Below are 144,179 nucleotides of genomic sequence, written 5' to 3' on the forward strand. Positions count from 1 at the left end.
GTAGCTAGTAGTATGGAACTTGCTTTCTGCTGTGGTCAGTCTGGCCAACTTTGTGTGTTCAGTCAAAGCAAAGAGGTTTGTGCCTTCTATGACGTCTTTATCGACAGTGGGTAGATTGGTACCGGAAGCAACCCCTTTGGTCTGTTCTGGCTGCCTGCGGAGATTCGTTGCTCTGGGGTGGTTAAGCACTTGACGGTGGGCAGTCGGTGAGTGAGGTCGGTAGCTTGAGATTGAGCTTATAGTGAAATGTGTACATCTTGAGGCTAGCTCAAGTAGTATAGTTCACTTTTTATTACAGCGATAGGTTCATTATATGATCCACAGTTTACGCAGGACAGGCCATGGTGCAGTTTATTAATTTTAATAAGTGTCTTCTGGTACTCTCTTTGTGCTACCAGAACTTCTAGTGTGCAAAGGCTTCCCATGTAGTGATGCTGACATTACGTTACAGTAGATTTTCCTAAGTGTGTAGGCGTGCATGGATACATTCTCGTGTGAATGTTTTCATTTATTATTTCAGTTTGAATTCTTTCGGTTTCACCTGTGATTTGATAAATTTGCCTTTATGCTTTGCACCACATGGCGCAAACTTGCCTTCTGGGTTGTTCAGCGGTAATCAGTCGTGTTCCCTAGAGTGAATTTAGTTTGTGTTGAATGTTCTATGTAATTAATGTATTTCCTTGTATTTTACCGTATGAAATTCCAAACGGATAGCGTGCTTGCTTTGTTAGTCTGAACTAGGTGATAGGATGAGCCGATTGAGCCCTCAGCTCTCTGTGTCCATCGAAGGATAAATTTCTTGCAGTTCATTTTATCTTTCTTTGCGCATCGCGTATGTAATTTAACCGTTTTGTGAAAATATTCATCCACCTGGCAAATGTGCTACCTTTCTTTAATCTAGTTTCGACGTGGTCCTCTCCTAGTTCCCCATCTTGTATCGGTTTTATTTATCTGAGAATATTTTAAGCAATTGCTTTTGTCAAAAGATTATACTTCGGAAGGCACGAATCTCTTTCCCTGACTCTTTGGTGAAGGCCTAATGTGTCTTGAGCTTTGTTCTTTAGTAGGGATCTTGCTTAAGTACGTACATTTATCCTATCCTCATCCTAGAATTTTCACATACCTTCTCCTTCATGTCGTCCGTCACCATTCAACTATTTGAAACAGTGTCCAACTTAACTCAGGCAACGGCAAGCGTTATCACAATCTGTTTATTGTATAGTGTTTAACTTATGTTTTTGGTTAAAATAAATTGTGTTTATACTTCATGAGTGTCCATCCACGCAGCCAGCCCTTCCGATATCGATCTTAGTACATCCAACCTGTCGTTACCAAAGCGCAGTATTCTCGCATGCCCAGATACTAACGAATTGTGTTTCAATTTAACTAACTGCTTTCATTCAGTATGATCACGCTTTTGAGAAGTTTAATTTCAGTGTTCATTTGATGAGAATACTGACATCACTTCAGATCAATATTAATTTTTTTTAACTAACAACTTCAGTATTTCCAGGCAGCTTTTCAAGTAAGGAAATTTTTTTAAGAAAATTACTACAGATTGACTTAAAACACAACTCGCCCTTTTTTCACATGATATCTTGCGAAACATGGATGAAGGGCATCAGACGGATGTCATATTCCTTGACTTCCGGAAAGTGTTTGACTCGGTGCCCCAATGCAGGCTCCTAACTAAAGTACGAGCGTATGGGATTGGTTCCCAAATATGTGAGTGGCTCGAAGACTTCTTAAGTAATAGAACCCAGTACGTTGTCCTCGATGGTGAGTGTTCATCGGAGGTGAGGGTATCATCTGGAGTGCCCCAGGGAAGTGTGGTAGGTCCGCTGTTGTTTTCTATCTATATAAATGATCTTTTGGATTGGCTGGATAGCAATGTGCGGCTGTTTGCTGATGATGCTGTGGTGTACGTGAAGGTGTCGTCGCTGAGTGACTGTAGGAGGATACAAGATGACTTGGACAGGATTTATGATTGGTGTAAAGAATGGCAGCTAACTCTAAATATAGATAAATGTAAATTAATGCAGATGAATAGGAAAAAGAATCCCATAATGTTTGAATACTCCATTAGTAGTGTAGCGCTTGACACAGTCACGTCGATTAAATACACTCCTGGAAATGGAAAAAAGAACACATTGACACCGGTGTGTCAGACCCACCATACTTGCTCCGGACACTGCGAGAGGGCTGTACAAGCAATGATCACACGCACGGCACAGCGGACACACCAGGAACCGCGGTGTTGGCCGTCGAATGGCGCTAGCTGCGCAGCATTTGTGCACCGCCGCCGTCAGTGTCAGCCAGTTTGCCGTGGCATACGGAGCTCCATCGCAGTCTTTAACACTGGTAGCATGCCGCGACAGCGTGGACGTGAAACGTATGTGCAGTTGACGGACTTTGAGCGAGGGCGTATAGTGGGCATGCGGGAGGCCGGGTGGACGTACCGCCGAATTGCTCAACACGTGGGGCGTGAGGTCTCCACAGTACATCGACGTTGTCGCCAGTGGTCGGCGGAAGGTGCACGTGCCCGTCGACCTGGGACCGCAGCGACGCACGGATGCACGCCAAGACCGTAGGATCCTACGCAGTGCCGTAGGGGACCGCACCGCCACTTCCCAGCAAATTAGGGACACTGTTGCTCCTGGGGTATCGGCGAGGACCATTCGCAACCGTCTCCATGAAGCTGGGCTACGGTCCCGCACACCGTTAGGCCGTCTTCCGCTCACGCCCCAACATCGTGCAGCCCGCCTCCAGTGGTGTCGCGACAGGCGTGAATGGAGGGACGAATGGAGACGTGTCGTCTTCAGCGATGAGAGTCGCTTCTGCCTTGGTGCCAATGATGGTCGTATGCGTGTTTGGCGCCGTGCAGGTGAGCGCCACAATCAGGACTGCATACGACCGAGGCACACAGGGCCAACACCCGGCATCATGGTGTGGGGAGCGATCTCCTACACTGGCCGTACACCACTGGTGATCGTCGAGGGGACACTGAATAGTGCACGGTACATCCAAACCGTCATCGAACCCATCGTTCTACCATTCCTAGACCGGCAAGGGAACTTGCTGTTCCAACAGGACGATGCACGTCCGCATGTATCCCGTGCCACCCAACGTGCTCTAGAAGGTGTAAGTCAACTACCCTGGCCAGCAAGATCTCCGGATCTGTCCCCCATTGAGCATGTTTGGGACTGGATGAAGCGTCGTCTCACGCGGTCTGCACGTCCAACACGAACGCTGGTCCAACTGAGGCGCCAGGTGGAAATGGCATGGCAAGCCGTTCCACAGGACTACATCCAGCATCTCTACGATCGTCTCCATGGGAGAATAGCAGCCTGCATTGCTGCGAAAGGTGGATATACACTGTACTAGTGCCGACATTGTGCATGCTCTGTTGCCTGTGTCTATGTGCCTGTGGTTCTGTCAGTGTGATCATGTGATGTATCTGACCCCAGGAATGTGTCAATAAAGTTTCCCCTTCCTGGGACAATGAATTCACGGTGTTCTTATTTCAATTTCCAGGAGTGTATTTGGGCGTAACATTGCAGAGCGATATGAGTTGGGACAAGCAGCTGTAGGGAAGGCGGATAGTCGTCTTCGGTTCATTGGTAGAATTTTGGGAAGATGTGGTTCATCTGTAAAGGAGACCGCTTATAAAACACTAATACGACCTATTCTTGAGTACTGCTCGAGCATTTGGGATCCCTATCAGGTCGGATTGAGGGAGGACATAGAAGCAATTCAGAGGCGGGCTGCTAGATTTGTTACTGGTAGGTTTGATCATCACGCGAGTGTTACGGAAATGCTTCAGGAACTCGGGTGGGAGTCTCTGGAGGAAAGGAGGCGTTCTTTTCGTGAGTCGCTACTGAGGAAATTTAGAGAACCAGTATCTGAGGCTAACTGCAATACAATTTTACTGCCGCCAACTTATATTTCGCGGAAAGACCACAAAGATAAGATAAGAGAGATTAGGGCTCGTACAGAGGTATATAGGCAGTCATTTTTCCCTCGTTCTGTTTGGGAGTGAAACAGGGAGAGAAGATGCTAGTTGTGGTACGAGGTACCCTCCGCCACGCACCGTATGGTGGATTGCGGAGTATGTATGTAGATGTAGATGTAGAATGCACTGAAAGTGGAGTATTTCTCAAACTATAAAACTGAACTTTAAACACTTTAACTCCACACATTAGAAAGCGATCACAACTACTTTCACAGCTGCCGAATATGTCTTTCCACAATAAATTAGGACACTTGGAATTAAACTCACGAGGATAGGATTCCTGTCCAGGTTCGTGATTTGCTATAATCACGGGTGTAAGATAAGTTTTTAGCAACATCACAATTATTATTGAAATCAACCAAATTTCACGAATACCTGTTCCATTTACAAAGTGCCAAATATAAACAATTCAGTGGAAGGCTGGTGGCACTGGTGGCGTAATTTGCAGTGGCTGTTAACATGAAGGCGATGCAGTCATGGCAGTACTGTTGGCCTCGCCCTGTTACAGATCTTTTTGGGGTCGAAAATATATTTTTACATGGCCAAAAATCATGCCATAATAGTAGCATCACCAAATGCAGCATCCGAGGCCCACAAATATTGCTCTTAAGCTGCTCTAGCCTCAAAACTCCAAGATATGAATCACAATGATCCGCTACTGCTAGCGAGATGTTAAACACAGCACTGCTCAGCCCAGACTCCTTCCCCGTTACAAAGGACGAGTTGCCAGTTGTGCGCCAACCACACCTTTTCCACTCCGCCAGGCTACTTCCGCAGCTGCAGGGCTTCCCTACATCTTTTACATTCAACCCTACGTTCCCTAACTATGGACCAAGTCATTTACAGTACATTATATAACAATCAGTCCAGTATTTATCTAAATTCACAAGCACAGTTTACACAACATGGTTCAAAAGTTCACATAAGTGAAATATGTATACATAGTCAAAGAGTTTCCGTAACGGGTACAACACTCTACATAAGCAACACCACACATTGACATAGAAATATCGATACAGATACAAAATAGATCGAAATTAAGTGTTACATGTCTATTAATAAGAATGGGATTGTTGCGTCAAGAGGAGGAGCTTACTTCTTATTGGTCCAGGTAGTGATGAGTGCTCGGCCTTATCTGTAAAGCCGGCCACAGATGTCTACCGGTGAATACATAGGCGACGGCGTGGTAAAAGACAGGCTTGGTATTATTAACATGGGCGGGAGACCCCTTGCTGAATAATTGATGTAGGAGCAGTATCTTTTCCGCCAGCAACCAGGTCGATCACGTCGGAGACGATTATGCACATAGATAATGCAGTTTCTCTTACATTGTTGGGGAGATGTGTGGGGACATCATTCGCCACCTGGGGTCAAGGGCGGTGGCAGCGGCGCTGCCATACCCCACGCGTCAGTGCTCGAAGTGCCTCATACTTGCCATGTTCAATCCCCATTTACCAGCGAGTGCCTCATAATCGAGGTTTGTATTTCTAACAGTGAGGATATATCTTATACATACAGTATATTTGGTTGGAAATCGGTAGAACTGCAGTGTTTGCAGAATTTGTTTTGGCATCGGTAATTTTGTCAGATCGTCAGGATAATTTTGAGTACATGTTGCACTGTGTCTGAGAGCATCGTATTTTTAATGTGATGTAACATGCCATGATATGACACAATGCGATGTTGATGGAATAATAATAAAATGATGGAATAAAATATAAAATGGCAAAAATGTTGAAAAATATGTAGATTTTGTTAAATTGTGTAAAATATGGCAAAATAGGGAAAATGGTAAAAATGTAAAAAAAAACATGGAACTGATAGTACTTGTATGTGTGCCTGTGGGTGATGGCTGGTCTCTGCTGGCGCCTCAAATGACGAAATAAGGGTTATATTAAATTTAATTTGTTGTCAACGAATATACCCACACTACCCTTTAAGTGACATATCTTAACCTAATTACAATAAAATTAATTTGTTATTAACAAATAGCCACTTTCTGATCCTCTTTTCCTATGCGCACAGTTCAAAAATGAAACCATCCACTGAATTCCTCTAGTTATAAAAGCGAGAGGGTGGAATGGTTGCTTGAATCTTATTGGCCCAGGGAGCAGCAGACGGGAGGGGGAATGAGGGAGAGGAGGCGTCGAGCGTTCTCCTGGCTGACCTTGATCAACTGCCAGCGATCTCTCAGAGGAGGGGATCTGGTTGACCATGAATATAACTAGCAGACGTGTGTAACCTGAAACCAGATCTGTAAACTGATATACCCTTACCTTATCAGTGACGTTGAGATAAGATCGCTTTGTGCACTCGTTCTCTCTGTCCTTATCTACTTAAACAACAGGCGTGCTTCTCTAAGGAGCCATCAGAACACTTCGCCAGACAGTCAATGATCCCTGTACGAGATCACAACCGTCGTAGCTGTTGAGACACATTGGGGCTTTGCAATATGTATGCCTTTACTGTACAAAGTCGTAAGTGATGTAGCTGTCTATAAGAAGATAAAGACACCGGAAGGCTGTAGCGAATTGCATACGATGGTACAGGCAACCGGATACACGTAAATGTAACTATTGCATACAGTTCCATGAAAAGGTCAATTACTGTTCGCTAACAACCACATAATACCTGAGAGTAACTGTCGAGACCGTCCTAAATTAGAATGATTAAATATGGAAGTGTCATTCATACACGATAGAAGAAGTGGCCTACTTATTCAACCGAACTTTTGAGTATTTCTTGTCAGCCTGGAACCTATACCATGATGGAATAATAGAAAATGCAACGTAGAGTGGCACGCATGCAGTTGGATAGCTGCAGGGATATCAGTCAACCCAGCTGATCTAAAGGAGTGGGGGAATTTTCAATACAGCTATTTTACATCATACATTTACGTAAACGTATCTTAAGGGCACAAGTGAGCGGCTTGTTTACTTTAGAGTAATAAATTAGCTTAAATAAACAATCCAGTGACTTACTGGAGTGTAGCATTCTTACATAAGGAGGCTAGGCCAAGTGGCCGGTTTGTTTACAAAAGGAGAACAATGGGCACTTTGTACCCAAATGTACCCAACTCCACTACTCACGGGAGTACCTCAACATCATACAGACAGTTCATACAGCCACACACCATGTGTGGAAGAGTATTGTCGTGCTGAAAAGTGGCACCGAATACTGTTGCACGAGAGACAACACACGAGGAAGCAAAATGTCCGTGATGTGACACTGGGCAATCAGTGTTCCCTCCGTCACTACCAGCCTTGAACTAGAATCATACCCGATGGTTCCCCACAAGACGACGCCAGGAGTAACACCCGTATGCCTCTCCAAAACATTGGGACAATGGGACTTCTCCCGAGTTCGCCACCATCTTCACTTACAGTGGTCATCTGGGATAATGCAGAACAGCAATTAATTGCTGAACACAATGCTACCGCCATTCGTCAGTAGTCCATGCTTTCCGATCACGACACCACTGGAAAACCCGACGGTTCTGTTGTAGTGTTAACGGCAGGCTACGGATGGGACGGTGATTCCCTAGTCTGGCTGCTGCTAGTCTCCGACCAATGGTGGTGGATGACGCAGAACGTTGCAGGGAATCCATTACTTCTTCTCAGATGACAGGCGCGGATATGAGGCGATACAATGCGCTTGGTGTACAATACTTTGTTCCTCTCTTGACTTGATCAGATGTTGCAGACTGGAACCTTGACGACGAATCTTCAAGTTCCAAAGCAGTCCAACATCGGGCACTAACACAACCGAATGCCCTACAAATTGTATATTGGACGATTAGCTATTTTACATCATACATTTACGTAAACGTATCTTAAGGGCACAAGTCAGCGGCTTTCAAACTCTTTCAGGTGCTGATAGCACTTTCTCATACGAGCGCGCGGTTTCTCCGTGTCCTTCACATTGATCTCTAAAATCTGGTGCCGCTCATGTGCCTTTACATCCGACAAGGTCTCGTAATAACAATAAACATGAACAACACTAATGCACCCTGGTGACCGTTCTACCCAGCACGGCGAAATGTACAGAGTGACAATTATTGAACTACATGAAATGAAATCGTCATAACTTCTGAACGGTTTGCGTTAGGACGTTCAAAGTGATCGGTTGGCCGCGGGGCACGATGGGAATTAATATGCGCATGGATGGTTTGGTTTAGCGGCGAATCACACTTTCATTTGGATTTGTTCATCAATAAGTAAAATTGGCGCATTCAGGGGACTGAGAAACCGCATTTCGTGATCGAGAAGTCTCTTCACCCTCAGTGGGTGACTGTGTGGTGTGCAACGTCCAGTCACGGAATAATCGGTGCGATATTCCTTGAAGACGTGATGACTACCGAACGGTACGAGAAGGTTTTGGAAGATGATTATCCAAAGTGACCCTAAATCCGAATATCTATAGTGGAATTTGCATATCTACTGATGATGCATAGACGTACAAAGTTTCGTTACACTCAGCCATGTTCTCTGTGCGCTGCACTTTTTTTGCTGGGCCGTGTTCTACTTACAACACGCATTCGAAAAGTTGCGGCCTTTTGCCTGAAAGGTCGATACCTAGGAAGTTGCTTGACGTGTAGTGAAGCGGCAAGCCCAGTATCCAGACCTATGAGAATTTGCAACAGCTGGTCCAAAAACTAATTTCATATCGGCGATTGACAGTTCCTGCTCTAGATGATGAATTTCTTCATGTTTGTGGCAACAGCATTTACACGCTCGACATAGAAAAGATCAGAGAGTGCAAATTGTGTGCAAGGTGAGTACCGGAAATGCTTATCGACAGATGCAAAGATTTAACATTTTTCAACGACTCAAGTTACTGTTCCTGTCTAGCACCCAACGACTATCACCTGTTCTTTCACTTGAGAGACTGTCCTGGCGGACAACGGTTTCTAAATGACGAGCGACGCAACACGGCTGGCAACTGGTCCAGTCCTAAGCAGAGGACTTCTGTGCAGAGGGATAAAATAAGTCGTGCAACATTACCGAAAGAGCTTAGAAATAAACAACAATTACATGTAAAGGTGAAGCAGGCTTGGAGTAAATTAAAACTAAACCTGAAACATTTTTAACTAATATATCTTTCTTATGACCGAGGAGCCTTGAAACGTCCCCTTTGAAAAATTATTGAATTACTGTGCTGATAAACCTCTTACGTTATTTGATTTTCAAACAACTCAGCAAAACTGAACGTACTCAGACATTTCTCTCTTTACTTATTCTGATCATCACTAAACTGACTCACAATATTTTTTGTAGCGCAACGCAATCTGACTTTCAATAATCCCTACAAAATGGCTCTGAGCACTATGGGACTTAACATATGAGGTCATCAGTCCCCTAGAACTTAGAACTACTTAAACCTAAGGACATCACACACATTCATGCTCGAGGCAGGATTCGAAACTGCGACCGTAGCAGTCGCGCGGCTCCGGACTGAAGCGCCTAGAACCGCTCGGCCATCGTGGCCGGCTAATCCCTACAAAAGAATGGCCATGACTAACAATAACCTATACCTTTCATGAATCACTTACCTCACTCGAACTACTGCAATACAGCGTACACCAATACTGCCAGCTGAATAAAAGATTCTAACAACTGAAGGCACCAACTTCTGATAGGCATAGTTAGCAAATGAAAGATTTTGGTAGAGAATAAACAATGTATTTCTCTTAATAATGTTCAAAAGTCATCATATATATAGGGTGTTACAAAAAGGTACGGCCAAACTTTCAGGAAACATTCCTTACACACAAAGAAAGACAATATGTTATGTGGCCGGCCGGTGTGGCCGTGCGGTTCTAGGCGCTTCAGTTTGGAACCGCGTGACTGCTACGGTCGCAGGTTCGAATCCTGCCTCGGGCATGGATGTGTGTGATGTCCTTAGGTTAGTTAGGTTTAAGTAGTTCTAAGTTCTAGGGGACTGCTGACCACAGATGTTAAGTCCCATAGTGCTCAGAGCCATTTGGCTGGCTCTGAGCACTATGGGACTTAACATCTTTGGTCATCAGTCCCCTATAACTTAGAACTACTTAAACCTAACTAACCTAAGGACAGCACACAACACCCATCCATCACGAGGCAGAGGAAATCCCTGACCCCGCCGGGAATCGAACCCGGGAACCCGGGCGTGGGAAGCGAGAACGCTACCGCACGACCACGAGATGCTCAGAGCCATTTGAACCATTTTTTATGTTACGTGGACATGTGTCCGGAAACGCTTACTTTCCATGTTAGAGCTCATTTTATTACTTCTCTTCAAATCACATTAATCATGGAATGGAAACACACAGCAACAGAACGTACCAGCGAGACTTCAAACACTTTGTTACAGGAAATGTTCGAAATGTCCTCCGTTAGCGAGGATACATGCATCCACCCTCCGTCGCATGGAATCCCTGATGCGCTGATGCAGCCCTGGAGAATGGCGTATTGTATCACAGCCGTCCACAATACGATCACGAATAGTCTCTACATTTGGTACCGGGGTTGCGTAGACAAGAGCTTTCAAATGCCCCCATAAATGAAAGTCAAGAGGGTTGAGGTCAGGAGAGCGTGGAGGCCATGGAATTGGTCCGCCTCTACCAATCCATCGGTCACCGAATCTGTTGTTGAGAAGCGTACGAACACTTCGACGGAAATGTGCGGGAGCTCAAATGGTTCAAATGGCTCTGAGCACTATGGGACTCAACTGCTGTGGTCGTAAGTCCCCTAGAATTTAGAACTACTTAAACCCAACTAACCTAAGGACATCACAAACATCCTTGCCCGAGGCAGGAGTCGAACCTGCGACCGTAGCAGTCGCACGGTTCCGGACTGCGCGCCTAGAACCGCGAGACCACCGCGGCCGGCTGAGGGAGCTCCATCGTGCATGAACCACATGTTGTGTCGTACTTGTAAAGGCACATGTTCTAGCAGCACAGGTAGAGTATCCCGTATGAAATCATGATGACGTGTTCCATTGAGCGTAGGTGGAAGAACATGGGGCCCAATCAAGACATCACCAACAATGCCTGCCCAAACGTTCACAGAAAATCTGTGTTGATGACGTGATTGCACAATTGCGTGCGGATTCTCGTCAGCCCACACATGTTGATTGTGAAAATTTACGATTTGATCACGTTGGAATGAAGCTTCATCCGTAAAGAGAACATTTGCACTGAAATGAGGATTGACACATTGTTGGATGAACCATTCGCAGAAGTGTACCCGTGGAGGCCAATCAGCTGCTGATAGTGCCTGCACACGCTGTACATGGTACGGAAACAACTGGTTTTCCCGTAGCATTCTCCATACAGTGACGTGGTCAACGTTACCTTGTACAGCAGCAACTTCTCTGACGCTGACATTAGGGTTATGCGGTGTCACCGCCAGACACCACACTTGCTAGGTGGTAGACTTTAAATCGGCCGCGGTCCATTATTATACGTCGGACCCGCGTGTCGCCACTGTCAGTGATTGCAGACCGAGCGCCACCACACGGCAGGTCTAGAGAGACGTCCTAGCACTTGTCCCAGTTGTAGAGCCGACTTTGCTAGCGATGCTATACTGACAAAATACGCTCTCATTTGCCGAGACGATAGTTAGCATAGCCTTCAGCTACGTCATTTGCTACGACCTAGCAAGGCGCCATTATCATTTGCTATTGATCTTGTAATTCATGTATCATCAAGAGCGATGTTCACCAATTATGGATTAAAGTTAAGTATTCCAGAAGCTATGTACTATTTTTGGCTACTATAATTTCCTTGTCATTTTCCAGACCTCACGCCAGCCTGCGTGAGTTAAAACGCGTGCATTCCGGCCTCCTCTAGCAACACGGTGTTGGCTCTTCTGACAACACTACATTGGCGCCGAGGATTTTGCGTTCGTCTTGATCTTGCCTAATTTACTTGTGTCATGGCTTCGCCACAATCTCCAGATGTACTGTCCGGATTTTATCGCTTGCAGAATCAGCAGACGCAGGCCTTATTGGATGCCCTCGGACAGCTCGTCCAGGGTCAACGTGCAATGCAAAACGATGCGGCAGCCGCCGCTCCACAGCTACCGCAGCCACAACACACTATTGCACCACCTTTTCGCCCTTTTGATGCTGCACTGGAAAGCTGGATGGAGTGGTCACGCCAATTTGGATTCCATCTCGCCGCCTACAGAATTCAAGGTAATGAGTGGCAGCCTTTTCTCCTTTCTTGCGTCGGCGTGGCCACGTACCGTGTGATAGTCAAATTATTTCCCCGACGCGACGTAGCAACTCTGTCCTACGACGAAATTTTGTCGGCATTAGATGGATATTTCAAAGAATCAGTCAATGTAGTTGCAAAAAGGTATACCTTCTTTCGTACAAAACGTAGGGCAGGTCAGACTAATCGAGAGTGGGTTGCAACTTTGCAGGGCCTTACTAGGGATTGTGATTTTGAGTGTGAATGTGGACTCCCTTATTCAGATACTATGGTACATGATGCAATTGCACAGAACGTTTCTGATGTTCGTATACGGGAACAGATTTTGAAACTAGTCAATCCCTCCCTTCAACAAGTGATGGACATATTGGATCTGCAGGACACACTTGACTTTGCTCAGGCGTCATTTGAAACTTCGCCAGCCGTGTGTCACATTAACCAGCCCGCCGGGCGAGCTGCACGGAACAGTAAACAGTCCTGGCTCTCCGCCACGTGTCCCGCGCCAGCAAGCAAATGCAGTGCTAAAATCATGCCCGCAGTGTGCTACTAGACATTCGCCTGAGAATTGCCCGTCACGCCAAGCTATTTGCTTTTTCTGTAATAAAAAAGGACATGTTCCAAGTGTTTGCCAGAAAAAGCTCAGAACGGACACTCACAACCATTCCAGGCCCTTTGCTTCACGCCGGAATCGGAATCGAACCAAGGATACTCAGGCTCGTGGACCTTCGCCCATGGAAATTCATGTAGTTAATTCCACTCCGCCCAGTGCCACTCTCTCTCAATGTGACTGTGTTCGTCCCACAAATAGTGTGCGTCGACATCGACGGAAATCCCGTCAAGTCGCCAGTGATTCTGTACCAGTGTTACTTCACGATGCACGAGACAGTCACTCTTGTCGTCAGCAGGACAATAAACTTTTTGTAGACTTGGACATTAATGGCAACGTGATACCATTCCAGCTCAATACCGGAGCTGCAGTTTCCTTGATCAATCACGACACGTACAAACAGCTGGGCACCCCTCCGTTGCGTGCCGCAAATGTTAAGTTAAGTAGTTATTCAGGACAGTGCAGCCTTCTTGCAACATACAAGGGACAAACAAAACTTGTGTCATTTTACGTCCTTCGTTCTTCTTCTGCAGTGAACTTGTTTGGTTTCGATTTATTTCAGTTGTTTAACTTGTCTTTAGTCAATCAGGTCCTATCAGTGAACCAGACTGTGCCTTCAGACAGTCTTTCTCGTCTATGTGAAGAATTTGCAGACATTTTTGCACCGGGCCTTGGTTGCGCTAAGAACTATACTGCACATTTGGAACTGAAAGTAAACGCGCAACCGAAATTTTTCAGAGCGCGCAATGTTCCCCACGCATTGCGTGATGAGGTCGCAAGAACATTAGACGATTTGGAATCACAAGGTGTAATTGAACGTGTGCAGGCTTCTCTTTGGGCCTCACCCTTAGTAATTTTGCCAAAACCTTCCGTAAAATTGAGACTTTGTGTGGACTTCAAGGCAACAGTGAATCCACAACTAGTGATTGCAACTTTTCCTTTACCCCGCCCGGAAGATCTTTTTGACAAACTGTGCCCGGGTAAATATTTTTCGAAGTTGGACCTAGCAGATGCGTACTTGCAAATACCGGTGGACGCAGAATCCCAGCGCGTTTTGGTGGTTAACACGCATCTTGGTTTGTACCGATTCAAAAGACTGCCATTCGGGTGTGCATCCGCCCCTGCATTGTTTCAGCAATATCTGCAAACTGTTTGTGCGTCGGTCCCTACTGCAGCAAACTATCTGGACGATATTGTGATCTCCGGAAAGACAGAAGAAGAACATTTAGCCAATCTCAGAACATTATTTCAGGTCTTGCAACAAAATGGTCTTCGCTTGCGGAAGGACAAATGTGTGTTTTTTGCTCGTGACTTACCCTACCTGGGACATGTAATCAATGCCCAAGGCATACATCCCAGTCCCGAGCACCTCCGTGCCATACAGGACTTGCCTTCGCCGCAGAATTTGAAGCAGCTACAGAGTGTGCTGGGAAAAATCAATTATTATCATCGCTATGTGCGCCACGCCTCTTCCATTTCAGCTCCGCTTCATCGCTTACGCCGTAAAGGTGTTCCGTTCGTCTGGACGACGGACTGCGAACGCGCCTTTCGCCAGTTGAAATCGGCGTTGCTTTCCAATACTTGCTTACGCCGTTCGATCCCCAGAAACCCCTTTTGTTGATGGTGGATGCATCGGATTTCGGGATCGGTGCTGTGCTTGCGCACAAAGATGGATCGCATGATCGCCCTATTGCCTTTGCGTCCAAATTGCTCTCGTCTGCGCAAAGACATTATTCACAGATCGAGAAAGAAGCATTGGCTCTCGTATTTGGTGTTACAAAGTTTCATGATTTCTTGTATGGTCGTCACTTTACCATCATCACAGACCACAAACCTTTGACATCGCTTTTTCATCCGACCAAGCCTGTAGCTCCACGTACAGCGCAGAAATTCATTCGCTGGTGTATTTTCCTCTCGCAGTACCGCTACGATATCTTGTAGCGGTCCACTGCTAAGCACGGAAACGCCGATGCGTTGTCCCGTCTGCCTGTTACTGAGGATAGAGCATTCGATTCTTCCGAACTTGCTTGCATGTTCATTGATGCGGAAACCCAACCATGCAAGCCAGCCACAGACTGCAGACAGCACAGTCAGTGATTTTCATACAGAGCGCTACGTGACGTTACCAACATAAAAACCTAAACAGCCTACTTACAGCCTTAATTTTCGAATTCACCTAGTAAGTAAAGCTCCATATTGCCAGAATCAGAAAGCGCATTCTATGAGGTGAGAAGCTTTTTCCACGAGTCAGCAGCTGTCCTCGGTTCCACCCGAACGCATCAGTCGTGTGAAACACAGCTTTTAGTCATCTCATCCAGAAAACAAAAGATTGTACAGCTCAAGTTGATGCCGTGTTTCTTTAGTTACAAATAGCTATCCATACAGTTCAGCGCAATCCCCTAGTAAACGAAATATGTGGATACGGAATATCCGAATAGAACATGCATTTGTATTGAAGAATTACTTGCGAAGAAACTCAGTATGTGATTCTTAACGGAGAGGCATCATCAGAATTGAAGGTAGCGTCCGGATAACCAGAAGGTAGTGTGTAGAGGAAGCAAAATGGGTAAAGTAAGAGTTGATTTTGATTTCCGTGTATCATGGAAACAAACCGCTTCCGAACATATGTTTCTATGTATAGCTTTATCTATCTAATTTCTACTGCAACATGGAGAGGTCTGCAACGTGAATTGAGGATCTCCCTTCAAATAATGTGGGCTTCTCAAGCCCCTCAACAAGGCAGTGAGCGAGGTCTCCAAAGATTGCTGAATACACTTTATACATCTCACTATACTCACTGAATCAGTAACCAGGGCTAGTTACTTACATTTTATACTGACCTCCCTTTTTGGGATTAAGTCTTCTTGGCTCCCTGTGAAATACACTGAGTAACGCTTCTTACACTGTACCGAAAAGTTTATCTTATTTAATAGCTACAACATCTCCTGTATCCTAGATAGCAGGTTATCTTCCTAGCAGTAGTAGACCAGTAAAATCCACCGTTTAAAATAATGCATTCTCTGTTGCAGCAATCGTTAGTAAATCCGCACATATGCGTGGGGACTTCAGAAAGTTGCAAATGTCGTCCCTTGCTAAGACCACTGCTTGGCACGTTCTCAGAAGAGTGTACAGTACATGCTCCGGGTTTCCTACAGACAGAGTCTGTTGCGGTACGGAAAGCAGGTGCAGCACAGTGTGTGAGTGAAATGGCGCAGTAACTGGAAATGTACTCCAGAGTAGAAGTAGGCGGAACAATACGGTTCTTGGAGGCAAAACGTCTAAACTGCACACAAATTCACCTTGAAATTCTAGCGGTATATGGACTAAATGTAATGTCGCGTGCAGCCGTAGTGAAATGGTAGCAATAATTTCATCAAGAGCGCGCGAACATGGGAGACGCTGATCCGCCATACAATCGAGAGTCTGCACCGTGCGATTTACATCTTTTCGAAAAGTTGAAATAAGATATTGAGAAAGAGATTTTCCTCACCATAGGGCGTTTACACAGCGGTTCTCGAATGGCTCCGTGACCGAGCAGAGGATTTCTGTCATTAAGGACTTGAACAGTTCGTAGAACGTTCTGGCCGTTATTTACGGGGACTGGATGACTGTGTTGAAAAATAGTGTCATGTATCTGCGTCACTTTGAAGCGTACTGCAGCGTTCAGTAAATTATTTGGCCTGCAATAAAGATATGTAACTTCCTTTTTGAAGTCCCATCGTACCTTCAGCATTCTTTGTCTTTCCATTTCTGCTTGAGGCTATTGCCGTCGAGACAGCCTTGTGTGTGAAGGAAATAAAAGGGCCATTACCACCGTTCGCGTCTTCGGCCTGTTTCCGCAGTTGCCCTTGACGATAGGTGTGTTCCGGCATGTGGTAAGGAGGAGGAGAATGCAATAATGAAACAGTTGACAGTTCTTCCAGCACCTGCTCGCTGCCATGTCGCCATTACGTCGCTTCAGAAATGAAACGAGGGAGGGCGGTTCAGGTTTTATTGTATCCTGTTTCTACAGCACTCCCCACACTTTTATATGAACCTTTCCTTTGTACTTTTTTTTTGTTCTTTTAAAGTAATTTGCCCACTATTGTTTTCTCATGGAGACAGCCCGTTGCCTGTCCCTCCCTCTTAAGTCTGTTACTTCTGAAGCACTCTCTTTCTACTGTACTGTACCTGGAGACTGCTGAAGTCTTTTCTTGCAACGTGTACTCGTCGTTTTACATCTGTCAAAGCTGCGATCCTTGAAACAACTAGTCGATGTGGCGTCTTGTAGCTACGTGCTGGATAAGTTCACTCGTCTTGTAGCTGTTTCGTAAGATCGAACGTGTTTGCGTTAACACTGCATTCTGTTTTTGTATGTAGATTCAGATGGATGTTTCCCCTTGTAAAGCGATCATTTCGTCCTACTAATCTTCTCCAGTACGCTAATGACCTCGCTTAGTTAGTCGTTTACCATAGACTCCAGATATCCCAACGATCCCTCGTGCTCCATCTTAACCAGTGTGCTTCATTGTGCAACCAGTGGCTCCTTAAGAATGGCCCTACCATACCTAGGCAACAATTCTAGGATTAACTACTCGCAGCTTCCGACCCTGTGCTTCTAACAAACCACTCACGAAAATCACATCCTGTAGCTAACTCCAGTAAAGTACCTCATATTAACTCGTGATCATGCACTAACGTGAAAGCACCGCATACCAGCTCTCCAACAGAAGACCCACAATAGACTGAACCTACTAACTGAATGTAGATGGGAATTGCATTCCTCCATCATTCATCAATCTACAAAGTCTTGATCCAGTGCATCTTCAACTATGACAACCAATTTCTAACATTTACTTGAAATCCTTGAACTTTGTGCGCTTAGTACTGGTTAATGCATCAGCTTACTCTCCCCTATTCGAATCCTTTCCAACTTATCAAACTACCCTTGCTCTTCTCACGCAGTGAGCATTTCCATACATCTCAAAATATGATTCCAACAACCGAAACTTTCCCTAGTTATCAACCCTAGCAAATTCTTGACCCAACAATAACACATTTCGCCGACCTTATACACGTTCTTCCTGCAAGATTTAAGCAATTCATTTCTATACTTTACATTTGTATTTAAAATAAAAACAACAGCTTTTATCGTCGTCAGTGTATATCTTCCTTTTGCATAATTTAAATAATAGGAAAATATTTTATCATTTCAGCATGTTTCAAGTACATTTGTCTATTATACTGCTGCAATTCCATGCCAATTCCAAGCGTGCTTTCTGTGGGGAAAACTTGCTGTTCCTTCCTTTTCATTTTTACATACACTTGAACTCGCTAACTATAGTCAAGCCTTACTCTCCCTCGTCAATTTACATCATCCACATTTACCTTCATTACCAAATTAATTATTCCTCGATGTTTTAGGGTGAGTCCTATCGAGATGTCCCTTCTTTTAATCAACTTTCGCCAAAATCTCTTTTCTATTTTTTTTTTTACCTCCCGACTTGTTATCCGATGTACTCATCTAATATTCAGAATTCTTTTTTGACACCGCGTTTCACACGTTCCTGTTCACTTCTTATCAGCACTATTTATTTACGTATTTCACTCCCTAACCAGGCTACGCTCCAGCTGATTATTTTTAGAAAAGACTGCGTAACACTTAAATTCGTATTTGATGTTAACAATTTTTTTTTTTTTCAGAAAAGCTTTCCTTGCTATTTTTAGCCTGTATCTTATATATTTTTTTAAAAATTACCGTCATCAGTTATTTTGCCACCGAAATATAAAAATTGGTCTCATTCTTTAATTGTCTTATCATGTAATTCAATTCCCTCAGCATCACTTGATTTAATTCGACTACATTTCTTATCCCAAGTTTTACTTCTGATAATTTTCATATTACAACCCTTTTTCAAGGTAATATACAATTGATCTTTGACAGCCGGCCAGGGTGGCCGAGAGGTTCTAGGCGCTACAGTCTGGAAGCGCGTGACCGCAACGGTCGCAGGTTCGAATCCTGCCTCGGACATGGATGTGTGTGATGTCCTTAGGTTGGTTAGGTTTAAGTAGTTCTAAGTTCTAGGGGACTGATGACCTTAGAAGTTAAGTCTCATAGTGCTCAGAGCCATTTGAACTTTTTTATTTATTATTATTATTATTTTACTTTTATTTTTACGTCCTGTTCCATCTCTCATCTCTGCTAGTGTTACAATGTACAGTGCCATAGGTTAAATCTTAAAGACTTTGTTTCATCTTCCTGAACTTTAATTCCCTTAACAAGTTTCTCCTTGGTTTCCTTTACTGATTAATATACAGATTAAATAACGTGGGGGATCTGCTACAACCTTGTCTCATTCCCTCTTTAGCTGTTGCTTCCCTCTCATGTCGTTCGACTCTTAAAACTACAGTCTCATACATTTTTGTTTCAGTGTCATTATTATCTGCACAGCTAGTATGCATATATGCTTGTAGTACTGTAGTGGATCTTGTTTCTACGTCTATCCTGGCTAAGATAACACGTTCACTATGCTGTTCGTAGTGGTTCACCTGCATTATTGTTTTCTTATAATGTTTCGTATCTCACGATATCGGCTGAATGTTCGAATGACGCAATTATGTAATGCTCGCCGATTCTGCCGGGCCACTTCTTGTGCTCAAAATTGTAAAAGTTGAAAAAGCAGCGTTTTCGCAGATCCTATCTCTCACAAACGCCTATATACAGGGTTATTACAAATGGTTGAAGCGATTTCACAGCTCTACAATAACTTTATTATTTGAGATATTTTCACAATGCTTTGCACACACATACAAAAACTCAAAAAGTTTTTTTAGGCATTCACAAATGTTCGATATGTGCCCCTTTAGTGATTCGGCAGACATCAAGCCGATAATCAAGTTCCTCCCACACTCGACGCAGCATGTCCCCATCAATGAGTTCGAAAGCATCGTTGATGCGAGCTCGCAGTTCTGGCACGTTTCTTGGTAGAGGAGGTTTAAACACTGAATCTTTCACATAACCCCACAGAAAGAAATCGCATGGGGTTAAGTCGGGAGAACGTGGAGGCCATGACATGAATTGGGGATCATGATCTCCACCACGACCGATCCATCGGTTTTCCAATCTCCTGTTTAAGAAATGCCGAACATCATGATGGAAGTGCGGTGGAGCACCATCCTGTTGAAAGATGAAGTCGGCGCTGTCGGTCTCCAGTTGTGGCATGAGCCAATTTTCCAGCATGTACAGATACACGTGTCCTGTAACGTTTTTTTCGCAGAAGAAAAAGGGGCCGTAAACTTTAAACCGTGAGATTGCACAATACACGTTAACTTTTGGTGAATTGCGAATTTGCTGCACGCATGCGTGAGGATTCTCTACCGCCCAGATTCGCACATTGTGTCTGTTCACTTCACCATTAAAAAAAAATGTTGCTTCATTACTGAAAACAAGTTTCGCACTGAACGCATCCTCTTCCATGAGCTGTTGCAACCGCGCCGAAAATTCAAAGCGTTTGACTTTGTCATCGGGTGTCAGGGCTTGTAGCAATTGTAAACGGTAAGGCTTCTTTCCGTAAGATTTTCCATACCGTCGGCTGTGGTACGTTTAGCTCCCTGCTTGCTTTATTCGTCGACTTCCGCGGGCTACGCGTGAAACTTGCCCGCACGCGTTCAACCGTTTCTTCGCTCACTGCAGGCCGACCCGTTGATTTCTCCTTACAGAGGCATCCAGAAGCTTTAAACTGCGCATACCATCGCCGAATGGAGTTAGCAGTTGGTGGATCTTTGTTGAACTTCGTCCTGAAGTGTCGTTGCACTGTTATGACTGACTGATGTGAGTGCATTTCAAACACGACATACGCTTTCTCGGCTCCTGTCGCCATTTTGTCTCACTGCGCTCTCGAGCGCTCTGGCGGCAGAAACCTGAAGTGCGGCTTCAGCCGAACAAAACTTTATGAGTTTTTCTACGTATCTGTAGTATGTCGTGACCATATGTCAATGAATGGAGCTACAGTGAATTTATGAAATCGCTTCAATCATTTGTAATAGCCCTGTAATATAGCCGAAACATCCTTTTTCACAACGTACTTGACACACTGCGGTAACAATATTGTGAAAAGCCGCGCTGTAAACGCCACACAAAGGGCTCCAAACAGATGGTAAACATTACACATCGCAGCACCACAATGAAGTGAGACATTCTTGTACCTGTGCGGACTGTGGAGGAAATACAGTGCGCAGCTCGTGGTCGTGCGGTAGCTTTCCCGCGCCCGGGTTCCCAGGTTCAATTCCCGGCGGGGTCAGGGATTTTCTCTGCCTCGTGATGACTGGGTGTTGTGTGATGTCGTTAGGTTTAAGTAGTTCTAAGTTCTAGAGGACTGATGACCATAGATGTTAAGTCACATAGTGCTCAGAGCCATTTGAACCATTTTTGAGGAATTACACTTTAGGACACGTCCTCGGCGTTGAATCTCATTGAGTTGAGTAGAGCTGTTTTCAGTGATGAGTCCGGCATCGAAATGAACCCCAGTGACCAGAAAACGTGCCTGGTGACGCCCCGGGCAGTGGCGGGATACCATCCTGACTGTTGCCCGCCATACGGCCCAACAACCAGGAGTGATTGCCTGAGCTGCCATTAATTTTCATGGCAGAATGTCTCCGGGCACTCTTACAGCACAGCAGTACGTCGACGATATTGTACACCCCGTTTTGTTGCCCTTCATGGCAAGCCATCTCGGTCTTACATTTCAGCAAGATAATGCCCGCCCACAGACGGTGAGAGTATCTACTGCTTGCCTTCGTGCTTGCCAAACCTTACCTTGGTCAGTGAGGTCAGGCGATCTCTCAAATGAGGACATTTGAAGCATTACGTGCAGGGCCCTCCAACAAGGCCGGTGTTTTGACGATCTGACGCACCGACTGGGCAAAATTTGGTATGAGAGGACATCCAACAGCTCTGTCAATCAATGCGAAGCCGGGTAACAGCTTGAAAAAGGGACATATGTGGAGCAGCGCGTTACTGGCTTGATCAGTTTGTGAACCCCTTTCACTTCAATAAATCATCCAATTTTTCTGAAGCTGTACATCTACACAACATCAATCGATTTCCGTCCACTTCTGATAATTCCTTCGTGGTGCCTTGTTTTTTTTTTCTTTTTTTTCTTTAATTAGAGTGTATGTTGGTGAAACACATTAGTCATGTGCCAATCAGAGATCACCTAAGTAAATCAGCTGCTCAAAAACTTTTTTGCACTACCTGCATATTTGTGAATGTGTGTGGGATTAGATTAGAAGGGGAAAGAGAATGAAAGAATAAGCATTACAAAACAAAAAAACAGCCCTACTGTAAAATTAAAAAGAAAACAATTATCAAACAAAAGGAAGTTTACTCGGAAAGAAAAATCTTTGTTCATCTGTAAAATCATAATACCATGTTGGTTCTCCCGATACAATATGACACTCATTGATCCTCGTTGGTACGCTGCCCACAAGGTGGTTCAGACGTTCCCCTCTCTTCGATGGTGACGCTCCTGAGGTGACCCAGTGTGTGAGGAGTATTCTTGTGACGAAGCACTTTAAGTTTGAACTGTCCCTAAAAATGCTTCGTAGGGATAATGTCAGCAGATACTACAGGCCATTCCATTCTGTTGATTCCTGGGTCCTGGAGAAAGGTGTTCGCAGGGTGGACGAAGTGCGGTCGTCCATTAGCATTTTGAAAGACAAAACCATTGTCGAAATGTGGGCTGTAAGGCAGGTCCATAGGTTGGAGACCCACAAATTACCTTCGATGGCAACAAAAGGCGCCCGACATTTGTACATGGGATTCGACCATAGATTGATTGACCATCCCCCTTCTGCATGCCTCAGATTTGGTTTGGTACCTGATCGCTTCTGAGTACGCCTATTCAGCGGGCTGTTTCTGGCTGGATATCTCTCTCGCCTTAAAGTGACCACGTGCACACGCTGTAAACTTGAAGTGACCCTTCGAGGCTTGTTGACAGACTGAACAGTGCAAACAAGCCGCACTGGACACACAGTGCGTTCTATCGACCTGCTCTGGGAACCCAGGTGCATGTGAACATCAGTTCCACAAGTGGCTACACGTAAGGATTTACTGTGGTCAACATAGCATTGAGAAAAAGGTTTCCAGTTAAAGAAAGGTAACTATGCAAGTAATTTGGATCGTGCAAAATCATTTTTGAGCAGTTTATGTCACTCAGCTGTTGCTGTCGCTTCGTTGCACCTGTAACAGTTGCACTGCTCCCTCACCAACATCTTCTAAACGGTTCCCACACACGCAGTATGTAGTGTATAAAATCGTAACTTTACCACATTCTGTAGTGCCATAATTGCTTACGACAGTTTCTAATATTATTCAGTGCCCAATGGAATAACTATCTTTGCTCATCTAAATAGTATTTGAGACTATTTTCTGAATACTATAATTTTGTGATACTTCTACACTCTAAGACGAAAAAAAAGGCCCACCACCAAAGAGTTATAAAAATTGATCATAAATTGATATTCATACAGGTGTCGGTGGCAAGCACAAAACTGTATACTTGGGAGCCGGTGGATGGATGTGTGACGCTGCAGCGCTATTTCAGAGCGCAGCTGGCAAGGAAGGTAAACCGTGGACATGTCGATACCAGGGCATAAAGTCTTCGCGAATTTTAGCCCCTATACTCAGTTGGACAGTAACTATTCCTTGCAGACAGGCGCGTGAACAATATACGCAGTTGCCAACATTTGCGAGAGAACGTGTTGTCGTGCTCCAAGAAGCCGATTGGACTAATCGTCGAATAGCTCGATATTTGAATAGGAGCAATGCCACAATTCGACGATGTTGGCGGGAATGGCCCGCCAGGGTGGCCGAGCGGTTCTAGGCGCTTCAGTTTGGAACCGCGCGACCGCTACGGTCACAGGTTCGAATCCTGCGTCGGGTATGGATGTGTGTGTCGTCCTTAGGTTAGTTAGGTTTAAGTAGTTCTAAGTTCTAGGGGACTGATAACCTCAGATGTTAAGTCCCATAGTGCTCAGAGCCATTTGAACCATTTTTTTGGCGGGAATGGCTGAACCATTGCCGAACACGGTGTCAAGAGGGAAGCGATCGACATGAGGCACTCAGAGCCCCGGATTCATCATTATCATCGATCCGACGTGCAACTGATTCCTCAGTGACTACAAGATCCTTTAACAGGCGGCTCACAGAAAGGGGGCTAAACTCACGGCGCCCCTTGTGCAGACTGATATTGAACTTTGTACACCAACAAACTCGTCTGCAGTGATGCCGGGGACATTCGGCAAGAATCTCATTGACCGGCGTAGAACTGTCATCAGTGATGAGTGCCGCTTCGAAGTGTCTGGAGATGACCCAGACAGCTGTTGGATAACAACCTGACTGTCGCCCTCCATACGGCCCGACAACCAGGAGTAATGGTCTGGTGTGCCATTTCATTTCATAGCAGAACCTCTTTGGTCGCACGCTTAGTCTACGGCCACACCGGATGCGCCTCGCCTGGCGCCTAGGTATCTCGCGACTCGCCAGGCGATCCACCATGCTAAACAAACAGCTGTAAAATTATGAGACTGGTCGCACTGAGCGCTAGGCGATTAAGCTAGTCGCTAGGAGTGTAACTAGAGGAACGCTCGTGATGGTTCTTTCTGGCGTGTCGCCTAATGGCTTCGAAGATTATGCTACCTGATAAACGCAGCTGAATACGCAATTTCGTTTGTTTCTACTCGACCACGGATGAAGATGTATTAAGAACCAGAGTTTTCAGTTGGGAATGCCGGCCTTTGTGGCCGAGCGTTTCTAGGCGCTTCAGTCCGGAACCGCGCGACTGCTACGGTCTCAGGTTCAGATCCTGCCTAGGGCATGGGTGTGTGTGTTGTTCTTAGGTTAGTTAGGTTTAAGTAGTTATAAGTTCTAGGGGACTGATGACCTCAGATGTTCACTCCCATAGTGCTCAGACTCATTTGAACCATTTGAACCAAATGGGAATGTTTGTAGTTTTTCCGTAAAAGCCGTGAGGGATATCGAACAGTTTTACAGTCATTCGTAGATAACCAAAGAAACTTTCCTAGAAATTCCTGATTTTTTTATACAACATCTTTAATTCACAGTGCTCACCTCTCTCATAATTAACACTATGTACACTTCCTGATGGTAGTTTCCGCAACAGTTTCAAAGAAATATTTTCTGCCAGAAGCATTTCCTGACTCAGCGTCGGAGGAGACATTTCTACGGTGCGAGCGTGTAACACGCCTATGGTGGCTGGCACCGATGCTCCGGTATGGCCACCAAGTATTCAAGCGCTGGGCACCAGGTGAGTCGTAGGTACCTAGGCGCCAAGCGAGGCGCGTCCGGTGTGGCCGTTGCCTTACAGCACTGCAGTATTACGCCCAGTTTTGTTGACCATCACGTAAAGCCATTCTGGGCTTACATTTCAGCAAGATAATGCCCGCCCGCACACGGTGAGAGTTTGTACTGCTTGTCTTAGAGCTTGCCAAGGTCTACCTTGGGGAGCAAGGTCGGCAGATCTCTCCCCAAATGAGAACGTCTGGAGCATTGTGGACAGGGCCCTCGAACCGGCTCGGGATTTGACGATCTAACGCGTCAGTTGGAAAGAATTTGGCACGAAATCCTTCAGGAGGACGTCCATCTACTCTATCCATGAATGCCAAGCCGAATAACGTCATGCATAAGGGCCAGAGATGGACCAACGCTTTATTGACGCTCAATTTGTGAAGCTCTTTCTCTTGAATAAGCCATCCAGTTTTTCTGAAATTGGGGTTGTTTGGCTATACACGTATATCACATCTGACGATTTCCGCCCGTTTCGAATAATTCCTTCCTGGTGTGTCATTTTTCTTTTTTATCTTAGAGTGTAATAACTACACAGAAACCACTGTTCTTAAGGTAAATTATTAGACTAATAGACACTCTTTTCATTTCATTTTACGACATGTAAGTGGCCACTAGAGAGAGCACGAAGACCTTTTTTGTGGTTGGAGATTGGTATCATGGTAACAAAGAACACATTGAGAGAGGGTGCTAGTCAAATTTCGTGAGGTCTGGTTGAGAACTCAGTGAATACCTTGTTTAAGAATTTCACCGGTATTTGGAAAGCGTGATATATGAAATTAAAGGAACCATAGTGCCAAGGCATATGGCGATCGCATGTTGTTGAGATCCAGTGTGTGGTAGTGCTAATAGGACCTCATTCCTACAGCAACACACGATAGCGAACGTGTGAAATCACCATGTCTGGCGAATTTTGCAATTATCAGGGACTGGATGAGAAAACTTCGTGGGTCATCATCTGCCACACTAGTTATGCAACAAATCTGCCACGGCCTTCCTAAGGGGTACAGAAGACAACAGTATAACCCATTACCTTCATGCCTTTATTACATTCGGAAATTATGCTGCCAGAAGAACGTATAGTTCAAGTGTGTCTGTAATAGGTATCTGAAGGCTGGGTGCTACACGGTGGACATATCTTTTTGTGCCAGTAAGCTGCAGAATAACGCCAATGAAACTAACATGAGCCACTTATTCAGTACTTTGTGTTCTACATGTGAAGATCTGAAACAGTTGTTCATGACCGCCTTCGTTTCGTACATTCCTGTTACTTTCGCTTCATAGTGTAATTAGCTTTCCAGCATTTCAAAAGAGCAAAGGACTTTTCGCTGTCGATTTATTATGGGCTGGTATCCGTACGAATAAGCTCTGTCTATACTGAAGCAAATAATTATAGTGGTTGTAAAGAATAACGGACTGTATCAAGGCTGCTATTTATACCAGACTCTATTTAAGGTTTGTATTAATGAAGTTCTGAAATAATGCCAAAGGACGTGTGGTAGAATTGGATGGCAGATAGGAGATGATTTTTTATAGAATTCTACTTCTGGACAATCAGCCGATCTTAGCAGCTGGTGGCTTTGATGTAGAATACTCGATATGAAACTTACTGGAAAGATACGACAAGATGGAACTGAAGATAAAATCGGATAGTAAGGTAGCAAGACAAGGATAGTGAGGTAACGAAGGAACAGTGGGGAATGTAACTATTTAGGTACGTAAGTTTCTAAAGAAGAGTGTAGTAAGATAGAAATTTCAGCAACGATATCTTAGACTATGTAAGCTGTAGCCAGAATGTATCCCTTGTTACAGCCTGACAAGTACTAAGCTTTCAGATAAAACTATAACCAGCAGTCCAAAAAGTTTCTAGGTTGTATTTAAAAAAAAATACAGAAAAGTGTAGATAGCAGTTCCAGTGATTCAAATGTTCTACGTACTCTCTCACTCTCCCCTCAGCTACCTCCTCCCCACACACGGGGTCACAACGCACAGAACGTTCATACAATCATGTGAATCTGTCAGGAACATCCTTGTTTGAGACGTTGTTCATCTCACGCATCTCATTGGATTGAACGTCAGTTATGTCGTCAAAGCGTTGACTATTCGTGTGAATCTCCGCACTTTGTCGTTGTGGTAGATTGTATTGATAACACCACGATCCGTCACCCCTGATGGTATTTTCGAGAAGTTCTCCATGTTTTTAATTTTGATTAAGTTGCGGCAGGCGTTCACACACCATTGATTTCGCTCGGGAGTCGAGGCGTGCGGGACCAACTTTGCACACAGTTTTGCCTCTTTGCGGACATATTTGGAAATGTCTTGAAGATTTGATTTATAGCTGTTTCTCCAGTACGCTCTGTGACACAACTATGTTGACACACTATGGTCGCAAGTCCACTGCTACACACTGTCTACTTACAACTGACTGTTGGAATGCTCATTGTTATTTACATATGTAAGCTCAGGCAGCCACCGCAGTTACTGCGCTGACGGCGCTTATACACCAGGAATAAAATTAGTTTCGAAACATTTGGACGAAAAATTTATGTGACACAGTCATTCAAAGATGTTCATTTCTGTGGAGCAGAAACCTGAACACTGACGCAGGGAGCCATGGAAAGTAATTTAATAGAAAAAGTCGTGTAATGTCGTGGCAAGGAACGAATACTATTGAGAAATATAAAGGATGAGAGTGGAAAGATGTGCTTGAAGAAATAAACAATTATAGGCTGCAATGGATTGCTACATATGGGAAATGGGGCAAGATTGTTGACCAAGGAGACAATGTTAATGTTAGCTACAAACAAGGTGATGAGGAAGACCTAGAGCGGACTGGACAAATTAACGGTGTTATTCACTGAAGGAAGAGGCATGCAACATCACTGAAATGACAGGGTTATGTGAAAACGAGTATTCTAGGAATGGCTGGTAAGACTGTAAAAGATTCAGAAACAACTATACTAATAATAATAATGACAATAATAAGAATAAGAATAAGAATAATCCACGTGGAGGCCCGGGAAAAGAGGGAAAAGAATAGGCCTCCGGTATGTTCTGCCAGTCGTAAAATGCGACGAAAAGAACAAACCACTAATAGGGCTAACCCCCCCTTTAGTGTGATTAGCTGGTTCAGGACAGAACTAATGAAGCCTCGGACAAGCGCTGTCATGGTCGGGGACGACGCTTGAACCCTATGCCCGTCCACAATATTAACGACACTGCTAGCCACACGGAAAATGAGTTAAATCCAAATAGAGGTGTTTTGCAGGATATGCTTCCTGCAACCACTCTAGAAGGAAAACAAAGACAGAGGATGAGATGGTCAGATGAAGTTAACCGACACCTCATGTTCTGTTATTACCAAGCAACAAACATAGGAACCAACACAAATGGATACAGATCACAAGTACACACAACATTTATTACCAGATTCCCAGAATTAAAATTTTTAACACAACAACGGTTATCTGATCAGATCCGTCTATTAATCAAAAATAACAGTATACCCCAGTCAGAATTAGAAAACATCAAACAACAAGTACAGCAAATACTGGATCAAAATAATGTGCAATCAGAAGAAGAAGAAAATACAGTAATGGACTCAAACATCCCAGAGCAAACAAACAAAGAACAACACACATCAATTAAACAATCAGAAGAAAACGAAATCTTAAGACAGCCACCAGAACAAGCACAAATAGAACATGAAGTGACACACATGTTAGATATAGAAGAAAAATTTCAGCTGACATATATAGAACACAAAGACACAAATATAGACATTAGACAATTCTTGCATAGACCACCAAATAACCCACAAGTCGAAACAGCAATAACAACTAACAGCACAATCATGCACAACAAAATAAATGAAAATACAACTATGGAAGAGCTACAACTACTGCTTCATATAGGAGCACTCACTACACTAAATATACAGACTAGGCAGAGATCAGAACCAACCAACAAACAGAAGAAACCCACAAAACCAGCATGGCAATGCAGGCTACAGATCAGAATAGAAAAACTGAGAAAAGACATCGGACAGCTAACACAATTTGTAAGAAATGAAATATCAGACAAAAAACTAAAAAAGTTAGGTAAAATCTCACAACAAGAAGCCATAGAGCAATTAGATGAAAAGAAGCAGAAATTACAAGCATTGGCCAAACTTCTTAGAAGATACAAAAAAAGTGAAAATAGAAGGAAACAAAACCAAACATTCAACACAAACCAAAATAATTTTACCAGACAATAGATAACACACTCATTAAAATAGACAATCCACCAAACATAACAGACATGGAACACTTTTGGAGCAACATATGGTCAAACCCGGTACAACATAACAGACATGCACGGTGGATACAAGCAGAAACAGACACATAGAAGATGATATTACAAATGTCTGAAGTGATAATTTTGCAACATGAAGTCACCCGAGCAATTAATTCTATGCACAATTGGAAAGCCCCCGGAAAAGATAAAATAGCAAATTTCTGGCTAAAGAAGTTCACCTCAACACATTCACATCTAACTAAATTATTTAACAATTACATTGCAGACTCATACACATTCCCTGATACACTTACACAAGGAATAACTTATCTGAAACCTAAAGATCAAGCAGACACAGCAAACCCAGCAAAATATCGCCCCATAACATGCCTACCAACAATATACAAAATATTAACTTCAATCATTACACAGAAATTAATGACACATACAACACAGAACAAAATTATAAATGAAGAACAAAAACACTGTTGGAAAGGAGCACGAGGATGTAAAGAGCAACTGATAATAGATGCAGAGGTGACATATCAAGCTAAAACTAAACAAAGGTCGCTACACTACGCATACATTGATTACCAAAAAGCTTTTGATAGTGTACCCCACTCATGGTTACTACAAATATTGGAAATATACAAAGTAGATCCTAAATTGATACAGTTCCTAAACATAGTAATGAAAAATTGGAAAACCATACTTAATATCCAAACAAATTCAAATAATATCACGTCACAGCCAATACAGATTAAGCGTGGAATATACCAAGGAGACTCATTAAGTCCTTCCTGGTTCTGCCTTGCTCTGAACCACAAATTATGGATATAATATTACTGGAACATACCAACACAAAATCACACATTTGCTATACATGGATGATCTAAAACTACTGGCAGCAACAAATCAACAACTCATCCAATTACTAAAGATAAAATAAATATTCAGCAATGATATAAATATGGGTTTTGGAACAGACAAATGTAAGAAAAATAGCAACACACTAAACAAGGATATTACATATTGGATAACCACACCGACTGCATAGAAGCGATGGAAAAAACAGATGCCTATAAATATCTAGTATACAGACAAAAAATAGGAATAGATAATACAAATATTAAAGAAGAACTAAAAAAATATAGACAAAGACTAACAAAAATACTGAAAACAGAATTGACAGCAAGAAACAAGACAAAAGCTATAAATACTTATGCTATACCAATATTGAGCTACTCATTTGGAGTAGTGAAATGGAGTAACACAAACCTAGAAGCACTCAATACACTTACACGATCACAATGCCACAAATATAGAATACATCAAATACATTCAGCAACAGAAAGATTCACATCAAGTAGAAAGGAAGGAGGAAGGGGATTTATCGACATAAAAAACCTACATTATGGACAGGAAGACAATTTAAGAAAATTCTTTATAGAACGAGCACAAACTAGCAAAATACACAAAGCAATCACTCATGTAAATATATCGGCTACACCATTGCAATTTCATAACCACTTCTACAACCCTTTAGATCACATAACATCAACAGATACAAAGAAAGTAAATTGGAAAAAGAAAACACTACACGGCAAGCACCCGTATCATCTAACACAGCCACACATCGATCAAGACGCGTCCAACACATTGCTAAGAAAAGGCAATATATACAGTGAGACGGAAGGATTCATGATGGCAATGCAGGATCAAACAATAAATACCAGATCTTACAGCAAGCTTATTATTAAAGATCCCAATACCACAACAGATAAATGCAGACTTTGCAAACTACAAATGGAAACTGTAGATCACATCACAAGCGGATGTACAATACTAGCAAATACAGAATATCCCAGAAGACATGACAATGTAGGAAAAATAATACATCAACAACTTGCCATACAACATAAACTATTAAAACAACACGTTCCCACATACAAACATGCACCACAAAATGTACTGGAGAATGATGAATACAAATTATACTGGAACAGAACCATTATAATAGATAAAACAACACCACATAACAAACCTGACATCATACTCACCAATAGAAAGAAGAAATTAACACAACTAATCGAAATATCCATACCCAATACAACAAATATACAGAAAAAAACAGGAGAAAAAATTGGAAAATACATCCAACTGGCTGAGTAAGTCAAGGACATGTGGCATCAGGATAAAGCTGACATTATACCAATTATACTATCAGCTACAGGAGTCATACTACACAATATCCACCAGCACATCAACGCAATACAGCTACATCCAAACGTAAATATACAATTACAGAAATCTTTAATTATTGATACATGTTCAATTACCCAAAAGTTCCTATATGCAATGTAACATATACCGTACAGTTAAAAGGAAGTCACGCTTGATCAAGGTCCGTGTCACTTTCCATTTTTAACCAGACATAACGTCTGAGAAAGGAAAGTATAATAATAATAATAATAATATGAACACTCACCTAACATGATGGAAAGTCATCTGTTTCATTCAAATCAGGATACTGAGGAATTACGGGTACAGATATTCATGGTAGTCAGTGAGATTTTGTGACAATCTTCGCAAAGAAGCTGGTCAAATTACATTAACATGCTTGAAAAGGTTAACTGGGCCTTAATTGTGTTCATCATACAGTCCAGAACACTCGTTAATATTTAAATTTTTTATTGCAGAAACCTGGAAACGTGTATTTTTTAGCCTTTGAAACCAATCGTAGACATCTGCCGCCATGTGAGTTCGGTCAGAATCATCTAAGATGAATAGGTCACCGGAGTGGACATCACCTGCAGAATAGAATAAAGATGGATGGCTAAAATAGAGTCCAAAATTTTCTAGTTATTTTCTCTTTCAGTGTGAGGGTAGTTAGATAATTTGAGTGTTTCATGGATCATAATTGCCATCTCTCGCTATCATGTAAAACATAATGTTAATTTATGAACGAATTACAGTATCTCAGTAGAAATATGACAACATGCTGATCTTTTACATGGATCTGACTCCCTCCCCCCCCCCTCTTTCTCTCTCTCTCACTCACACACACACACACACACACACACACACACACACACACACACACACACATACTCACACACATACAATCTTTAGTATTAGTATTAGACATTGAGAAATATTGAGTACAAGGGAATGTCAAGTTACTATGACTTCAGTTTGTGTCTGAAGTAAATTTTATCATATTTTAAACCCTTCACATCAATGGGTAAGTAGTCCAACATTTTTACAGCTGAATGCTTACTCGTTTCTGTACCTCAAGAAAGCTGTGTTAATATGACAAACCGTTTAAAGACCTGTATAGAAGATGTTCTACGATAGGCACCACATATTAACCTTATCACACGCTTTTGTGCAACGAACATTTCCCTTCTCCATGAAGAGTTGACCCAGAATTTGATGCCACAGGTGAGTAAAAAAAGAAAAAGTGAGTCATCCTTTTACATTTTCATTTCCAAAGTCTGGTTTTGTCCATAATGTCAGGGCTGTAGAGCTTAGACGATTCATAAAATACAAATTTGCCTTTTGTAATTAATCAGTATTAACGCTAGTACTATGTTATTATATCCGATTTGCTTGGAGACAACCGCAGTTTTTAAAATAAATTACACTGAGAGACATACTGCAATCACTCACATGTTTCTTTAGAAGTTATTTTTTTGTCTCATTACCAGTTTCAAGCCTTAGCCCAGATTTCTTCGCAAGTTTCAAGTGTGTGTAGTAAAATATAACAATTTTTTTGTTATTACACTGTTTACAAAGGATTTTACGTTTATATCCCATGATACAATAAAGTTTTTGTGATTACATGATTTTACAAAAGGTTTTTCATTCTATATAAGCTCTATACATTGTACTTACACCATGAAACCTCTCCTTTACATAATATAAGAGAGAGATTTGACTTCCTTTTTCGATCCATGCTGATCCATGAGCTGAACTAAATACGAGATGGTAGATACAGTGTGTTAACTGTATGTCGGCAGAGTTGTGAAGGGAGTGCGGGGAGAGGAGGAAGCAAGCATTGGATGGCGAGGGGTGAGGAACCGATTGGGGTGGGGGGGACCAAGGCACGCCTACCAGTTGCAGTGCTGGCACTACAAATTGCGCGTCATGCTTACACGAAAGCAGACGAGAGGCTTGGAAGTAAAACTCGCTTTAAATGTTGTTCGTAAACGAAACTGAAATCGTCATGTACATTAAAATATATATATATATATATATATATATATATATATATATATATATATATATATATGTTTGTCTACTATGCGCTCACAAACCATTTGGAAATGTACTTTAATATGAATGTGTTTCGAAATAATACATTAACCAGTGGTGTTTCCATGCAAAGCAATACGGTAGCAAGGAAAAATGAAATATAAGGTAATTCGGACGAAATAGGGGGCTCCTTCAAAGTGATCGTGAACAAAATATCTGAAATGGAAACTCACCTTTTCTTGCCAGGCGTTTGTGGTGATACGCCAGGATGATCCTTCGAAAACTGTTTGAATCTTCCAATGCTATGCGTGCTTTGTCCTGTGTATGTAGCAGCTCTCACTGAAGATTTGTAAATGGGGTGAAGGAATTTTTCCTGCTCCCTTTCCCTTTCGCAGCATTCAATCATACGCAATATAATTTCGCCATCATTGCTACGTAATACTGATTTCCTTCTAACCGTAGGCCTACTGGTAGGGGTTGTTGGCGACTCCCGAGATGGGCCAGCAACTGCCTCTTCTCTCATTTTGATAATGTTTAGCACAGCTGCACAATAAAAACACGCAGAACAGTACAGCGCTAAACAATAACGAAGCAGACGACAATGGCTACCTTGTACATCACAGTCAGCTACGTAATGTTGGCAGCAGTCGAAACTGCGTGGCTACTGAAGACTCCCGACGTTTACCGACTTCTACCGATTCAGGACTAGGGAGAGGTCTGTCATCTAAAAGTTTACACACTGTACATTTGTTTACACCGGCTGCTGATTTAATGTGCCAAAGAACTTAATATTTCTACAGATATGGCATACTTTCGGAGTTACTGCAAAGATACTTATTCATAGTATTGATTATTTTGTATGTGCATACATGTATTTATTTTTTGCTCATATTGGTCAATGAAGAAAATTCTCTCTGTCAGTTAATTACTATTTCTATCAATTATAATTATAGGAGTAGTATGTAATTTTGGAGGTACATTTGATTTTTTTAAAATTCTAGCTGATCATTTGGGATGAAGTCAGGTTTACTGTGAAAATAGCGCTATATTTCTATTCCTTCTAACAAATTCGTCTGTACTCCTTTTTTGGCAAAATGTAATACCTCTAAGTTTTCTTTGATGTTTATTTTTGTGTTGGGCCAAGTGAGTAGCAAAAACTGATTTGTATAGGTTCTTGAACCTGATGGCATCCATGTGTTTATGGTATCATATGTTGGAAGTCCTACCAATTCGATCAATGTAAAATTTTTGGCATACAGAATAATTTAGTTTATAAACACCAAACCTGTGGTGTACTTCAGTCTTTATGTTTAAGTTATGATCATTTTTGTGTAGTACTATATTGTCTTTGGAATCATTTTGATACTTTTAGCACAGAAAAAGTTTACATGTTGGTGTAACAGCTTAACAACGAATGGTATGCAAACATATCTGATAGAGTTTCGGATTTTAGTGATGGTATCAGAGCTATAACCATTATTTAGGCTATTAGTGTAATTGTTTTTAGTTCTTGTAGTTTATTTTCAATGTCCAATGTTTCCATTCTTTTGAGCATTGCCCTATAATATGCCGTTTTGTGATGCTTGGGATGATGTGGCGAGCTGCTGATTGTTACATCAACTGTAATGAGTGTCTGTATATTTTAAATTCATGTTTGCCACTGTATTTATTAATATTTACTACTGTTACATCAAACAAGATAAGTATATCTTCAACATAGCATTTTTAATATGAATGTTGTGTCTTTATTGTCATACTGGCTTTCAAAAACGATGTTTGTAAATTATTTACGAAAATTTTGCCTAGAGGGCTAGCTAGGCCATTGCCCATTGCAACACCATCTTCCTGTTCATAAAAATTGTTATTAAACCTATAACAGTTGTGTGCTAGCATCAAGGTTAAAAGTTCAACAAACTCATAAATTTCAGGTATACTGATCTTTTCATATTCAAGCAAATTATTTTTAATTAATGAGACTGTTTCTTTTACCAATATATTTGTATACAAGTTAACTATATCAAAGCATGTGAATCTGGTTGTGTTTGGTATGAGTATATTTGTGATGCTTTCTGAAAGCTCATAGCTATTGTTTGCACAAAAATTATCTTCCAATTTATAAGCCTTCATGAGAATCTCATAAAGTTTTTCACTGCTTTTGTAGAAATGGCTCTTTTATGAATTCACAGTCAGACATATAGGACAATTTTCTCTGCGAATCTTTGGCTGCAGTTGTAGTTTTGGGGCTGGCAAGTTCAATGTACAGATTCAGATTTTTAAATTCAGGTTCGGAGAAAGTTATACTCTTTGAAGATTTTTAAAGCTTACCTTTTAATTTGAGTTTTGGATCTTAATTAAGTTCTTTTATGTCATTGTTCTTTCAAAAAATCTGATGTCTTAATTTAGTAATCATCGCCATGTGCTACTACCATAGAACTTCTTCTGTCTCCTGTAACTACAAATGCTTTATTGTCTTTGAGTTTCTTATTTATTTTTCTGGGATCATTTGATTCTTGTTAAAATTTGCGTTGTGTCTGTATATTTCTGGAGTACTCAGTAAGAAAGAAAACCCAAAGATATTACAGTTTGCCAAAAAAAAAGTATGAATTTGTTAGAAGAAATAGAAATACACAGCCACATTCACAGTAAACCTGACTTCACCCTGAATTATCAACTAGAATTTAAAAAGAAAAAATGTACCTGGCTACAACTTCTATAATTTTAAATGCTAGAAATAATAATTAATTGATGGAATATTGTTAATTGGGCATTACCAACAAACTTAAATAATTAAATGTAGATCTTATAAAATGATCTGTATTATGAAGAAGTAATTTTGCAGTAACTCCGGAAGTATTTCATATCTGTATAAATGTCAAGTTCTATGGCATATCAAATCAGCAGCCAATGTAAACAAATGTATCCACCATCTTGATTAGTTTAGCTCATGAATCTGCATAGCCAAAAAAGAATACCAACTCTCTCTCTTATAATATGTAAAGGAGACCTTTACATGAAATAAGTACAGAGTACAGAGCTTATATACAATGTAAAACCTGTTGTAAAACTATTTAATTAAAAACACTATTTACATTTTAGGACAAATATGTAAATCTTGACAAGAAATCAATGCTACCATCTGACTATGGACTCAGACCCGAAACTAACAACGATACAACAAAATTACTTCGGAAAAACTTGTGGCTGGTTACAGTTATTCGTACATTGCAACTTAAAGCTAATATTTTGCCTACAAAATTTTAATTGTATGCATATAAAATTTTTCAAGTCATTCAAACACGCAATTATTCAGTGTCACCTCCATTATAACTAACAGTTGATAACCTTGTCAATATTCCATGTGGAAGAATTATATTTTAATTTCCTATGCAATGTAGAGGGATGTTCATTAGTTATACGACTTCCACTAGGCCATAATACAATCAGAAGTATGTTTAGAACTAACTACCAATAGAAAAATAATGTAAATATCAGTTTCGTAATTATAAGAAAGTCGCACTAGGGACGAAGTTGATAGTACATTTTGAAAGAACAATTCAGTACGCGAAAGATAAACAATGAGGTGAGAAAGCTGCTTGGGAACCACACACTGTCTTGAGAGAATTGTCAGCGAGCCAGAGTCAGGTAGAGCTGTGACAGTTAAGTTATGAAAATATGAGGAGCTGGAGGCTAGGAGATACAGATTCAACCATTTTTAAACGACAGCCGCCCATACAGCGTAGAGTCTGGCGTCTTACAAACCGTTAAGAAAATCAGAAATGTGAAACACTGGAAATACTAGAAATAGGACAAGCAAAACGCCAGTTTAAATCTGACACTATATAAATTTCCTCTCCTCTCTTAAACTGAGTTTCACTTATCCAAATTTTGGATTACAGCGAGTAAACCCCCTAATTCCGAGTCTTTATAGAATCTAACTTCCATGTATAAAGCAGTTTAAAAAGTCTGATTACTTTACAAATGAGTTAATGAGTCAAATATTAGACACAAAGCATGTAAGCGATAAATAGTTCATAAAAGGTTTAAAAGTATATTTAATGTTTGTTGGAAGTCTCGAACGGCTCTAATTATCAAACACTGGGTGACTATAGTCTGAGTAATTTGCACTCCATTTTAAACAAAAGCTAATTTCTGACACATTTCAACGCTTATGACGTCATTTTTCCTGAATCAAGTGTTGTACAACGACACAATTTTGCGTATACATTCAGTGATATATGTAGATACTGTCTGCAAAATTTGTTGCGAACAGAGGTAGTAGTAAGGAAGTAATAAATTCAATCTCGTGTCCCATCCTGAAGTTGTACTCTATGGACAACGAAAATGTGGTAAGCGGAAAACTCTTTTGTGGGGGTATCAGCGATCAGCGAGAAAAAGCTTCATAAAGTTTGAAATAATGTATGGAAGTCGCTGAGTTCTCATTTTCAAATACTGGGTGAATACAGTATGAGGAAATTTGAACGCTGAAGCTATGCTACCTCGATGCATATACACAGTTTGTAACTGTAACACTTGACTTCCATATTAAGCCTTTAACGTAAGACTACTACTCTCAATGAGTAGATTGTGACAGTATATTAAATTTTTAAATTCGGTCAATAATTATATGAAACATTGAAGTTCAAATGTTTGTTACCCCTGAATCTATTATATAGGCAACCTGCAACTGTGAAGTGTGACTGTGCACCTGGTTAGTCGTTTGTCAATATAAATATAGCACAGTCAATCTTATTTTACATATTTTGTTAAATATTACGATTTCCACACAACACAAAAACTCAATTTTTCATTTCTTTGTTAGATGTAGTGACTTTGCATAATATGAAAAAGTAATACTTTCTTGTGTAAGCAATCTGCCTCATAGTTTTAGTATCTTCTTTAACTCTATCAACAATATCTGTGTGTTGAAATTGCATCAAACAAAAGGAAAAAACGGGAAGCTGCAAAATGATAAGCGCTTAAGGGATGGCAATGCCATTGCCTATGGAAGAAGCTGTGGCTACTATAAAAACACTGAGGCTCCAAACTCTCAGCTAGAGGAATATGGGCGAACACCCACGCGGTGACAGAGCCAGCACGTGCACGCGTCGACCGTCCACTGCATTCGGTGTTGCTGAAAATAGAGAAGTGGAGGCTGCCAAAGAAGAACTAAGAAGTGTAGTGCGTTTACGAACAGAGGAAGGAGTGCGAGCAGCGGAAATTCATCGAAGAACGGTCAAGTGTTCGGAGTGTATGTTCATTGCAATTCCGGACCTCTGGGGTACTGCGTAATTCGGCTGTTTTCATAATGAGGGCAATCATCTGTTGGACAATGGTGCTGGCAGTGCGGTGTGGCGTTCTAGATCACACGTCATTGGGCAACGATAGCCGTCCTTTATTGATAAGCTTGAGCCAAGCCTTGATCCTTGTGATGAGGCATGTAGTGCTCTTTGTACACTTGTTCCATTCATTGATGAATTTCTGTTCTCCGCGCTCCTTCCGCTGTCAGGAAACGCACTACACCACTTTAGTCTTTTTTGGAAGCTCCCTTTTCTTTGTTTTCAGCACGAATGTGTGCATTGGACGGTCGATGCGTGTCCTTGCTCGCTCTGTTGACATGTGAGTCTGCGCCCATGTCCATCCAGCCGCGAATTTGGGCTTCAACGCTCTCATTGGGGCCACACCTTCTTTCATAGGGAATGACATTCCGATCCGTTCAGTGGGTTTCATTTTACAGCCTGTGGCTCATTTATTTTTGAGTGATCCTGATACACGGTTCCGTCACATTAATGTGACCACCTGTCAAAAGCCTAATAACCCACTTTTGCGGCACGGACATACAGAAAGAGAGTCAGTGAGATACTTACAGGGATGTGGAGCCATACCGACACCAGTGACGTGGCCAGCTGTGATACGTTTCTCGTTTTAGGATCCATGATGCGAACAGCCCAATTGAGGTGATCATACAGATTCTCGATTTTGTTCAAAGCTGGGGAAATTGGTGGCCAGAGGAGTATGGTAAACTCATCCTGATACTGTTAGAACCACGCACGTACACTGTGAGTGATGTGACACGTTGCATTGTCCTGCTGGTAGATGCCATCGTGCAGAGGAAAAATAAACTGCATTTAGGGTTGGATATGGTCCCCAAGGATAGATGCATGCTTGTGTTGATCCATCGTGTCTTCCAGAATGACGAGATCACCCAAAGAATGCCAGGGAAACGTTCCCTAGACCATAACGTTCCTTCCTCCAGCCTGGATCCTTCCGACGATAGTTGTACGGACGTACACGCGAACGGCCATCTGTCGGATGGCGCAAGAAACGAGGTTCATCTGAAAAGTTCACCTATAACTCGTGGTGCACTAATTTCGCATAGCGTCATTTTGTCTTGCACGGTATGCTTTAACCACGATGGCACGCGAACAGTAGAAACTTAAACGTTTCGGACATGCTTCCACTCTAGGCCCGAAACCCAGCGATCATTTCCTTTTGGACGTCAGATAAATCGCTCCGTTTCCGGACTGCGACGATTGCACCGTTTTCCGCGACCCAGACACACTTTATATACCCTCCACTGTTAGTGCTGCCACCAGCCGTCTGTGAGTGTTTACTGCACGTTGACGTCGAACATCGGCGGTGGTCATATTAATATGACGGGACCGTGTATACGTGGTTGCAAACTTCAACTGGCATCTGACGGTGGCTTGCGAAGCCGAAATCAGCTTCATGACAAAATAAATATTTTGAAGACCACCCGCAAAGTGTTATGCATTCAATATTAATAACAGTGATTAACTTAAATTATAAGGAGTGTTACACTCTTCAACAGTGTGTGCAGTATTTGAAGCTTCTTTGATGTTTAAGAATTTGGGTCGCACTAGGAATGGAACCTACAATTTGCCTTTTACTTTGGCTATGCCATTTCTATACGATATCATATGTTCCAGGGGTAGGAGAGCTTCTGTGAAGTTTAGAAAGTAACAGGTAGGTACTGACAGAATTGGGGCTCTGAGCTGTGCTTGGACAGCTCAGTCGGTAAGAGTACTGCTCGTGAAAGGAAAGTTATGGGTTAGATTCCCAGCCCGAGAAAAAGTTTTAGTATACCAGGATGTTTTAAAACAGACTAGTTTCACGATGTGGGCATATCTTATAGCAAGATGACAAGAATCTGTGTTCCCAATGCACTCCTTACTAAATCCATCACAGCAAGGTTCTATCACGTACACTGCCGACCATCAAAATTGCTATATCATGATGATGAGATGCAACAGACGTCGAACTGGCATGAACTATAGTACGAGTACGTGCTTGGATATGCAAATGATTAGTATTACAGCACGACCGCACAAAATAAGTAGAAGTAATATCACCTTCACTCATGAATCAAAACATTGTAATCACCTGTTTCATAGCTTGTTTTCCGTCTCTGGAACGAAATACATCATTGATTCTGCGTATGGGGATCCTACAGTTCACTGGTAGGTTTGTGGAGGTAGGTGACATTAGAGGTCCACGCAAAGGTCATGTACAATACTGGCCATTAAAATTGCTACACCACGAAGATGACGTGCTAGAGACGCGAAATTTAAGCGACAGGAAGAAGCTGCTGTGATATGCAAATGATTAGCTTTTCAGAGCATTTGCACAAGGTTGGCGCCGGTGGCGACACCTACAACGCGCTGACATACACAAACAGCAGTTGACCGGCGTTGGCGCGGGATTAGCCGAGCGGTCTGGGGCGCTGCAGTCATGGACTGTGCGGCTGGTCCCGGCGGAGGTTCGAGTCCTCCCTCGGTCATGGGTGTGTGTGTTTGTCCTTAGGATAATTTAGATTAAGTAGTGTGTCAGCTTATGGACTGATGACCTTAGGGGTTAGGTCCCATAAGATTTCACACACATTTGAACATTTTTTTTTTTTTTGACCGGAGTTGCCTGGTGAAACGTTATTGTGATGTTGTGATGTTGTGATGTCTCGTGTAAGGAGGAGAAGGTCGTATTGTAGCCTATCGCGATTGCGGTTTATCGTATCGCGACATTGCTGTCGTTCGTCGAGATCCAATGACTGTTAGCAGAATATGGAATCCGTGGGTTCAGGAGGGTAATACGGAACGCCGTGCTGGATCCCAACGGCATCGTATCACTAGCAGTCGAGATGACAGGCATCTTACCCGCATGGCTCTAACGGGTCGTACAGCCACGTCTCGATCCCTGTGTCAACAAATGGGGATGTTTGCAAGACAACAACCATCTGCACGAACAGTTCGACGACGTTTGCAGCAGCATGGACTATCAGCTAGGAGACCATGGCTGCGGTTACCCTTGACGCTGCATCACCGACAGCAGCGCCTGCGATGGTGTACTCAACGACGAACCTGGGTGCACGAATGGCAAAACGTCATTTTTTCGGATGAATCCAGGTTCTGTTTACGGCATCATGATGGTCGCATCCGTGTTTGGCAACATCGTGGTGAATGCACATTGGAAGCGTGTATTCGTCATCGCCATGTCTCGGTCACCTCTTGTTCGCATTGACGGCTCTTTGAACAGTGGACGTTAGATTTCAGATGTGTTACGACCCGTGGCTCTACGCTTCATTCGATCCCTGCGAAACCCTACATTTCAGCAGGATAATGCACGGCCGCATGTTGCAGGTCCTGTACGGGCCTTTCTGCCCTGGCCAGCACATTCTCCAGATCTCTCACCAACTGAAAACGTCTGGTCACTGGTGGCCGAGCAACTGGCTCGTCGCAATACGCCAGTCACTACTCTTGATGAACTGTGGTATCGTGTTGAAGCTGCATGGGCAGCTGTACCTGTACACACCATCCAAGCTCTGTTTGACTCAATGCCGAGGCGTATCAAGGCCGTTATTACGGCCAGAGGTGGTTGTTCTGGGTACTGATTTCTCAGGATCTATGCACCCAAATTGCGTGAAAATGTAATCACACGTCAGTTCTAGTGTAATATATTTGTCCAATGAATACCCGTTTATCATCTGCATTTCTTCTTGGTGTATTAATTTTAATGGCCAGTAGTGTATTTCGCGTGAATAACGGGCCGCTGGTTTGCATTCGCGGTAATGCCACCCGATAGCGACACAGATGGGTTCCATAGGATTTACATCAGGCTAATTTAGTCATCGAAACATCAAGGTGAATTCGCTGTAATGTTCCTCAAATTACTGAAGCACGGTTCTGGCTCTGAGACGTGGACAATTATACTGCTGCAAGATGACATCGCAGTCAGGGATGATACCAAGCATGAAGGGACGCAGGCGGTTCGCAGCTGTCAGCTTGTATTTGATTCCTACCACAGATCCTATGCAAGTGCAGGAGAATGTCACCCACAGCATAATACTGCTCCCACCAGCCTGCGTCAGTGGCGCTCTGCAAGTTTCGAGCCGCCGTTCACCTTGCTGACAACGTTTGTGGAGACGACCATCGACCTAGTGAAGCAAAAATATGATTCACCCGAAGAACCAACACGTTTCCATTGATCGACAGTCGAATCCGATGGTCCCATGCCCAATGCAGTCGTAATTGGCTATGTTGTTGAATCAACATGTAAATATGTAGGGGTGGTCTACTGGGTGCTCGATGTTCACCAATGCACGATGAACGGAGTGCTCTGAAATACCTGTGTGTGCATCAGCATTGTGGTCTTTCGGCAGAGATGCCACTAACCACCATCTATCCTACTTTACAGAGCAGCCAAGCCTCAGAACCCGACGTTCTGTGAAGAGTTGAGGACGTCCAACCATTTAGCACCTAGTGGTTGTTCCACTGTCCTACCTCTTTCCGTAGATGCTCACGACAGTAGCACGTGAACATTCGACCAGCTACGCCATTTTCGAGATACTTGTTCACAGGCTGTGCGTAATAATAATCTGTCCTTCGTCAAAGTCGCTTACCTCAATGGATTTTCCCACTTGCAGCCCATGTGTTCTCTAGGATCACCCGGGTCCGTGTTTGCTTCGCTTACTTATTTTTGTTTCCGCGTCACATGCCCGCAAAACCATCAGGCGGCATCCCACGTCTCGGTGGGCTATGGTCATAGAGTTTTGACTTACCAATGTATGTTCTGTATGTAAAGAAAAATTATACAGTTAGTTTCTCATTCAGGAATCAGATTTGAATGTTTGTGGTTTGCGAGAAGCTGGTGTTATGCCTCGTTCGAGAAGGGGAAATGTCTACCTGTAAGTGTCCGTGGCGGGGTCGTGACCTGTCTTGACTATCATTTATCAATCCGCAATACGAACGATCGCATTGGTCTGTATCCCACGACTGTCATACTAACATGGAATATATGAATTCAGGGGGACATATTTAACACCGTATAGGGATAGCAAAATAATGTGAACAGCGGTAGTAAGGGGATAATTGTTCAAAAATGGCTCTGAGCACTATGGGACTTAACTGCTGAGGTCATCAGTCCCCTAGAACTTAGAATTACTTAAACCTAACTAACCTAAGGACATCACACACATCCACGCCCCAGGCAGGATTCGAACCTGCGACCGTAGCGGTCGCGCGGTTCCAGACTGAAGCGCCTAGAACCGCTCGACCACACCGGCCGGCGGGATAATTGTGTTTGACGGTCAACAATGCAGGTAAGGCATGTGATGCGCTGGACTGTGCGTATTCAGTACGGACTAGGCATCAGTACAGGTTGTTTACGAGTAATGCACACTTCGTATTTGCATTCAGAGGCCGAGGCCGACGTACAATGAAAGACCTAGCAGATTATGGGGACCTGATTAACTGGAGCTCAACAGTCATGACAGACTACACAAAACATGGAAGGACACCATCGTGTAAACGTAATAGTGGGCGCAGATCAAATCTAAATGACAGAAATAGTCGTCCGCTAATATGAATTGTGTCAAAATAACACAAAACTACGGCGGCTAAAGTGACTGCAGAGCTCAATAGCATCTTCGTGACCCCGTATCTATCGACTCTGTACGCCGAGAACTCCATAAAGAGAATATTCACGGACGAGCTGATATACCGAATCGATTAGTGACGACAACCAACGCAGAGTAGCGTAAAACATGGTGTCAGGAGCATAAATCAGTGGAAACACGTCATACGGTCCGACGAGTCAACATTTTCGTTAGTTCCAACATCGGGCAGGGGTTTACGTCTGGAGAACGCCAAAAGAAACCCGATTGCTTGATTCCAGTAGTTAAGCATGGAGGTGGAAGCGTGATGGTGAGGGTAGCCATATCATGGTATTCTGCTGGCCCCATCATTACTGTCAAAGGCCGTGTTACAGCCAACGATTATATGAACATTTTAGGTGATCAAGTGCTCCCATGATTCAAATGTTGTTCCCAACAATGATGCCATATTTCAGGACGTTAATGCACCCATTCACACAGCCAGGAAAGTACGATCGTCGTATGCGGAGCATGCAACTGAACTGCGGGGCCTTCTCTGGCCAGCACAGTCCCTTGTGGGCGATATTGGAGTGCAGACTCCGGAGCAGATTTCCGCCTCCCTCGTCACTACGGGAGCTGGAAGAGGTTCTGATCGAAGAGTGGCATTACATTCCAGTGAAGACTATACAGTCATTATATGCCAGTATTCTAAGAAGAATCGCAGCTGTATTACCGGCAAATGGGGGTCGAACCCCATATTAATAAACAATTCCCAAGTAAGTACGGGTGTCCATATTATTTTGCCTATTCCCTGTACGTACCCTGCGTCAGGAAATGGGTTTACTTGCAACAAGAGAAGTAGCCACTTCACACTACTATGATATATGGAGCACCACTAATTATCAGCACTGCTACCATTGTTTCAACTTCTCTTGACACAGCAGTAGAGACAATACTGGACACAGAAGTGGCAGCACGTGTACTTTTCAGACAGGTCCCCGATTCTGCATACAGCATCGCGATGGACATACCTGAGTATGTTGGCTCTGAGGAGAGAGAACGTTGCCATATTACATTCATTATCGTCATCGTCTGCAAGAACCTTAATGTTCTGGAGTGCATTTCGGTACACATCACGATCACCTCTGGGTCGTATAGCCGATAACTTGGGCAGCACCCGTTACGCTTCTGATGTGTTATTGCTGGTATCTGCGCCCTGTCTTCAAGATCTCCATGACCACTTGTTACGTGTGCTGTCTTGACCTACCTCGATATAGAGTGTGTCAGACGTAGATCTGGCCAGCTCGTCTCCAAACCTCTCACCCATTGAAAACATATGGTCACAGGTTGCCGAGAGACTAGCATGTACCACTCGTCAGGATTGATGAACTGAGACATGAAGATGAAGCAGCGTGGAACGACGTAACAGTTTATGTCATCCAAGTTCAGTTCGACTTGATGCCCAGCCACCTTAGAACCATTGTTGCTGCGATAGATTGTACACTACTGGCCATTAAAATTGCTACACCACGAAGATCACGTGCTACACACGCGAAATTTAACCGACAGGAAGAAGATGTTGTGATATGCAAATGATTAGCTTTTCAGAGCATTCACACAAGGTTGGCGCCGGTGGCGACACCTACACTGTACTGACATGAGGAAAGTTTCCAACCGATTTCTCATACACAAACAGCCGTTGACCGGCGTTGCCTGGTGAAACGTTGTTGTGATGCCTCGTGTAAGGAGGCGAAATGCGTACCATCACGTTTCCGACTTTGATAAAGGTCGGATTGTAGCCTACCGCGATTGCGGTTTATCGTGTCGCGACATTGCTGCTCGCGTTGGTCGAGATCCAATGACTGTTAGCAGAATATGGAATCCGTGGGTTCAGGAGGGTAATACGGAATGCCGTGCTGGATCCTAACGGCCTCGTATCACTAGCAGTCGAGATGACGGGCATCTTATCCGCATGGCTGTAACAGATCGTGCAGCCAAGTCTCGATCCCTGAGTCAACAGATGGGGACGTTTGCAAGACTACAACCATCTGCACGAACAGTTCCACGACGTTTGTAGCAGCATGGACTATCAGCTAGGAGACCATGGCTGCGGTTACCCTTGACGCTGCATCACCGACAGCAGCGCCTGCGATGGTGTACTCAACGACGAACCTGGGTGCACGAATGGCAAAGCGTCATTTTTTCGGATAAATCCAGGTTCTGTTTACAGCATCATGATGGTCGCATCCGTGTTTGGCGACATCGCGGTGAACGCACATTGGAAGCGTGTATTCGTCATCGCCATACTGGTGTATCACCCGGCGTGATGGTATGGGGTGCCATTGGTTACACGTCTCGGTCACCTCTTGTTCGCATTGACGGCACTTTGGACAGTGGACGTTAGATTTCAGATGTTTTACGACCATTCATTCGATCCCTGCGAAACCCTACATTTCAGCAGGATAATGCACGACCGCATGTTGCAGGTCCTGTACGGGCCTTTCTGGATACAGAAAATGTTCGTCTGCTGCCCTGGCTAGCACATTCTCCAGATCTCTCACCAATTGAAAAAGTCTGGTCATTGGTGGCCGAGGAACTGGATCGTAACAATACGCCAGTCACTACTCTTAATGAAGTGTGGTATCGTGTTGAAGCTGCATGGGGAAGCTGCATGGGCAGCTGTACCTATACACGCCATCCAAGCTCTGTTTGACTCAATGCCCAGGCGTATCAAGGCCGTTATTACAGCCAGAGGGGGTTGTTCTGGGTACTGATTTCTCAGGATCTATGCACCCAAATTGCGTGAAAATGTAATCACATGTCAGTTCTAGTATTATATATTTGTCCAATGAATACCCGTTTATCATCTGCATTTCTTCTTGGTGTAGCAATTTTAATGGCTAGTAATGTAGCTCTGTGTATTACACTTCGCACCCTTGTGCACCTGAATTACCTTCAAATCTAATCTTGCATTCATCCCATTACTCAGTTTACACACAATAAGCAAATTTTCGTTATTTTCTATTTGCTCTGGTGTTCGAGTTTTAATGATCAGCGGTGGAATTTCGCTTTTGAAGTGTATATGTGTAGCGGAAACACAGCTACATCCATCGTGGGATTCGTGCGAAATGCAGACCTGGACTTGCGGCTGTTTGGCAGATTGCTTTCTTCCAGCTACTGCACTCGCGGTCTCGTACTGGGGTTCTGGTGCCAGCTAAAGAATGGACACCTCTGGAAAGGATCGTCAGAGCGAACGTAGGAAAGGATGATAAAAATCACGAAGAAAAGAAAGTTTGGTGAGTGTGACGAGCTTTATTGTGTTACAGTTACAGCGTGGTGCGGTCAGGTGTGTCGGTATCCGTGCAGGAAGGAGTGCGAGAAGCGCTGGTTGCGGTCGTACTCCTCGTAAGCGGGCAGCCCGGGCCGCAGCAGCTCCAGCACGGAGTCCGCGACGGGCGGCGGCGACCACACCTGCGGCTGCGGCCGCGGCGGCGGCGGCGGCGGCGGCGGCGGCGGGCTGATGGGCACTGCTGGCCGCTCGTTCTGCTGGCTGTGCGAAGGCTTTTCCTGGGAGCTCTGCCGGAAAATATCAACACTTGTGACGCATACCTTGTTATGTGAGGCTCGCTTTTATCAGGGCAACTACAATTCCCTCTCCATAAATCCTTTGACACGACAGCCACAAAATCATCATCCACTAATATTTGTTTCTGTGGTAAGGTAGCGAGATGGCAACAGTTTGCAAGAAAACTGTAATCTCTGGTATAGTTTTATGATCGGCCAAAGCGAGAAGTGGCACCTAGTACAGGGAGTTGGGGGAGGTGGTGGGGAGGGGGGCATCTCTTCATCCAGGAGAAACTGTGTGTCACATTACCGAAACGATGAGGTGCTTCTCTCTCGAATGAACTGATCTTCCCCCTCACCCCAATCTCCCCATCCTCGAGAAGAGGGAGATTTTGAACGAACGGAGAAATTATGGGAAGAGACTATGGAGCGAAATAACGAATCCTAGGTTACGAAATATTAACACAGTGAGATCAAAAATAAAAACACTCATCTTAAAGGCAGAGGTATATTTTAGACATACCACATAAGAAGCCGGTATTTGCATCAAGGGTAGGTGGCCCGACTTTGGTGTGGAATCTGGTGAATGCCCATTGGCTGAGTTCTTCAAAATCTTGCAGTTAAGTGTGATGTGGATGTCAGCATGCTAAAGCCGCTGTCTAAGACCTCACTCTTGGTTTTGATCTGATAGAGGAAGGACATGACCCAGGTGCTCCAAGAGACAGGCTGGGTAAAAATGCCATGACACTGCAGCAGCACACATGCACGAATTTCTAGGATTGGCTGCGTAGATCGTTTGCTACTACTTATTTACCTGTTGTGTTATTTCTAAGACTTTCCTTTTTGTCAGGATGAGGTAATAATTTTTTTAATTACGTGCCGATGAATGTTTATTGTGCCTCATGGTATAAAAGTGTCATCATAACCCGTAATTTCCGCCAGTTGACAAGAACGATGCACCACAAAGTAATTATCCGAAAGCGCCAGATATCGGTACATGTGATGTACATGTACACGTAAACAAACGATTACAATGTTAGAAGAAAGAGCTTCAGAAATTCAGCAAGTCAATGTGCTTGTTCCACCTCTGGCCCTTATGCAAGCAGTTGTTCGGCTTGGCATTGATTGAAATAGTTGTTGGATGTCCTCCTGAGGGATATCGTGCCAAATTATGTCCAATTGGCGCGTTAGATCGTCAAAATCCCGAGATGGTAGGAGGGCCTCGCTCCAAACGTTCTGAGCTGGAGAGAGATCCGGCGCCTTGCTGGCCAAGGTAGGGTTTGACAAGCTCAAAGACAAGCACTAGATACTCTCGCCGTGTGCGGGCGGGAGTCACGCTTATTATAGTACAGTTGTCTTCAGTAGTCCCAGCAAAGGAGAGCCTAGACCCACCTCAGACACTGGTGGGATACCAACCTGACTGTCTCCCGCCATACAGCCCGGCAGCTGGGAGTAGTGGTCTGGGTAATACTTTTTTTCATATCGGGACCTCTTTGGTTGTCATCTGCGGCACCCTTACAGCATAGCAGTACGTCGGTGATATTTTACGCCCCTTCATCGCAAGCCATCCTGGGCTTACATTTCAGCAAGATAATTTCCGCCCGCACACGGCGAGAGTTTCTACTGCTTGTCTTCGTGGTTGCCACACCATACCTTGGCCAGCAAGCGTGCAGATATCTCCCAGGTTGAGATCCATTTGGAGCATTATGGGCAGGGCTGAATAACTGTTTGCATCACGGCCTGAGGTGGACCAATGCATTATTGGCTTGACGAATCTGTGAAGCTCTCTCTCTTGAATAAATAATACAGTTTTTTCTGAAACTGTAATCATTTGTTTGTCTGTACATTTAGATCCCATCTACCGATTTCCGTCCCATTCAGATAATTCCCTCGTGCTGCGTTTTTGTCTTAGAGTGTAAAGTGTTATGAAAGTTGAGTAACTGCTCTGTTATAGACATGTACAGCAGCAAAACGTAGTTCTTTCTTTTCTAGATATTAAAGTCTACTGTCCCCCTCCCCCTTGTTATTCAATATTGAATTGATTTTTATCATATTCCAGAGCTGCCAGTTGATTTGCAACAGCGCCTTCGTTAAACAATAGTGTATAAGGGGGAAGGGGCTATCAAAAAGTTTCCATTTGAGAGCGTTGTTGCAGAGTATGATGTGTATATACAGGGTGGTCCATCTGAAGTTTCGGATGAGATTATCTCGAAAACTATACATTGGGTAAAAATAGTTGGTAAGACAAGTTCGTAAGCTCAAATGGGGACATCAAATGATACTACACGTGAGCCCCAGTCCCCGCCCCCTTGGGGTGGGGCGGGGACAACCTTTAAATCTTAAATGGAAACCCCCATTTTTTATTGCAGATTCGGATTCTTGATAAAAAAGTAATCATGTTTTGTCTGAAACAGATGGCGCTGAAATCGATAAAAAAATAAAATTGGGGAAGAACTCCAATTTATGTAGACTGAGAAGAACACATCAAATCGATACAAAATGTGCACCAATTCTTTAATTACGCCAAATTAAGCTAAATTTTCACAAAATGTATCCTACCAGCCACAGTTTTTGATGGAGGAAAGCGGAGTCATAGTTCGCAGTTTGGCCACGATAGCGTGACAGTCGAGCGACTAATGGAATTGTGGAGAGTTTCCTAACGAGATTTTAATACCATTCCACCTCCCTCGATCAAAAACTGTGGCTTATCTCCTTCTTCCGGTCTCTGAGAAAGGTCGCGTCACTGCCATGAGGAACAAGGGACCATCATAACTACAGATGGCACACACAGCTGGCTATACCCCCAAGGACTCTGAAGGACTACACCACCAGAAGATCGTAGAATACTTCAAATGACTGTTTGGATAAACAGACGGATGACAAAAGCTGAAGTCCAACCAGAGGTTACAGGAAAAGTGTCACCACGATCCGCCAGAGGCGTGTTGTTAGATTTGTTACTGGTAGCTTCGATCAGCATGTGGATATTAAGGATACTACGTTAACTCAAATGGATATCACTTGATGGAATAAGACCTACTTTTCGTGAAGCTCTATTGAGGAAGTTTAGAGAACCGGCATTTACAACAGACTGGAGGCCTAGATACATTTCGCCTAAGGACCGCAAACACAAGATAAGAGAAATCAGGGCTCGTACGAAAGTATATAAACAGCAATTTCTCCCTCCCTTCATTGACGAACGGAACAGGAAAGGGAATTATTAGTCGTAGTACAAATTCACGATATGATGGCTTTCGGAGTTCGTATATTGGTTTAGACGTAGATGTAGTTCGGATTGCCGGAAGATGGGTTGAGGGCTCGAGTTTCCCTGTGTCTTTTACCGTTGACACCGTACCATAGATAACTGAGACTTGCCAGAGTCAATTGGGACATTAAGTAGCATTCTTTGTTGTTCAGCAATGACTGTCGCTTCTGTTTATAGCCGCCAGATAGCCCCAACGCGCCCGTAGATCTGGTGAAAAGTTGCAGGTGTGGTGGGGGAGATATCGGATATGATAACATGGCTGGTAAACTTTATGTTGCACGGATGATACCTTCAGTTGTATTTACAGGTCTTATTTTATTTCCATTCGATTTCGGTGTTAACGTTACACAACAGTTATGTTTCTCTATGATAACAGATTGAAAGGTAAGGTAAATGTACAATGGAGGCTGAATGCTTGCCAGTATGAGTAAAAAATGTTATACCTTGTTGTCTTACACTTCGTAACGGTCGTACCAAGTACAATTTTCGAACGGGATAATGCAAGGTCCCACACCGTAGTTCTCACAAGGCATGCTTTGAGGAATGAGCGGATTCTCGAGTGGCCTGCCCGGTCCGCTTACGCATGTCTGGATAACCACGTTCCTCGGAAAGAGGTGAGAATGGGCCAGGTTGATGGGAGAGAAGTGTGCTCACCGGCTTATCGTGCAGGCGCGCGCCAGAGTGCGCCCCAGCGGACTGGACCCGCTGCGCCCACAGCAGCAGCTCGTGCAGCTGGTCTGGGTTGGTGGGCCGCAGCGACGCCGCGGCCAGCGCCACCACGCTCCCCAGCAACAAAACCTGCAACACACACAATACTGACTCCAAATTTAAGGCCTGAAGTGCTCGCCTCCATCTAGTGCTAAGCTGCACACTCAATAACTCTGGTCAGTAATCAGTCTGAATATGCTGTGTGAGATAGGCCTACGTATTTTTGATTGTAAGATCAAAACGAACCGTTATAGTTGTGGTATCTCCCAAGATTCTAGATATATTTAAAATCATATTTTTTTATTTCCGGTCGATTTTATTTCACTTCTTTATATATTTTATATGTAAAAAGTGTCAGTATATAGTTACATTTTTGCGTTAGCTAGCGCCAGTTTGCGTGTACGAACAAATGTAAATCGTTTATCCAAGATCCGGATGTTCAGCATAACGCTCAACACTGGCAACTGTTTATCTGCTGCATCTAAAAACAGCTTAGAAGCGACATTTTTGTGTAATGGTAACAAACTTCCATCAGTACCTTTGGGTCATTTAGTGGATAAGAAGGCCATCAAGTATAAATATCATGAGTTTATGATCTTTCTGTGATTTAAAAGTTACTACACTGCTTACAGTTTTACAGACCAGTTTCACAAAACGCTTTTTTTTTGGGGGGGGGGGGGGCAGAGGAGACCTCAAAAACCAGAATGTCAAGAAATGGCTTAGGAGACATACCCATGTTAAAGGAAATGAAACGTTACGAACAAACCATTACTTTTAAGAACTATTACTTTCGTCCATTAAAGTTTTACAGCCTCCGCTTCACATTAGATTAGGCCAGACGAAGAATTCTGAAAAAAAAAAAACTTCGATAAATCATGTGAAAGGAGTTTTTCCTAGGGTAGCGAAGCCTACTTGGAAGAAGATGTTTTTATGGGGCCACAAACAGAAAATATGTCATCGATGAGACTGTCGATGCTAAACTTGCGAATCTCAATTTGCATGTTGCAACTTCTTTCAAAGCAATTTTTCATGAATTTTTGTGCAACAAAAGAGAAGGGAATTATGTTTCCATAGCGATTGTACTGTTGCACAAACACAAAAAGTATTGTAGACTGTTGCAACAATACGCTTTTTTATTCGTAGTTTAATTTTTTCCTGTGAAATATGGTGGCGGTTACCGATATGAGTGAACGTTTCCGCCAATATACTTTTACCACGGAAGCTGGAACCCTCAATGATGAACGATTATACGTTGTTGTTTAGGGAAACTGATGAGAAATCTTACAAAATAGAAGCATCATCATCCAATATTTCCAGTTATGATTACTGTTTTGATCGTAATGTGAATTATTTTATAATATGATAATTGTTTTGGTGTTTTATGTAAATGTTTGGACAAATTTCGAGTCATGTACTTCATACTTTTGTTTTATTGATGTTCATCGCGTTTATACATCATACTTTGGTTTTACTAATGTTCATGTCGTGTCTGATATGAAAGCGATACAATTTTTATTGTTATATTGTGTTTCAGAAATGTAGCGTGATGGAAAAATTTGTCTGCTCTTCTGAAATCCTCGTCCCAAAATTACATAAATACGCGTAGTTAGAAACCAGATGCAGAAGCAAAATTTCAGTTTGTTGACCAGTATAATTACTTGGATTTGTGTCGCTGTGCCTTTTGGGAATGAAATTTGCGATGTAAATTTGCATAAAGTTTCGCTTATTTTTCCAGAAACCATTGTTATTGTTCAGATTATATGTATTCTGGCCAACTTTAGTTGCTGGCTTGTTCTGAAATATCCACGCATCACTGCAACTGCTGCCTTGTATCCATTACCTACATCTATACTTGGCGAAACACTGTGAAATGCTAAACTGAGAGTACTTTTCTATTGTATACCTTGCCTTTCGTCCGCAGCTTTTCGCCCATGCACATGCTCGACACATATATTGCACATATCTCCTTCTCCCATCTCTTTTGGTCCATATCCTCCTCTCCCCTCTGCCCATCTCGTTATCCCTCTCTCTCTCTCTCTCTCTCTCTCTCTGACTGTCACTTCCTTTCTCCCATCTCTCTGTTCATACCCTTCTCTTTCTATCAGTACAATCTACCCTGCCACACTCATACCAACTTTTCAGACTGTTTTGGCTACCCTGTATATACTGTACACTAGCTCATGTACTTGTTTGACACATATTGCACTCGTTTCTTACTCCCCCTCTATGTGTCCATCCCTTCATACCCCTTCTCTCTGTCCACCTCATCCTTCCACGTCTGTCTGTTCAACTCCTCCTTCCAATTCTCTATGTCTCTCCATTTCCTTCTCCCATCTCTCTTTGTCGTCTTCGTTTCCCATCTGCCTCCCCATCTCCCTGCCCATCACCTCCCACCTCCTCTCTATCTGTCCATCTCCTCCTTACTTTACTCTGTCCTTCTCGTCCTCCCCTCTCCTGTACCATCCATGTCCTCACCCCTCTTCCCAGATGGGCCCATCAGGAAATTTAGCCCCTGCAAGACAGGCCAATACTACTTGCACAACATGCCTTCTCTCCTCCCTTTCTGTCCATATCCTCCCTCTCTCTGTCCATCCCCTCCTGGCCCCCACTCTCCCTATCCATCCCCCCTCCTCTACCCTCTACATATCTGCTCCTTTATACACTCTCACATAAGCTTTCTTTCCGTTTCATTCACAGATACAGAAGGAAAACAACAGTGTGTATGCTTTTGTGAGAGCTGACATTGCCAGACATTTCTTGGAATGCACTTCTTTGAACTGCAACAGTAAAAGGAGTTTGATGACCATTTCTGCATGGCTGTCGTGCTCTCTAACCAAACCCATGACAAAACACATTTCTCTTATTTGGACATCCTCTACCTCTTATATTAATCGTAGCTGATAAGGATCCCAGACTGATGAACAATACTCAAGACTCTGTGGGAATAATGTTTTATCAACCATTTCTTTCCCCACTACTAGTTGTATGTGGCCATTCCACTCTAGGTCGCTCCAGCTGGTAACTCCTAGGTATTTTACGTTCGTTGCTGTCTCCAGCGATTTTTCGCACATTGTGTAATCAAACAGTAATAGGTGCCTTCCGCTTACTCATGTCCAATACGTTACATTTATTTGCGTTGGCGGTTAACAGCATCTCCCCACACCAGTTATCGATCCTCCACAGATCTTTCTTTATTTTGCCATTGTCTGACATTGTAATCTCCTTATACACAACAGCATCATCTGCGAACAGCCTCGCGGAGCTAGGTGGGTATCTCTGATTTAATTTCTCGGAAGTTTATTTTAATGCACGAAACGTAAAGGCCATGATTACTATACAATTTTAACGCGATCCATTTCCTAACAACGGTATGGGGATCTACTCTGAAAGAAATAACATGACAAAGATCGGCCTTGGTCTTTGTGTATGGTGTTCCCAAAAGTGTTGTACACTCAGTGCTGTACCGAGTGGGTGTGCGATAATCCCCCACCAATGGCGTACGCACATATGAGACTCAAAAACCGACAAAGAATAAAAAAGAAAAAAAAAGATGGTTTAAGAATTGACCGGAATAGACATATGAGTTGTTCTAGTGCTCGTGTTCTGTCTTCTTCGTGGGAGAAGAAGCCTTTCCCTCTGTATATGCACACAGTAATCACAGTGAACTGTTTCAGCAAGAGTGCTCTGAAGTACAGAATAAAGAATAATTAGTGAAATTGAAAACAGACCTCAATTTAAGATCCTGTTAGGAAACGTATAAATTGAAAGATGGTTATCTTATCGTGAAAAGTGTTTGGTTGATTTTGGTGTCAAATATGGCAGAGATATTCATACAGCATAGCTACTTAATGATACAGTTGCTTTCAAGTTCCAGGTGAAAGCGGATTTACATTTAGACATTCTGTAGGTTTTTGAAAGAACGGGTTAAGACATGCTTATCCGAACATTAAAATAGTTTTGAGAAAAGTCAGTGGCTGAAGCATCTTGTCAACGCAGTTTCAAATAATTAAAGATGATAAAAAAACTACGAAATGTAGAATGTGTGAAAACAGTCTGTCAAATTCTGCTACCTTATCGATAAAATACAATGCAGCTGCTGAACGCTACATCAGTGGCACGATCAATGCGTTCGAAATTCGTAAGGTAGCAGGGGTTAGATGGCAGGGAAAGAAAGGTTACTTACGATGTACGTTCAATAAGTAATGTAACACATTTTTTTCTCGGCCAATTTCGGACGAAAAAATGCGGAAGTTGTTGTGGGACTTCGTAGAATATTCACACTTCAGTCCGTATTGTTTCTTGAAGTCTGGACAGGTGGCGACGCTATACGTAATATTCAAAATGGCGTCTGTAATGAAAGTCCGTTCCAAGAGGAGCGTTGTCATTGAATTTCTTTTGGCGGAAAACCATAGCATCGCAGATATTCACAGGACCTTGCAGAATCATTACTGAGACCTGGTAGTGAACAAAAGCACGGCAAGTCGTTGGGTAAGGCGTCTGTCATCATCGCAACAAGGTCGCGCAAATCTCTACGATCTCTCGCGTGCCGGCCGGCCGCACACAGACTCCTGCAGTGTTGGAACATCCGGGCACTCTCATTCGAGGTGATCGACGGTTCACAATCAAACTCCTAGCTACACAAGTGGACGGCCCTGTTAGTAGTGCTGACACACTCATCCATCAGTTGGGGTGGCCGCTGGGTTCCTCCCCACCTAACAGTAGACCATAGAGAGCAACGAAGGATCGTCTGTCCGGAATTGCTTGCGCGCTACGAGGCTGATCGTGACAGCTTCTTGTCGAACCTCGTCACAGGCGATGAAACGTGGGTTCATCACTTCGAACCGGAAACAAAATGACAATCCATGGAGTGGCGACACACCGCCTCTTCTCCGAGGAAGAAGTTGAAAGCCACACTCTGAGCAAGCAAAGTCATGAAGACGGTCTTCTGAGATTCTGAAAGGGTAGTCAGTTTGATGTCCTCCATCATAGTGCAACGATCAACTCTAAAGTGTATTATGCTACCTTCAGGAAACTGAAGGAACGACTTCAGCGTGTTCGTCGTCACTAAAATGTAAATGAGCTTCTCCTTTTCCATAACTCACATAACTTCATTTGATTGTTCTTCCTCAACAACCCTACTGCCCGGATTTCTCGCCTTTCGACTTCCGTCTCTCTGGCCCAAAGAAGGATGCACTCCGAGGGAAGCAATACGTGGATGATGGGGAGTTTATTGATGCAGCAAGAAGTTGTCTTCGACGTCGACCAGTAGAGCTGAGGCCCTCCCAGTGAGATGGTGTAAGGCCGTCACACTGAACGGATATTATTTTGAAAAATAGGATTTTGTACCAAAACAGTAGGTAATAATATGGTGTACTGGAATACTGAATAAAACCAGCTTAGAGAAAAAATGTGTTGCATTAGGTATTGAACGCCCCTCGCACAACTTGTACAGAAACCAGACCGTATATACAAAAATCGAAGGGCATAAAAGGAAAGCAATAGTTAAGAAGGGAATGAGACGACGTTGTAGCCTATACCCGATGTTATTTAACGAGTACTATGAGCACGTAATAAAGGAAACCAAAGAAAAAATTTGAAAAGGTATTAATGATCAGGAAGAATAATAAAAAATTTTGATATTTGCCAAAGACATTAATTCTGCCAGAAACAGTAAAAAACTTCGAGGAGCAATTGAACGGAATGAACAGCGTCTTGAAAGGAGGATACAAGACGAACACTGACAAAAGCATAATAAGGGTAATGGTCTGTAGTTGAATTAAATCAGGCGATGACGAGACAATTAGATTAGGAAATGAGACACTAAAAGTGGTAATTGATTTTTCTTTTTGGGAAGGTAAACAACTGATGAAGGCCGAAGTACACAAGATATAAAATGCAGACTGACAATGGCAAGCAAAACATCTCTCAAGAAGATGGGAAATTTTTAGCATCGAATATAAATTTAAGTGTCAGGAATTCTTTTTAACGTATTTGTGTGGTTTTTATTAATCTTACTTCCACGGAAGTGAAATGTGGACGATACTCAGTTCGGACGGAAAGAGGTAGAAACGTTTTAAATGTGGTACTACGGAATAATGCTGAGGACTGGATGGGTAGACCGCGTAACTAATGAAGAGGTAATGAATAGAACTGGGGAGAAAATAAATTAGTTGTGCAGTGCGAGACATCAATCAATCATCAGTTCAAAATTGAAGGGAAGCGTGGTGGTGAAAATTGTAGGAGGAGACTATGAGATGAATACAGTAAGCAGTTTCAGAAAGTTATAGGTCGCAGTAGTTATTCGGAGATGATGAGGCCTGCACAGGACAGACTGGCATGAAGAGCTGCATCAACCCAGTCTCTCTACAGAAGCTCACAAACTCAATCTTCTTTCCTTTAATAACAACAACTAAGAAATATTTTTCAACAATTTTTTCATTTTTATTAATCTTACTTCCAAAATTATAATATTGGGGTTCAAATCACATTGGTGCGGTTATGTGTTTCGTTCTCCAGTCTAGTTAGCCAAACATGATCTCCAGAGGTAGCCGGCCTGCTCGTGCAGTTTAATGCTCAGCGCGCTATCTTACGAGGATGAGAGATGAGGCAGATTAATGTCCGATGAGCGACTATTAGCCTGGTTCACCGCTCAGCCCGTGTGTGCTTTAGTAGCATGTTTTCCATGTGCCTACAAGATGACTGCGGGTAAACACTGTATATTATACTTACTGGTCACTTCTGTGTAATCAATACGTCCTTTATAACTGATAAAATACCTCAGAAAATTATTCCACAAGACATTATTGAGTGAAAAATACAAAATATGTTAGGTGATTGATTCGCTTGTTCCCAAAGCCAGAAATTATACGAAGAGCAGAAGTAGCTGAATGTAATTATTTGAGTAGGTCAGTAATATGCTTCTTCCAGTTCAAGTTTTCATGAGTATGAACACCCAAAAAAATTGGAACATTCTAGCCTTTTTATTGACTCCTGTTCATGTGCTACATCAATTGTTCGTGTAACTTTATATGTTTTACACAACTGAAAAGAATGTTCTCTTTTTTTCAAAATTTAGTGAGAGACCACTTTCGCAGAATCACTAAATAATCACTTAATAATTCTTTGAAAAATATCATTAGCAATTTCTTCTATCGCTTCTTTTCTAATAGGATTTTTGTAACACTAGTATCATCTACAAAAGAACAATTCTGCTTGATGAATATTGAGTGGAAGTTCAGTCACAAATATAACGAATAGGATTTGACCGAAAATTTAGGGCTTTGTGAGTCCTTTGACGGTTTCTCCGCAGTCATTAAAAGTTTCTTTCCTTCCACCGTTGTTTGAATTATGCAGGACAACGTTTTGGAAATCAGTTCTATCTATGTTTCTAAATCCGTCAGTTCCATTAAACTTACGTTTTTGTAAGAGAAATTGTGCTCAGAGAGAATGATTGTTAGCCAGCCACCTTGCGACCTTGAATCTGCATTCATGGTCGTTTCACGAAATATATAAAAGAAGATGCAATATATTAGTTGACTTCTAGGAACGTACGCTCTCAGAACATTAACAGTAAAGCTTCCCTTGATGCAGAACAACTCTCTTGCAGTGCCTGTAGCAGGACTTCGCTGAGCATCTGCGTGACGTTTTCGAGCTTTCTAAATGAACCTGTAACGAAGCGCTCCGCTGTTGTTCGGATTTTCTCAGTTTCCTCTATCAAACTCGTCTGGTGTGGATCCCAGACTGACGAGCAACATTCAAGTATTGGTTGATGGGCTACATTTCCTGAGTATACTTCCAATGATTCTAATTCTGGAATCTGCCTCAATTTTATTGGGTCTTTCTGTCTATGTATTCGTAGCACGTTACATTTGTTTACGTTGAGAGCCAATTGCACTACCTGCACCAAGCTTCGATCCTCTGCAGGTCTTCCACCATTTCGCTACAATTTTTATTAATACAACTTCTCTGAATACAACAACATCATCTTCGAAAAGCCTCGTAGTATTTCCTACGTTATCTATTAGGTCATTTATGTATATATTTCTTTCTTTCGAAGACTGACTTTTAAAAATAGGGATAAATATCATCTTAAGAAAAACTCTTCACAATAATCATCAAATCATTGTTGTGAAGTATTGAATACTCTTCAATACAGTAGGATTTACCCAAGAAAAAGTTGTTTGATTTAATCTTAAATTCCAGCGCATACAAGAAATTTAATATGCTCCGGCAGACTGGTGAATACATGTATACCCTTATATATATGACTCCTTTAAGAGTTTGTACAGACTGTTTTTTGTTCTAGAGGTATATCCATGCTTTCACTACTTTTTGTGAGAAAATAAAAATATTGATGACGACAAGGCGCTTGTCAAAATAGCAAGCTTCTTGAATAATTTTCTGCGGGATGTTCTAGAACGAAATTATTAAAACACGCTTCTTTTTTATGGAAATCATATGCTTGTAATTTGAGATCCCCGAAGAACTTCCATAACTTATTATTGAATGGAGATGCACACAATAAATTTGTTTCTTCAAGTTAAAATATTTTACATCAGTACTATGCGTACTGAAAATGCTGCTGAACCAAGGCGCTTCATTAATTCTAAGAGCTGTGTTTTTTATTTAAGATTATACTTTATCTGTACTCACAAAAAATTAGCACTGTCTACTTTTTATATTTTATTGTTTGAGAAGCCTATTATTATAGCTTGTGGAGTTCTGTGAGAAGTACCGATTTCTACGTATTGAGCATTGTAAAAGTTCCATAACAATACGTTTTCCTTCGAAAATGTGTTGATATTTTTAAATATTTCATTATCTACCATTTCAGAAAGTTAGCTAACACTAGTTTTATTAGTAGACTTTTATCATTTGCGGAAATGACCGAAACAGGATCTTCTGATAATGCAAATGAAAGATCATTTACGTATCTCAGAAAAAAAAACAGAGGACCCGAAATAAAACTCTACGCCACACCACACCTGCTAGCTTAAAATGCTGCTGTAGCTATTGGTATATGCTCGACATGGAATCGGCACTTTCTCCCTCCTGTCATACGGTAAGATAAAAACCACGAACATTCTATATTGTTTGTTCCGTAGTATTTTAACTTTTGCGTGAGAAAATCTTGGTTATCACAATCGAAAGCCTTACTTACAGATCGTGGTACTATGACAATTATATTTATGTGAGTAGATATGCACCATACGAAGGAACGAGCGAGTACTGGACCACGAAATAAAGAGTGGAGGATTAGAGTTTAACGTCCCGTAGGCAGTTAGGTGATTAGAGACGGAGCAAAAGCTCGGATTCCGAAAGGATGGGGAAGGAAATTGATCGTGCCATTTTAAAGAAACCATCCTGGTATTTCCTTGGAGTGATTTGTGGAAATCATGGAAAACCTAAATCTGGATGGCCGGACGGGGAGTTGAACCGCCGTCCTCCCAAATGCGAGTCCAGTGTGCTAACGGCTGCGTCACCTCGCTCGGTTTGGACCACTCAATGTGATCAAAGGACGACCATCCTGTTTGCATGAAAACCTAAGCCAACAACGTTGGCCCAACACGAGGGTACTGCCAGAGTTGTGCGTGTGGAGCGTCGGCATTTCGTTGTCTGCTGTGACCTTGGCTGGCGGCCCGGAGTCCACTGCGTCGACTTCCCTTTTCTAGACGCAGTCAAAGTGTCTGATTTCTACTGGGGACGTGAACGCTATCCCTGGATACCTGATTAGTATTCGCAATAGTTCCTCTTCATCCTGTCTTACGGACTCTACCATGATGACCGCATTTTGGCAACCTGGACTGAGTGGCATAGATGACAAACGATAAATGTAGTGATTTAGGTCATAACTGGATAAAACATGCGATCTCGACTAGTAAAGTGAACCTAACCTGGGGTTCTTTTGTTATACCAAACTGAGCTTTTGTAGTACTTCGTGTCTATCATGAATACGAAAGATTATAACTGCATTTCTCACTTTAGAAAGGCATAACATTAATATCCAAATTTTTAGGATACTGACAAATGGAGGAATAAATAGGTGGCGTATAACGAATCGGTTCATGTGAAAATATTATTAAAAAGGTCTCATCTTTGGTGTACCATATTTTAACCGGCCAATGAACGTAATACGTAATTTAAATTGTCTGAGCAGCTAGTCACCTTACAAAATGTGGTGTGCGTACTGTAAGACCTTCAGTACACATACCATCAGATTATTTGACTTGTCACTCTAACGAAGTAGGCGAGTGTCAGCAATATGTCTCGTGGTCTTATCGTGGCGTGTTTATCTTCTGCCGTTAGGTCAGACGATAGAAATGCCACTTGCACGCTTAGAGTAGCAGATAGACGGTAACCAACTTTAAACAGAACTTGATTAATTTTCACACACATTTATTAAAATAATAACAAGCATAAAAATTACTTAACTTGGTTCTGGATGCTATTTACAATTGACAATCTGAAGTTCCTTTGGTATTGGTACGTTAATCTTAGTCTGACATATATCTCTGATACTTGCCAAAAGTGTCTATACATTTATCTTTATGGCTATGTACAGGAATATGGTAATCTTATTAGGCGCAGACTGAAACTTGACTATAGACTGGTACAGACAATTGTAGAACTCGTACAGACTGTTGCAGACAAATGCAGACCGACTAATCGGAGGTTTGTACACTCGTTATAATAGCTTGCGCGTTCACGTATCACTGCGCGAGTGTGATCCACGAGGAGAAAAGGTTCTACGTTAGCAGCAATCTCATTGGCTGCATTACATATTAATACGCGGATCGGCGGAAGCAGAATTTGGTCCGTCTCTATGGCAGCGTCATCTCGTAGTGCGGAGACGGACGAGCGCTGCGCCTGCGCTGTTGTGCTTAGCGGGGCGCGCTCTAGTGGGAAAGTTGTGTACGCGCTGACTACGCGGAACTATGTACACAACATAAAATATTTCCCCACTTTTTTACTTTCGTCCCTCTAAAACGATGGTACGTTTATTTAATCCAACAAGTATGTTACAAATTACAGTGGGATAGCTACTTGGAAGGTCACGGTGCGGTGAAAAGGGCGCCAGTTTTGTCCTTTGGGTAGAGGTATGTGAGGATTCCCGACAGCCTGGTGCCAAGGGTACGGTACACATGATGCGTCCGCTACTTTCGGCAATTGTCGGAGGTGCTTGCCCTTGGCTTGTGCATTGCAACAGTAGAGGTGGCTCCTTCAGGGCAGCCTCGCTTGCACTGGTATCCTGAGGGAGGCGGTGGTAGAGTAACTATCTATCGCTGGCGCCTTTTTCCCGCATTTTGCGCGGGGTTGGCGTGGTTAAATCGGATTTGGCATGTTAATGTGAAGGGGAGGCCGGATGCCCTTCCTGCCGCCACCCCGCGGTGGGAGAGTAACTCAACGGATAAATTTCAATGGCGAAGGTTTAAAGCGGCCACTGTCTCGCTATTAAAAGATCCGTTGAGAACTCACTCTTAGTCCGTCTCGATCGGTGCCACCGCGCTAACGTGTGAGGAATTTCTCAATGTGGTGAGACAGTCTCGTCATTACTTGCTTCACTGCGTACTCCATCTCTTAACTCTGGTTAGGCACTAGATAAATCACTGCTTGGGGTGACCAAGCTGTGGCACACCAATGTGTTCTTTATTTTCAGTTCATCGCTCTCATCGCCAAAGGTATCTATAAACTCCTTTTATATTTCATGTCCTTATAAATACGGCTTTTATAGTGTAGAGTAACGGGGTAAGCATTAAGTTAATCTATCCCTTGCAAATCACGGCAAATAGTAAAGCCACTATCACCGAAATTACAGGACAACAGCCCCTGCTGCAATTAGGTAAATAAGTCCGAATTACTTGTATAAGGGACAAATGATATTTATTGCCGTGTGGAATAACTTAACAGCACAAAAATCCACTTAGAAGCCTATTCCTCCTCCAGGTTCGAACGTCTCCTTTCCTCCTCATATCTGCGTTACCGTATGTTCCGACGTGTCTCAAATACAGATTCCAACAATTGTGTACAACGCGTTTTGGCATATGACAGTCAAACATGGACTTTCAATGCGAAAGCCGTTCAACTATTGTTAGTTGCTAAGCAAACAATAGAGAGAGGCATGTTAGGGGTACTAGAAAACACAGACAGTAGCAGGTGTACTGGAAGAGGTAATTGTGACAGTAATGAATGTTAATCGGATCTGGGATGCAGCCGGGCGACTGAGTGTGAGATGAAAAAGGGAAGTTCTTTGCTGTTTGCCAAGAGATAGGAAACGACCGTGGCTACGACACAATAGAAGGTGGGTAGATGGTATTAGAAAACATTTAGCATTCATGTTCTTTCTTCATGTTTTCATGACTCATCTACTCATCTTAGCCGGCCGCGGTGGTCTCGCGGTTCTAGGCGCTTAGTCCGGAACCGCGCGACTGCTGCGGTCGCAGGTTCGAATCCTGCCTCGGGCATGGATGTGTGTGATGTCCTTAGGTTAGTTAGGTTTAAGTAGTTCTAAGTTCTAGGGGACTGATGACCACAGATGTTAAGTCCCATAGTGCTCAGAGCCATTTGAACCACTTTTACTCATCTTATGTTGCGTCGTAGACTCGTTATTCGTCAACCCGTACCAAAGGAAGAAAGAAAATTAGGGTTTAACGTCCTCTCACAAATGATATCATTTTAGACTGAGGATATGTTCAGTATGGCAAGGATGGGGAAGGAAATCAGTTGCGCTCTTTTAGAAGGAACAATCCCATGACTCGTCTTAAGATATTTCGGAAAAACACGGGAAACCTAAATCATAAAGGCCGGATGGGGATATGAACACCTCTACATACAGAGTGTTTATAAACTGGTATCCTTTCATGTAGGGATGCGTCCCTGACACCAAAATAATACAAAAAGTCCGCATGACCATGGGCCCGGAAATTCTTCGTTATGGAGCTACTGGTCCTGCATGCATTTTCACCTACTTTTTACTTACTTCTTTACAGATGGTAGTGGCATTTTTTAGATTTGTTTGATTGTCTTTTCTCTTTTGTGCTATTTTCAAAGTAACTTCCATCACTTTATAAAGCTATGTATTCAGTGCGCGGAATGATGGGTAGGCACAACATGTATTGCCTTGCATGTGGGAATGCGGGAACAGCACGCTAGATTTATTCAGAAATGTACACTGGGAGGCGGTTACCTTGCGGAGAGTTTATTTCTGTCAAAACATGTTGTAGCAGTAAGCTGTGTGCATGTATTTCTTAGCATTTACCCTATTCACTGATGAGGCTGGCTTTGCTCGTGGTGACATCTTCAATAATTAGAAGAATAGCATCTGGGCGTATGGGAACCTCAATTAAGTACGACATGATAAACACAACAGTGAATCAGCATCAACGTGTGGGATGGATTCATTAATGATTATCGTCCCTGTTTCTTCCCATAGCGTCCTATTGGACAAACATCCCTAATGTTTCTCAGAAATGAGGTGTCACATGTACTTGATAATGTACCTCTAGACGTCAACCAACGACTGCGGTTTCAGTACGATAGTGCTCCATCTCACTATAATAGTTCTCCCGTTTCTCAATAACCAGTGTCCGAATAGATGGACTGGTCAAGTGGATCCATTGCATAGACTGTCCAATCACCAGATTTGAATCCAATGGATTTTTAGGTCTGGGAATATTTCTAATTTTTGGTTTATTTAACTCCTGTACCAGATATCGAAGCTCTGAGGGAGCATATACAAAATTGATTTAATCAAATACAACGCACTCCAGGAATTTTCAACAGAGAATGGGAAAACATGGAACGCAGGCTCAGGGCATTCATTCATCAATTCATTGTAAGTTTTGTAAATTTACGTTGTTAATGTATCACAAAACCCATGCAACTCCCTAAAATGTTCAAATGTGTGTGAAATCTAATGGGACTTAACTGCTAAGGTCATCAGTCCCTAAGCTTACACATTACTTAACCTAAATTATCCTAAGACAAACACAGACACCCATGACCGAGGGAGGACTCGAACCTCCGCCGGGACCAGCCGCACAGTCCATGACTGCAGCGCCTTAGCCCGCTCGGCTAATCCCGCGCGGCTGCAACTCCCTAACGAAGGGTTTTCGTACCTGTGATGACATGATAAACATCCTGTATTACGTCTGTAGAAATCGTGAAGAAACAGGTATGATAGTAAAAACACACAGATAGGCATTATATCCTCCAGCCGTGCATTTGTAATGACAATTTGCTATGTCAGTTGGCGAACTTCATGTAGCCCGTTGTTCAATTGTCTCGGAACTTTCACTATACCTTTTGCCTGTTAGTTATGTAGTGACTCATTCCATGATCAACTAGCTTTGGCTTACATGGTCCCACAGAATCTGAAGAAATAAAATTGGAATTACAACAAAGAGTAAATGTAGTTGGAGATGCAGGAAGATTTACAACACAGCGAGAAGTAGTTCCACACGCTCAATACGAGTGGATGTAGCCAGTGTCGTCGCGCCAGTGACCTACATCGGTGGTATAAAAAATATGAGCATTTCAGTTCTGTATAAACAGGGGCTCCGAAAAGAAAATTACTTAAGGCCTTCATAATTAAGCGTAACACATTCACTAAGAAATAGCCGTGACACTGTAGCTTACACTGTTATCCACGGAGATAAACAAGTGTGTCGGAGAGCTAGAGTGTGGTAGGCGGCAGCGGCTGGGCCGTTGCCAGCGCAACTGTTCTCGCCGTTGCCAAGACCACTTAATGAAGTGTATCAGAAAACAATCTCGCGTATCCTACCTGCTGGGAATTTCGACCCACACCTGAGACTTATGACACATTTTTGTGTTGCGTAGCAGCGATTTCACCAATAGCCAGGCGTCTCCGTTTTCGTGTCATGGGCTACAGGCCACAGCTGACCTTAAGGAATGCAGCAGCTACGTAACTGCTTTCAGCTGTCTCCAGCCGTCCTTACGTAATGGACTCATACAAATCTGTTTTCTGCGGCGCTCATCAGAGGAAACGAAGATACGTGTAGGCGAAGAACGAACCGAGCACAGAAACGTTCTATCATTATTTAAGGGGCTGAAAATACAAGTGGAACTAGTGACATTTCGCAAGAAAATGATCTAAGCGCATATGCGTTAAGTTAAAGTGTGTATAGCTTCAGACTAAAAGATGTACAGGCAACTTCTACCATAGTTCTGCATTTTCGAAAGTATTGCAACAGCCTGATGTGTTTGCTTTTAAGATCGCATACAGCAATGTTTAATGCTTGTTTAAATAGACCTGTTTTAAAGTAGTGGATGTACATCCTGAAGCAAAATCTGCAAACTCACACCATTGATCACAAGTTCCTTGAACCTGGTCGTACGTAAACGGAATGCGATAATTGAAAGAAACACTTGAAATATGTATTTGTTTCTCCGAGACAGGATGGAAGCAGTGAAGAACGTAACCCTAAAGCTTACCGTAGTGGCAATAAAAACAGAAAACTTTCTTTCAATTAAAACCAAGACTGTCACAGCAAGGCAAAGTTGCTGACGACACTTAAGGAAAGAAAATACGACAGACTAATGTTATTAGGATCTCAATTAGCAAAGAAGATCCTCTAACAATGTAGTTCAAGTATTCACGAAAGCGTGCTCTTGAGTTTCTTGAAATGGATTTTAGGAGGCTGTAGCCTTTACATCAAGATAAGTACGAAATAAAATTTTAGAAGTGGAAAAATCTTCAGGAAATAACGAACTACATCCCTCCAATTTATCGTGAGTTCTGTAACAATATATTCCATTCTCAGACTTCAGTTAGCCTGGGTGAAAGAAGAGGAAGTGGAAAAAGAAGGTACGAGGTCAAAGATGAGGACAAAGAAGGCTGAAAAATGCACAACAGTCTTCAAGGCATACCACAGAAAGAAATTATTTTGTTTCTATATTAAGGTAGAGACTGAGGGAATTATAGACAGTGACAATGAATAATCCCTCGTACATGTTGGAACCACACCAACATTGATATTTTTATTTTACTTGATATTTATCTGTCGTCTCTCAGCTTGTTGTACTAAGTTTGCATTAATTATGCACACATTTATCTTTCATAGCGATAATGTATTATACTAAGCGTATCCTGTGTGTTGTACCAAAAAATCCTCAGAATAAAGCAGAGTAAAGAAAGTGTTTTTGCACTTGTACCCGATTTACTCTAAAAAGTTTTAAGGTGCAATGAGTATAAGTATTTTTAATATATTATAAAAATAAATGCACAAGTACTACAGTGTTGAGCCACGTCTATAGCTATACACCGATTAACTGACCATTATAAAAAAATTATCTGATGGTTCGACAGTAACTTACATAATCCATAAACAACCAGCTAAGTTTGGCAGTGATTTACTCACAAGGGGAGGCCACGACGTTGGGATCATGGATTTAGTTCAGACTTTGTACACTAGTAAGGTGCACTACTGTGTCAAGGGTCTGGCTATAAGAAGGCGTTCTGATCTAGTGGTTAGGGGTTGCGCATTGGGGGAAAGGCAGGGATAGGGCGTCGGTTCGAATCCTGCTAACACGTATTTTTTAATCTATATTTTTTTCATCACTGGACACATTATTTAATTTTCATGGCATCGAAGAGGTAATATAATAAAGAAGAAAAACCACGTGCATTTTCATGAAGTTGTAGCGAAGTTCATGTTATTTGTCTATTTACTACTTTTAATTAAACTGTCAAGGACGAGGGACAGGCTTCGTAAGCTCAAGTCAAACCTCTATAAATAATGATGCGAATGACGTTATTCAGTAATATAGTAAGTCACAATGGGCCAGATCACAAGAGCAATGTACAATTCCTCGCCGGGTATGCACTCGGTACCACACATTGCAGGATGGTATTTGTCATACAGACACGGAAAGCATAAATTGAAACGCCATCTACTACATCGAATGAATGCATTTTTCTCGCATTTACAGGGAATGTTCAGAGCTTCTAAGGTAAAACATACCTCGTCGACATTTTGAAAAATTTAACTTTCTTCCGATAGTATAGATTAAAAATTACGCTTGAGCGAGAGTCGAACCGTAGCTTCAGACACGTTCGTCTCTTGAGTTCGAACACTAATCACTTGACCATAATGAACACAACCGATCGGTTCCTACTCACAGATATATTATCCACATAATAGACGCCTAAAACTATTCTCGAGATTTTCTCGAAATTGCCAGAGTAGTACGCCTTATTACTTGCACATTATATTGTTTTAATGGCCTACTAAAGGTCAACAAAATTTGAAGTAAATATGTGATTCCAACATTGACCTCCCCTTGTCAGTTTGCTTGTAGTCTCAACCCCTCATTTAGTGCATGACGATGGTGGCTGAGCTCCATGGCTGTGGTTTAATTTGTCAGCTACATTTCGAATGCTACAGCTGCCAATTCACCTACGTACTTTTCCTTGGTTGCTTCTTCAGTATTGATCGTTCGCCGTAAATGTACTGTTTCTTACGTCATTTGCGATGTGGTAAATATTGCTTCCGGCACATTTAAACAATTCGCTAAAATTCAGAGCAACAAGTAAACGGTACATCTTCGTCGAAGATATTAAAACTGAAGAAGCACCCGAGAAAACATACGTAGAGGGAACAGTAGCATTCAAACTGCAGCCGACATAAAAGTAATAATGACGAATATTTAACTGTATTGCGTCAATTGAGGAAGGATGAAACCCCAATATGTGCTTTGTCACACGTAAAATTGTAGAAAAATATAGCCAGTTACTATATTCTTTTAAGTAAAACAAACATTTCTTGAAAGATGTTATTTAGTCTTACTACTTATGAAAGATATATATTGATACTTAAATCGTAAACGGGGAAATTTAAAAAAAGTTTAACTAGCGAGTTCAAGACTCGCTGAGAAACAAGTAGGTTTTAGGAAAGGATGTTTGATGTAATACTTCTTTTCCACAGATTATCGAAAAAAGCAACCCAGGGAGAGTTCATTCAAGAATCCAAGCTCTCAAGGACTTAAAGAAAGCCTTCGACCATTTCATAATATAAAAAGTGTACTAGGGGATATCCTCTGTTCCTCACTTTATCAGTCAAAACTATTTGTGAAAATATAATTACACTATTAATCTTCATTTGAAACTAACGAAGCCAATTAATTACTCCTCAGCATTGAATTACTTACACATGGAAACACACGAATTTAACAATATCCGCACCGAATTAAATATGAAAATATCTATGCAGGAAAAAAAACAATGTTGAGACAAAAGTTATTTTCTAGCAAAAATGGTTGTTAACAATAAAGTGCTACAGCTTGTGAGACATTTTAATTGCCTTGCTTATAACGATATATGGTCAACAAGTTTAAAATTCGTCAAAATTATGGAATCATTTTAACCATCGTAGGCTATTAGTTTTATAGCTTTAATGCACCATACATGTAAATTACATTACTGGAAAGTTTCAGCCTTAGGTCGTTTTCAGATGTCTGCAATATAATACTAAAAGTACAGTCAATAGGTTAGATACGTTAGTGCTCAACATTATGCTTCCGTATAACAATTGTTGTTCAAATTACTTACAACATATTTGTGATGTGTGTGTCACATTCAAAAAGCTTGTGTCTTGTTCTGTTTGGACAGACACTTGTTCCCACATACATAAGTCGAATGTTCCAAATATAGTCTTGCGGATACCAATTAGTTTACACGCACAAATTGCACAACACGTCGTGTGGACAAAAACCTTACTGACATCTAGCTTACTAGTCCTTGCACATTTGTTTAACAGCACACCGTATACTTTCACGCAGTTATACATAAACATAACTGTTACAAATCGCGGTAAACCCAAGCAGTATGCCACGACCATATGTGTAACATTCGACGCATGTATGTGTCCGAACAAGTGTCTGTCCCCAAGTAACGCGAAACAAGATTTTTAAATGTGACACACACATCACAAATACCATGTAAGTAATTTGAACAACAATTGTAATACATAAGCATAATGTTGTTCACTAATGTGTCTTAGTTATTCACTTTAATTTTGGTATTATATTGCAGACATCTGAAAACGGTCTAAGGCTGAAATTGGCCAGTAATATAATTTACATGCATGGTACATTTAAGGTAGAAAACTGACAGCCTGCGTTGGTTAAAATGGTTCCATCACTTAGACGATACGTTGAGGCTGTGGACGCGTACATTAAGAAATTAAAGTTTTGAAATTGTACTCTTGTTGACAGTTATGTGTAGAAGTGAGTTAAGATATTTCATTAAGAAATAAGGACATCTTAACAGTGCAGATATGAAACTTTACGAACAATTGAAGGGTATGGTAGGACACAAAGAAACAGTGACCCAGAATGAATTTTTCACACGGGAGTAGAGTGTGCGCTGATCTGAAACTTCCTTGCAGATTAAAACTGCGTGTCTGACAGGAATCGAACCTGGGACGCTTGTCTTTCGCAGGCAGGTGCTCTACTGATAGATCTGTCCAAGTACGACTTAGGACCCCCCTCCGCCTTCGCAGCTTCACTTCTGGCTACCTTTTGAATTTCACGGAAATTCTCCTATACTGCCTGCAGGAGAACTTCAGCGAAGTTTGAAAGGTAGGAGATGAGGTACTGGTGCAAGTTAAGCTTTCTGGACGGGTACAGCGTCGCATTTGGATAGCTGTATCAGTAGAGCACTTGGACGTGAAAGATCAAGGTCACAGGTTCGAGTCTCAGTCCTACACACAGCTTTAATCTGCCAGGGAGTTTTAGAAACAGTCATGTTTACGTTCAAAAAGAACGTCGAGGGAAAGGGAAGTTGGAACGAACACCTTCAGTGAAAGTATTCCTATACACCGGCTGCACGTCTGAGATGGTGTGTGCTATGCGTCAGGCACTCACGATCTAGCCGCTGTCAAATTCTCCGTTGTCGTTCACCTTTCCTATCCTGCGCTGGACTGTCACGCCGACGGCCAGTGCAAGGTACGAGGAATAACATCTCATTCACGTGACAGGAGCTCTCTTCCCCCCCCCCCCTCTTCCCCTCCCCCCCCCCCATCTCTCTCTCTCTCTCTCTCTCCCAAACACAGCAGCCATCTACTGTTCAGTCACTCGTCAATGTATTAGTTGTCTGATAGGAGACCTTGAAATACTGGGAAATATCAACTGAACTATTGCCAGATACCGTCTCTGAGAATTTGTAGGGCAACAGTCACGTGCGTGTCAATGTTTCATTTTGCAGAAGTAATGATTTGCAGCGGATGTGGCATAATATGTCTTGTTTCAGGATCACGAATACAATATACTGTGCTGAGTACGTCGTTACGTAGTTTCCGTAGTATGTGTCCAGATGTAGCATGGAATAGTTTCGTGAACATTTTGTTACGGGTAAAGACACTCCTGCAACTCCTATAGCAACTGACTAAAAGAAAAGCACTGAATAAATATGTGTAACGCTCCTGAAATAATTAAATTAGCTACATTAAACGGAAGTAATACACTTTTCTCGGTGCAAGTGGAGCAGTAAGTCTAGTACAGTGACACACTGTAAAGAAGAAAAGTACTCAGCATTCAGGAGTGAGAGTACATTTGTCTCGCGCTATGAAACTCAACAGATAAGGTCTGACAACGATCATTTGTCGTCCCTGCAGCTTTATTAGGGCCAATCTAAGCTTTACAACTTGCAACGAGAAGGATTGGTCCTTCCGGTTAGTATCCGATGAAAGCACAAACACGTCTCCTACATTTTGTCATCCTTATTGTGATTAGTCTTTCACTTCCGGTTGCGCTAAAATCCCACATATCTACCGGCTTTCTTGCAGCGCCTGTGTAAGGTCGATAATTGGTTCAAATGGCTCTGAGCACTATGGGACTTAACATCTATGGTCATCAGTCCCCTAGAACTTAGAACTACTTAAACCTAACTAACCTAATGACATCACACAACACCCAGTCATCACGAGGCAGAGAAAATCCCTGACCCCGCCGGGAATCGAACCCGGGAACCCGGGTGCGGGAAGCGAGAACGCTACCGCACGACCACGAGCTGCGGACAGGTCGATAATTGACAGATTCTTGAACATATGAACGTCTTTGTTTTTTAACATACATTTACGTAATATTTCAGTTGAATTTCGATTGCAGACAACATATATGTCTGACAACATATTAATTTTGTTTGTAATGTTCTGATCTGTCTGATACCAGCCCACTAAACGCATTTACTCGTGTGGATATCTGTTAGTGTATCAGTTATGCAAGGTGAGAAAAACAAAAGTGGCCCGATAAATATTTACCTTGGGACTGACGCGGGATTCACCCCTGTTAATGAGAACCACAGAAGATGCTGGAAATTACGTCGATGTAGCACTGTGATGTTTAAGACTGTTCGCCTACGATGCAGTTGTCTATAAGAAAGTAGCAATGCCAGAAGACAGTATCGACTTGCAGAATGACCTGTAGAGGATTGATTAATGGTGCAGGCTCTGGCAGTTGACACTGAACGTCCATAAATGTAACATTTGTGGATACATACGAAAAGAAATCCATTACTGTACAACTACACTATTGCTGGAAGCAGCATCTACCGTAAAATACCTAAGTGTGCGTCCTCAAGAGGAATGAACACATAATAAAAATAATAGGAAAAGCAGATGTCAAACTCAGATTCATAGGAAGAATCTTAAGGAAATGTAACTCATCTACGAAGAATGTGGCTTTCAAGGCGCTTTTTCGACCAACTCTTGAGTAGTGTGCATCAGTTTGGGATCCTTACCAGGTGGGACAGATAGAAGACATAGGAGAAGATCCGTTACAGTAGAGGCGTTACAATAGAGGCGTTGTGCATCACTGAGAGGTTTACTATTGAAACCTCGAGTGAGCGCTTTGCGGGAAGAGTCTGATAACATATTACTTCCTGCCATATACATGTCACGAAATGTCCACGATGAGAAAATTCTAGAAATTAGAACTAATACAGATGTTTACTGATAATCATTCTTCCTATGCGCCATTCGCAAGTGGAACAGGGAAAGATGGGGGGGGGGGGGCGGGGGGGGGTCACTTAGTGGTACCGGAAGTAACCACCGCCACACACCGTTAGATGGCTTACGGTTTATGATGTAAAAAAAAAAAGAAAGAAAGAAAAGAGAGAGAGAGAGAGACGCTTAGGACCTCTGCGTAAGGGACAGAAGCAATAGCGCTTTCAATGATGTGCTGTAACTTTTCCATTGTGTGAGGATTGTCTGCGTACGACTGACACTTCACACTGCCCCAAAGGTAAAACTCACAGGAGGGGAGACATCAGCTGGCCAGGATACTGTACTTTCTCTGCTGATTGTCCTCTTCTCACCGAACGTCTCGTGCACTCCTGACAAGGTTGTCAAGGCGGCGTGTGCTGTTACTCCGTCTTGCTGAAAATATCCATACACTCGTTTATCTTCTGTGGGTTGATCCACATAGAGATGAAACAATTCTTGGACTCCCAGAGTAACATTAAGGGATTGGAGTGGCAGTTTGTACGAATACCATTTAAATAAATAATAATTTCAAGTAAACTACCTTTTGATTTTCAAAAGTCAATGTGCATAGTGTTGCTTTTAGAAGAAAAGCTTCAAGTACAAGTGACAGTTGGTGCCGCGCTCGGTTAAGAACCAGACGTGCGTCTGCTATCGCCGTTTTCTAGGTAATCTTTTTTAGAAATTTTGGGTTGGCAACATGTTTGGCAAGATGGCTTGTGTGTATGGTGGTAAGTTCCTATGGTACCAAACTGCTGAGGTCATCGGTCCCTAGGCTTACACACTACTTAATCTAACTTAACTAACTTACGCCAAAGACCACACACACACCCATGCCCGAGGGAGCAGTCGAACCTCCGACGGGGGAAGCTGCGCGACCCGTGGCAAGGCGCCTAAGACCGCACGGCTACCCCGCGCGGCAAGTGGGCTTGTAAGCAAGTGTGTGTTTATTTATATGAAAAATAAATATGTAATAGGTTAGCAGTGTTTCTGTAAAATAATGAACTGAAATTCAACATGCCACCATTTTTCAAACAGTGAACCTGTCGACTTTGAACCCTGGACTGCGATATCGAGCACAAAAATAAGTATGTCAAATCGTTATCCGGATGGACTCTCCACTTCTGGTATTCACCACACTACGTTCGCTTGAGCCTAAAACGTGTCTGAACTAGTTGACAATTTCGCACGACGTTCTTAACAGCTACATACCGTGATACTTTTACGCTTTCATCGTAAATTGGGAAAGCAAAATAAATTATTTATGAACCAGCGAACAGAAAATATACTGAGGCGACAAAAGTCATGGAATACTTCGTAATATCGTGTCGGAACTCCTTTTGCCCGGAGTAGTGCAGCAACTCGACGTGGCGTGGACGCAACACGCCGCTGGAACTCCCCTGCGAAAATATTGATCCATGCTGCCTCTGTAGAGTTTATGCGCGAACTGACCTCTCGATTATGTCCCATAGATTTTCGATGGGATTCATATCGAGCGATCTGGTTGTATTCTTTATCGTGTGTTCTGCGGTGTACCGTGGAGACCAACCCGGCACCAACCCAAACGATCATAAAAAACACCCTAAAACAGCATAAAAAGCACCAACAGTCTAATCTGGCTCACCTCTCAGAAAGCGCACTGCGCGTTAAACTACTCGAGCAGGTCGACTGTCTCTGGAGACCCTATTTGGCTAACTGGAGTAGAGAACGAAAACAGTGCCTCGTCCTTGCAGCCAACTAGCAAAGTCGGCCGCCGATTCGTTATGCGACACAGGCAACAACAGTTTCCATCGTATTACAGTTTGAACGAGTAGTTAATTATTTCAGCGGGGGAATGTGAAAAGAAAATGTAGCAGCTATAGTTCGCTTAAAGAGTATTTGCAGCCATGTATTCCTTTAGCGTACCTTGCAATATATATATTTTGTAAAGGAAATTTAATTTCATTAAACTCCTAAATAATTAAAAAAGAACTATCAACAAAATTTTAAATAAAACTGCTTTCTACAACGGCAGTCGCCTTGTCGCAGCGGTAACGCCGGTTCTTGTCAGATTACCGAAGTTAATCGCTGTCAGGCTTTGCTAAGTGACCGGGTCTGCCGGGCGCTGTTGACAAGCAGGGTGCACTCAGCCCTTGTGACGCCAATTGAAGAGTTACTTGATTGAGAGGTAGCGGCTCCGGTAACGAAAACTGACCGCAAAACCCTCCACAGCCGCGCTCAAGTAATGGATAACACGGCTTTCGGTCTATACCGTTCGGCCTTCCGAGGTCTGTTGGGACAGAATTTGAGTTTCAGCTTTGTACAACCAGAGAATTTCGCTGGAAATGATACAGTTGCATCTACATCTATACTCCGTGAGTTACTGTGAAATGCGTGGCAGCGGGCAGTTTTTATTGTACCATAAATTCATGTTCCATTTACGGATGGACTATGTACGTCTCTGTGCGAGCTGTCTGTCTAATTTGATATGCTTGATCTCTTTGGGATAAACAATTAAGAGGCTGATGAATATTCGTAGCTTCTTTCCTGGAACACGGTTCTCGAAGTTTCTCACCAGATGTACGGCGTATTTCCTCGAGCTTCAAACAAGACGGTGATTATTAACACTGCCCTTCTTTGAACTCGCCCACTGTCCCGTTTTAATACGATCATAAACTTGAGCAATGTTCAGACATGATTTGTAAAAGTGTTTTGTACGCATTCTCTTTCGTACACGAATTGCCGTTTGCTTTATCTGCAACTGAACCTACGTGATCGTGCAGTTTTGTATTTCTTCAGACTATTACTGTCAAATATTTGTATGACATGACTTACTCTAATTGGGACTCATTATTCCAATAGCCAAAGAATACCACACTTTACTGTTTCCTGAAGAGCAAAACCCTGCATTTCTCTATATCAAGAGCAAGTTGACGATACTTACACAAGGCTGATATTTAACCGATATGTAACGGGATATTATTGCAATTTTTTACTATACAGAATTTCCTCACAGCTAATTGTATCATCTAGAGAGAGCCCGGGACTGCAACTAAACTACCAACTAGATCACTAATGCTTGACATAAATATCAACCGTCCTATTACTATCCTTTGATACACTATCAGATATTAACGCTCATCAGATATTAATTCCGTGTTTGTGAATGTCTCTCCATCCGGGGTAATCTGCTGCTTCGTGCCTGTGCTAAAATTTTCGATCCAGTCGTAAACCTGGTGAAATGGCTTATAGGAACGTAATTTCATTAGGAGACGAGGATGTGGTAATGAAATGAGTCAAAAGATTTTCGAAGGTCTACAGACGTATACAGCACAGAATCTATCGCGTGTGTATTGTGCGAGCTGACTTGCACACGACTGATATTTTCAGAGCTCGCGTTGGTGTCCACAGAGCAAGTTACTTTAGTCCGTATAGGTTGTAAAGTTTGACAGATAATTTTAAAACTGGGGCAACCGCAGCTAAAATAGTTGTACATGAGTGACTGATAGTTACTACAGAACAACAGGTGTTTAAATACAGGTGTTAAAACTATTAAAATACAAAACTGAATGAAAAGTCCAATACTCCGCTGAAACTGTAATTATTTAAGTCGATTAGAGACCCACACTACCGGTTTCGAAGCTTTTAAGTTGCATCTTCTGGTGTATATTTGTACAGATCCCCCTCTGTTTTCCATTTGAGTTACTGCTTTACTGTTTTTTAATCAAGGATTAGTTTCTAATCCTTAATTTTGTTCTTTCGTTTTTTAGACATGAAATTCATCATTGATGATGGTTTTTATCAATTGACGAGGGTTGAAAACTTTGCCTAGTCACGCCAACTGTCACTCTGCGGCATTCTGTAACCATTCCTGTGCCATACGACATTGCATTTGTAGCGTTCTTTTTATATGAAACTACTACTTTTGTTTATCGACTACATGTAGGACCGTTCCTTGTGGGGCGTATGTGATCAACTCGCAGTTTTCTAACTAGGCTATTCATTCAGTACTTTAAGATATCTCAGATAACTTCAATTTCCATTATCGGAACATTAATTTAAAATTTTCTGTACAGATATATACCAGAGGATGCAACTTGAAAGTTGTGAAACCGGTTGTGTGGGACTCTAATCGACTTAAATAAATACAACTACAACGTGGAATTTTCACTCAGTTTTATATTTTACTCGTTTTAACACCTATATTTAATTACCTTTGTACTGTATGAATTGTCAGTCTATTATGTATAAAGTTTGAACTCGGAATATTTGTAACTGTATGCTGCAAAAATATGTGAGTGAAACAGGACGGCGCTTTTGGATGTAGCCCATAGTCCTTTCCGATCATAGGGAACGTATCCTTGCTCACTGAATCTGCAGGAAATCAAGGTCAAGAGAAGAGCTGATTCGCTGGAAAGTCCTGTATAGAAATTGCAGGAACTTCACTGGGTCTTCTGAAGTTTTGGCGTTGTTAGCTGTTTTTCAGCATCTCTAGTGCCGATTAGTATGTCACTGATAGCGGTAGTACGACTGCTGAATGATGGCAGCATTTCTTGATTTTCTTTTGTGAAGGAGCGTTTGAAAACAAGCCAGCAATTCTGCTTCTGTTTTGCTGTCTACCATGAAGGTTCAACAATGGTTCAAATGGCTCTGAGCACTATGGGACTTAACTTCTGAGGTTATCAGTCCCCTAGAACTTAAAACTACTTAGACCTAACTAACCTAACGACGTCACACACATTCATGCCCGAGGCAGGATTCGAACCTGCGACCATAGCGGTCGCGCGGTTCCAGGCTGAAGCGCCTAGAACCGCACGGCCACACTGGCCGGCCTACCATGAAGGCGGTACGCCACAAACGTCAAATTGGTATAAAGTTTACCACATGCTAGGGTACTCAGATAATTAACCTTTAAAACGTTAACACCGAAGCTGAGAATTGTTTCTCTCGTGGTGGGGTTGCGCGTGTATTCTTGCTTTCCTTTATCTGGCGGTGCCTTTTTTCCTATTACTCCCCGCGGGGCTGTGATCGTATTCAAATGCCCTAGGCTACTGTTTTAATATGTTGACCTTTTGTTTTGAAAGTAGTATAAGTCCATTCCTTTAAAACAAAGAGAGGTCACATAAAATAATTTTAGACTAAATTAATCACAAATTATGTGATATCTCTTTTTGAAGAAAGGTCACTCGTTGACGGGTCACACAAAATTGTACTCAGAGCTGTTCTTTATGCCTGTCTGACACGTAATACATCGTAGGTTAGTGTATTGTGGGTAGCTTAATTGGTAGAGAATCTAGAAAAGAAGAGCGACCGATCACGAAATCCGTCGTTTTATTACAGCAGATATAGATTTCAACTCTAAGTCATCTTCAGGTGACAACAGTCCAAACTGTCACGTAGTAAACAATATACAGGAGCGAATTTGGCATAGTTTATGCAGCGGCCGGATGACCTTCCTGTGCCACCCTGTTACCCCCAGGACGGGAAACGTGGAAACCAACTGTCTGCGTGAAAGTGTGCGAACACTTTCTAAACGTTTGCGGATAGTGCATCTGGGTACCAATCCGGCATTTACGTAATTGGATGTGGGAAACCGCCTAAAAACCACATCCGGGCCGGTCATCACACCGGCCTTCGTCGTCAAAACACTGGGAGAATTCGATCCGGAGACGGTGCACGCCCTCGTCCTGGAACCAATCTTTAACAGAAAAAATCAGTTTCACTTGTGAATTAGAATATAACGATCGTCAGCTAAATTAATTGGACCTCAGTACTGCTCTTGACAACGACAGACTTTCTGTCGGAATTTTTCGAAAAGCCACTAATACAGATCAAATTGTGCCCACCAGTTCAGTTCATCCTCATTCCCATAAGGAAGCATTTTTTCATTCAGTCATTCATCGTTCAGTTTCTGTACCTCTGTCACCAGACAAGCTTAGTGAAGAGATAAATATAATAAAAACAATTGCACTTAATAACGACTATGATCCTAGTTGAGAAGATCTTCAAAGTTAAAACTGATGCTAAAGTGACCACTTTAGGCAACAGTGCTGTTTCCGACAGTAATGAATACAAAAATGTTTTCTCGATTCCAGTTTTAGGCCCACATTCGTATAAAATTCGTCGTCTTGATTGAAAAATATACCTTTTCCACGAACAATAACTTGCAAATAAGTCTCATTCACAATCTCAGGTCCGTAGTTGTTCCTATCCGCAATTCAGGAGTGTGTAAAATTCCTTGCGATACGAGTCCAGTTTATTATATAGGACATACTGGAAGGTCTTTTGGTGTAAGCTACAAGGAACATTTATTGGGAAAAAGAGGCACTAATGTACACAATTCCACTTTTGCTGATCATCTGCTAATTTCCGAACACAAACAGAAATGCGTTCAAGAAATTTCCATTCTAAATAGAAAAAAGAAAGGTCATAGGCTCGATGTACTCGAATAGCTGAAGATTTTCAAGTATATTTCTAAGAACAATGACCTCATCCTCAATGAATAGTTACAACTGCGTAACAAAAAAATTTTTAATGGTTTCAATCCACTGCTCGCTGAATTTTGATTTCTCTATTTTTACTGTATTTTCCTGCCTCTGGTTCGAAAACATCGTTTTCTTCAAATCTGATAGATACAGTATGTGCTACTAAAGTTACCTTCATGCAAATATTTTCTGGATTGTACAGCTGTTTGTAAAAAAAATTCTATACTATTCCGTCCCTTATGTAATAGTAATTTCTGTAACGCCTAATAGATGGTTCTTAGTTATACTTAATATGCTTTACTACTGTCTAGGTCTCTTTCTTTACACTTTTTTTTAAAATTAACTATCGTATTTTCAGTTATTTCTGTTATAATGTTTCAAATGGGCACATGTCACTGTCCGCGCGCGATGGTCGGCACAACTGGTATTGTTTTCGTGGCAGCAATTAAGCCACTGGGCCGATTAGTCCAACGTTGTTCCCAGCAACGCGCACGTGGCAAAGGCTGGAACGTTGTATTTTATTATTTTATTTTTGACTTGAGCATAACTGCTCTAATTTCTGACCATTGACATTTTACAATGTGATTTTACGTAAGTAACCTTTGTACGTCATTACAAATGTCATCTTGGTTAATGCATTTTTATGACATACTAAATTTTCTGTGTACTTCATATGGTTTATAAAAAGGTTGTTCTGATGAAGACACTCTTAGTAGGTGTCGAAGCCTAGGTCAGTGTACCTGACAGTTATTTGCAACCGGTTGGCTGTATAATCCTATGCTCAACAAAATTTTTGTAATGTTATCTAGTTTTGGGGACTATAAAGAATATTCAAAGGAAAATTTATTTTACGAATTTATTGGTGAGAATAAATACAGAAGTGCCTGCCATGATAACGACTCAGAGCCATATCATGCCCAGCACAGCGGGCTAGACCGCACACAATGGTGCGCACTGTTATGGCGCACTCAGCAGTGAAAGGCTTAAGTGACGATGACCACTTTCCTTCCTCATATTTCTCGATCTCAGTAAGTTCTACGTCTAACAATGATTTCGTTGACAGGGCTTTACACTAAACTTCATTACAACTGATAATAAAGTCTATGAGATATCTACACTTCAAATCGTCACAACGACTTAAATCGGTAGCTGCTCTCATTCAGCACATCTCGAAGGGTAAACGATCATTACACGAGAAAGCTTTTGCCAAAGGCAGCAAGTATTGCTTCCGAATGTGGAATCAGTTAAAGGGGAATCAGCCCGAATCTGTGATGGACCCATCAGTAAACCGTTGAGTGTTGTCTAGTGGTAGCAGGTGTACCAGCCTCGAGTCCAATCCGTCTGGAGGATTAACGACGAGGGTCCGAGTGCCACCCTGCCTGGGGGTAGTTTTTAGGCGGTTTCCCACATCCCATATCCCAATTCAGTTACACCATTGGTAAATATTTAGAAAACACTGGCGCTCTTTCAGATCTGTAACGCTACGCACAGACAGTTACGTTACACACATTCCCAACCCGGGAGGTAATGGGTCGGCGACAGGAAGGGCATCATGACACCCATTAAAGGCCGGCCGCGGTGGTCTAGCGGTTCTGGCGCTGCAGTCCGGAACCGCGGGACTGCTACGGTCGCAGGTTCGAATCCTGCCTCGGGCATGGGTGTGTGTGATGTCCTTAGGTTAGTTAGGTTTAAGTAGTTCTAAGTTCTAGGGGACTTATTACCTAAGATGTTGAGTCCCATAGTGCTCAGAGCCATTTTTGAACCCATTAAAGAAACCATGCCATATCCAATAATAACCATGACGATCCCGTGTAGATGTGGGATAAATGCACAAGAAAAAGAAGAAGATCCGTTATACACTACAGATTACGGGGAATTGGTCCCTAAGACAGACCACAAGCCCAGAATCCAATCACGTAACTGTTTGCTATGTAGATAGCATAAATCTTCGAGTGAGAATCCCCGTAGCTTACATAAATAAACTATCAAAACATTAGAAAAAAATTGTTTTTAGTTTATTGTTAGTGAAATGTGAGGCTGCAATTCTAGCAACGAAATTATTCCGAGATTGAGATTTCTGGCTGAGAGATTTAGTTATACACGCGTAGTGAATGTTAGTGATATTACTGAGACCAGTGAGCATCAAAGGCAATCAACATTCTAGCTCCAGCATGTCTAAGAAATTAACTGACAGAGACGTCTCAATTCTAACGTATACTGTACGAACCAATCTACAGACATGTCAGTTGTGGCACTGAGGTCATCGACAAAACCACCCATCGATATGCGATATGGATACTTCCATCTTCCTACTGCTGTCAATAAGCTACTAATAGCAAGAATGAATTAGTGACGTCGCTTAAAGCTGTGCAGATAACACCTCCATTCGTCTGCGTACTCTGTAGATGATGAGTCACGGTGTAGAATGCGGCACTCCGATGAGCGTGTGTTGACAACCGGATACCTTGTGCATGCCATGGCAATTACCTCAGTGTGTTGTCGCGCCAGTGAAATCCGGTGCAAGTATTCGGACTGTCTGGAGCTGTTTTTCTGGTTTGGCCTTAGACTCTGAACTCGTAGAAGACACAACTGGCCATGTATTTTGCCGATTCTCACCAACAGCCAAAAATACAGTAGTCGGTTTCTGAAGATGTACAGTAAAAACGCTATACTTTCATAAGGAAATGGCAGAGGGTAATAAAGGATTTGTTTTGAAAATCCGAGTTGTGAACTGAGGAGGAGACATATACTGAGCGTTCAAAATCTACTCCTACTGTATTTGACTAGCTGGAAGAGGCAGTGTGTTGTTTCGAGCATTCGAGCATCGCACTGAGGTGCGAGGGTCATGCTGAAAGGCATGAGCAAACCACTGTTATGAACATTCACTTTTGATTTTTGGACACCCAATGTACAGTCGGTGATAGAATTCGCGAGACCCGTCGCCTTATTGTTATGCTGAACTGCACAGCTGTACTATCTGTTATCACAGCACATCGTGCAAGGAGACGAAGTGCTACCAACATATTGTCTACATGCTTGGAGTCGGAAAACCATCCAACCACTGTCAGGTTGTTTTGCATAATTGGGGAAAGTATATTGCTGCTGATTAATTTATCTCTTATGTTTATAGGGTCTGTTCAATAAACTAATGAAAAAACGCTATCGCTATTTAGTATGCTCCGTACTAATACAATTGAATTTTAACTTATCATAATATTAAGAAAAAGTCTTTCTTAATACAATAAGGTACCCCAAATTGTCACGAATTAGCAAGATAATATGAACTTTCGGCTTCGAAACAGTCTGTGGCTACGTCATACTGGAGAACCACCACGGAAGTGTGCAAATGCAGCAGTAGGAGTGGATACATAACGACAACCAGATAACAAACCATTCAGTGCCACAGGTGAGTCAATATAATCGCCAGTAGCAGGAAAAGCAGGTATCAACAAGTGTGCAATTCAGCAAGTACTCCACCCTTAGACCTACAGGGTATAGACTTAAGGTAGCTACTAAACGTATGGGGAGGGGGGGGAGGGGGGAGAATTTGTCTTAGGATTTCCTTAGTGATTGTCGATCTGTCTGCTACCATCACTTTCACACAAGATATAGAAATATTGTCCCCAGCGAGATTAGAAACGAAAACTAACGCAAACTTTCGCTTGAACATCAAATACTTTACCGCTAAGATAGCATATAATAGCGTCAAACAGTGCTCTCATGCTGTCCCACTGACAACTAAAATAGAGAATTCTCAACATAAATGGTGATGTAAGCTGCAGTTTCTGATGGAATGAGCTTTCTGGTCTCAAAAACGTGAATTTGTTACCTCTATGTCATCGCCTAAATGAGAATAATTCAGAATATTTAATCTGAATGACAAGAACTTATCGAGTGAATTTACCAGAATGACTCTGAACCACTCCATAAAGTAAGTCGACGGTCACATATTTGTCAAATGTATTCTGCAATGTTGACAATTCTGCATTAGGCAGGCAAAATATGTTTGCTCAGGCGAAGTGTTCATCGAGCTGGCTGACACAGGGGAAGATCGCCCTTCGAAGACACGGTGTCGCAGCTAGCACTGCTTTGTCTGGGAGCAAAAATACTTAACCAACGAGTTTTATTCGCATTTCTGTAACTATGATCTAGGTCCTAAGCGTAGTTACGAATAATATCCAGATAAACCGACTGCAGCTCGAACATCATAAACGAAAGAGCAAGGAAAATTTCTTGGGCGGTTCTCCTCTTCAGTAGCAGTAGTAGATATTTTTGTTTTCGTTGAACCCTGCCTAGTCGTCGAATATGAGGTGTCTAGGAAACCTGCTTTCTCGGATCGCTAGAGAACATTCAAGCAAATCATATTAATTAGTTTTATTGCGAAAAGAAAAAAATTCAATACTTAAGTTTGTGTTAAACAGATATGTCGCAAGCAAAGGGCGACAGACAAAATAATCAATGTCCTTCAGTATATCAATCCTAATACAAGGGAAGTAATACAGTTGACCCTTCTATTCAAGTCGCTAGTGTTGTGGCTTTTGTATAACTGGGCCGCGGCGCTTATGTTTTCTTCGCATAGAGTCCGTTGCTGTCGCGTTGTCGTCCTGGAGAGGGGTCGGTCAGCGTGCAATTGGCTGACGTCTTGTCACAGCCCTCTCTGCTCTCTCGTTCTCGACTCGTGTATAGGATAATGTTTCTAGGGCGTTTATCATGAAGTGCACCACGGAAATCCAAAAGCACCTGAAGAAACTCAAACAGAATGTAACCCTCTACATCCCAGAAGACGTAGCCCCTAACTTTCCCAGCAGATCGTATTGTCCTTTCTCTCTCTCTTTTTTTTTATAGTCAGTCCTAGTGATGCCATTCTATACTGCGGCGTTTTATTTCAGGTTCGTAATGGCAGAACAGGTGTTCATCAACTGTCAAAAATATTTATCAAAAATTGTCTCCTTCATTTGTGGTGGTTCATCCCAGAACTTCGCACTTTCCGTTAAAAAACTTGGGACCAAAAGACGCAAACTTCTGAACAACCAAGTTTTGAATCATTTTCCGCGCTGCGCTACGCACTGTCGCAAGTTTTGTTGCGTTTTCATTCACAGTGACACCTCTGTCTTCTCTAATGAACACGTCAGCTCTTTCTTTATTGAATTTCGTGAAGGCAGTCAATGGGCGAACTCGAAGACGCTCATCTTGGATGCTCGTTCTTAGGTCTCACATGAATTTTAGCAGCAGCTTTTAACCCTTTACGAAGGAACACGCTGTCGAAACGAAACATCGATTCGGTCATTTTATAAATACAGCCTGTTGTCACTTGATAAACTTCACTGATATTGAAAAGTGTCAACACATAGTACTAAGTTTATTATATTGTCCGAATTTCATTTGTAATAAACTGTTCTTAACGACTTTCAGAAAGATCCTAGTGTTCAAGCTAACCGAGGTGGCTTCTAAGGTAATTTTCGTGATCAGACCAGGTTGTACCTTGGTGTCAGTAATGGTTGCTAGTGACAGCAACACACTGGACTCGCATTCGGGAGGTCGACGATTCGAATCCGCGTCCGGCCATTCAGATTCAGGTTTTCCGTGATTTCCCTAAATGGCTCCAGGTGAACGCAGGGATGATTTCCTGAAAAGAAACGGTCGATTTCCTTCCCTTTCCTTGAAACTTTCCGAGCTTGTGCTCCGTTTCTAATGACCTCGATGTCGACTGGACGTTAAACGTTAGTCTTCCTTCCTTCCTTCCGTCCTTCCTAGTATTCAACATTGCAGAAAATCCAGAGTGCCATCGACGAGCACAATCAGTGCAAATAAATTGATTTCAGCGATATTGCGTTGTGTGTCAGAAGCAAGGGTTTGAGGGCTGAATGGTAATTCCGAAGAGATAGCCAACGCTTTGAATGTAGAGTGTTAGCTATGAGATGTTTATGAGTATCAGTGCTAGTGGTCTAGAGATAGTGAAACCGTCGTCATCTTGGATTAGTGTCAGAGCGTTATCTAAGACCACTAGAAAGCGACTCCTGGAAGCCTGGCTCCGGAGAAGCTGGTCACTCACCACCCTTCCTGTCACTTTTTCAACGTGTAGTCTGCTACGATGATGCAGCGAAAGACTCAGTTCGAAAGGTTAATGATTCTAAGTTATTTTTAGTGATGAGAACAGTTTATGCCTTTGTGTCAGTAGTGGTCGCTATTCACGGTAGCATCCATCAGAAGAGTAATAGCTGCTGGATATCCTCAGACTGCGGCACACAGGACGAACGCCTGGCATCATGGTTTGGAGAGTCACAGCCTATAACGGTAGTATGTACTGTTGTTCATTACGGAAATGCAGAACAGTGCAGGATACGTCCAGAATATCATTCAGCTCATTCTGTTGCCATTCGTACGTGACGGTGGTCTAATCTTCAAGCAGGAAGGTAACACACTGCCTAACTCAACATACACAGACACGTCTCCCAGTTATTATGTATGGGAGAATTTATGGTGTTGTCCGTATTACTAACAACATCCTCGATCTGCTACTTCAGCTGGTGTAAGTAGCATAAAATAAAGCCTCCCAAGATGGCATCCGACACATCTATGCTAGTCTCTGTACAAAAACTGCCTTTTTAAATTTGTGGGGGTATGAAATGGAATGTTCACATAGGCTCAGTCATAGGTAAGGCATGTAATACACTTCGATTTATTCATAGACTACTGGGTTCAAATAGTTCAAATAGCTCTAAGCACTATGGGACTTAACATCTGAGGTCATCAGTCCCCTAGAACTTAAAACTACTTAAACCTAACTAACCTAAGGTCATCACACACATCCATGCCCGAGGCAGGATTCGAACCTGCGACCGTAGCGGTCGCGCGGTTCCAGACTGTAGCGCCTAGAACCGCTCGGCCACTCCGGCCGGCAGACTACTGGGAAATTGGAGTCAATATATACAGGAAAGTGCTTAAAATAGTCGTATAACTCATCCTAGAGTATTCTTCTAGTATGTGGGACTTATAACAAATAGAACTAACGGGATATTGAACGTATACAAAGGCGGGCAGCATGCATGGCCACAGGTTTGTTTGACCCACAGGAGAGTGTCACGAAAATGCTGAATACCCTGAGCTTGCGGGCACTTCAATTAGACTCCAACGATCCTACACTAGTCTACTTACGAACTTTGAGGGACCAATACTCAGTCATTAATCTATGAACATATAACAATCTTTTACTTGTTGTTGTTGTTGTGGTCTTCAGTCCTGAGACTGGTTTGATGCAGCTCTCCATGCTACTCTATCCTGTGCAAGCTTCTTCATCTCCCAGTACCTACTGCAACCTACATCCTTCTGAATCTGCTTAGTGTATTCATCTCTTGGTCTCCCTCTACGATTTTTACCCTCCACGCTGCCCTCCAATGCTAAATTTGTGATCCCTTGATGCCTCAAAACATGTCCTACCAACCGATCTCTTCTTCTAGTCAAGTTGTGCCACAAACTTCTCTTCTCCCCAATCCTATTCAATACCTCCTCATTAGTTACGTGATCTACCCACCTTATCCTCAGCATTCTTCTGTAGCACCACATTTCGAAAGCTTCTATTCTCTTCTTGTCCAAACTGGTTATCGTCCATGTTTCACTTCCATACATGGCTACACTCCATACAAATACTTTCAGAAACGACTTCCTGACACTTAAATCTATACTCGATTTTAACAAATTTCTCTTCTTCAGAAACGCTTTCCTTGCCATTGCCAGTCTACATTTTATATCCTCTCTACTTCGACCATCATCATTTTATCGCTCCCGAATGCTCCCGAAAACAGAAGTAACCTAATTAAGTGCGCACACGTGTATTTAAGGTTTAAGCTATCTTTATTCTCGCGCCTCACATCCGAATGAAATGAGAAGAAACTCTAAATGCGTTACATTAGTAAGTACCCTCTACTATCCACTTCACAGTCGGTTCAAGAGCATAGAGGTACATATAGCTAGAGGAGACTATGAAAGTTATAATATGTGCACTGTTTTATGGCCACGCGTTCACAATCATTCGCACATTTTTATTTTTCCTTTGTGATGTCAACTTCTTCATTTTTGCTAGAATCCATACTGGAAAGCTATGCAGATAATATCGTTACTACACTTTTCACGGTAGGCGAGGAGGATAATCATATAGCTACAGACGCAACAGCCATCAAAAGAAACGAGAGAGAGAAAGAGAGAGAGAGAGAGAGAGAGGGAGGGAGAGAATCTCTGTCAAACAATGGCCTGTTAAATCCAAGCTCATCAAAGAAGCCGGTACGTTCAGTAGAGTGAAGTTTGTAACTATTAATATCTTTGGAAATTTTCAATTGCGAGGTTACTGCAGTGTATGTATGTATGCATCGTCGCGTGTGTCTGGAGGAGTGAGCAGGGGGGGGGGGGGGGGGCAGAAATAGGCTAGCGTTACAGGAAGGTTTAACATATAAAGTCGATTAGGAATTGTGTTGCCTTCCCAATAAGAATGTCGTTTGCTTATCTCTAATGGCCTACATGCTGTCACGTATTGTCCGAATATTTCCATTAAGAATGAGAGTTAATACGGTTTATTTGTACCTCAGTCGACCCACTTCTGAATATACAGCGTGCGACTACGATAAGCAAGCAAAGTAATGAACAGCTGGAGACATGCTTTGACGCCAGCACCCGCCCACAATCTACCAGGTAACACAATATGCGTGGACTGCTAGTGAAAGCCTGTGCCTTGAAGACAGAGGCGCATATATCGACTGAAACTTGCGTCAGAATCTCGGTGCCACAGATTTGTGCAGTCACAATGGGCTAGTCGGGTTTACAGGTGAAATCTTATACACAGCCAACGTACGGAAATGCTTACGACCCGCAGGCCAAAACAGCGTGTGGCAACGAGAGAGAGTCCTGTGAAAAGAAAGATAAAGGAGGAAAAAACAGTATTTACTCAAGCGAGCTTTTGTGTTATGATGAATAGTTAAAAGCTGTTTTCTTTTTTTAAGTGCAAAACTTAAAAATGCGATTTTCACACCCCTAAAATATATGTTACACCTACTACTATATTAAAAGGTTAAAAAGGACACGAATACCGCACATGAAACGTAATTTTACACTTGTTTTGGGCTTCAGACTAGTTTGAGGAAAGAGTCAATATTTTAAACGGAGTTCTTAAATGAAAGAGTGAAGAAGTGCCAATATCTGCAGAGCGAAATTCTCCTGAGATCATTGTTAGCTTCAGGGTAAACTCTCGGGATAAAAAGCACTTCATTTTCCTGACTTATTTCTCCCATGTCAGCTCTGATTTAATTTAGCGTTGATGCCATCAGAGGACGTGTACATAAATGACGCATTACATTGTATGGCAGACAGTCTAGGGTTTACTGGTTTGATCTTTGATGCAGTAAATAAAATTCCACCTATACCACAATGTCAGCCGGCTGGAGTGGCCGTGCGGTTCTAGGCGCTACAGTCTGGAACCGAGCGACCGCTACGGTCGCAGGTTCGAATCCTGCGTCGGGCATGGATGTGTGTGATGTCCTTAGGTTAGTTAGGTTTAATTAGTTCTAAGTTCTAGGCGACTGATAACCTCAGAAGTTAAGTCGCATAGTGCTCAGAACCATTTGAACCACAATGTCTTGTACTCATAATATTATATCCTTCTGAGGGTTAATCCTTCATCTGAAGACACCTGCCAAACAGAATTACGTTATTGAGACAGTTTAGCCATAAATAAACCGAAAGTTATTGAAAGTAAAACTTATATCACAACGGTAAGACCGTTTTCCACAAAAGTGTAACTTAATTTAACGTAAAAACTTTCAGACACATGATAAAGTACAAACTATTAGCGTCGAATTTACTTGGTCCATTAAGAACAACTAACTTTGAAAGTTCACATTTTAACCCCCATTACCTTAGCGATTCAATGTACAATATGATAACAGTAAAGATGGTTCTGGGGGCTTATGATCATATGGTGCACGTACACTCTAAGTAGAAAAAAAGAAAAGAAAGAAAACGATGCATCACGAAGGACTTATCCGAATGGGACGGAAATCGACAGACGCTACGTACATGTACGCACAAACAAATTATTACAGCTTCAGAAAAACTGAATGACTTATTCTAGAGAAAGAGTTACACAAACTGAGCAAATCAATAATGCGTTGGTCCACCTCTGGCCTTTACGTACGTTTGGCATTGATTGACAGAGTTGTTGGATGTTCTCCTGAGGGTTCTCGTGCCAAATTCTGGTCATTTGGCGCATTAGACCGTCGTAATCCCCAGATGGTTGGACGGCCCTGTCCGTAATGCTCCAAATGTTCTTACTTGGGGAGAGATTCGGCGCCTTTGTTGGCCAAGGTAGAGTTTGGCAAACACGAAGTCAAACATTAGAAACTCTTGCCGTGTGTGAGCGGGCATTATCTAGCTGCAGAGTAAGACCAGGATGGCTTTACGCGAAGGACAGCAAAACGGAGCGTCGAATATCATCGAGGTGTCACTGTGCTGTAAGGGTGCCGCGGATGACACTGAAAGTGTTCCTGCTATGAAATGAAATGGAACCCCAGACAACCGCTCACGACTGTCAGGCTGTATGACGTCAGGCTGGTAACCCATCGCTTTCTGGGACGTCTCTAGACAGGTCTTCGCTGTGCATCAGCGCTCAGTTCCAAGCAGGACTCATCACTGAAGACAATTTTACTCTGGTCAAAGAGATTCCAGGCCGATGACGTGCCTGGAGACGAGCTGGACAGCGGTGGGATACCAACCCGAACGTCGCCCGCCATTCGAGCTGCCAACCAGGAATGATGGTCTGGTGCGCCATTTTCTTACATAACAGGAGTCTTTTGGTTGTCATCCGGAGCACCCTTACAGCACAGCCGCACGTCGACGATATACCACCCTCCGTTTTGTCGCCCTTCATGGCAAGTCATCCTAGGCTTACATTTCAGCAAGATAATACCTTTGCGTTCACGGCGAGAGCTTCTACTGTTTGTCTTCTTGCTTATCAAACCCTACCTTGGCCACCAAGGGTGCCAGGTCTCTCCTCAATTGAGAACGTTTGGGGCATTACGAGCAGGACCCTCCAACCAGCTCGGGATTTTGACGATCTAACGCTCCAGTTGTACAAAATTTTGCACGATTTCCCTCAGGAGGGCATCCAACAACTCTGTCAGACACTACCAAACAGAATAACTGCTTGCTTAAGGGCCAGAGGTGGACCAAGGCGTTATTGTCTTGCTCAATTTATGAAGCTCTTTCTCTTAAATAAACCATCGAATCTTTCTGAAATTGTAATCATTTATTTGTGTGTACGTGTACAGCGCATGTACTGATTTCAGTCCCATTCGGATGATGCCTTCGTGGTGCGTCGTTGTTTTCTGTCTTAGAGCGAATATTTGCAGGTCACCGCCGATGGACTGTGCCGGGCAGTCGAACTGCACACTAAAAACTATAATTTCATACCTAATAGTTCCAGTAGAATTAAAGGTACTTTCTCTAAAGTGATATATGTAAAAAATCTGACTTTACCAACTCACTGAAGATCTTTGTCTGTAATGTCTCACAGTTGCCAGCCTTGTATTAGCTTTGGTGGTTCACAATTAACAATTAACAATCAATGTGAAACCGTTGCATTGTGGCACAACCTCTCTAACGTTAAGCTATTACTAATTTACAAACGAAAGTTCAAACATAATAGCTGAGGTGCTGAGGAATAACATCTAATTCTGAACTGTATGGCTACAAACGCAAGATGAACTATCTACTGCTACGCGACAGATGATACTGTTTCTTATTTGCAGTGTGTTGAAAATAATATGCTATTTTGAAATAATAAAAGCTACATTAAGGATGCAAAAAGTAAAATTCCGTAGTTTTATAGCAACCAAGGTTACGTATTTCAAACACAGGCTTTCGTAGTATCCAGTGACCCAAGGGGAGATTTTTGCGTTTGCGATAAAAAGTATCCAGACATCACCCAATTCGCATTCAGCGACTGGTAAAGATAATTCATCTGTTGTTGTTGTTGTGGTCTTCAGTCCTGAGACTGGTTTGATGCAGCTCTCCATGCTACTCTATCCTGTGCAAGCTTCTTCATCTCCCAGTACCTACTGCAACCTACATCCTTCTGAATCTGCTTAGTGTATTCATCTCTTGGTCTCCCTCTACGATTTTTACCCTCCACGCTGCCCTCCAATGCTAAATTTGTGATCCCTTGATGCCTCAAAACATGTCCTACCAACCGATCCCTTCTTCTAGTCAAGTTGTGCCACAAACTTCTCTTCTCCCCAATCCTATTCAATACCTCCTCATTAGTTACGTGATCTACCCACCTTAACTTCAGCATTCTTCTGTAGCACCACATTTCGAAAGCTTCTATTCTCTTCTTGTCCAAACTAGTTATCGTCCATGTCTCACTTCCATACATGGCTACACTCCATACAAATACTTTCAGAAACGACTTCCTGACACCTAAATCTATACTCGATGTTAACAAATTTCTCTTCTTCAGAAACGCTTTCCTTGCCATTGCCAGTCTACATTTTATATCCTCTCTACTTCGACCATCATCGGTTATTTTACTCCCTAAATAGCAAAACTCCTTTACTACTTTAAGAGTCTCATTTCCTAATCTAATTCCCTCAGCATCACCCGACTTAATTTGAATACATTCCATTATCCTCGTTTTGCTTTTGTTGATGTTCATCCTATATCCTCCTTTCAAGACACCGTCCATTCCGTTCAACTGCTCTTCCAAGTCCTTTGCTGTCTCTGACAGAATTACAATGTCATCGGCGAACCTCAAAGTTTTTACTTCTTCTCCATGAATTTTAATACCTACTCCGAATTTTTCTTTTGTTTCCTTTACTGCTTGCTCAATATACAGATTGAATAACATCGGGGAGAGGCTACAACCCTGTCTCATCTATTGTATGTAAAATGCGATTGGTGAAAAAATGCTCTGCGGGACTTTTCAGCCCTTCTAAACATAGATCAATTATTTTCGGTTTCATAGTGAATCGGTAAAGCGAAACACGGCGCATCATATACAGGACGTGTTTAGGTCGATTTCACATTTTAACAAACCGGCGAGAGTTGAAACAACCTCAGTAAGAAGCCGACACTGTTTCGGTATTTATTCGTGCCCATAATCCCTACACTACCCTGCGGGATGCAAGGGGCTGAGCTGAGGTGTGTAACGACGCAGCAGGATCGTAGCTAACTGGCCACATTTCCCACAAACCATGACATGTGTGTATTACAGCTATATCTGAAACAGACTGGCTCATCAATGCGAGTCAAGTATGCCATTTTACGTCCACACAAAGCCGAAGAATTAATTGTTAAAATGAATGGTGGTGTCTTTTCCAGATCATTACTGGCTCTCTTCATTGCAATCCTGCGTTTAAATTATCGATTTACGAATGTCTTATCAGAAACTCTGATCAAATATTCAAAATGTCCACCGAACGGTTCTACACATGTTTGCAATCCCACAAAATTTGTGGGCAGATGAAAACCCTCATTGTAAACTTCAGGGCAGGCAGCATCGTTAGTTTTGGATTAATGTATGCGTTTCTGACTTGTAGGTCCATTCTTTCATAAAATTATCCCAGTCTTGCAGCGAGTGAGGTGGCTCTAGGGTATGCCACAGGACTCGTAGTCGGGGAGACTTAAAATCCTCGTCCCGCCATTCATAATTATGTTTTCCGTGACTTTCCTTAATCGCTGAAGCTGAATGCCGGGATGATTGCTTTGAATGGCCGGTTTCCCTCACTAATCCGTCCCCCTTCCAGGCGTGTGCTCCATCCCTAATGACCTCGTCGTTGACAGGACGTTAGACCCTAATTATCTTTTCTATCTCATTTGCCAGGCTTGGTACAGTATTCTAATCTGCAAATAAGAGATAGTTAAGTCACACTGCTCTACCTGTACCATTATATGCGGATAGGTAAAGGAGGATCAGCTCTGTTGCCTGCAAATTCTCTGACGTCAACACTTCGTATCGGTGGGATCACCTAAAGCAGTTGGTTTATAAAGCAGTCATTCCTAATGCAGAGGTATTTCATCAACCTGTGATGTAAACTTATGAAACAATGGAGCACTGTCCGCCATTCGAAAGGGTGCAACAGCCTACGATCCGACGAGTTAATGCATGTGTAAAACCAAGCGGAGACGACTTTGAATATTTGTTATGGGTTGCTGGCTTCAGAACTTTGTAAAATGTTCTGTCATTTATATATTAAAATTGGATTTTAAAAGCCTGTTTCAATGGAGTAGTCTGCTTAGTTTACTAAGTAGCATCGCTCCCAGAAATAGTATAAGTACTGGTATACTTTGCACCTTTCCAGTAAAGTAACGCATTCCTATTGTACTTTTCGTTTAGTTCCTCGCATCAGTACTTATCAAGGCTCAGCAAAAACAGTATTCTCTCTCAAATTCAGCTGTTTGTACAGTTCAGTTACTAAACGATAGCCGCCATGCAAGTCACATTTTAACCTAGCCAGCTTTTTATAAAGGGTGTTTGACAATCCCTCTTACAGGCTTTTAGAGGTTGTAGAGGGAACTCAGTAGATATAAAAATGGTTCAAATGGCTCTGAGCACTATGGGACTTAACAGCGGAGGTCATCAGTCCCCTAGAACTTAGAACTACTTAAACCTAACTAACCTAAGGACACCACACATCCATGCCCGAGGCAGGATTCGAACCTGCGACCGTAGCGGTCGCGCGGTTCCAGACTGTATTGTCTACAACCGCTCGGCCACTCCGGCAGGCCTCCCCATGTACGGAGGACATCTGCAAGAGGTGTTGCAGCTTCCACGAATGACCGATTCACAGCCTGGCTCGCTATTGACTACAGTGGGTATCAGTCTGGAACAGTATTTCAGTTATAAATAAATTTACAATAGTAACACTGACGCCAGTCCTCTTTCAAACATACACATTGGTTCAGATTCGTCCCTGTTTCTGTTTGACCTGCAAGTGAAAAAATAAACAACCATTACATAAAGTTTCTTTCGTAATTTTTGGTGACGCAACAGTAGTATAACCTCGGACGTTAAAAGAATTAGTGAAAAATTTACCTGTGGACAAAATCAAATAATTAAAAAAAAACATAAGTGTATCCACAGAAGTCGTGCAATTAGGTATCTACAAATGTACGAGGGCTGTCCAGAAAGTAAGTTACGATTGATCGCGAAATGAAAATCACAGTGACAATCAGAAATGTTTCATTTGTAACAGTTAACTACACCTTTCAGCTACTTCTCTACGTAGTCGCCGTTCTGACTCAGACATTCGTCGTAGCGTTGTACCAACTTTCCAATACCCTCATCATAGAAGGCAGCCGCCAGTGCTTTCCGCCGATTCTCTACGATGGCCTAAAGCTCGTTGTCTGTGCCAAAATGTTGTCTTCATAGCCAGCGGTTCGTTTGAGCAGAGATGAAACTCAGTGGGAGACAATTACGGGCTGTATTGTGGGTAACCAAACATTTCCAATTGAAACGATGCAGAAACATCTTAATTGCCCCTGCAGAATGAGGCTGAGAATTGTCTTGAAGAAGAAACCGCACGACAGTTATGTAATGTTGGTTGCATAGCTTCAGGGGAAAATTCTCACCAGGCCCTCGTACTTGGCGGGAGACACTATTTTCTATAGCATCTTTACGCGCTCACTAAGAGCTCAGGAATGAAAAGAGCGACATAATTCTACCTAGAGTCATACTAGAGACACTGCCCAACATATCTTTGCAAAGCTTTATCGGATTTTCATAGTCGTTTCCATTTCGCGACCGATCATAACTTATTTTCTGGACAGCTCTCGTATAACCGTGAGGACTCGAATAATCGCCAGAAATAGAGATTACGTAGATGTTAGCGTGTCGTGCACGAAGTGAGCTGCGGAACGGTAAGGGAGTGCATCTGGCAGCAGGCAGGGTGTGCCTTGGCAGACAGTTGGCAGGCAGCGAGCGTGCGCTCCAGGCGTGTGGCTGCTCTGACCTCGGCCGCGGAGCACGAAGGGCAGCGCGAACAGCCGCCGCCTGGGCGTGTCCCGCAGCCGTTGACACGGAAAAGCTCGGCGGCGACCTTTAGCTTCCAACAGTTCTGTAAACAACCCACAACTCGCACACTTCCAAATGGTTCAAATGGCTCTGAGCACTATGGGACTCAACTGCTGAGGTCATTAGTCCCCTAGAACTTAGAACTAGTTAAACCTAACTAACCTAAGGACATCACAAACATCCATGCCCGAGGCAGGATTCGAACCTGCGACCGTAGCGGTCTTGCGGTTCCAGACTGCAGCGCCTTTAACCGCACGGCCACTTCGGCCGGCCGCACACTTCCTCACGGAGCTAGTTACATAGACCGTACACTGATAAGGCATAACATTATGATCATTGTCCACCGCAACGTTGGATGCTGTCTAGTTACGTTGCGGAAACGTGTCGAGGTGACAGAAGTATGCAAGCGGAGCAGACACGGATGGGTGATCACCCTAGCGGACACTTGGGCTACAAATGGGGAAATTTATTGAGATAAACGACTTTGACGAAGGGCAGATTATTATTACGCGGAGCCTGTGAACGAGTATCTGTAAAATGGCGAAGCTGATCAAATGTTCACGTACTACTGTCGTGAGCACCTACGTAAAGGGTAAAAAGACAGTGAAACTATCCCTAGACGCTAAATGTTTGGACGTCCAAGACTCTTCACAAATCGTGGGGTTCAGAGGCTTGTCTGCTCTGTAAAGTAGGATAGAAGGTGATTAGTGTCATCTCTGCCAAAAGAGCACAATACTGGTGCACGCACAAGTGTTTCGGAGCAAACCGTTCATCGTACATTGTTGAACATCGAGCACCCAACAGACCGTCCCTACGTGTTAAAAAAATGGTTCAAATGGCTCTGAGCACTATGGGACTTAACTTCTGAGGTCATCAGTTCCCTAGAACTTAGAACTACTTAAACCTAACTAACCTAAGGAGATCACACACATCCATACCCGAGGCAGGATTCGAACCTGCGACCGTAGAAGTCGCGCGGTTCCAGACTGTTGTGCCTAGAACCGCTTGGCCACCTCGGCCGGCCCCTAAGTGTTCACATTTTGACCCAACGACATCGTCAATTGCGATTGTAGTGGGCGAGGGACCATCGGGATTCGACCGTTGATCAATAGAAATGTGCAAATCTTCGGGCGAATCAAATTTTTGCTACTCTAGTTCGATGGTCGTCTCCACAAACGCCGTCATCAAGTCTAGCGCACCACGGACGCAGCTTGGTGGGAGCGGTATTGTGCCACGATAGACGCTTTCTTGCGCTTGCATGAGACCTGTGGTAGACACGCTGACACTGCGCACCACCTACACCCTTCATGCTTGGTGTCTTCCCCGACGGTGATGTCCTCTTTAAACAGTATAATTGCCCATGTCCGGAGCCAAAACCCTGCTACTGTGGTTTGAGGAACATTGTAATGAACTCAAGTTGATGACTCGGCAACTGAATTAGCCCGATAAAAATCCTATGGATCCCATCTGGGTCGCTATCGGGCGCCTCACCGCGTACATAAATCAGTGGCCCGTTATTTACGCGAATGTGCATAGACATCTAATGTCACATACCTCCACAAACTTACTAACAAACTTTCGGATCCCTGATACGCAGAGTCAGTGATGTATTTCGTTTCCCCTTAAGCAAGGGGTCGTAATAATTTGGCTTATCAGTGTATATCAATGGCAATATTTCTTTCGAAATGATGTGGAACGAATCAAAAGCTGTGTATGCAGCTGTATGAAGAGAAATGGCACCGCTGGAAAACTGTACCGAAATGCGGGAAACCCTACTGAGGACTGGCACTTAAAGTAGGGATTGGCAATTGATCCTTAGCATGAACACATCTAACGCAATGCACTTACATAGTCGGGAAGACCCAGTATCGTTTGAACACACGAGAGTTGAACAGTTACTGGAAACAGTCACATCTACACTGCTTGCCATTAAAACTGCAACACGTGGATGGCTAGCAAATAACAACATTTTCCTTATTGTGCCTATACAGTACACTACGAAGAATATATAACTAAATTTGTAACTGATTTGGGGAATACGTGGTGAAAAATATAGTACGCAGGCCTACCACCTATGGCAGTAGCAATGGCTCCAACACGTCTGGGCGACGATACAACTGAGCTTGGACGATAGGCGCGTGTACGTCATTCCACGCTGTTTCGACTTTGTGCCAGAGTTCATCAATCGTGTTATGACAGTCTTCGGCTGCCCGTGATCAGATGTTATCGATGGGTGAGAGATCAGGAGAACGTCGTGGCCAGTGGAACAGTCTAACTCCTGAGGTAGGTTTGAACAACACGGGCAACATGATGTTCTTAAAAGATAATGTCTCTGGCACTTCCTTCTTAAACTGGTTATAACACGATTTCTCACAAATACGTAACATTAAAATGCAGTTTCCGAACGAGAACTCGTTGCGTAATCTTTTTTCGTATGAAGAATGTAAATAATGTTACTCTTACCTATAAGGGAAATGCTGATCATTTGCATATCCAAGCATTTAGTACGCTTCATGCCAATTTGGCATCTGTTGCCTGCTGCGTTCATGGTTTTTCAATTTTAATGGTCACTGTCGTATTATATAGGGTGATCAAAAAGTCAGTATAAATTTGAAAACTGAATAAATCACGTAATAATGTAGATAGAGAGGTACAAATTGACACACGTGCTTGGAATGACATGGGGTTTTATTAGAACCAAAAAAATACAAAAGTTCAAAAAATATCCGACAGATGGCGCTTCACATGATCAGAATAGCAATAATTAGCATAACAAAGTAAGACAAAGCAAATATGATGTTCTTTACAGGAAATGCTCAATATGTCCACCATCATTCCTCAACAATAGCTGTAGTCGAGGAATAATGTTGTGAACAGCACTGTAAAGCATGTCCGGAGTTATGGTGAGGCATTGGCGTCGGATGTTGTCTTTCAGCATCCCTAGAGATGTTGGTCGATCACGATACACTTGCAACTTCAGGTAACCCCAAAGCCAATAACCGCACGGACTGAGGTCTGGGGACCTGGGAGGCCAAGCATGACGAAAGTGGCGGCTGAGCACACGATCATCACCAAACGACGCGCGCAAGAGATCTTTCACGCGTCTAGCAATATGGGGCGGTTCTAATAAAACCCCATGTCATTCCAAGCATGTGTGTCAATTTTTATCTCTCTATCTACATTATTCCGTGGTTTATTAAGTTTTCAAATTTATTCTGACTTTTTGATCACCCACCTATCATATTCTATTTTGTTGGGCAAACGATCAAATATTTTTGTACCGCTCACGGTAGCTGGGCAGTCTTAGGCGCCTTGCCACGGTTCTCGCGGCTCCCCCCGTCGGAGGTTCGAGTCCTCCCTCGGGCATGGGTGTGTGTGTGTTGTCCTTAGCGTAAGTTAGTTTAAGTTTGATTGAGTAGTGTGTAAGCCTAGGGACCGATGACCTCAGCAGTTTGGTCCCATAGGAACGTACCACAAATTTCCAAATTTCCAAAATACTGTTGTGTCTCTACGCTGAACTCCTTCTTACAGTGTTGTAGCTATATACATTACGCTTCTTCTCAAACTGCCGTGAATTATTCATAACGAAATTCATTAGTGAATGTAAACATTGTGAAGGTGCAGTTAGAATGGCTGTCTCCTTGAAGAAACACGACTCGGAACATTATATCATTTTTTCTGAAATCATTAGATTTGTAAATAAAGAGTTACCATCTGAAAGTACACTACAAGACTTTAATTGATGTAAATATGTTAAGATGTTTATTTGTTACTTTTCAAAACTACAGATTATATGACAAACAAAAATTGCTGCACTTCGCTGGTTAAGACATTCGGTAACACGATTCTTCCAGTTCGAATTTTAGTCAATAGTTACTTGTACAACCAAATATTTGTAGCACTGTGACCTGTGAACTCGTGGCCCTTCATACTCTTTATAATATATTATTATAAATTTATTCTGCTAATGTCTCTCTAACCGAATTAATTATAACAGTCACGTCATCTGCAAAAATAATCAACTGTGCTTGATGTATTATAATGACAGTCATTTACATACATAAGGAGACGGATTGGACCAAAAATTGAATTCTATGGCATTCCATTCGTGATTTCTTACCAGTCACTAAAGGAAGAGTAACTAAGGAGGCTTCTTTTAGGTACATACCTGTTTTTCAAAACAAAGAGACGGTCAGCTTAAATTCCTTATCAAATATAGTTATCCATTTGGTCGATAAGAAAACTCAGATTCCTGAAATCCGAAATGTAGCTTATTCGGGAAATATCGAAATGAACTGCCCGTTTTTGATTGAATTCCTTCCCCCCTCTGGATAGCTGCGGGAGAAGATTTGTTTTTAAGGAATGTTTCCTTTTATTACTAGAAAAGACAGATTAATATTCCTTGTTAATCTGGTTTGTCACCTGCATCTGCGGCCTAACGACTTGCATTGTTATTATTTTTGCTTTGATTTGAAACCTTTTCTCAGTATTCTTTTCATCGCAGGATATCGTAGGTAACGGAGGTAAAAGTAAAATTGAACTTGTTTTGCCGCACGGGATTAGCCGAGCGGTCTGGGGCGCTGCAGTCATGGACTGTGCGGCTGGCCCCGGCGGAGGTTCGAGTCCTCCCTCGGGCATGGGTGTGTGAGTTTGTCCTTAGGATAATTTAGGTTAAGTAGTGTGTAAGCTTAGGGACTGATGACCTTAGCAGTTAAGTCCCATAAGATTTCACACACATTTTTGAACTTGTTTTCTTAGCAGAGTTCAGTTGCGCGCGAGGTAAAGTGGCTGACGTACGAGTAAGTCTATCAACATGCCTCGAAGCATCGTTTGAAGTTTAGACGGTGCACACATTGTCAGTTTAGGTCAAGAAGTGTTGTCAGCACAATAAGTTGCCGCCGTATTAGCGTACATCACAGTGACGTCCTTCGAACGCTCATCTGCTACCGTGAGACTAAAAATGTTGAAGGCCTCCAGGTGTCGATTGCCAATAACAGCATAAAACCTCGGGCACTGCGATGCAGGAAGTAGTCGGGCAAGGAACAACTGGAATGGAGCGAGTATCAGTGGCGTCGGGTTCTCTTCATCGATGAGTAGAGGATTTGTTTGACGACTGATGTTCGTCGTAAGATTGTGGAGGCGGCCGGATATCAAACCATGTCTCAGCCTTCAGGAATGATATGCACTGCTGTTGTTGTGACCTTCAGTCCGAAGACTTGTTTGATACAACTCTCCATGCGACTCTATCCTGTGCAAGCCCCTTCATCTCCTAATATGTATTGCTACTTACATCTTTCTGAATCTGCTTACTGTATTTATCTCTTGGTTTCCCTCTACAATTCCCCTTCCCCCGACCACTTCCCTCCAATGCCAAATTGGTGATCCCTTGTTGAATCAGAACGTGTCTTATCAATCGATCCCTTCATCTAGTCAGGTTGTGCCGCAAGTTTCTTTTCTCCCCAATTCTATTCAACACCTCCTAATCAGTTGCGTGATCTGCCCACCCAATCTTCAGCACCTTTCTGTAGCACTACGTTTCAAAAGCTTCTATTCTCCTCTTGTCTAACCTGTTTATCGTCCACGTTTCACTTCCATACATGGCTACACTCTATACAAATACTTTCAAAAAAGACTTCCTAACACTTAAATATATATTCGATATTAAAAAATTTCTCTTCTTCAGAAACGCTTTCCTTTCCATTGCCATTCTGTATTTTATATCCTCTCTATATTGGCCATCATGAGTTATTTTGCTACCCAAATAGCAAAACGCGACTACTACTTTGTCTTATTTCCTAAGTCTATTCTCTCAGCATCACTTGATTTAATTCTACTACATTCTGTTGTCCTTCTTTTGCTTTTTCTGATATTCATCTCATATCGTCCTTTCAATACACTGTCTATTCCATTCAACTGCTCTTCCAAGTCCTTTGCTCTCTGACAGAATTACGGTGTCATCGGCAAACCTCAAGGTTTCTGTTTCTTCTCCCTGCACTTTAATTCCCGCTCCAAACTTTTTTCTTGTCTCCTTTACTGCTTGCTAAATGTACAGATTGAATCACGTTGGCGATAGGCCCTGTCTCACTCCGTTTTTGTCCGTCCCCGATAGTTGAGTGATCAGCGCTGCAGGATGTCAATCCTAAAGGGCCCAGGTTCGATTCCCGGCTGGGTCGGAGATTTTCTCCGCTTAGGGACTGGGTGTTGTGTTGTCCTAATCATCATTATTTCCTCCCCATCGACGCGCAAGTCACCGAAGTGGCGCCAAATAGAAAGACTTGCACCCAGTGAACGGTCTACCCGACGGGAGGCGTTAGTCACACGACATTTATTTTTACTCCGTTCTCAACCACTGTTCTCCTTTCATGCCCCTCGATTCTTATACCTGCCATCTGTAGCCATACAAGTTGTAAATAACCTTTCGTTCCTTGTATTTTACCCCTACTACCTTCAGAATTTCATAGAGAATATTCCAGTCAACATTGTGAAAAAATTTCTCTAAGTCTACAAATGCTATAAACGTAAGTTTGCCTTTCCTTAACCTATCTTCTACGAGAAGTCGTAGGGTCAGTATTGCCATGCATGTTCCTACATTTCTGCGGAATCCAAACTGGTCTTCCCCGAGGTCGGCTTCTACCAGTTTTTTCATTCCTCTATAGAGAATTAGTTTTAATATTTTGCAACGATGACTCATTAAACTGATAGTTCGGTAATATTCACACCTGTCAGCACCTGTTTTCTTTGGGATTGGAATTATTACATCATTCTTGGAGTTTGAGAGTCTGTCTCATATATTTTCCACACCAGATGAAAGGGTTTTGTCATGGCTGGCTCTCCCAAGGCTGTCAGTAGTTCTGACGGAATATTGTCTACTCCCGGAGCCTTGCTTCCACTTAGGTCTTTCAGTGCTCTGTGAAATTGTTCTCACAGTACCATGTCTCCCATCTCACCTTCAGCTACGTCCTCTTTCATTTCTATAACATTGCCTTCCAGTTCGTCTCGCTTGTATAGACTCTCTATGTACTCCTTCCGCTTTCAAGCTTTCCCTTCTTTGCTTATTACTAGTTTTCCATCTGAGCTCTTGAGATTCATATATCTGCTCCTCTTTTCTCCAAGGGCTGCTTTAATTTTAGTGTAGGTGGTATTTATCTTTCCCCTAGTGAAATATTTTTCTAAATCCTTAGATTTGTCCTCCAGCCATTCCTGCTTAGCAATTTTGCACTTCCCATCTATCTCATTTTTTGGACGTTTGTACTCATTTGCTGAATTTTTATATTTTCTCCTTTCATCAGCTGTGTTCAATACCTCCTGTGTTATTCAAGAATTTCTATTAGGTCTTGTCTTTTTGCCCATTTGATCCTCTGCTGCCTTCACTATTTCATCTCTCAAAGGTAATCATTCTTCTTCTACTTTACTCTTTCCCCCTGTTCTAGTCAGACGTTGCCTAATGCTCGTGAAACTCTCAACAACCACTGGTTCTTTCAACTGATCCAGGTCCAATCTCCTTAATTTCTAATTTTGCAATTTCCTTAGTTTTAATCTACAGTTCATAACCAATAAATTGTAGTCAGACTCCACATCTGCTCCTGGAAGTGTCTCACAATTTAAAATCTGATTCCGAAATCTCTGTCTGAGCATTATATTAACAATCTGAAACCTTCCCGTGTTTCCAGGTCTCTACCCTGTGTACAAGCTTCTTTCTTGATTCTATGATATGCACTATCTGATCAAAACTATTCTAAAACTGCCGGCCGGAGTGACCGAGCGGTTCTAGGCGCTTCAGTCTGGAACCGCGTGACCGCTACGGTCGCAGGTTCGAATCCTGCCTCGGGCATAGATGTGTGTGATGTCCTTCGGTTAGTTAGGTTTAAGTAGTTCTAAGTTTTAGTGGACTGATGACCTCAGATGTTAAGTCCCATAGTGCTCAGAGCCATTTGAACCATTTTTATTCTAAAACCTGTTTGTGAAAATTGCTACGGAGTGTGTCCAGCCTTTACCTTTATGACGGCTTGAACTTTGCTAGGATCACTTTCAGTGAGAGGTCTGAATGTTTGTGGAGAAACGGCATCTCATGCCTCCTCAATAGCCGAAACCAGAGAAGACAGTGATGTTGAACGCTACGATCTGCAGCGAAGTTTTCGTTGTAACTCATCCTAAAGACGTTCCATTGTGTTCAGGTAGGGCCTCCGGACAGGCGAGTCCGTTTCAGGAATGTTTATGTCTACAGACCATTTCCTCACAGATGCTGCTTTACGACAGGTTGGATTGCCATGCCCATACAATCATCGCTTCTGAACTGTGTCTCTACTGTACACAATACACAATGCTGCAAACTGTGTTGATCGCGTTTTCTTAAAGGGGATAAAGAGACCCACCCTAACCACGAGAAACCACCCCTCACCGAAACATCACCACATCCGTACTTCAGCGTTGGCGCTACAAATAAAGGCAAGTAACGTTCTCCAGGCGTTCGGAAACCCAAACCCTTCCACTGGATTGCAACAGGATTTATCTCGATTTACGAATGCAGATCGTTGTGGGACAGCAGTGATTCAAAAAATTACCGTCTTGATCGACAAAGACCAGAATGGATAGAGACTTCTTCCAAATTGAATATGCTCATTATGTTTTAATGACACAACTATATTCAAACAATAACAGGAAGAGTTCTGAATGTGAATTTAATTACATTTCTTCATATTATCTTTCCAAGTTCAAACAGTAATAATAGTATTTTGTAAATTGATTTTATTACATTGCACGTCATTGGACACAGATTCAGTAATAAGATTGTGTGTTAAATGATTTGCTGCTTTGCTAACATGTCAAAAGCACAGTGCATGTATCACACCACGCTCCTGTTTCTATGTTATTAACGCGCTCACGTCGGCGCTGAGAACTATGTTTCTCACTACGGGGCGTTGCACGTGTTCATACTTTCCTTCACCTAGATCTCGGTCTCTGTCTCTCTGTTTCTCGCAATGGGACGGTGGCCGTATTCAAATTCTCTAGGCTACTGTTTTAATACATTGACCTTTTATTTCAAAAGTGGCATAGGTCCATTATTTTAAAGCAACGAGACATCACATAAAATAATTTTACACTAAATTAATCACAAATTTTGGTAGATCTCATTTGCGCAGAAAGCTCCCTCTTTGAAAGGTCACACAAAATTATATTCAGAGCTGTTCGTTGTGCCTGGCTGATAGATAATACATACCGTACATTACAATCTTGAACATGGCTGACGTTTAGGAACCGTATTTAAGTTTTAATGAAGGATAAAAACAACCATCCTGTTGCACCATTTTTATTGTACTGAATGCAATAAAATTTGTACAACCGGTTGGCAATTCATCATTATACATTTGTGTATTGCTGGTAGCATAATTTCTAAAGTCGAGCGTGAGCCATTGGTGGTACACAATGGCGAGTATGTGTTAAGTCATGTCAGTTTCAGAAACAATTCAATTTCCTGTTTTTAAATAAGAGGTAGTGAAAGTGGTCTCACATTTCAGTTCTGCTGTTCACCTGGATTAATTACAGTGTTTTTTTTTTTGTTCTGACATATCTTATTAGGTTTCTCTCTTAATAATTCGCTCCTCGCCTAAATTAATTAACCTAGCGACAGTAGTTTTGGAGTCGCAATTCCGGAGGACCACGGTTCAAATCTCCGTCCGGTCTGGCCATCCAACTTTAGGTTTTCCGTGATTTCCCTAAATTGTTTGAAGCAAATCCCGAGATTGTTGCTTTGAAAAAGGGCACGGCCGATTTTCTTCCCCCTCTTTCCATAATCGGAGCTTGTTCTCCGACTCTAATGAACTCGTTGTTGGTGGGACGTTAAATTCTAATATTCCTTGCTTCCTTCTTCCGACAGTAGCTAAACAATAAGCAGAGGTAATTGTCTGCAATACCCTCTTTGTTAATAGTTACGTTATGAAGCAAACATATGCATTTTACAACAACATCAGCAAATGCGTCGATTCCTCCCATGTTTTGTACCGTTTCAGCCTTCGCCTAAACACAACAGAATTGTCGTAACACACAGCTCAGTATTACGTCAGCTGCCAGATAACGACCGCCAGCTGCGTGCAAACTCAAGAGGACGACTCTGGTCCTACGACGTAATATATTGTGTTCGTTGTATGACTGCCCTATTTAGACAAGAGCAAAGGCTCCCCTTTTACCCACTGTCAGTCACTGTCAGACGCAGCAAATCTGCCACACTATTGCTTGGCCTTAAGAGTTTTCTACGTCACTACCTGTTTCCGACTCTGCCGTGTATTTCATAAACAAATATAATAGAACAGCTTCTGAAATATATTAAGCGTGTCTGACACACAGAGTCCTTAAAAATGTTCAATACCGGAGATGGAACAAAAGAACCAACCTTTATGTCTTTGATGTTGTACTGGAATACGTTTCCAGTAAATGAAGGGGACAGACAATCCATTTGCTGTGGGTGGATTCCTATGCGGGCATCCGCTATAATGAGGCAGTTTGACGCATTAGGAAGCGAATTGTATCTATAGACACTGTCACTGATTTTAAATTTCCGTACACAAACTACTTACGTGACATCAAGAGCCACGGAAACATCAATGGCAAGAGATGCGTTTGAAACGTGTCCCAACAAACGAAAGGTAGCTAAATGCGGTGTTACAACCTCGCATTACTACAAGGCCGTGATTTACGAGGACACATTTGGATCGATCAACAATTTTCACCCTTATTCGACTCCGCTTCAAGCATGCTTCTTTTCCTCTCCATCTACGTCATATCAGTTTACGATTGTCCTGCATGTGAGTGTGAGCCGGAAGCTGCTGTAAACCACATCTTGTTTTCGTGTCCCGGATTTGACTGTGGACTTCTTGACGACATTGCTGAGTATGGGGTATCACCATCCATAAATCAGCTTTTCAAAATGGTTCAAATGGCTCTGAGCACTATGGGACTTAACATCTATGGTCATCAGTCCCCTAGAACTTAGAACTACCTAAACCTAACTAACCTAAGGACAGCACACAACACCCAGCCATCACGAGGCAGAGAAAATCCCTGACCCCGCCGGGAATCGAACCCGGGAACCCGGGCGTGGGAAGCGAGAACGCTACCGCACGACCACGAGATGCGGGCAAATCAGCTTTTCTTTTGTTTATCAAAGACATGTTTAAAGTTCAGAGATGGTATGAACTGATAAATCAGAGGTGTGTAATTTACTTATAAATCCATTTCTTAACATTTTATGGAGGACAAAGCTACGAGAGATTGAACTCTTATATCTGTCATATGCATTTATGTATTTATTTCACACAATTAAATATAAAATTTAACCAACTGTTTTAGATGTCTCAACAGAGCACAAGCTCTGGAGGCCAAATGAAGACAAAAATAAAATAAAACAGGACCAGAGAGTGACACAGACACACGACTAGCACTCTTTCCCTCTTAGAGCCTACAACGTAGTCTAAGACGTACGTATTATCACAGAGCTGTTCTGTTGTCTTTCAGGATGCAACAAGAAGGGAAAAAATAACAATTTTTGTCAAAAAGCATGATGCACTTAGACCGCTGGCCCGATATCAGACTCTTGACATATTATTTCACAATTATTTGTGCATGACATTTTCTGTTGGTCCTATTGTACAAATACAGTTAAATTTGAGTACAAAATAACTGAGACTAAAATAAACACTTGCATAAAGATTACTTACTGCTTTTGTAATCAGTTGTACAGGTTAGAAGTTCGTATACTTTATGTTGTAAAAACACAGATTTTGCTTATTACACGAGTAAATAATAACCATGGTTTGCGAATGAAGGCGGGTGTTTTTCCTTTATATTGTACTAATATAAATCAGTCATGCCTCCAACAATTGCCAGTATACATTAAATTAAAAGATATTCTTAGTGCTCAAATGGTATTCGCTCTTTTTTGTTTAGACGTCCAGATCAAGTTACATACACCAGGAGTAGACCTGATATTGCCTAATTAAACTTTTGGCTATCTATATCTGGGTTCAGCCACATCCATGAAACAGCGAACTCTAAATACAGGTGAGCGAAGGCTGGTCCAAACAGTTCTCGACAATTGTTCAACGTTCTGGTATCATTGCCTAATAGAATTAGCAGAAGAAACAAAACATGATTCAGAAAAGAGCTTCTGTGTTACAGAAATGCTCTACAAAGCGCTTTAAAATTCAGTTTGCGGATGTTTCATGACCAGTCAAAAAACATATTACTTCTCCCCTCGAATATCTATGGTAAAATGATAGTTCAGGTCAAGCAGAAGCCTACGGCCCAGTAGGGAATAAAACTGAAAAGAGGGAATGTTACTGGAGTGGTAAGCATCCTATGCCATATAAATGGTGGCGCTTCATTGGGAAAACAGCGCTAGAAATGCTTATCAAAAACTATTTGTTTCATTATGGTTTGTTATCCAGTTCTACATTTAAAAATTACAGCTTTTTCATTTAGTATCTCTCAGTTGTTCGCTGTGAATTTAGATACACTGCGTGGTACAATGGCAATACAGTAGTGTTGCACAGTTGAGAGTTGCGTTAAAAGTTTGTAAGTGGTCCGTACTCGGGAAATTAACAATTCGCTAAGAACAAAAGGGAACTTAGGAAGCTACACAGCATCAATAAGGCAAGCAAATATTTTAGAAAATTGTTGTGAGTAAGCTATATCAATAGTGGAGGCTCTCACTCGGCAGTGAAATGGGTATGGAAGGCAACTGACTGACAGATCAAACATTTGAGCCTAACGTGGGCTGTGGTTTCAAATTTATCTGTCTCGCTTACATTTCAGACTGCCTTAGCGCTCGTACAAAAAGGGACTGTAAAATCATATTTTAAATCCTGAAATTGTAACCTTCGAAAGAAAATCCGCTCCTTTCAGATCTGCAACTGGCTCAAAAAACGGGCATTGCGTAGGTCATTATCTTAAATGGACAATCATCAACAGAAGTTAAAATAACATCCATTGCTTCACAGAGAGTGCAACTCTACTGTTGCTTCACATATTGCACATTAATGAATTAGCATATAGTGTTAGTTGTGATATCAGACTTTTCGTAGATGATGCAATTATCTGCGAGGAAATTCACCTTGATAAACGTTCCAGTGATATAAATTTAGATGCCAACGAATCATTAGCCTGGTGCAAATGGTAACTTAATTTAGATACGGTGTATCTCAACGAAAAATAAATTCGTGGGCTCCTTTGACAAGACGAGTAATGATTCAGAACTAGTCAATACTGCCGCACAAATATTCGAGAATAACAGTTTATAAAGAAATGATGTGGATGTACTTCGTAGACTCAGCTTGTAGGCAAAGTAAATTCCAACCTACGATTCGTTGACAGGATGTTGTAAAACTCAGTTTGGCTACAAAATAGATGACCCATACTTGAATGCTGCTCACATGCATGGAATTCTTACCAGATCGCACCAGCAGGAGAGCGAAAAGAAAGAAGGGCTGTGTGAAATGGTCACAGAATTATTTTACTGGCGATAGAATGTCAGATAAAATTGTAAAATCTTAACTGGTGGAAAGCCGCAGAAAGACGTCAATCTCTTCAAAAATTAGTTAAAAAACTTCAATAATCGTCTTTCTGGGCAAAAACCATGAATGTTCTTTAGCTCCTTCATATCTACCCCTTAGAGTTGGTGCAGATAAAATTAGCCACAGAGGCGTAGAAACAATCATTCTTTCCAATACAACGGGAAGACGTCTTAATATACAGAAGAAGAAAAAAGTATCCCTCGCAACACGCTTTACAGTGATTCACAAAGTTTAGATTTAGACATGTGAACTACTTTTCTCTAAATTCAAGAGTCCCGAATTGAGGAGTATTGTGATATGACCTTTGTTACGGCTTTCGCTGCATCTTTTCGCGAAAGAGCCCAGGGAAAGTGCAAAACACGAAAACCGTGACTGCCGCTATAGCGCAGTTTTAATTGTTACTGCGTAAACAGCGGGTAACGCAGCAGCTGTGTTAAACTTTACGTTCAGCTCATTGTCTGCTTCTTACAAAGAAGTGTCAGTAGAGTATATTTGTTTTTGACGGGAAGGGTGCACCAGAGTTTACAGACCTTGGCGGCCATGGTGCGGTGCGCTGCGAGCTTCGGCGACGGCGGCGGCGGCTGCGGAGCAGACCTCACTGCCGGCTGCGGGACTCCGGCGCGCTTAAGAGAAGCGGCCCCCACCACGCCGGCCGCAGCCACAGCCGCCCAGCTACTCCCGCTGCCTAATGGGCAACGCACGTTGACTCGCTGACGCACTCTTCCCTCTATTGAATACAACCCCGCATCACCACTCTCACAACCGAGATCCACTCATCGTTAACTAATTATATTAAATGTAGAGCGTACGAGGCGTATTGGAAAAGTACGGGCCGTTTGCTTACACATCGCTGGCCATTAAAATCCCATCACCAGTGACGATAGCTAATAACGAAATTTTACTTGTAAACCTGAGATTTTTCTGCGGTGTTTCGCTCACAGACATGGAGACGCCACAACAACTGTGTCGTCCGGCCCTTACAATAGAAGTGTACCTAATTACTCGATTAGACCTAATAATATTGCAAGTCACGGATTCAAGCAGGACGCAAAATTACAAATCTTATGACCTTAATCGAGGGTCGATTTCGTGAATATCTGAAAATTCGGTAAACTTAATATGCAAATTTCAAACAAAATATCAATTTTGTTCGGTATTTTGCACCTGACAATGTCCTGCTGAGACACAGCTCCATCAGATGGTGAAGTCAAAGTAATTTTAATGTCCGCCAATAATACTGTTTAAGAAAGTCACAAAATGGCGAATATCGTTAAAGAAAGTAGCTGTTTCGTTTTACTTGGCGTTGCAGACGCGCTACTGCGGAATAAGACCTTTTCTTCGCGGAGGTGCCCGACTGGCGGCACCGCAGAATAACTAACCTAAGCGCCAGAGAGCTTCCCTGTCCCACTCCGGCTAAAATGTCGCAGGAATGGTCAGCACAGTCTGCATAGTAAATCTGGCTGCAAGAACTGCTTTTTACCTGTGTTCGCAGTCACCGTGTGTCCACTGAGGGAATAAAACCACAGAGACTCGCTCCCTGGGCACATTCTGATCGAGGTTTTGGGCTGTGCCGTTTGGTTGTTAAATCCCTAGAAAGAATTACTCGTAATGTGGAAGTTGCCACCATCTTTCCTTAACATGTACTGCCCTCCGTTACTTTGGATTCAGTTATGTGTAGAACCACATCGGTAAGAAACAGGCTGCACCACGGCAGTACGCATACACCTACCGCGACCATCGCAACTATGCGAGGACACAGTTTTCTCTGAGCGCTGACTGCACACCACTTACCTATGCTGCTCGGGTAAGAGTTGACATACTTTGATTTCGTATCTCTTATGGTCAACAATAATTCCCTTATTCCTAGCAAGATGGTTTTCCACATTTTATTAGTTAGGACTTTTATTCCTTGTTTGATAATTTTTCTGTTGTATCTTCTGGTTTCCTTGGAAGACCGGCAATAAGACGAATTTGGCCGAGCGGTTCTACAGCTACAGTCGCAGGTTCGAATCCTGCCTCGGGCATTGATGTGTGTGATGTCCTTAGGTTAGTTAGGTTTAAGTAGTTCTAAGTTCTAGGGGACTGATGACCTCAGCAGTTAAGTCCCATAGTGCTCAGAGCCATTTGAACCATAAGACGAATTATCCGAAATTGTGGAATGGTATAGTCCCATTATGTGATAGCTACTTCGCGTTTTCCTGTGTTTAATTGGTCCAAATATAAAGTTACTTTTCAGCCTTTCCGTTATGTTTTTATGGTCTTCCCCCTATGCCTTATTCATGTACGTAGGTGAAACAAAAGTTAGCTTTTATCTGGGGACAGGGAAGCAGTCATCATCATATGATTTGATTGTCTCACTGGAGGCATTTTAATGAGACATTACGCTTTGTTTAACTCTCCATTGCATGATTTACACAAAAGATCCATATCGACACGCACTCATTGTGCGTATATGGTATAGTAGGGAGAAATTATGATGAAATTTGTAAAACGTGTGGACAAAAATATGGACACACAAAAAACACAACACATCACCACTCGTCTCGAAATGGATAAATACATGTCCTGTATGGTTTTCAAAGGAATCTTACACCTTTCTTCCTACAGAATAGTGGCAAGTTCAGGTAGCGATAATCAAGGCGAATACTGACATCTTGGGTTGTCGGGTGTTCTGCCGGATATCAGCGTCGTACTTGCACGATATTTCGGTCACGTAGCTCGTAACCTTCATCAGGTGCGACCTGAGACTGCTCCTCGAGTGGACCTGGTCCAGTATTTATGCCTATGGCCTTCCCCCTCCACCAACGGCTGCAGGCGCTTCCTCTGTGGTCCGCGCCCATTCCCTGCGACCTGCTGGAGCGTTGCTGCTCCGTTTTTCGTCCGCTGCGGTTCTAGGTGTTCCCTCTGCGGTCCGCGCCCACCAACCCCCGCTGCATGAACTTTGTCAGAGAGTTCGTCAACAGTAGTGGCTGGAGAGTGAAGGCGTTCCAGTCTCCCAGTAACACGAGAACAGATGTTTCCAATGGGGGACTACTCAACAGAGCAACAGTCGAATACTCTCTGTTTCGAAGTAGGAGAGGAAAGTTTGGACATGTGATCATGAGTTAGCTTGTTGAAAAATAACGTCTCAGAGACCTCGATGACAGGGCGCAGCCACCGGTCTTAACACGTCAGAAATGCAGCGGCTGCTGTTCAAAAAATCAGTATTATTGTGCACCTAATGACCTACATTCCATCACCTCAGGTGCTGGGTCCGTAAGATGGGGATGAATGAAAGCTGGCGAAGGTTCATTCTCCTCGGAGCCTCCACACATGGTTACGTCCAGCACGATCCTGTACGCAGAACAGGAAGTCTTATCAAAGACGACGTGGTGCCATATCTGCACACAATGTAATTGTTGGGCACAGCACTATAGGCATCCACACGGACAGTGGGTCGATGTCTGGAAGACTACAGACTGTTAGCTAGGCGACTATTGTTGGGTCTTTCACTGACGAGGCAGCAGAAAGTGTGCATCCACTTACAATTTACAAGTCTATATCTTTTGTAAGGAACTATTCAGTCGGATTCACTTACCCAGGGGCGTGTAGGACGCTTATCACGTTAATACACTGTAAGAAAAGAAAAACGCACCGCGACTGAATAATCCGAATGGGACGGAAATCGGTAGATTTGATGTACATGTATAGACATACAAATGATTACCATTTCGGAAAAATTCGATGATGTATTCAAGAGAAAGAACTTCACAAATTGAGCAAGTCATAGACAGTTGATCCACCTCTGGCCCTTTTGTGAGTAGTTATTCGGCATGGCATTAATTGGCAGAGTTGTTGGATATCCTCCTGAGGAATATCGTGCTATATTCTGGACAACTGGCGGATTAGACCGTCAAAATCCAGAACTGTTTCCAGGGTCCTGCCCATAATGCTCCACACGTTCACCATTGAGAAGAGATCCGGTGACCTTCCTGGCCAAATTAGGGCTTGCCAAGCATGAAAACGAGCAGTCGAAACGCTCGCCGTGTGTAGACGGGCATTATCTTGCTGCAGTGTAAGCTTAGGATGGCTTTTCATGAAGGGCAACAAGACGGGGCGTAGAATATCGTCGATGTACCACTGTGCTGTAAGAGTGCTGCAAATGACAATCAAAGAGGTCCTGGTATGAAAAGAAATGGCACCCCCAGATCATTATTAATGGTAGATACTCTGTGGCTACTTACACTGTAGGCTAGTATTCCATCGTCTGATGATGTACCTCGGAGCTATGTAACTACTTAACGTTCATTATTGTGAAATAATGTATTTTGTTGATTCTTGTAAAAGTCATTTTAACCCAACCGCAATTTTTTGTCTCTTGTTACTTTTAGAGATCTGAAGATGGTTGCTAGGCAACTGAAAATAATAATTAATTGCGAAGTAATGTGTTATTGCGATAAAGACGATTGAAAAATTCTATATAAAATTTTTTTAAAGCTATAGACATGCATCAGAACGCATATCTCCGTCACCTGATGACGTCAGGTCTTATTAAAAACAAAGTCTCGTAATTAGAGGGAAAACAGAAACAAGATACGCAAGAAACACTGTCTACGAACCACAAAAATCGGCACACATATAAAATATTTATTGGTTTGTTGCACGATGTAACGTTACCAATATGTAGGCGTGTTATTCGCCCACCTACAGTTGGTATTGAGGAGAGCTGAATTTGCTTGGTTGGATGAGTGCGAGTCGGCGGGATGAGGGCGTCATGCGGCCGCTCTGGGCGAGCTCAGGTGCAGAGACAAGGTGCGCGTCGCCGGAAATGGACATCATATTCTCCACGTTTACACAGCTAATGATCACAGCATCAGTTTCACATATTTCGTCATATTTATGTTTTTAGTTAATCAACATTTTACTATTGTGTCAGTAACTTTATTTAAATGTTAATGGCAAGTGCTGTTAAAGAACACTGCTGATTTAAAAGTGGTCAGCCGCATGTGTTAATGGACAACACCATTCAAAAAGAGACCCAAAAGACGCTTCTGTCAAGAAGGCATAACTAATTGTATGAACAAATTTTAATGACAATTCGTTGTCATTTAACGTGAACACACTTGCACAAGAATGCTGACTTATTTATTTATGAATCATCTATTACATATATTTGGCAACGGCCTTGCCGCAGTGGATACGCCGGTTCCTGTGAATCACCGAAGTTAAGCGCTGTCGGGCGTGGCCGGCACTTGGATTGGTGACCATCCAGGCCGCTATGCGCTGTTGCCATTTTTCGGGGTGCACTCAGCCTCGTGATGCCAAATGAGGAGCTACTCGACCGAATAGTAGCGGCTTCGGTCAAGAATACCATCATAACGACCGGGAGAGCGGTGTGCTGACCACACGCCCCTCCTATCCGCATCCACATATGAGGATGAGACGGCGGTCGGATTGTCCCGATGGGCCACTTGTGGCCTGAAGACGGAGTGCTATTACTTATATTTAATGTAAATGATCTGGGTGTAGCCAAATGTTTATGATATTTCTTTATTTAAATATTGTTGTAATACATAAATTTAGTCTGGGAAGAGTTCATGTTGAGTCAAATGATGTCTGTGGAGTGTAAGAACGATGTGTTTTTGGTGGTGACGGCCTTCAGCCGATGGAAAAGCAGACATTAGTGGATCACTACGAGAGTGAAGTGGAGGCTGCGACTTTGCGGGTGAAGAGCACAAGGGAGCGATTATGGTACTTTATGTCGAGTTCTTGAAGAAGGAAGACCTGCCTGAGGTAGCATGCGTGATTCAATTGTATGAGTGATTGATTCTGGGGTGTGAATGGCCGCTACCATACTTTAACTTCTCAAGGGACTTTATAGTTCGTGAGGTCTGAATATGCTCCAGTGTAGGACTCAACTTTTTCTGCTTGTGTTATGGAAATAAGGACAGACAGAGTATTAGTTATTATTCTTTGTATCACGTATGTTAATTAGTGAATCATCATGTTGAACTCTCATTTGTTTTGAGCTGGTGAATATTTCGTGTACTGTGATTACAAAATGGCCTTAGTTCTCGTGTATCTTTGATCAAAATTTAGTTTGGGGATTTTGCTGCCATCATCACAACGCTCTCAAAGCAACTTTACACCATTTTATGAGGGTATTTTCTGCCTGTATTTTAACTGTATGACATAGGACCACTTCCCATTTATCTGAGATGTCGTTCCTTGAATAAACATTATTCCACACAATTCTGTGTCGTCTACATCAATTAAAGATGTTAGAATAGAACCCTTGTTATTAAATTATTCATTTAACTTTTATTTTCTGTTTCTGTGAACTGTATTAACTCGCAATTATAGCCGGTGCATAGACTATTTTACTGAAGGATCACAGCTACAGGTTATTATTTGTAGCGAATTAGCTGTGGGACATGAAATCAGATGTGCGCGACTCGACGCTATAACTACATTGAGTTATTCTTCTTAAATAGAACTGTGCATAGCACAAGTACCTAAGATACGAGTAATAGCAGGTGAAAAGGAAACTAGTTTGCTCATATGGTATGCTGCTTGGAAGAGCAATTACACAAAAGTAGGAACTGTTGCGAACAGTCACAATAAAGGCTCTCCAAACACACCGTGTGTCATTCCGGGCCACATCATAAAGGAATGCTTTTCGGCTGCAACGAAAACAGTACCAACCATCCCACATAAACTCGCTATCAAGAATCTGAATAAATACGAAAAAAAGCCGAGATCCATAAGGAAGAGATAATTGAGTGGACTGCATTGATATTACACCTGACACTTACCGACCTGGAACACTGAGTCAATAATGATTTCTGAAAATGAGGTATCATGGTTAGCTGATGTATTTGGCAGACAAGTCGTGACATTAAGGAGCACTGATTCTTGTATGTCTTCTGACAACACCGAGCAATAACGTGTAAATCTAATTCTGAAGAAATAGGCGGATATTCTTTTAGATGTTACGGTAAACATCACAGATTTTTACACAATCTTTACATGAATTAATATTATATTGACTTCCTTAATATCTAAACATCTGTAGTAGTAACCAACAGTAAAATGGAGCTTAACAGCTGATTTGCTATGCAGTATTCTGGTATGCACAATAGTGCAGCTTGAGACATAGTGAATAAATTGATGTTTGGAAACATCAGTGATTTAACAATGGATTAGTAATATGATTATTGACAGTGCCACGATGCAGATCCCCATAACACCACCGTCACTGTCTATGATTCTCTCCGTATCATCATCAGTGTATGGATATCGACGCCAGACATTGGCGCAATGTCACGCATCTGACCCATTTACCAGGACAGCAATATTTTGCTGAGCAAACCAATAAATGCAAATAGCGGGAGTCTGTGACGTTTTTCTGGTCAATAAACCCAATTTTTTGAAGTAATTATAATGAAAGAGTAAATAAACATTACGTTAGGCATTTTGTTAAAATACTGCAATAACTGATGTGTAAGAATGCAGCAACGGCCATTTCAACAAAAATAGGTGCAATTTTTGGCACATGCAGTAAGGTCTTCGTCTTACACTGAAGAGCCAAGGAACTGGTACACCCGACTAATGTCGTGTAGGGCTGCCGAGAGCACGAGAAGTGCCGCAACACGACGTGGCATGGACTCGACTAATATCTGAAGTAGTGCTGGAGGAAATTGACACCATGAATCCTGCGGGCCTGTCCATAAATCCGTAAGAGTTCGGGGGGGTGAAGCTTTTGCTGCACAGCACGTTGCGAGGCTTCCCAGATATTCTCAATAGTGTTCATGTCTGGGGAGTTTGGCGGCCAGCGGGAGTGTTTAAACTCAGAAGTGTGTTCCTGTAGCCACTCTTTAGAAATTATGGACGTGTGGGGTGTCGCATTGTCCTGTTGGAATTGCCCAAGTCCGTCGGAATGCACAAGAGGCAAAGATGGATGCACGTGATTGGACAGGATGCTTACGTACGTGTCATCTGTCAGAGTCGTATGTAGACATATCGGGCGTCCCATATCACTCCAATGACACACGCCCCACACCATTACAGAGCTTCCACCAGCTTCAACAGTTCCCTGCTGACATGCAGGGCCCATGGATTCCTGGTATTCACGGTACACTCGTCAAATGGTCGTTCGGGAAAATCCCCACTTCATCGCTACCTCGGAGATGCTGTGTCCCATCGCTCGTGCCCCGACTTTAACACCACGTTCAAACACACTTAAATCTTGATAACCTGCCATTGTAGCAGCAGTAAATGATTTAACAATTGCGCCAGACACTTGTTGTGTTATGTAGGGGTTGCCGACCGCAGCACCATATACTGCCTACTTACATATCTCTGTATTTGAATACGCACGCCTATACCAGTTTCTTTTGTGCTTCAGTGTAGTATACAAATGAAAGTCATGTATTCGTCAAAGGTCAGTCAACAGTATACGTTTCACCTTCTTATTTGCATGTGTCAACGGAGACAAGTGGGACTCAGATCTGGTCTAGGTCACATCTCCCTGGACCTGATTAGCTTATATCTACATCCACATGGATACTTTCAAATCACATTTAAGTACCTAGCAGAGGGTTCACCGAAACCTGGTTACTTATTTACCTCAGTCTCATATCAAGTAGAAAAAAATGAAAAATGTCTACATATTAAAACATAGTTTATTTACATCTTCTTAAAACTATAAGTACAGTATACAAATTACAAACTAAAATCACATACAAATTCAGGGAGTAGTAGGATTATGATGGTACAGGCCAGCTTTTGATATCAAATTGAAATGCAAAAGCCGGCCGAGATGGCCGAGCGGTTCTAGGCGCTACAGTCTGGAACCGCGCGACCTTTACGGTCGCAGGTTCCAATCCTGCCTCCGGCATGGATGTGTGTGATGTCCTTAGGTTAGTTAGGTTTAAGTAGTTCTAAGTTCTAGGGGACTGACGACCTCTGAAGTTAAGTCCCATAGTGCTCAGAGCCATTTTTGAAATGCAAATTAATGATATAGGCTCTATTGTTCCTGATCTACACTCCTGGAAATTGAAATAAGAACACCGTGAATTCATTGTCCCAGGAAGGGGAAACTTTATTGACACATTCCTGAGGTCAGATACATCACATGATCACACTGACAGAACCACAGGCACATAGACACAGGCAACAGAGCATGCACAATGTCGGCACTAGTACAGTGTATATCCACCTTTCGCAGCAATGCAGGCTGCTATTCTCCCATGGAGACGATCGTAGAGATGCTGGATGTAGTCCTGTGGAACGGCTTGCCATGCCATTTCCACCTGGCGCCTCAGTTGGACCAGCGTTCGTGCTGGACGTGCAGACCGCGTGAGACGACGCTTCATCCAGTCCCAAACATGCTCAATGGGGGACAGATCCGGAGGTCTTACTGGCCAGGGTAGTTGACTTACACCTTCTAGAGCACGTTGGGTGGCACGGGATACATGCGGACGTGCATTGTCCTGTTGGAACAGCACGTTCCCTTGCCGGTCTAGGAATGGTAGAACGATGGGTTCGATGACGGTTTGGATGTACCGTGCACTATTCAGTGTCCCCTCGACGATCACCAGTGGTGTACGGCCAGTGTAGGAGATCGCTCCCCACACCATGATGCCGGGTGTTGGCCCTGTGTGCCTCGGTCGTATGCAGTCCTGATTGTGGCGCTCACCTGCACGGCGCCAAACACGCATACGACCATCATTGGCACCAAGGCAGAAGCGACTCTCATCGCTGAAAACGACACGTCTCCATTCGTCCCTCCATTCACGCCTGTCGCGACACCACTGGAGGCGGGCTGCACGATGTTGGGGCGTGAGCGGAAGACGGCCTAACGGTGTGCGGGACCGTAGCCCAGCTTCATGGAGACGGTTGCGAATGGTCCTCGCCGATACCCCAGGAGCAACAGTGTCCCTAATTTGCTGGGAAGTGGCGGTGCAGTCCCCTACGGCACTGCGTAGGATCCTACGGTCTTGGCGTGCATCCGTGCGTCGCTGCGGTCCGGTCCCAGGTCGACGGGCACGTGCACCTTCCGCCGACCACTGGCGACAACATCGATGTACTGTGGAGACCTCACGCCCCACGTGTTGAGCAATTCGGCGGTACGTCCACCCGGCCTCCCGCATGCCCACTATACGCCCTCGCTCAAAGTCCGTCAACTGCACATACGGTTCACGTCCACACTGTCGCGGCATGCTACCAGTGTTAAAGACTGCGATGGAGCTCCGTATGCCACGGCAAACTGGCTGACACTGACGGCGGCGGTGCACAAATGCTGCGCAGCTAGCGCCATTCGACGGCCAACACCGCGGTTCCTGGTGTGTCCGCTGTGCCGTGCGTGTGATCATTGCTTGTACAGCCCTCTCGCAGTGTCCGGAGCAAGTATGGTGGGTCTGACACACCGGTGTCAATGTGTTCTTTTTTCCATTTCCAGGAGTGTATATTAACGACATAGGAGACAATCTTAGTAGCCGTCTTAGATTGCTGGCAGATGATGCTGTTTTGTAAAGTCATCAGATGACCAAAACGAATTGTAAAATGATTTAGATAAGATATCTGTATGGTGCGAAAAGTGACAGTTGACCATGAATAAAGAGAAGTGTGAAGTTATTCACATGAGTACTAAAAGAGATCCACTACATTTCGATTACGCGATAAGTCACACTAATCTGAAGGCTGTAAATTCAACTAAATACTTAGGGATTACAATTACAAATAACCTAAACTAGAACGATCATATAGATAATATTGTGGGTAGACCAAACTATAGATGCGTTTCATTGGCACAAAACTTAGAAAGTGCAAGAAGTCTACTAAAGAGACCTCTTGCACCACGCTTGTATGTCCTGTTCTGGAGTATTACTGTGCTGTGTGGGATCCGCATCAGGTAGGACTGACAGAACATCGAAAAAGTACAAAGAAGGGCGGTTCGTTTTGCATTATCGCGAAATAGCGAAGATAGTGCCACAGACATGATACGTGAATTGTAGTTGCAATCACTGAAACAAAGGCGTTTCTCGATGCGACGGGATCTTCTCATGAAATTTCAATCACCACTTTTCTCCTTCGAATGCGAAAACATTCTGTTGGCACCCACCTACATAGGGAGAAATGATCATCACAATAAAATAATAGAAATCAGGGTTCGCACAGAAAAATTTAAGTGCTCGTTTTTCCCGCGCGCCGTTCGAGAATCGAACGGTAGAGAGAAAGCTTGAAGGTGGTTCATTGAACCTTCTGCCAGGCACTTTATTTTCAATGGCAGAGTAATCACGTAGATGTAGATGTAGAATTAAATTAATCAATTAATTACCCCTACCCTACCACCCACACACCCTACCCACCATCACCCCGCCCCCTAGATGACGTCACGTGTTTTCCTCAGCCTGCACGTGGGTCCCCCCCTCCTACTCCTCAACCCTCCCCATCCTCTCCCCTAAATACCCTATTGGCGGGAATTTCGAAATTTGGTAGGAATTTCTTAGTCCCAGGGCTGTGCTGATGTCGTCCCCCCCCCCAACCTGGGAATTGGCGGGAAATTAAAAATGGCGGTACCCTTCCTGGGACTGGAACTCTGGTCCGTCTGGACAGAAAGCCCAAGTGCACCCCAAACACATGGAAACTGTCCAGATGCAGGACAGGAAGGTTAGGTTAATGTACTGCTTTTATTTTGCTTGGGAAACTGAAGTAAAGATCGGTCCTCATAATCTAATTAAAGGTTGTGTCTAATTACACGACTATATGCATAGCGCTACACAAGGAGCGTCTAAAATCGCAATACAGCTAAGAAATTGACGATGTCATACAACCAGTGTTATCCTGCTGGGGAAAAAATCACAATACCACTCGAAATTAGTGGCAGACATAGTCAAACACTACATAGGATGATCCCTTCACCTACAAGCTGGCCGAAAAAAGGCTGGAGTGGAAGGTAATATCTTTATTTTTGGCGGGAATTGTGTTCAACTGACGAGGTGCTGGTGTTGGACAGAGAGTAATTTAATAAGTGTATTACCTGTAAGCAAACATCTGAGAACTGTGTCTGTCGCTGTTAGACGTCAGAGTTCGCTACAGATGCCTCCTGCTTCATTGCTCGACAATCACCCTTTAACCCAGATGCCTGAACTTCAGGAAGGCCAGTAATTAATTGATCAATTTAATTAATTTGTATATCAGTTTGATTTCAAAAGTGAGCTTGTGCCAGTATCTCCCTACTACTTCAGCGCACTAGCAATTTTACACAAACATTGCTGCTGCTGTGCTGGAGTTGTACTTCACCACTGCCACCTTACCCATACAGTAATCCAGATGTGTGCTAAGTTTGACTGAAATATCTACATGCTTGGCAGAGTTATGTTGATATCACCTCCTGTGTGCCATCCATCCATGTAATTGCTAGGGTTTACCTCGTCCACAGAATATTTTCCAAGTAGTAAGTCATATGCATGCCAAGTTTGGCTGAATTTTTCCAAGCGTTTCAGCGCTATGTTGGAATACCCACACACATATGCAACGATGCGCCAAAGAAACTGGTATAGGCACACATATTCGAATACAGAGATTTGTAAATAGGCAGAATATGGCGCTGCGGTCGGCAACGCCTATATAAGACAGCAAATGTCAAGCGCTGTTGTTAGATCGGTTATTGCTCCTACAATGGCAGGTTATCAAGATTTAAGTGAGTTTGGACGTGGTATCATAGTCGGCGCACAAGAGATGGGACACAGCATCTCCGAGGTAGCGATGGAGTGGGGATTTCCCGTACGACCATTTCACGAGTGTACCGTGAACATCAGGAATGTGGTAAAACATCAAATCTCCGACATCACTACGGCCGGAAAAAGATCCTGCAAGAATGGGATGAAGTGGAGATTTCCCGTACGATCATTTCACGAGTGTCCCGTGAATATCAGGAACCTGGTAAAACATCAAATCTCCGACATCGCTACGGCAGGGAAAAGATCCTGCAAGAATGGGACCAACGACGTGGCAGAAGTGCAACCCTTCCGCAGATTGCAGCAGATTTCAATGCTGGGCCATCAACAAGTGTCAGCGTGTGAACCATTCAACAAAACTTCATCGACATGGGCCTAAGGCCCACTTGTGTACCCCTGATGAGTGGACGACACAAAGCTTTACGCCTCGCCTGGGCCCATCAACACCGACATCGGACTGTTGATGAGTGGAAATATGTTGCCTGCTTGGAATAGTATCGTTTCAGATTGTATCGAGAAGATGGACGCGTATGGATAAGGAGACAACCTTATGAATCGACGGACCCTGAATGTCAGTAGGGGACCGTCCAAGCTGGTGGAGGCTCTGTAATGGTGTGGGGCGTCTGCAGTTGGGGTGATATGGAACCCCTTATACCTCTAGATACGACTCTGACAGGTGACACGTACGTACGCATCCTGTCGGATCACCTGCATCCATCCATGTCCATTGTGCATTCCGACAGACTTGGACAATTCCAGCAGGATAACGTAACACCCCATAATTGCTACAGAGTGGCTCCAGGAACACTCATTTGAGTTTAAACACTTCCGCTGGCCACCAAATTCCCCAGACATGAACATTATTGAGAATATCTGGGATGCCTTGCAATATGCTGTTCAGAAGAGATCACCACCCTTCGTACTCTTACGGATTTATGGACAGCTTTGCAGGATTCGTGGTGTCAATTCCCTCCATCACTACTTCAGATATTAGTCGAGTCCCTGCCACGTCGTGTTGCGGCACTACTGCACTACTGCGTGCTCGCGGTGGCCCTGCACGATATTAGGCAGGTGTACCAGTTTCTTTGGCTACACATTACCGGATAAATACAGGTCCTGTGCGGTTTTAAAAGGTGTCTTATACTCGTGTTCTTGCAAAATAATGACAAGTTCAAGTAACGATGATAGAGGTGGATATCGATGACGCACCCTTCTCTCGAAAGAAGACCATGTAGGCTTATTACTACTGAGATCTGGTGACTGTAGTGGCTAGGACAATTTATCCTTGTGCTCACACAACCAGTTGTGGACGATGCAAGCTGTGTGAACAGTAGTCCTGTCGTCTTGGAACACAGCATCACAATGTTGTAACAAACATTGGACAATGGGACGGATCTGGTGAGCCGAAGCGGTCACACAATCCTTGGCAGCAATATGGCTTTGCAGCGTAACAATGTGGCCCCTCACATACTTTAATAAAACTGTATCGCAACGGATAATTAACGGGGCAGAGGTAGCCCTAGCAAACAAACATGAGACTTGGGTGTTGCACCTCAGAAACCATAACAAGGGAGTCATCCAACTGGTCTACATCAACGCCTATTTATTATAAACTTCTCTACTTACTCAAACACGAACAAAAAATAATCACAAGATCTACTCGATCTTCAAAAAAGCAGAGTACACGAAAGCTGACAGTTATTAATATGGAACAGTTATAATCTAATTCTCGAATGATCTCGCGAAGACCAGATAGCTTATGTGACTAGACGAATCATGGAGAAACAAATCTGTGGTGGACGCACAGTGATTGCGCCAGTAGAATGAAAATCTACATTATGCGGACATCATTCACTGAGTCATGAATGAGCATTCAGTCATTCGGTAAAAGTATAAGATTCGCAGGACCATCTTGATCCTAATAACGCGTCTACAAGCGCTCGTCAACTCTCATTCCCTGCTTCGCCTAAATTGCAATTTCTCTCAGTATTCTGCATTCAGTAGTGTGGAGAGTTGCGAGCGACGTGATCTGCTTCAGTCTTTAACAAACCAGCTGCTGATTTCGGGAAGATCTCTCTTCAAAATCCACAGACAAAGTGCTCCCTTCAGAATCCGCAACAGACTTCTCTCCTCTGTCTACAAGTCTGCGTAATTCTTGTGCGCCAATGTGAAAAGCTCTGCAAAATGCTGGCCAGTGATACTGTTGTTAACAAAATAGCCAACTCCCGACCTATCATACCTTTTACAGCATTAGCCAATTGTCTAACTTCCACGTTCACAGTTCTTAAACAATTCTGTCACACTCCCGCTCTTCAGTTAAGTTTTTCACTTCAGTCAGTATGCTAGTCTTCACGTCCGAATGTCTTGGAAACTGACTTCCCCTTTTCTGCTATTTTGTAAGATAAACAAATGTGGAGCTCTCTTACTACTTTTTAGATAAGATGGTGTTCAGCACACGTAAAGTGGTGCCAGAAAGTTCACCCAGTGCGGTACAAAAACAAAAAATAATTTCTGAACATAATGCAGCTGTGTCACTACTCACTAAATGTAAAAATCTGCATCTGTGGTAGACTTCGACCTCCACACCATTTCAGGAGGGCGACCCGTTAGCGAAAAATAAAGCTCTTTCGAAATGTGTGTTGAATGGATAGCACAGCTTGTAAAAATCAAGATTCTGCGCTCGCACAGGTGCTCGTCACTGCACATTAGGTGGCTTCCTTGACTGGAGACCTGGGCCCCGTATTGTACAGAGAACACTATGCAAAAAGCTGCCAGAGTGCAACTTATAGGCGCCCGGGCAAAACAATGCTTCAGCTGTGACATCTTACCTGCTGTGAGTAGACACTTCACCTATCACCCAAAATTTCCCCTTTGAAAGGCAAGCTGAAAATCACAGGGGCGTTTTGTGTCATCTCGTTGTCTCTATAGAGCTGTACAAAGGGAAGCCAGGAGAGCATGTTGATTGGTGGTTGGTATCCTCTTTCTATAACACGAACTGCACCCATGGATTAACTGTGTTCTTTATTCATAAGAACAGAAAGTTTACTTAACTCAAGCTATTCGTTGTGGTACCAGCTCCTCTATCATAGTCCACAGGAGCCTCACTGCTGGTGAAGTACAAAGTCCGCTATGTTCTCAACTATGGTTGCTATGCACTGCCTGTCTCTGAGTTAGCAGTGGAGCTAACTGCTACGGCGCTTCCCACTGGGCTTTGACTAATGACACTGGAACATACTCAAACAGTCACGCCCTTCGGTCTGCGGCGGCGATCCTAAATATTGGCGGCCTTGAGGGTGTTGGTGGCGCGTTCCTTGCGAGTCTGTTGTTGGCTTCTGTCTATCATCTCGCAACCTCTTTGCTGCATGCTGTCCTCGCACCAGCACATTCCTCCCCCCCCCTCCCCCCTCCAACCCCACCGAAATGCCGCACCGTTTTAATGTAGTGAGGCTGCAAACGACAACAGGGAGGGAGGCAAGACGCTGGATGCAGAAATGGGCTGGAAGCCGTGACTGTGGAGGGCGGCATACACCCAACTGTACCCCACATCTGGCTTGGAAGGCAACAAGAACATCCACCGGAAAATTGCTGCCAGGGCACACGTCCAGGTCTGAGGGCGTGTGCTGGGGCGATAACGGCGATGGCGAGAGTGATGGCGGGTCCAGGTCCATGGGGTCAGCGAGCAGGGACAGCCGGGGCCAGGGCACGTCGTCATCCGTTCCTCCTGGGTGCCCTGGCGGTACCAGTGGTCTGCTGCAAACGCTGCATGGTCCCATGAAGCCGTGAATCCGCAGGAAGAAAAGCAGCAGAATCACGGGGCAAATGACATGCACGAATTTGGTTCTGGTGGCGGCGCTGGAAACCATCGGGACTTGCAATCAAATACATGTAACAGCCAATGCGTTTCTGGATCACGCCTCTTTCCCAGCGCTCACGGGTGCCATAAACCCTGAAAAGAACACGATCGCGCGGCGCAAAGCGATACTTGCGGACCCTTTGGCGGCGTCAGATGCTGCCGTGGGTGGAGCAAGTGTAGCAACGTCCGATGGCGGCGGCCTTACAGAAGTTCCGCCGCTGATGTTCCGTCTCGTGGATGGGAGCGATAAGAGGTGAGAAAGAGTTGCAGCACCTGTTGCCGTCTGTGGGTGGTGCGAAGTTTGGTCATCTGTTGCTTGAAACTGCGTATGAAGCGTTCCGTTTCTCTGTTGGACTATGGGTGAAACAAATCACTTGTTAGATGACGAATACCATTCTGTGCACACAACTGTTCAAAGTCATGTGAAGTGAACTGTGATCCATTCTCCGGCACAAGTAATTCTGGCAACCCTTCGATGCAAAACATTGAGGACAATGCTTGAATGGTACTACGTGATGTGGTAGAAGTTCAAATGGCTCTGAGCACTATGCGACTTAACTTCTGAGGTGATCTGTCGCCTAGAACTTAGAACTAATTAAACCTAACTAACAAAGGACATCACACACATCCATGCCCGAGGCAGGATTCGAACCTGCGACCGTAGCGGTCGCTCGGCTCCAGACTGTAGCGCCTAGAACCGCACGGCCACTCCGGCCCGCTGATGTGGTAGAAGTCATAGGCACCGCAAATGCGAACTTGCTAAATGAGTCTACCTCTATGAGCCAACGAGTGTTCCAGAATGGTCCTGCAAAGTCAATGTGCGCTCGTCGCCATAACAATTGAGTCTTAGGCCAAGCTGAGAATGTTTTTGGCTAAGCGGATTGGTTCTCCGAGCATGCGCGACACCGTACCGTCATCTGCTCAATGTGGGCGTCCATTCCCTGCCAAGTACAGAGCTGGCGCGTTAACTGTTGAGTGTGAACAATTCCCCAATGTCCTAGATGGAGCAATCGCAACACATCCTTTTGCAATACTTTGGGAATAAGCACACACCATACTCCACTGTCATTCTGAACTACAATCACACCTCGTTGAACTGAAAGACTATGCCGACATGCAAAACATAGGCGCACAACTGAGTTCTGAATACCGTTCAATAAACGAGGCCAAGACTTGGGAATGTAATGCAACAAAATCTTGAGGTCAGGATCTGCTTCCATGGCCTGTTCTATTTTTATGTAGTGCAAGGGAAAAGATCCAGCAATTAAGAGTCCTGTGCATCGATTTGGCAAAAGGATGCGGCAGAACCATCAAAATCGAAGTCTGACCCAATCGGCAGCCGAGATAGGGCGTCTGCATTACCATGCTCTGCCGTAGGTCTGTGTACAATTTCATACTGATACTGCGAAAGCAACAAAGCCCAATGTTGCAATTTTTGAGCAGTGCGTGTAGGAACCGGCTTTGGCGGATGAAACAAGGACTGCAAAGGCTTGTGATCTGTCACTCGGCTTGGCAGGGTCAAAATGTACAAAACATCTGTCACTAAGCAAGGCATTTTTTAGTTTCTGAGATGCGTCTTGACAGTCTTTAATCCACACAAAAGGTACACTTTTGCGACGCAAGCGATGCAATGGCGCCGCGATCTGAGCGGCATTCGGTATGAACTGAATGTAGTACGTCATCTTCCCTAGTACTGACTGCAGTTCAGACACATTGCGAGGAACAGGCTGGTCACGGATTGCAAACAAATGAGATTGGAGAGGGTGCACACCCTGACCGTATCTCACATGACCTAAGTACTGTAGTTCAGTTTGAGCCGCGCGGGGTAGCCGCGGGGTCTGGGGCGTCTCGTCACGGTCCCTGCGGCTTCCCCCGTTGGAGGTTCGAGTCCTCCCTCGGGCATGGGTGTGTGTGTTGTCCATAGCGTAAGTTAGTTTAAGTTAGATTAGGTAGTGTGTGAGCCTAGGAACCGATGACCTCAGTAGTTTGGTCCCATAGGAACTTACCACAAATTTCCAATTTCCAAATTTTCGAAACTAATTGATGCACCTGTGTCTAACTGAAAGTTCACATAATGGCCAGCAGTTCGTAATGAGACAAATAGTTTGTTAGAACGTCATTGCACAGCTGTTGTAGGTTCACTGCATGTACACGAACATGTTTTTTCTGGGAGCAGGCAAAATTGGCGTTTTTGTGCCATCGCAAACAGCCTGCTTGGACATGGCCTTTTTTCCACACGTGTAACACGTTGCGTTACGTGATGGGCAATCTCTTATTTCATGGCGAGCAGAACATCTATGGTCACTAAGTTCACAGGTCTGTTTACATGTATAGTGGCTGTCCGCGTGGCTGTGTATGCATGCGCTCGCTGTTGTGGCTGCTTGGGACGGTCGCGAGCAATAGACGAGTCGACCCGACAAATCAGGGCCTGGTCAAACTTATTGGCCGCTATGGCACCCGAATCATATTGCTCTAAGATTTGCAACACTTGAGGAAGAGAAAGATCAGAGTGCTTTAGGATCTATTACCGTATTCTACTATGGCGAACATTGAATGTTATAGCTTCCCTAATCATTAAGTCACTGTAACAGTTGCCACAACTACATGTAAATTTACACTTCCTAATGGTTCAAATGGCTCTGAGGACTATGGGACTCAACTGCTGTGGTCATAAGTCCCCTAGAACTTAGAACTACTTAAACCTAACTAACCTAAGGACAGCACACAACACCCAGCCATCACGAGGCAGAGAAAATCCCTGACCCCGCCGGGAATCGAACCCGGGAACCCGGGCGTGGGAAGCGTGAACGCTACCGCACGACCACGAGATGCGGGCTACACTTCCTAGTCATGCCCGTTAATTCTGTATACCATTCTACATCTACATCTACATACACACTCCGCAATCCACCATACGGTGCGTGGTGGAGGGTACTTCGTACCACAACTAGCATCTTCTCTCCCTGTTCCACTCCCAAACAGAACGAGGGAAAAATGACTGCCTATATGCCTCTGTACGAGCCCTAATCTCTCTTATCTTATCTTTGTGGTCTTTCCGCGAAATGTAAGTTGGCGGCAGTAAAATTGTACTGCAGTTAGCCTCAAATACTGGTTCTCTAAATTTCCTCAGTAGCGATTCACGAAAAGAACGCCTCCTTTCCTCCAGAGACTCCCACCCGAGTTCCTGAAGCATTTCCGTAACACTCGCGTGATGATCAAACCTACCAGTAACAGATCTAGCAGCCCGCCTCTGAATTGCTTCTATGTCCTCCCTCAATCCGACCTGATAGGGATCCCAAACGCTCGAGCGGTACTCAAGAATACAGATGAACCACATCTTCCCAAAATTCTACCAATGAACCGAAGACGACTATCAGCCTTCCCCACAACTGCCATTACATGCTTGTCCCACTTCATATCGCTCTGCAATGTTACGCCCAAATATTTAATCGACGTGACTGTGTCAAGCGCTACACTACTAATGGAGTATTCAAACATTACGGGATTCTTTTTCCTATTCATCTACATTAATTTACATTTTTCTATATTTAGAGTTAGCTGCCATTCTTTACACCAATCACAAATCCTGTCCAAGTCATCTTGTATCCTCCTACAGTCACTCAACGACGACACCTTCCCGTACACTACCATTGACGGTACGTCTGTTCCAGCTATTTCTGCAAACGAAAAAACTGATATCTGGTTGCTCCTACTTCAACTTGCTGATCATAGTACTGAGTTAATGCAGCGACTACTTCGTCATAACTGAATTCGTCGGGAGATGCAGTTGGGAATAGTTTTTGTATTAACCTGTTCACTGGGGACCCTGCAATCGAAAGAAAGTATTGTAGCTTTACAATACCTTGAACTCGATGAATTGCACAATGAGCTTGGAACTGTGTCAGGTATTCGAGCCATTCCTCTTCTGTGGCGTTAAATTGCAGGAACGGTGGTATGGTGGTCGGCCGCACTTGTTGAGTGAGTCGGACGGTTGGCTGTTGTTGTGTGGCCGACGCTGCTTGTGCAGCCAGAAGTTGTTGTACCGTCGTCAGCAAGTCAGCAATTTGTTGGTTCTGAAACTGAAAAGCTTGTTTTTTTGTGAAATCTTATTGGACTTAACTGCTAAGGTCATCAGTCCCTAAGCTTACACACTACTTAACTTAAATTATCCTAAGGACAAACACACACACCCATGCCCGAGGGAGGACTCGAACCTCCGGCGGGACCAGCCGCACAGTCCATGACTGCAGCGCCCAAGACCGCTCGGCTAATCCTGCGCGGCTAAAAGCTTGTGTTAGATCCTTCACATTGGCCATCTGCGACTGAGACGCGGGGGCCGCGGTTGGAGAGGGAGGGGTAGCCATGATTTACACAAATATGTTACAGCAAAAAAAAAAAAAAAAAAAAAAAAAAAAAAAAAAAAAAAGCGAGCAAAGCCTCTGAAAAGAGAAATTTTATTAGTTCTACGGCTCCCCTATTGGAATACATGTAAGACACAACAAAAATTTTGTGAGCACTTGCATAAGATCACCCCTGCAATCTGAAACACAAGAGAAGCAAGCAAATTCTTCGTCACTGAAGGATTCTCGTCACCATCTTTTTTTATGTTGTCCCGTTGTCTCTGTAGAGCTGCACCAAGGGAAGCCAGGAGAGGATATTGATTGTTGACGAGTATCCTCTTTCTATAGCACAAACTGCATAGATTAACTGGGTTCTTTATTCATCAGAATAGAAAGTTTACTTAACTCAAGCTGTTCGTTGTGGTACCAACTCTTCTGTCATAGACCACGGTAGCCTCACTGCTGGTGAAGCACAAAGTCCGTTATGTTCACAATTATGCTATCTGTCTCTGAGTTAGTGGCGGAGGTAACTGCTACGGAGATTCCTGGTGGCCTGCGACTGATGACACTGGAACTTACTCAGTAAAACAGGTTCGAACTGACTCGCCCTCCGGACCACGGCGGCCATCCTAAAAACTGGCGGCCGAGAGGACGTTGGCGGCGCGTTTCCTGCGAGTCTGTAGTTGGTCTGTATCTGTCGTCTCGCTGTCTCTTTGCCACGGGGTATGCTGGCGCCAGCTTACGCCAGCACAGGTGGTCCGACCGAACAGCGAGTCACTGTCACGGCTCCTTCTGTCTACTGCGGCTCACTATGGACCCAACTAAAGCACATAAAATATCCCATGCAGAACTGACACCAGAAAGAGAAGAACCTAATATAACAGTAGACGCATTAATCCTGACAGTCACTGAAGTTACTTATTACAAGCATTAAATATTTATTAACTGCCAGGGGTAGAACTCAGACTGATAAATTTAAATCAATAATGAATGAAACTTGAGGCATGCTAGTCCAGCAATGGACTAATGTGTAGAACCATTTTTCACACTTGGGACGTAAACTCAGCCGGAAGTTGGAAATAACTTGAAACACGACTCATCCAGCCAAATGACTTCCTTTCACTGCTTCATCTTTCATGTTTTAAAACTCCAGCACCAAGTTTTACTGTTACAGGCATTTACATCACTGATGTGTGGATTTGGAACTGAAGCTCACCCTACAATAATTCCCTACTTATAGTTCTCCCTTCGTGTTGTTTTGATGCTGACAGAGGTCACGAGTGCGACTTTCAGTTCTGCAGTGACGTTTGCAGCTGTCGTCCCCTTATTTGGCGTCACAGTGTACTCCAGCGACCGTCAGTCACGATGGCTCAACACACACTTTCGTCCATGTTGTGACTTACACTGAGGTGACAAAAGTCATGAGATAGCGATTTGCACATATACAGGTCGCAGTAGTGTCGTGCATACGAGGTGCCAAAGGGCAGTGCGTTGGCGGAACTGTCATTTGTACTCAGATGAATCATGTGAAAAGGATTACGATGTGATTATGGCAGCACGACGGGAGTTAAGAGACTCTGAACGCGGAGTAGTAGTTGGAGCTAGACGCATGGGACATTCCATTCCGGAAATCGTTAGGGAATTCGATATTCCACAGTGTCAAGAGTGTGCCGAGAATACCAAATTTCAGAAATTACATCTCACCACAACAGCAGTGGTTGACAGTCTTCAATTAACGACAGAGAGCAGCGGCGTTTGCGTGGAGTTGTCAGTGCCAACAAACAAGCAGCACTGTATAAAACAGCAGCAGAAATCAATGTGCGACGTACGACGAACGTATCCGTTAGGACAGAGCGGCGAAATTTGACGTTAATGGGCTATGGCAGCAGACAACCGCGCGAGTGTCTTTGCTAACAGTACGTCATCTCCTGCAGAGCCTCTCCTGAGCTCGTAACAATATCGGTTGGACCCTAGACGACTGGAAAACCGTGGCCTGGACAGATGAGTGCCGATTGTAGTTGGTAAGAGCTGATGGTAGGCTATGTGCGGGGCGCAGACCTCTGAAGCCATGGACGCTGGCTGTCAACAAAGCACTGCGCAAGCTGGTGGTGGCTCCATTATGGTATGAGCTGTGTTCACATGGAATGGACTGGGTCCTCTGATCCATCTGAACCGATCATTGACTGGAAATAGTTTGTTTGGCTACTTGGAGACCGTCTGCAGCCATTCGTGGATGGAATTTTTGTGGATGACGATGTGCCATATCACCGGGCCACAATTATTCACAACTGGTTCGAAGAGCATTCTGGATAATTCGAGCTAATGATTTGCCACCCAAATCACCCGACATGAATCTCAACAAACATTTATGCGACATAATCGAGAGGTCAGTTCGTGCACAAAATCCTGCACTGGCAGCATTTCCGCAGTTGTGGACGGCTATAGAGGATGCATAGCTCAATTTACCTGAAGGGACTTCCAACGGCTTGTTGTATCCATGCGATGTCGAGCTGCCGCACTACGCAAAAGGATGTCCGACAAGATATTAGGAGGTATCCCATGCTTTCGTCACCTCAGTGTAGCGGCTGATGTTTTTCCACTTTCATTGTACGTGGTATAAATAGACTAACACTTCGGCTCCCTTGGTTATGGAAGGCTCACCATGCGAACACCAACGATTTGCCCACCTTCGACTTGACTTATCTCTGACGTAATGCAAACAGAACTACACAGAACACTGTTCTGATCACGACGAACACTTGCAACGTATTGAGGAAAGTGCCCAGGAGCCGTTCACAACAGCAGGCTTGGCTAGCATCCGCATTTTTTGTCACGCATGCATTTCTCGGGCTGTTTCCATATCTTTTTCCAACCCCTGTACTGCCAGCCACCAAAAATTTCAACACCATAAAGCCGGTATGCCACAAACGTCAAATTTCCACGACGTCTATTACATGTTTGTATGTGCACTTGGTTATCATTTCAGTGCAGCCGCACAAAGTAGATATGAGTTATCCCGTTTACATTCTGTCTATAAGAAAAGACTACGCTGCGTATTTTTCATTCAGAAATCACATTTTAAAGAAGATCGTGTTATGTATGATTCGTGTGTGAGTAAAAAGGAGAAACGGCTACCAGTACGTGTCAGAATAAGACACTGACAGGATCGTGGTCCATTGACACTACTGATTATCATTCCCGTCATTGCTGATCACGTTTGTCGTTATCCAATGAATGTCATACAAATTTGGAATTGATCGATTTAGAAGGGCTATACTCAACTCTACCTAGGGTACCAGCAGTCCTGTGCAAGTTGCGCGTGAGACGACAGACATATTGTCGTTCGACCGTACAGGATCGTACAGCCCATTCGGAGATGGGTTCATTTGCAACAACCTAAGTACCCACACGGCTCCGGGCGGGAAGGAGCACCGGTCCCCGGCACGAATCCGCCCTGCGGATTTGTGTCGAGGTCCGGTGAGTCGGCCAGTCTGTGGATGGTTTTTAGGCGGTTTTCCATCTGCCTCGGCAAATGCGGGCTGGTTCCCCTTATTCCGCCTCAGTTACACTATGTCGGCGATTGCTGCACAGACAAGTTCTCCATGTACGCGTACACCATTACTCTACCATGCAAACATAGGGGTTACACTCGTCGGGTGTGAGACGTTCTCTGGGAGGGGGGGTCCACCGGGGGCCGAACCGCACAATAACCCTGGGTTCGGTGGGGGGCGGCGGAGGGGTGAAGTGGACTGCGGTAGTCGTCGTGGGTTTGCGAACCATTGCGGCTGCGGCGGGACGGAGCCTCTCCGTCGTTTCTAGGTCCCCGGTTAACATAACATAACATAACCCACACTGCAATGCGGCGACAGGTGGAGTACAGCTGACTCTCAGCACGACGAACATTCTTGCAGCTTCTCCTGACGCATCTGCAGAGAAAGTCACGGCGACAGTGCTGGGCCCAGCAACAACACTGGTTCTGTGTACGGCAACACGATGGACACACCCCTGCGTCCACTCTCTGAGGAGAACGAACGTTACCAAACTACAGTCGTGACTGTCACACTGGCCCTGCACCTGACATAATGATACGAGCTGCCATTTTGTAAACAAGATTACCTCCTCTGATTCGCGTAGCCGGTAATTTAGACAGCAGGCGTTACATATCTGAAGTGCTAAGGTCCATGGCTGTTCCCTATGTTTGAGATCTCCATGAAGTTATCTTTCAAGAAGATAACAGAACACCGTACTTTGCCAGTATCGTTGTGTCCCATATCGATACAAAGGGTGTTCGACTGTTGCCCTGGCAGAACGTTCTGCAAAAGGTTCATCCATTTAAAATCATTGGTCACTGGTAGCCCACCACTCGCCAGAAACTACTTGTGATGAACCCTGGCATATAGTTGAAGCGGCTAGGAATTACATATCTGAGACATCAAAGCTCAGTTAATCAAAGCTCAGTTCGACTTGATGTCGAGCCTGTTTAGAGTCGTTGAATTTCCAGAGGTGTTATCTCTGTGTAATACACTGAGGTGACAAAAGTCGTGCGATAGCGATATGCTCATATACAGATGGCAGTATTATCGCGTACACAAAGTATAAAAGGGCAGTGCACAGGTGGAGCCCTCATTTTTAATCGGGTTATTCGTGTGAAAAGATTTCTGACGTGATTACGGCCGCATGACGGGAATTAACAGACTCTGAACGCGGAATGATAGTTGGAGCTAGACCCATGGGACAGTTCATTTCGAAAATCGTTAGAAAATTCTATATTTCGAGATACATTGTGTCAAGAGCGTGCCCTGAATACCAAATTTCAAGCATCACCTCTCACCACGGACAACGCAGTGGCCGGCAACCTTCACTTAACAACCGAGAAAAGCGGTGTTTGCCTAGAATTGTCAGTGCTAACAACCAAGCAACATAGCGTTAAATAACCACAGAAATGAATGTGGGCCGGCCCGGTGGTCTAGCGGTTCTAGGCGCTCAGTCCGGAACCGCGCGACTGCTACGGTCGCAGGTTCGAATCCTGCCTCGGGCATGGATGTGTGTGATGTTCTTAGGTTAGTTAGGTTTAAGTAGTTCTAAGTTCTAGCGGACTGATGACCTTAGAAGTTAAGCCCCTTAGTGCTCAGAGCCATTTGAACCATTTTGAACTAATGAATGTGGAACGTAAGAGGAACGCACCTGTTAGGACAGTGCAGCGAAATATGGCGCAAATGGGCCGGTTGGACCCTAGAGGAGTGGATGGGCTCGTGACCATATAGGTTGGACACTATATGATTGGAGGCCGTGGCCTGGTCAGACGAGTCCCTATCCCAGTTGGTAGTAGCTGATGGTAGGGTTCGAGTGTCGCGCAGACCCCACGAACTCATGGACCTAAGTTGTAAACAGGGCACTGTGCAAGCTGGTGGTGGCGTCATAATAGTGTGGGCTGTGTTTACATGGAATGTACTCGGTCCTCTGGTTGTGTTTGACTACTTGGAGACCATCTCCAGCCACTCATGGACTACATGTTCCCAAACAACGATGGCCTTTTTATCGATGCAATACTCCATGTCATCAGGCCACGACTGTTCGCGATTGGTTTGAAGAACATTCTGGACGATTAGAACGAATGATTGGCCACCAAGATCGCCCAGCATGAATCCCACCGAACATTTATTGTACATAATCGAGAGGTCAGTTCGTGCACAAAATCCTCCACCGGTAACACTATCGCAATTGTGTTCGACTATTGAATCAGCATAGCTCAATATTTCTGCAGGTGACTTCTAACGACTTGTTGAGTCACTGATACGTCGAGTTGCTACACTATGCCGGGCAAAAGGAGCTCCAACGCGATATTAGAAGGTATCCTATGACTTTTGTCACCTCATTTTAAGTTGTGCATCCTTTATAATCCCAAATCACCTATAAATTTATTCAGATATCCATCCTACCGTAGTGCAACACACAAGAAGTAAAATTTCGTTATTTGCTACCTGTCCTTGTGTTGCAGTTCCTATAGCCAGCAATGTGTATCCATTATTGTAGATTACAGCTGCGATTCAGAAGTTGCAATGTTTAAGACAGTGTCACGGGCAGTGATCAAGTCGCAATGAACAGCCAGTTCTTTAATGGATAGTAATTATAATTGTTGCTCTCAATAAATAGAAATGAGTCATTCCGACTAAGTCAATTACTGTGTAGGGTTTCCTGCAACCTGCCAGACAGATATCTTGAAGACTTTTGTTTATTTTTCAGATCAGCGTCATCCCTGCAAGAACAATGGAAACAGAAATAAACTACAGAAGTAACCGACTCTCATCTAACGTCAGCTCACGACTCCCTGATGTGTGCCTCCTACGCAGAGCGCCCAGTGTTACGTATTCGCGAAGCAAATCCAATGATGGCGTAAGTACAGCCCACGGAAAGTAGAATTGTCAAGCGTAACTCGTATTGGGTATCGTTTTTCTGGGAAATTCCTTGCAGCACGAATGACGACCTTTCGGCTAGAGCTGCTGCGTGACACGTACATTGACGATGAATATTACATGGGAATAGCCGAGGCAGGAAATGCACAACAGTCGAATTATGCATTTTATAGGTAACGAAAGTGAATGCATTCGTGAATAATAGAATAATAGCTTCCAGTTGACACCCCAGTGATTTTTAAAATTTGCGTAAGTGTAAATATTGAAGTGACATTGCCAAAAATCAAAATGGTTCAAATGGCTCTGAGCACTATGGGACTTAACTTCTGAGGTCATCAGTCGCCTAGAACCTAGAACTACCTAAACCTAACTAACCTAAGGACATCACATACATCCATGCCCGAGGCAGGATTCGAACCTGCGACCGTAGCGGTCGCGCGGTTCCAGACTGTAGCGTCTAGAACCGCTCGGTCACTCCGGCCGGCTGACATTGCCACGCAAAATGTAAAATTAAAAAGGAAGATAGCCTGGAACGTTGGGGAAAAGTGGTGACTGTGCATGGAACAAAGTATTGCACACGAGAAAAAACCGTGACGAGAATAGTAGTAAAAGTGACACGATCCAGTCACATTTATATGACTACCACATATGTTCAACGTGAACGTGCAATAACCACTCACACACGGCAGGTGGCAGCACCAACACTGGTGAGTACAAAAAGAGTGCCTGGGGGTCATGGAAAACAGTAGAGATGGGCAGACTCGTTCATCCATGGGAACTGGGTCACTGGTGATCGCTCTTTTTTGGGAACCGTTCATTTTTACTCGTTTACCATTCATTGTGCTTGGTATTTGGTTCTTATGAAAAATTGAAAATTACTAGCATAGGTGACTGAAGATGGAAGACGCAAAGAGGGGGCACTTGCCTCCCCCCTGGAGTACAGTGTTTTTATTCATAACAGAATTCTCACGCACTTGTAATTTTCGTGATCCTGCAAAACATCTCGTTTAGCCAACTGTAGCGTTATGTGGCTGATCGCAGTGAAATAATATAAGGTGGCGTACGAGAAACCGGCCCCGAGTACAGACTGCTCGCCAATTACGCACTATTTGTTGATCGCTACGAGCAGAATAGAAAAACATGTAATAATTAGGCAGTGAAGCAATAACAAATAAGCTAATGCAAACAACTTCGAAACAACAGATGACGACTGGTAAGCGACAATAAGCCGTCTAGTACTCAGGGCCGATTTTTCGTGCGCCTGTAGGCCTACCACTGAAATAATATTGTAGGATTTATCATACTCTCTTTACAAAATGTGACAATATATACTCGATTACGAAGCGCGGGCTTCATTCGGTTGTAAGTCGGTCTGCCTTCCATAACAATGAACACGCTCTTTTACCCTGGATCAAAAAAAGACGGAAAATGGCCACTCGTGTGTGCCGTGCCGACGTCCTTTGCATGTGTAATGACAAAAAGTTGAAGAAGGACGAGTCCGACCGAGCGGAACGGGACCGAGGCTTGAACGAGACCGGCCGATGTGCCGTTCGGGAACGAGACCGACCGTTTCCCGTTCCCGGGAACTATAAGTAGAAAGCCGCGACTGCAGTGAACTATGAAAGACCGTTCCTTAGAATTCGTTCCTCGCTCGTTCCGTTCATCTTGGTGAACCGTTCGTTTGGACCCGTTAGTTCGCGAACGACCCATCTCTAGAAAACAGTGCACTTTTCGTCGTAATGCGGGTACGGAGCGATTTATTTGACATCCAAAAGAGAATGATCAATGGCTTTCGGACCAAGTTGCAAGCATTTCCGAAGCAGCTAAGTCTGTAAACTGTTTATGTGCCGCTAGAATACCGTGCACGGCAAAATGGCGCTATTCATAACGGGCGCCAACGCTACTGTGGTGCAAAAAATGATTCAAATGGATCTGAGCACTATGGGACTTAACATCTATGGTCATCAGTCCCCTAGAACTTAGAACTACTTAAACCTAACTAACCTAAGGACAGCACACAACACCCAGTCATCACGAGGCAGAGAAAATCCCTGATCCCGCCGGGAATCGAACCCGGGAACCCGGGCGTGGGAAGCGAGAACGCTACCGCACGACCACGAACTGCGGACTTCTGTGGTGCACCACGTGCACTAGATGACAGGAGTGAACGACGGCTGCGGAGATGTATACTGGTGAACAGACACGCAACTGTTGAGCAGATGACCGCCTATAAGAACCAAAGGGCTAACAACAGTGTCTCCTCAACAACCTTTCAGCGAACGTTGCTGCGTTTGGGCCTCCGCAGCAGGCGGCTGGTTCATGCACCGATTCTGGCTGCTGTTTCTTGGCAACGAAGGCTGGAATTTGTACGTCAATGCCGCAAATGCACGTCCATTGAGTGGCGACAGGTGGCACAGTGGATCAACACAAGTATGTGTCTCTCCTTGGGCACCATGCCCATCAATAAGTGCAGTTTGTTTTTTCCTCAACACGATGGCATCCACGAGCAGGACAATATAACATGTCAGACAGCTCGCAGTGTACGTGTGTGGTTTAAAAAGCACCAGGATGAGTTTACCGTACTCCCCTTGACACCATATTTCCCAGAACTAAACCCAATCGAGAATCTGTGGGACCATCTTGATCAGGCTGTTTGCGCCATGCACCTTCACATGAGAAACCTAACACAGTTGACCACCGACTGGAGACAGCATGGCTCCACATCCCTGTATCCCTGCCGGTACCCTCAGAACCTCACAGACTCTCTGGCTCCCTCCCTATAGGTCCGCACTGCGAAAGATACTTTTGACAGGTGCTCATATTAAAGTGACTGGATCGCGTATGTGACGTGAATATAAGGAGCAACTACAGACAAGAAATAATGAGGAAGGCAATGTCAGTTATGGCGAGACCAACCACGTAAAAGAGTAAGCCTGTGTGGGCGAGAGGCGTGAAACGGACCAGGTGGGATGTGTGCAACAGACTGGCTTTACTTGGCTATGCTGCTGGTGTGTTATGCTATTGGTTACTTGAGCGGGCTCCACATTGCTAATCAATTACACTGAAGCAAAATGAAAATATTACACAATGAACACATTCACTAAATGCTGTCTAACACATACCCAGTTCTTCAATGCCTGTGAGATATAGCAATTACATTTTTGTCCTGATGCGAGCTTGTTTTCAGTATATAAAAAAAGCTATTCATGTAGATGAAGAATGCTCTAGGGACGTGATGGAGATTAATCATTACTGGAACTTTTGAGGTGGAGATCGCAACGTGGCATGCACAGAGAACGTGCACGTACAGCTTATCGTCATCTTTTAGATTTTGAGAAAGGTCGAATCAGTAGCATGACGGAGCATCACATTGCTAGACCACAAAGACAGTTGGCTGCAGAGTGGTGAGAGGTGAAGAGGCAGACACAGGGCACAGTGTGGCAAAAAGAGTAAGCATGGGCTCTTCCAGGAAGATTACATCACTAGAAGACAGTAGGACTGTTAGACTGGCTCTGTCAAATAGTTGAACGACAAAAGCTGAAATTCTAGCAGAGCTTATAGGCAGCGTCTCGCCATCGACCATAGGGAATGTTGTGTCTGAATGGGGAACAGCTAATAACTGCAGGCATGAGTAGACAAGAAGTTTATTACACAACAAGGGAAAAGACGAAAGCTAATGAAATGCTATAATGACTGGGATAGAGCAGCCACTGGGAGGGATATCAGCAGAGTCCATGGATAACACAGTGGTTGGATTGCTATCAAGGAGAATCCCGAGTAGTCCACCTCCAAAGTGGAGTGAAAATCCTGATAATTGCGAATCGAATGGTGTAGCATGGTGCTCTCAGTGGAAGTGAATTCGAGGACGAGACTGCTGGAGTGAGGTGCTGCATGCGCTTATAAAGCCCTGGTGGGCGTAGGAATATGCCCGCTTTCTATGAGTCTACTGGACATGGCACAGCGTGATTGATGCAGAAGCGTCATGCAGCTGTTTGACATAGGTACGCCAGCTGGGCATTGCTATGTAACCACGGAGGCAGCTATGTGCATGGACCATGCCTGCGCTGTCCATCTTGCCAGTGCTGCGGCTGCCATAAGAATGGCGGCCATGGGATGTATGACACATGACCTGCCGCTGCGTGGCAGCAAGCACCATGGTGTAGGCATTGATGATACCATACTCTCCCTCCCCCCCCCCCCCCTTCCCCCAAAAAATGCCTCCCATGGTTGTGTACTGTGAGGGATCACAGCAACAATGGGGAGGTCCGGGCCAGAGGCAGGGTGAAGAGATTGGACCCGCAGCTGGATTCAGAGATGGCTGACATACATTCCAGCCATCTGGTGCGCGGGGCCCCGAAAAAAAAAAAACAAGAAGAGAAAATGGAGACAGAATGCGCCTCCTGGCCATCTAGGTGCGAATACTGCCGCGATGGCATAGGTGTGCCCAGGTCCATGGGCGTCTCAACAGACGACGGTGAAGAGGAAGGCGGCTGCAGCTAAGATGACAGACGAGACGGTGGCCATGGCGGCGGCAACAGTGGCGGGGCCACTGTGTGTTGCAGTGATGGAGGCTGCGACACGACGGCCTGCGACAGCTGGGGCTGGTGCGGTGCAGGTTGGCATGGCTGCGGTGACCCAGGCACCAACGCAGGAATCCTGCTGGAAGAGCCGTTAGCTGATATGAAACTAACTGAGGATAATTGCTAGGGAAGACACTCTCTGCCAGAGCATGTTCTGGAATAGGAAGATCCGCAGCAGAATCGGGAATAGCACAGAGGTGCAGCTGATTCCAATTTCCGTGATGACGGCGTCTTGACCCGTCCTGAATAACATAGGTTGCTCTCTCCACAGGTCGGACTACAGTCCCAGTTTCACACGAATGATCACTGTTAAAAAGAATGAAGTACACCTTATGAGTGGTCTGGAATTACGAAGAGGGCGGGGTAGCATCTGGGGAACATGGAGGATGAGATGCAACGTAGTTCTGTGAGACCTGCGGTGCAGAAGCTCAGCCAGCGACGTATCCCCCTGAGGTGTAGTACAGTACGTCGATAAGAACAGGGGCACAGCGTTTTCCTTGAAGTGGGCCTGCCTTAATTTCGATATTTGTGCCTTGAAAGTAAGTATGAATGGTTCTGCTTTCTCATTAGATTGTAGGGAGAAAGGTGCTGAGCGGACGTGATTGATGCCGTTGGCTATACGGAAGGAAATGGATTTCGTTGAAGTCAATTGTGGTCCATTATCAGATACAATGGTAGTTTTTGTATGTCCATCCTTGTGATTGGTGATCTGCGGGGCTTCAACCGTTAACTTACATAATAAAATGAAACACCTGTAGCTGTCATTTAAGTGTTATTTTATTGCAGTGCAACCAGTTTCGGTGGTTCAGTACACCATGTTCAGGTCTGTTATGTCCAAACAGTAATGATAGCATCATCAACTTACCAACCATGCAAATATAAAGACAGATTAAAAACAGAATAAGAATCAACTACAATGTTATATAAGTGAATCTACAGCAATCCTTTGATAAGATCCAAGAGACACATCCGTTGTCACATACGTAAAGTATTATTATATACAGGGTGGTCTATTGATAGTCACTGGGCCAAATATCTCACAAAATAGGCGTCAAATGAAAAAACTACAAAGAACGAAACTTGTCTAGCTTGAAGGGGGATACCAGATGGCGCTATGGTTGGCCCGCTAAATGTGCTGCCATAGGTCAAACGGATATCAACTGCGTTTTTTAAAATAGAAATCCCCATTTTTTATTACATATTCGTCTACTACGTAAAGAAATATGAATTTTTTAATTGAGCCACTTTTTTCGCTTTGTGACAGATGGCCCTGTAATAGTCACAAACATACGGCCCACAATTTTAGACGAACAGTTGTTAACAAGTAGGGTTTTTAAATTAAAATACAGAACGTAGGTACGTTTGAACATTTTATTTCGGTTGTTCCAGTGTGATACATGTACCTTTGTGAACTTATCATTTCTGAGAACGCATGCTGTTACAGCGTGATTACCTATAAATACCACATTAATGCAATAAATGCTCAAAATTATGTCCGTCAACCTCAGTGCATTTGGCAATACGTGTAACGACATTCCCCTCAACAGCGAGTAATTCACCTTCCGTAATGTTCGCACATGCATTGACAATGCGCTGACGCATGTTGTCAGGCGTTGTCGGTGGATCACGATACCAAATATCCTTCAACTTCCCCACAGAAAGAAATCCGGGGACGTCAGATCCCGTGAACGTGCGGGCCATGCTATTCAATACCACCCGATCACGATCAGTGGACCACCCTGTATAGTACACTATAATGAATTTCCACTCTATATGTTGTACAAATGTACTATTTGTTAATAAAATCATTAATTAAATGCCGCGCGGGATTAGCTGAGCGGGCTAAGGCGCTGCAGTCATGGACTGAGCGGCTGGTCCCGGCGGAGGTTCGAGTCCTCCCTCGGGCATGGGTGTGTGTGTTTGTCCTTAGGATAATTTAGGTTAAGTAGTGTGTAAGCTTAGGGACTGATGACCTTAGCAGTTAAGTCCCATAAGACTTCACAGACATTTGAACATTTTTGAACATTAATTAAATATTCCATGATTAAAAATTGGTCAGACGATGCAAAATTCTGAAGTAACC

At 43.2% G+C, this 144,179-nt stretch overlaps 1 protein-coding gene across 1 annotated transcript; it reads right to left on the bottom strand.

Annotated features, from left to right (window-relative positions):
- Positions 1-47,868: 47,868 nt before the first annotated feature.
- LOC126249363 (ras-associated and pleckstrin homology domains-containing protein 1-like) lies at positions 47,869-111,735 on the bottom strand. Its single transcript, XM_049951016.1, has 4 exons — positions 111,669-111,735; positions 110,719-110,873; positions 52,057-52,200; positions 47,869-48,152 (listed from the first exon to the last, which is right to left on the bottom strand). The coding sequence occupies exons 1-4, from the start codon at positions 111,733-111,735 to the stop codon at positions 47,919-47,921; spliced, it is 600 nt and encodes a 199-aa protein (XP_049806973.1). The 3' UTR covers positions 47,869-47,918.
- Positions 111,736-144,179: the final 32,444 nt, after the last annotated feature.

The sequence above is a fragment of the Schistocerca nitens genome, chromosome 3 (genome assembly GCF_023898315.1).
Source record: "Schistocerca nitens isolate TAMUIC-IGC-003100 chromosome 3, iqSchNite1.1, whole genome shotgun sequence".
NCBI classification, from domain to species: domain Eukaryota; kingdom Metazoa; phylum Arthropoda; class Insecta; order Orthoptera; family Acrididae; genus Schistocerca; species Schistocerca nitens.

Coding starts and splice junctions, on each gene's coding strand:
- LOC126249363 (XM_049951016.1), bottom strand. CDS start 111,735: ATGTGCCCAGGGAGCGAGTCTCTGTGGTTTTATTCCCTCAGTGGACAC. Junction 110,874..111,668: donor CACGGTGACTGCGAACACAG/GTAAAAAGCAGT, acceptor GTTGCCCATTAG/GCAGCGGGAGTAGCTGGGCG. Junction 48,153..52,056: donor CGCGCCTGCACGATAAGCCG/GTGAGCACACTT, acceptor ATTTTCCGGCAG/AGCTCCCAGGAAAAGCCTTC.